The 144,179-nt window shown below is 37.5% G+C and overlaps 12 protein-coding genes across 14 annotated transcripts in view; 10 read left to right on the top strand and 2 right to left on the bottom strand.

The window, feature by feature from the left end:
- Positions 1 to 38,048, top strand: part of prdm16 (PR domain containing 16) — a 177,190-nt gene extending 139,142 nt beyond the window's left edge. The window contains exons 4-17 of the mRNA XM_079239817.1: positions 16,624 to 16,764; positions 23,142 to 23,244; positions 26,809 to 27,010; positions 27,116 to 27,281; positions 27,452 to 27,605; positions 28,054 to 29,704; positions 29,834 to 29,921; positions 31,707 to 31,879; positions 31,992 to 32,069; positions 32,236 to 32,405; positions 33,407 to 33,578; positions 36,268 to 36,525; positions 37,039 to 37,219; positions 37,894 to 38,048. Coding sequence (XP_079095943.1) covers positions 16,624 to 16,764; positions 23,142 to 23,244; positions 26,809 to 27,010; positions 27,116 to 27,281; positions 27,452 to 27,605; positions 28,054 to 29,704; positions 29,834 to 29,921; positions 31,707 to 31,879; positions 31,992 to 32,069; positions 32,236 to 32,405; positions 33,407 to 33,578; positions 36,268 to 36,525; positions 37,039 to 37,219; positions 37,894 to 38,028 — 3,672 coding nt within the window. The 3' untranslated portion in view covers positions 38,029 to 38,048. The remainder of the gene's footprint in view (positions 1 to 16,623; positions 16,765 to 23,141; positions 23,245 to 26,808; positions 27,011 to 27,115; positions 27,282 to 27,451; positions 27,606 to 28,053; positions 29,705 to 29,833; positions 29,922 to 31,706; positions 31,880 to 31,991; positions 32,070 to 32,235; positions 32,406 to 33,406; positions 33,579 to 36,267; positions 36,526 to 37,038; positions 37,220 to 37,893) is intronic.
- A 7,765-nt stretch (positions 38,049 to 45,813) lies between these two features.
- tprg1l (tumor protein p63 regulated 1-like) lies at positions 45,814 to 50,398 on the top strand. Its single transcript, XM_079238751.1, has 6 exons — positions 45,814 to 46,187; positions 46,371 to 46,462; positions 46,579 to 46,629; positions 47,283 to 47,408; positions 47,737 to 47,890; positions 48,478 to 50,398. Exons 1-6 carry the CDS (start codon positions 45,960 to 45,962, stop codon positions 48,670 to 48,672), a joined length of 846 nt encoding a protein of 281 aa, XP_079094877.1. The 5' UTR covers positions 45,814 to 45,959; the 3' UTR covers positions 48,673 to 50,398.
- A 580-nt stretch (positions 50,399 to 50,978) lies between these two features.
- wrap73 (WD repeat containing, antisense to TP73) lies at positions 50,979 to 66,403 on the bottom strand (the record flags this gene model as incomplete). Its single annotated transcript, XM_079239911.1, has 12 exons — positions 50,979 to 51,094; positions 53,143 to 53,334; positions 53,457 to 53,582; positions 53,694 to 53,796; positions 53,874 to 53,951; positions 54,039 to 54,173; positions 55,311 to 55,397; positions 57,011 to 57,114; positions 58,532 to 58,604; positions 65,084 to 65,200; positions 66,063 to 66,215; positions 66,335 to 66,403. The coding sequence occupies 12 exons, from the start codon at positions 66,401 to 66,403 to the stop codon at positions 50,979 to 50,981; spliced, it is 1,353 nt and encodes a 450-aa protein (XP_079096037.1).
- tp73 (tumor protein p73) lies at positions 65,107 to 89,361 on the top strand. Of its 2 annotated transcripts, XM_079239909.1 has the most exons (14): positions 65,107 to 65,369; positions 70,353 to 70,445; positions 70,640 to 70,790; positions 76,405 to 76,653; positions 83,441 to 83,627; positions 83,815 to 83,930; positions 84,348 to 84,457; positions 84,765 to 84,907; positions 85,050 to 85,138; positions 85,298 to 85,425; positions 85,841 to 85,995; positions 86,113 to 86,245; positions 87,402 to 87,495; positions 87,782 to 89,361. In XM_079239909.1, exons 1-14 carry the CDS (start codon positions 65,338 to 65,340, stop codon positions 88,181 to 88,183), a joined length of 2,082 nt encoding a protein of 693 aa, XP_079096035.1. In that variant the 5' UTR covers positions 65,107 to 65,337; the 3' UTR covers positions 88,184 to 89,361. The 2 variants fall into 2 exon arrangements, with proteins under 2 accessions (XP_079096035.1, XP_079096036.1); XM_079239910.1 differs by lacking the exons at positions 87,402 to 87,495; positions 87,782 to 89,361 and having other exon boundaries at positions 86,113 to 86,721.
- A 559-nt stretch (positions 89,362 to 89,920) lies between these two features.
- On the top strand, positions 89,921 to 96,465 carry rer1 (retention in endoplasmic reticulum sorting receptor 1). Of its 2 annotated transcripts, XM_079239214.1 has the most exons (8): positions 89,921 to 89,982; positions 91,318 to 91,399; positions 91,571 to 91,675; positions 92,043 to 92,139; positions 92,394 to 92,472; positions 93,958 to 94,093; positions 94,511 to 94,565; positions 95,956 to 96,465. In XM_079239214.1, the coding sequence occupies exons 2-8, from the start codon at positions 91,319 to 91,321 to the stop codon at positions 95,964 to 95,966; spliced, it is 564 nt and encodes a 187-aa protein (XP_079095340.1). In that variant the 5' UTR covers positions 89,921 to 89,982; position 91,318; the 3' UTR covers positions 95,967 to 96,465. The 2 variants fall into 2 exon arrangements, with proteins under 2 accessions (XP_079095340.1, XP_079095339.1); XM_079239213.1 differs by having other exon boundaries at positions 94,511 to 96,465.
- Positions 96,466 to 99,788: 3,323 nt separating this feature from the next.
- On the top strand, positions 99,789 to 104,774 carry LOC306754455 (taste receptor type 1 member 1-like; the record flags this gene model as incomplete). The annotated part of the gene is made up of 6 exons (XM_079238474.1): positions 99,789 to 99,973; positions 100,203 to 100,500; positions 100,625 to 101,350; positions 102,493 to 102,699; positions 102,966 to 103,086; positions 103,846 to 104,774. 6 exons carry the CDS (start codon positions 99,789 to 99,791, stop codon positions 104,772 to 104,774), a joined length of 2,466 nt encoding a protein of 821 aa, XP_079094600.1.
- A 3,924-nt stretch (positions 104,775 to 108,698) lies between these two features.
- Positions 108,699 to 111,450, top strand: LOC306754454 (taste receptor type 1 member 1-like; the record flags this gene model as incomplete). The annotated part of the gene is made up of 3 exons (XM_079238473.1): positions 108,699 to 108,710; positions 110,369 to 111,094; positions 111,235 to 111,450. 3 exons carry the CDS (start codon positions 108,699 to 108,701, stop codon positions 111,448 to 111,450), a joined length of 954 nt encoding a protein of 317 aa, XP_079094599.1.
- Positions 111,451 to 111,974: 524 nt separating this feature from the next.
- LOC306754453 (taste receptor type 1 member 1-like) lies at positions 111,975 to 113,378 on the top strand (the record flags this gene model as incomplete). The annotated part of the gene is given in 4 exon segments (XM_079238472.1): positions 111,975 to 111,987; positions 112,220 to 112,315; positions 112,450 to 113,030; positions 113,034 to 113,378. Coding segments are annotated over 4 exon segments (1,035 nt in total).
- A 2,954-nt stretch (positions 113,379 to 116,332) lies between these two features.
- LOC306754452 (taste receptor type 1 member 1-like) lies at positions 116,333 to 119,901 on the top strand (the record flags this gene model as incomplete). The annotated part of the gene is made up of 6 exons (XM_079238471.1): positions 116,333 to 116,353; positions 116,874 to 117,596; positions 118,028 to 118,234; positions 118,435 to 118,555; positions 118,976 to 119,195; positions 119,493 to 119,901. The coding sequence occupies 6 exons, from the start codon at positions 116,333 to 116,335 to the stop codon at positions 119,899 to 119,901; spliced, it is 1,701 nt and encodes a 566-aa protein (XP_079094597.1).
- A 3,530-nt stretch (positions 119,902 to 123,431) lies between these two features.
- Positions 123,432 to 128,560, top strand: LOC306754451 (taste receptor type 1 member 1-like; the record flags this gene model as incomplete). Its single annotated transcript, XM_079238470.1, has 7 exons — positions 123,432 to 123,438; positions 124,676 to 124,748; positions 124,953 to 125,250; positions 125,335 to 126,057; positions 126,806 to 127,012; positions 127,212 to 127,332; positions 127,635 to 128,560. The coding sequence occupies 7 exons, from the start codon at positions 123,432 to 123,434 to the stop codon at positions 128,558 to 128,560; spliced, it is 2,355 nt and encodes a 784-aa protein (XP_079094596.1).
- A 5,726-nt stretch (positions 128,561 to 134,286) lies between these two features.
- Positions 134,287 to 135,259, top strand: her3 (hairy-related 3; the record flags this gene model as incomplete). The annotated part of the gene is made up of 4 exons (XM_079238469.1): positions 134,287 to 134,340; positions 134,427 to 134,522; positions 134,634 to 134,715; positions 134,850 to 135,259. The coding sequence occupies 4 exons, from the start codon at positions 134,287 to 134,289 to the stop codon at positions 135,257 to 135,259; spliced, it is 642 nt and encodes a 213-aa protein (XP_079094595.1).
- A 5,376-nt stretch (positions 135,260 to 140,635) lies between these two features.
- gpr153 (G protein-coupled receptor 153) overlaps positions 140,636 to 144,179 on the bottom strand; it is a gene marked incomplete at its 3' end in the record, with an annotated part of 14,654 nt that continues 11,110 nt past the window's right edge. Inside the window, exons 4-5 of the mRNA XM_079239452.1 lie at positions 143,496 to 143,680; positions 140,636 to 141,469 (exon numbers count right to left, since the gene is read on the bottom strand). Of these exons, the coding sequence (XP_079095578.1) occupies positions 140,636 to 141,469; positions 143,496 to 143,680 (1,019 nt within the window). The remainder of the gene's footprint in view (positions 141,470 to 143,495; positions 143,681 to 144,179) is intronic.

The following is a 144,179-nucleotide window of genomic DNA, read 5'->3' as shown; positions in this document are numbered from 1 at the left end:
CATGCTAGCTAGAATTAGCCATCACTGTGTTCATAGAAGCAGATTGCAGCTAATGAGTTACCTCAGTGCTCTCATGGCTATGGCTTTGTAATTACTGTCGAAGTGCTAAGTGTCCTTTATGAACCTTTTCCCAGCCCCCTTTCTTGTCATCCATCACCCAATCCTTTTGTTTGCCTTTCATTTGCATATGCGCATCAACCCCAAATTAGCTTGTGGCCCGTTAATTGCACATGTGGGGAAGTAAATGGCTGGTGGTATAGAGGGGTAGAGGTGCAGTCAACATGTTTACCTCCTAAATACCCCCCAGGACCACTGAGCTCCAACACACAGGGAGGTCATAGTGAATATTTCCTTCAGGCTAAGAAAAAATAAGAATCAAATGCTCTGTTTGGAGTAATTAGTGCAACTAACAAACTCAAGCCCAGATTGTGAGAGACAAACGGATATCCATTTAATTATGGTTACAGGATATGTCCAAAACTATGACTTTATGAAGCCTTTAAGTACCTAAATTAGCACAAATACTTATAGATGTGCAGTTATTGGGACTCAGCCAAATGTGCTTGATGTATTCATGGGTGGAGAGCACCTGGTTTTTGATGTGGTAAAATTGAATTATGTTCTATTGACTTTTCAAACTCTATATCAAATTAAGTTTTTTATGCTTGTATTGAGTTATTTTAGCTGAACTGGTCGATAATAAGTCAATAACAGATGATGATGTCTAAGTGCTGAGAGATGACCTGCTGCACCCAGATTGTCCCTAGTCTTATTGATCATACTCAAGCAGATTAATAGATCACATTCTGTTTACTTGCAGCACTTTTATTAACTTCCCTGTTTTAAAGTAAAAGCCTTGCATGTCTTTGAACTTCAGTATTATTAAAAATCTATTGATAAGAATTATATAGTTACTCACTATTAACTTTTTTTTTTTTTTTTTTTTTATAAAAATGTCATTAGTTGCTTTTGCAGATCACTAAAACCCCATTACAAGGACAAAGATGGATTGAACATTTTCTGAAATTTTCTTAGTGAGGGTATGTAACTGATTTCTTGTGCTCTTTTTGGTACCCTTGGGGTTGTTGTGCCTCAGGTTTGAAACCACTGCTTTAGCTGATGAAACAGCTTTAAGTATATCTGGAACAAAATTTGGGATTATAAGATGTACAAGTGGTTAATAGAGGTTAAACATACTGAAGAACTAATACCAGTTTTTATCATTTTAATTTTCCCACATGAAATATTAGTCATAAATTTTATGTATTTTGCATGAATTTAATTGACAATCATTGCATTTTTAAGTTATCTGCACTTCACTTTGCTTGTGTTGAAATAATACCTCGTGAGGATAATGCATATTGCGTTTAAAACGTAAAAATGTGTATCGAATTAATCAGGCAGCTTTTAAAAAATACATCATATATTCTCATAAGAAAAACACTGACACTGTTGTGTACTTTTTCTCTTTATTTTTGTGTTCGTGGTCTTGTTCTTATGACGCTGTGTGAGGTATATCGTTATGTTTGTTCCCACTGCTGATTGGGCAATTATGCCTGATTGTGTTCCTTTAGGGAAGCATGCTCCAAGAGTTGTTAGTAAATGGCCAAATTATGCCGCAGCTTTTAATGTGACCATGGGGAGCCAATAACCACTCAAAAAAGTTTTTTGGTCTTTGCAAAGCCATGAGTAACTTGTAATGACAGCGTTATTAGTCAAAGGATAGTTTGAAAGTCATTAGGTTTTTTTTCTATTTGTTTTTTTTTTTCTTCGTTTTTTTTTTCTTTTTTGGTATGATTTTTTTAATGGCAACTTGGATGCCGTGGGCTGTTCGAGCTTTAATGAGAAGTTTCCAGGTGGGAGCTGAAGTCAAGTATTCGCCCTTTCTTTGTCCTATGTGACCCCTTTGTACCAAGCTAAACACCTTCTTCTTTAAGGTGACTGTGTTCTGTAATTCAGGCTATTTATTTCTCCAGCACTAAAAGTACTAACATGATGATGAATAATTTATAACTATATTTTATATCAACACACATAAAACCCAAACACAAATGCACTTCAGGAGTTTGTTAATATGTTGCAAAGCATTAAGTCTGTGATACGGTGTGGCTGTGTGCCGTGCTCTGCATGTGTGCGTGCACTGAATGCAGTCAACATGCTTGAAGCAATAATAGAGCTATATGTTGTGTCACCCTCCAGTAATCCTCCATCCCCTCACACTGCGTGTGGATGAATGTGTGTGTGTGATTGATGACACTACTAATGGTGTGTCTAAACACAGGCAGCCCAGTTATCTCTTATCTGACAGAGAAGGGAAGGCTTGTGTCAACAGCTGCTCCTCCTCCTCATTTATCCCTCGCTGTCTCCTCATCTCTCCCTCCACTTTTTATGTCTGCCACAAATCCAACACTTAGTGCTTAATTTGTGTGTGATTAATAATACTTTATATTTTCTAAATGTGTCTGTTGATCAATCTGTTGATGAATTTTTGTTCTTAATTAAGATTATTATTATCCTACAATAGTCAAATTTTACTCTTGTAAAATTTACTGTTACCCAAAGTAACAGAGGGCGTTTTCAAACAGTTTCAATAGAAAAAACAAATTAGATTAGATTCAACTTTATTGTCATTACACATGTATAAGTACAATGCAACAAAACGCACAAATAAGCAAACAAAAAAACTACATAATTATTAAAATCGTACTAACTAAAAATTCATAACTGCCCAGATGTATCTCTGCAGTCTGTAATAGCCTTGAGTTTTAGGAGATAGTAAGGCACAATCTCTGTGCAGCTACGCTCCGGGCCCCCATTTCCTCCACAGGCCTCGATCGTCTCAATGTGCCTGTTTAGCCATTAGTTTCTCTGAGGGGGGCCCATATCCATCCATCCCTCCATATATCCTATCATACATTAAAAGGCAGATTGATGGCCATCAGCCAGGCTTCAGCCACTGACACGCTCTTAATATTATGTCTAACACAAACCAGATGCCTGCAGGCCTCTTCAGAAACACACATGATACGCACAGCTACCCCCAGCCGGTTCTACTGTCTCGCACCCTCTTCGGAGAAGGGATGAGTTTTCTTAATTAAAAGTTAGATATATGGGCCTCCTGGTGAAGGTGGTCAAGCAGGATCCATTACCTGCACATTAGGGCCCTGCAGAAGTGAGTCGGGGTGAAGGTTATGATGGCGAGATGCAGGGTGGAGCATTTTGGTGATTTGTGCTTGTCTGCATTGCACTGTGGATCAAAATAAAAATTAAGACCTGGAAGGACAAGAAAGAAGTGGTTATGGTGCTCTGAGCAAAAAGTGGTAGCTGCGGGCGCACAGGCCAGGAGGTGCGAACCGCCATCTCAATAGCTGTATTGTGTTCACACTTGAACGGGAGCCAAAAACACTGTGAAATATCAGAGCAGAAAGACGGAGCGAAGTGTGGAAATGAAACAATGGTTTACACAACAGTGAAATGGGTCTTTTCCTCTGTGTCTTGCCAGCAGACCTAGTGAGAGAAAAAGTGATATTTATTGGCCCTTCTGTCCTGGCGAGTCGTAGCCCCTGGTTGGGGAAAAGGGAAGTGACTCTAAATGTGTGTAATAAGACTTAAAGGCTAGTTTTAGACAAAGACATACATTCAGGTACTATAGCCATCACAATGAGAGCACAGATGAAAACAGACATTAAATAATGTATGGAAGGGATGAAAATAGCTAGATTTAATCATATAATCCCGTATGAGTCCTATATCATCATTTATACCTCTGAGGTTACAACTAATGATACTAGGCAGGTCCCTCCCCAGCTGCCAGACAGAAAAGTTAAGATCTGGAATATTGTGGGATTTCTTTCTCTCTCTCATCTTTCTCATCTACAGAGGAAGGCCGACTATAGGCTTTCTGTTATAGTAAGATGTTGATGGCAACGATGCGCAAATATTGGTCATCTTTAAGGCTGTTTGTTATCATATTTGTCTTCTGTTTGTTTCTTTTGATGTTTTGAGAAAGAATAATTTATAGTAATTGTCACAAAAATATTTAAATACTTGACATCAATATAAATTACAAATGTTTATTCTGGGTTTTCACTTGTGTCACAACAAACCTTTACAGGTTTATTGTATATTCAAGCACTGAATGTTGAGCAGCAGTTTCCAAATACACCAGATTAGAGGGAATTTCAATAAGACAGAACCTCTAAACCTACACTCTATTACTTGTGAAGAAAGGTTCAGTCTGTTTGACAACTATTTTAACCTGAAAATACTTATCCTTCTTCTCTGCAATATCATGTCATAAAAGTTGGTCGTGAAAAATCATGTACTGAAGATCTTTCCAGATGAAATCATTGTTATGGCAGCAGATTCAGATCTCTCTCTCTCTCTCTCTCTCTCTCTCTCTCTCTCTCTCTCTCTCTCTCTCTCTCTCTCTCTCTCTCTCTCTTTCTCCACTTTTTTTAAGATTATATACATACTATGTAATTGAGTGTCTGTTTAGTAGGTTTAGCTAATTAAAATAGAACAAACATCAAGTAGATTTCCTTACATGTAGCCTGAATGAAATCTTTCTAATGTTTAAGCACTATCTTAAATGCCAAGGAGAAGTTGCATATTTCTGCATGTAGTGATTAGACTTTTGTTTATTTACAGCCTTGGATTCTAAAATGTTTGATTCTGAGGCAAATCTTGTAATCTTAGGTCATCAAACTAAGGAGTAAACCCTGGCTCTATATGAGAGGGGAAATGGTGAGAGAGGGAAACGAAGTCTGGTTGTTATAACAAAACGTTTTGTTCAGATGGTTCCAATAAGTCTCCAGGCCTGCAGCCACACAGGGGTTCTGCCACATGCTGTCCCAGCCAGCTGCTCTGGCATACTTTAGTTGGACACTGAGTTTAAGCACAAGACATTTTTGTTGACTCTGCCCCTCAAATTCAAACCCCCTGCAGAAACCCAGGTAGACAACATGTGATGATGAAGATGTTGATGGTCAGAAAAAATATCAGAAATAAAAAGGCAGAAGAATATGCATGGCATCTACCTCCCAGAAATCCCGTTTCATCTTGTCTCAGCTTTCTGCTCACTGTCCAAGTTGTTGATCTCAGTACAGACAAGGACAATGCAGCTTTATGCACTGTGGAGTGATAATTCACTTTCACCAACACTGAAATCACCAGAGATGGTTGGAGGCTTAGGTGACATCTTCTGTTTTGTCTCATTACCTACTCCAAGGAGGTTATGTTTTTACAGGCATGTATCTGTCTGTTTGTTTGTTTGTTTGTGAGTATCTTTGTGTTCAAGATAACTCAAAAAGTTATTGATGGATTTTTTATTCAATTTTCAGGAGTTGTTGAAAATGTAAAAAAGAAGAACTGATTTAATTTTAGTGGTGATCTAAATTATCATTTGGATCCAGGGATTTTTTAGAACTGTGGTGCTTGGCGGAGGTTTACGTTCTCCGAGTGCTTTTGTAGTTCTTTGATTTTTGAGACTTAAGTTGATCATTTACTCTTTATATTAAGCAGTAGCTGAGATGCAGAGAGGAAAAAATCTTCTTCAGTTAATATGGAAATGATCTGGTTTAGAGCTCGAGAAACATGATAGATAGATGTTTGTTTAGTTTTTTTGTTTTCTGTTTTGTGGTTTTTTTAGCGTGGGTCTGTCATCTCATTGTCATATTTCTTGTTGTTTCATACCAAAAAATGTCTAAGGAAGTACTTGTGCAGCTGCTTATTAAAAAACTTTCACCATACACTCCGCATTGCATCTTTCAGAAGCTTACATCGGAAGTATTCCTTCATTTGGGTGTTAATAAATAATTGATAGTGCTATGTGCGCTACAAATTTGTCCTGCGCAGCACTTCCCTGTTTGTGTTTGCACAGTTCCAGGAATTGTCCCATTTTTTGTTTCACTTCCGATGTCAGTCGATAGATGGGAGGTCAAGTTGTGTCATTGTTGAATGCAGGTTTCCTCGTCTCATTATTATTTGTCATCATGGTTGGCATGGATGCAGAAGATTTGAGTGATTTAGTTTCTTTGCTTCAACTCAGGAAATGGTGTATTGTATCCTCAATAATCCAAATCTTAAAGAAGTGGAGAGAAAGTAGAGTATTGCACGCTTAAATTTGGCCACATGACTTTTAGTCTTTAGTCTGTTTGATGTTTAGTTGCATCAATAAAATATAATGTTTGTTTGATATTTGAAAAAGAAATATATCAACCTATGTTGAAACACACATAGTATGGAAATTTTTTTTATATTGTTAATTTCATCTATACACAAATTATATACACAAATATTCAGGCATTCAACATGCATTTTCTAAAGTAATAATAGAATACATATGAAATTGTGTTTGGATGCATTTATGTCTGTCTTTATTAGACAAACCTAAAATTATTTCAAGTAGCAAATAACCAAAGATTTTGCTCTTAATGTGTGCGATCCAATCAATAGATACAAAATTTCCTAACTCTTTCCCCATCTCATGTCTCATTCATTTATTTTCTACACTGCCGAGGCCAATTTAAGGTTGCAGGGAAGCTGGAGTTTATCCCAGAAATCGTTGGGCGAGAGGGAGGGTACCCCCTCAACAGGTCACCAGTCCGTCACAGGGCGGCCCGTCTCAGTAAATGTTTAACTTGTTTACTCACATCAGGGTCATGTAAATAGCCTGTTAACAGCTGACTTACCTGAGTTTAACATGTGATTCATGGTCATCATTAGGTGTATGATTTTATTTTTAACCAACCAAAAGGTTTCTTTACACCAGTTTTGATTCACCCAGTGTGTGTGTGTGCCCGTTTATCACACTCATAAGTATAGTTGTTCACCTTCAAAAACCACTGACAGAGTGTGTGACCTAAATGTACTGGTCATATATATCCCCATTTCCACTGCACCTGCTTCACTGTAATGAGCCAATATATCTGCTCACTAATTGCCCTGAATACATATCATAAAGACCAGCCTGTAAAAGGTGGTGCAACAGTAAAACAGACATGATGGTAACGTGTGCACACACAACTTAAGCACAAACACACACCTGTACTATGAAATACATCTTCCACAAAAAAGAACCATACACACAGGCAAAAGTCGCATACACTTTAACACATATAGACACTCACATAATCACATATGCACTCATAAGATGTCATGCACGAGCATTTGCATTCAGACAAAGAATCACACACACACACACACTCACACACACATACTGCAAAACACACTCAGCCAGCATTTTAACAAGGGGTTGTAAATAACACAAAGCCATTTCATGAACTGGGTCCAGCCTGAAAACTCTGTGCCTCTCCTATTTTAAAGCTTGCACACTTCCTGTTTTAAGGTACCCTAACCTGGCAACCCCTACACATGGCAACCTGCTCATTCAGATGATGCAGAGTTGGACACAATGGTATACTGCTAAAAAAATAACCAGGAGAGGCTGCAGATCTTTAATCGCTGTGTGCTGCATGAAACGTTCCTCTGTTGTTTCAGTTAGAGAGTTATTAACATACAGTGTTTGAATAATTAGTAACATCATAATGACCACAAGTGACATCGATAAATATTTAAATATTTTTAAGTTGGTCTCTAATATCCTTTGAGCTGAACATGTTTAAAAGCATACGAGAACCGTTTTTTATATTTTAATGTGATAGATTAAGGTAATATTTTTGTTGTAACATTTCTCAATGCAAACAGGAAATTATCATAAGAAAATGGATTCTTTCAACATCTAGCTCAAAATCTCATCATGTTTCTGCCACTTAGGCAACGTTAGATGGGTCAGACTGTGACAAAATAAGATTTGACTCCTCTATGATTTGCTGAATGTTGAGAAAGACATTGGAACTTTTCACATGCATGTTTTCAGAGTGGCACATGCACACTCACCACAAATGATGGCTGTGTGACGGTGACTGCAGAAACGCTGATTTAATAGAAGCAAGTTGGGTCATTAGTGAGCCCGGCCACATTCTGACACTCACAATGCATGTAGACACACACATGCACACACACTCACACTACAACCCAGATGGCTTTTACAAGGCCCCAGGCCCTCCCTGGCCTGCCTGCCTGGTTTTTAATTATGTCGATGGTTGCCCTGGCCAGATAAAATGGGTCACGTTTAACACGCCTTCACTCACCTTCACACACTCAGCACATAACCCACTCTCTCACACACACACACACACATATACAATGAATGTACTCTCCAACACTTTGCATACATACATTTTACTAGTGCAACAGCCGAAGCAGACACACTTTTCAGAGGACTATTCACCTGTGCCATTAAGAGAGACAAACGGTAAACATGTGATATTCAACATTAGAGCTGTTGCCTCGGTAAAATGTGTGTGCGTGCATGTGGATTTACAGCCTGCTTCCTTTTTAGCTGTCATTAGGCTGCCAGACATGGCTATCCAGGTGTACTATTACCAACATCAGTAATAGGCTTTATGCACACAGACACACACACACATGGACACACTCACATCCACTCTATTTTTAAAGGCCCAATCTATACTCACAGTATGACTCCTGATGAAACACTTTGACTACAGTACTAGTTCCCTTTATTTGGACTCAACATATTTTCACTGATTCCAAAGTTTTGATGCAGATTATTAGACAAGTTGTGGTACTTTTCATTGCCTAAATATCTGAATGCCACAGTATAAGAATGGCACAGAAAGATGAAAAACTAACAGAATCTGCTGTTTTGTTCTGTCAGAGCATAAGTTTCGGTTAAATATCTGAACTGACAAGGAAAAATTGGGGAAACCAGACCTGGAAAAAAAAAGGAAAAACAAATAAAATGCTTTTTTTTAAAAAAACAAAAAAACTGTTAGTTTTATTTTGATGTAGAAATGAGAAAATATTCCTCATTGATATATCAGTAAAAGTATTATTTTGATTTGATCATAATTTACTCAGTTAAAACTATCACCTACTCTAGATTGGGTTTTATTTCTGGTGTTTCAACATGTTTGGGCAAATTGAAACAATGTGTGCACTTTGCTCACATGTGACAATTGTAATTATATAATTATATTTCTGTTGGATAGAATGAGGGTGAGTAAGATTTTATATGTCGGAAGACATTAGGTAAATTATTTCAGTGCTACTGACTCAGCTCAGCTGATATAAAGTGTTGGTTGAGCAATGGAACGACTATAGATGAGTCTGTATAAATTAAGCACAAATTAGATCCCCAGAAGTTACAAAAAGACTAAAATAATCATAAAGTACATATTAATTACTAAGCGGTTTTACTAATATTTCATTCATTTATTCATTCATTCATTCATTTATTAATTTTTTCATTTATTCGTTTATTCACTCATACATTCATTCATTTGTAAACTTAATTCTATGATACCATAGAAATAGATTAAACACAATTATATACTTTTTGAAACCTCTAGGCTTTCCCCACTCTTTCATGTATTCACATCCACAAATGTGAATATTCACAGCCCAGTTGTAAAAACATTTGTGAGGAAGTCACATGCTTTCATCAGACTATGTGCACAACTTTGTCTATTCTGTCATTCTTTTCTGTTTCATTGCTCTTGCGCATCATTATGAAACAGGCCACTGAAATAATTTTTTTTTTTTTAAACTATAAATAATTTCTTTTGTTCTAACTTTTTCAATTTTGCTTTAAGAAAAGATTTAATGGCAGGACCTTTGTGATCCTGTCTAAATCTCACCTCCCAACACACACACATTGGAGCAGACATACACTCATTTCGCCTGTTGAGAGGTATGGCATGGTTCAGGTCTTCTCTGCAAGCTCCATCACTCTCACACACACACACACACACACACACACACACACTGACATGAATGAGAACATAGAAACACATCGGAGGCTGTCATGATCTGTACTCTATCAGTTGCTTTATTAGTCTGCCTGGTTTTGTGTGTGTGTGTGTGTACATGTGCATGTGAAGGGGCCTCCCAACTGGAAACAGACCCATTTCCAGAAAGGATACACACTCTAACACACACCTCTTTATTTCCTTTTAGTTGGACTGCTCCTTAATTTGTAACACTTCTAACAACCAGCTCCGCAGCCCACTTCACAGCCACTCAATCTGTCACTGTCACTGCTGTGTTTCCATGACTGTCCCTTTCGTCAGGGCAGAACAGAGGGTGTATGTGTGTGAGTGCATCTAATTCTCTGTCAGCCATTTTTATATTATCTATAGCCATCCCAGCCTTGTGTTTATATATATTTACAGTATATGCCTGCAGCTGCTGAGAGCTACAGAAGTTTAATTTCAACTTCCGCCCATCGACTTAGAGAGGCTTCATGCTAGGCTGCCCCCTGCCTTCTTTACAAGGAAGTGCGTGCCATCCTCTATTGGTTTTTTTTCATATTCTTCCTCTTTCTCTTCTTTTCTAGTACTATACTTCACATATTCTTGAGTGACTGTGGATAGATTAGAAGAAAGATCAATACAGAGAGGCAATCTTTTTAGAGGTCTTTCTTTTCCACCTCTAAACAACCTTTTTTATTTGTCTGCAACTTCCCCAGGAAATGAGTAGGTGAACCAAGGGAGAGATGGCCCTCTCTATATGTATTTACAGTGTTGCTTTCCTGTTTTTCACAGCAGATAACCTTAAGTGTTGAGAACTCTTTGAGCTAATATTTGTAGAAGAGAGCTTTTTTTTTTTTACTGTGGGCTTCTCTCCATGTGACCTGAAGTTGCTCCATTTCCCAGTGACCAAACCTGCTTTGCTATCCACCACACATGTATACAAATGAATGCAAACTAGGCAGTGTTCACACATTGAAAACCAAGGCTGTCCAGCAAAGCACTATGATCACACCTTATAAAAAATATTCCTTCTGAAACACAATAACCCAGCAGTTATTTCTCACATGTGCTAAGTCGGCTTCTATCTCCATCTCATATCAGAATCACAATCACCACCACGCTCTGAGCTGCCATTTCCATTTTCTGCCCGCCGTCAAACAGAAAATAATATGTACCTTGTCACCAGCGTCTCCCCATACAGGCAACTTTCCACCACTAATTCAGAGCACCATACACATCCGTCAGATATAACAGGTGGAGGAGAGGGCATGCCGAGACGGCCATTAAAGGTTCCTAGCTGTCAAAGGTTCCCCTTTGTGTTGTGAGGAGCGATATAAGTGTCGTGCTCTTATCAGGGCTTCCTGTGGAGTTTGCTCTGCATCCTGTCCACTTAGAGCCGCTCCTCTCTCAGTGAAGTCCCATTGTGTCTTTGTGCATGTGTGTGTGTGTGTGTGTATGTGTGTGTATGTGTGTGTTGGTACATGTCTGTGTATGTGCTGCCAAGTGGGTTATTCTTGATACTGTTTAAGAAAATCAAACTACAGGTCAAGTACTGATTTTTTGGGGGGAAATAAGTCCTTTATGTGAAAGTGTATGATAGAATTAATGCATGTTAAGAGAACGACTGTTTTCTCCTCTTGAATGACCTTACAGGGGAATAATCTTAAATATAAGTTTCATATTATCATAAGTTTGACCATCGTTTATATCAACTTCAATACATTTTACCTGCAGAGACTAAAAGCAAGCTCTAAAAGAAGACAATTACAGTATAGCACACTCCTTGGAGCAGTTTAAGTGCGGCTTGAAAGTCCATTACTTCTCCCAGGCATTTAATACTTAGCTAAACAGGATTTCTTGGCTATTTTACTATGTTTTACTAATTGTTTTATAGTATTTTTTTTTTTTTTTTTTTACCAAAGATAGGTTTGTTTTTATTATTATGCATACTTTTAAATTTGATTTTAATTTGATCTTAATTTGATCTAAATTTGATTTAAGTTGTGTGAAGCGCTTAGTTCAATGGTGGTTGTGTTAAATGTACTATACAAAAAAAGACAGAATTGAATTGAATTGAATTGAATTGAGTTGAATTGAATTGAATTGAATTGAATTGAATTGAATTGAATTGAATTGAATTGAATTGAATTGAACTGAATACAACCCAGCTTTATTTATGAGGCACTTTTATAGCAAACGCATTGGAAAATAAATGCAAAATGCAAACTCATAATATTTCCAGACCCACTGAACACAAACCTACAATTATTTTAAAAATCAATAAAAAAAAAAAAATATATATATATATATATATAGAATGTTTGACAGCAGTCACTTATTAGATCTTACGAGCCAAACTAGACCAGTAAATTAATCTTAAAGCTGTGATAAATGATAAATATATTTATCATTGCCTGGGCATGATATTTTCTATATTTTATATAAATATTTTCCATTTGCCTTAATTTCTTTTCCAGGAACGGAATGCATAACTAGATAGAAGCTTGCACCTTGTCACACTTAATACTCCACTGATTATCTTGATCCAGAGAAGCTTTTGATTGGAAGTGTTTTGGAAGTCATAGTGACTTCCAATACACAAGGTTATGCTGTAACCTGCTTTTGATTCACTAAAAGAGCAAAAAGAATGAAGGAGATCAGGAGCCTCATTTCTCTACTATCCTGGTTTGTGTGTGCATCTCTATCCTGGTTTTTAAAACGTACGTACACACACCGGTGTGTAGGCTGGCCTACTGATAAATCCCTCCTGTTCTAAATAACCATGCTGGTCCCCGTTCATGGTGATTTACATTCAGAAACGCTCTTATTTAACCATAGGCGCCATAGGCGGGAATGGCTTGTGCTTCTCCTCCGAGTGATGGAGAGAAAAAAAGATTTTTTTTCCTGAATTTGACACACGTCTTTGTTTAGTTCACTTATTAGTTCCGTTAACATTTATTTAAAAAGAAGAAGAAGAAGAAGAGGAAAACGTTTAGAGCTCACTTGCGAAAGTTCAAGTGCAGGATATAAATCGCGTATAATTTAACAATGATCTGAACAGTAAATAGCCTTCTACTAAAAAGGTTCAAATGAAGAATAAACGCTGCAGAAAGACAGTAAGTGATTAAGGATCAAGGAATGATCTTTGTTTTTTTTTTTTAAAGGGAGAAACTACTAAATCGTTCGATATCAAACAATGAAAACAATTCAAAAACATTGATTTAGAGTTTCACAGCGAACAGATGAGTGATGGCCATCTCCAGCTGGAGGAGGACACAACTTCCACCTTTGGATGCTGTGTTTATCCTGAAGCTCCTTGGTTTACTTCGGGTGGTTTCGTGTGTTTTGTAGAGATGAGTGAGACATGGTATGATGTTACTTATACACACATTTCCAGAATCACGGAATCAGCGTGGCACTCTCCTCGGATCTGCTTTCAGTTGTTCAATAAACATAAATGTGTTTTTGTCCGGGGAAAGACGCGTCCAGCACTGACTGTGTTAAGCGGCTTAAGTAATGTCAAACCATTTGGATTTAACAATGACAGTAGTTGCAACACAGATGCCAAATCAACACAAGAGCTCTTGTGATCTCTTTCGGAAAGCGACGTCTGATCAGAAATGATTCCAGCCATCAGATCAGCTGATTTTTATATGGCTCTCACAACGGAGCACGGAGTTTGATAATCAGTGTTGATCAGTTCTCGCCTGTCTGTCACGTGTTTTTTTATGTTTAGAAACTATGTGAGCTCCATTTCTATATTTATTTTCTAAAAGTTTAATTTTTGAGTGATTATTATTGCACCTTTGTAAAGAATATGGATGTTGCAATCACCTTGACGCCTGCAAATATAATGCAGTGTCTCTGTTCTACCACTAGGTTTGTGCATGTGCATGGAAACAAATGTGCTTAAATTTACATATTTTCTTATGCACGTTTAAGTTGGTAAATGCAATAATTAGAGTCGGAATAATTGTATACACACATTACACGTTTGTGCATAATAGGCCATTCTTGGAGTGTTAAGAGGAGAGTGAACAATTTAAGCTTATTTTTGCACCATTGAGAAGATTTAGAATAAGTAAATAGAAAAGACAAAGCAGTTTTATCTGCTTGGAGTCTGAGGTGGTTTTGGGAATCTAAAAACAGAATCTGTGTCATCACACACATTTAGTTTATTCTTTCCACACTTTAATGGAAAATTCTGAGTAGCTAAGTTTACTTATTTGTTTAAACTTTTTCACTCATGGAGCTGATGCTTTCCAGTCAGGTTCTCCTCCTTGTAGCCTACTCTGTGTGGCATGTGTGGATTGAGGGAGGTGGAGTGGATGAAAAAGAAAAGGTAAATAAACAAACAATCAACCACCAGCTTGTTCTGGCTCCCCTTCTCTGTTACCCCTTATTTGAAGCCTTATAAATCAGGCTCCCATGCTGAGGGAGAGTGATAGCAGGCCTCCTGGTCAACACACACACAGACACACATGTGGATGCAAAAAAAAGAAATGAAAAACAAAAATACAAACAGTGCACAGCCAAGCCAACCCGAGTCTGCTGCTTAAGAAGTTTATGATTGGACCATCAGCTGTGTATGCTTAGTATGAAGGCATGGGGCAATCATAGGTGCATATGTCCGTGTGTGTTGTGTGTGTGTGTGTGTGTGTGTGTGTGTGTGTGTGTGTGTGTGTGTGTGTGTGTGTGTGTGTGTGTGTGCATGAGCTCCTTGTTTCCAGCTGGAGCTCAGATTTTCTACATTTGTTCATAAAACATGTACAATACCTGTTCTAGCTCCCCAGTAACCCCATGACAAGCGCACTCTGACTCTACCAGCTGCAGAGAGGCTATTAGGCTGAGGAGTATGTGTGTGTGTGTGTGTGTGTTTGAGAGGGACAGAGAGAGAGAGAGTGTGTGTATGTATAAGTGTGTGTGTGTTGAGGGTGTCTGCCTGGCTAGTTTTCAGTGACTGTTTTCACACATAAAATAAAGACCTGGACTCTATCAAGCCCTTTTAAGTTGTAAACTGGGAGCAGGGGAGACAGTAGCTTGCCGTGTGAGGACCATAAAGTATGATTACAAGTTTATCCTTTCCAAGTCCTTCCAGTGAAAATTATTACATTAATTGCTTGTATCTGTTTATACATTATAGGAAACACAAAACAAGAACGTATTTGAACCAGGTTTTATTCCCCCCCCTCCCCGTTAAACAATCTGAAAATTCATTTGCATAAACAGAAGCCATGATCTTTTCTTAGGATTTTGAGGGGCATCTTTTTTTTTCTACTACAGAAGGTTTTGATTGATTATTTTTAGAAAAGGTCCAAACAAAATTATTTTTATAATGCAGGCAAAGTGAGGAAGAAGGGTAAACTCACACCTTTACAAGCAGCATAAGACTGCTGTTATCATAACCATGCATGCATATATATTAGCCTTAAACTGTTGCCATGCTCAAACTGCACTTCCACACCTCGATCCACACCTTCTACATATTTACTCACCAAAGTTGTCACCTGCACCCCACCCACAAAAATACACCTTCTGCATGCACTCACTCGGACAACAAGAACACGGCCATTCACACTTTACAAGCTGGGGAGAAAAACATGAGCATATCTTTAGAAAAAGCAGTCAGTTGGAGAAGTTCACGAACTTTGCGCATCTAAAAATGTCAGATGGCTTGTTGGTTCTTCTCTATCGCACCTCAGTTTCCTTCAGCAGACATTTGACTGTGATTAGGAGTGCAGCGAGTCAAGCTGGAGGTCAGCGCTGAACTCGGGCCAGGCTGATTGGTTGTTGTAATTAGAGGAGTTGATCTGTCTCAGGCCATTTCTCCCGGGAGGATTCATGCAGGCTCTTGGTATCACATGCAGCACAGGGATGAAATTGGAGCCTAACTTGTTGAAGAGGGTAAGCATGGGGGGGATTTCTGTTGCCCCCAGATTCCCTACCATCTCCAACCCTGACGCAGTAGCTCAAAAACTTTCTGCATTTCACAACCTTCTGTGTTATAAACACACAGGAAGCAGCCTTGTCTGAATTTTGTCCCTTTGGTACGTCTTCTCCTGTATTTCTCACTCCATCATTCAAAGTGTCTCATATTTACCATTTTTTGTTGAGAACAGAGTCCTATTTATCATTTCAGAAAAACAAGGCATTACAATTCCCTTTGGGCTTCCCCCTCACTTTTCACTTCACAATAAGCCCCTCTTCTATTCTTCTGCTTCTCCTCTTCCTCCTTCACCACTACCTCCATCCTCCTTCAGTCGCTATGAAAGCAAGTAACATGAAACCTGCTCCTGGAGTCTCAGGGGGCTGTAGGGGTTATAAAGGGTGATCAATATGTGCCAGAGAAAGTCTTTAGACAAGTGAAAGAAGCCACAGTTTGTCAAATCCCTCCTCCTTTCCCTCTTTCCTCTTCTTGTCAGGATTGACAAGGTTAGGTGGCCCTAACACCCACTGACATGTTGGCTGCGTGCATCTTAAAGTTAACTAGTAATTTAATAACACATCAAATATGGACAAACTGGAACCTACATGTTTAATAGAAAACTATCTAATTATGGTTGTAGTTATTTTTTTAGTTAATTTATTTTGAAAATATTGAAAATCTTTCATACTCCACCTTTGAAGTCTTGGCTCAGTCTTCTTGTTCAGATTGATGTGGCCCACTACAAAATGATCATTTTCAAATAAACCTTTCCTACAAAATGTAATTTATATTTATAATACATAGATACATTTTCGCTCTTCCTTGTTGTTGTTTAACTTACCTGTTGCTCTCCAACAGGTGGTGGATGACATGGGTAACGTCAAGTTTTCGCTTGACACGGGCCCAGACGGCAACAGCAGCAGCTGGCTCAAATACGTCCGTTCTGCCCCGTCATTTGAGGAGCAGAATCTCGCCGCCTGTCATCTTACAGGAGACCAGGTGAGTGACATGACAGCATTGTCCTGCTTGGATCTGTAACCCACAAAAGGAAAAAAAAAAAAAAAATAGCTCCATGCTGAAATCGGTTAGCACAGCTGTGGTGGACTTGCACTTATTGCTTCTGATCCATTAATAGTGGAAACAGTGTTGATGTGTGTGAATGGGCATGTGCACACATATTTGAGTGCGAGTGTTTGTCATTGTGCTAGAAAATGTCTTCTAGTTTGCTGTAATGAGGTACTGTCTATTGTCTGAATGTGACTGGGCGAGTTGCCAGTGCTATGTGAAGAAGCTAAGGAACAGTGAGACACTGAGCATGGTCTTCTGTCGAGTTTCTCTCTTTTTCTTCTGCTTCTTATTAATTATGTCTTTAAAGAAACCTGACCAAACCTTTAGAAGTTTTTGGAAGAAGTCAGCCTGATCTGACAGAAATACATTAAATAGCCACAAGGTGCCAACACTTATGTCTGTGGGGAGCATGGATATCAGGGCAATGTTAAGTCAGTGGTGTAGCTTAGTCATGGTGTCTGCACAACTTTTTTGGGCCCATGACTACAAAATAAAGGCACAAGTTACGTTTTCTAATTCAGAAAAAAAAAAAATTAATTGCCCTGTTATGGACTGGTGACCTCAGCCCCCATGACGGAATTGGTTTGGGTAAAAATTGATTACATTTTTTATCATAATTTCAGTAAATAAATTTTGTTACACAATGAAAACTTTGCACTAATGATGTTATTTTTTAATCTATGTAGGTGTGTGTGAGTGTGTGTGTCTGATCATTTTAAGAGAAACTTGACCACTGACTCTTGGGTTGTATCATTTATGATACTGAATCAGTCACTGTGCAGAACTTCATAGGCTGTTGGATCCATTTAATGTGAGCCAGGTGTGTTGGAACAGGGATACACTGAAAACCTGCAGGACATCGGCCCTAGAGGACCAAATTTGGATCTATAACTTAATTTTGTGCGTATGTGTGTGTGTGTGTATTCAGTGCTAATATCCAACCACCCTTCCATTTCCTTCCACTTATCTGGGGTCAAGTCACAGGGGTAGCAGCCAAGACAAGGAGGGACAGGCTTTCTTTTCTCCAGTCACTTCTTTCAAGCCAGTTCATCTGGGGTGATCCCTGCATTCCCACAAAATGCAGTCCCTCCAGCATGTCCACGGGATTCCCTGGCCCTCGCCCGAGTGGGATGTGTCTGGAACACCTAATGAGGGAGGTGTCTCGAAGGCAGAGGAAATAAGCATTTGGTTTTACGATACTAATTACAACTGCAAAACCGGAAGAACTACCAGGCTATACCCACTTTATTTGATAAAAGATTATATATGTCTAATAAACCACCATGCATTTTAAGCAATATCAAAATAGAATAGCCACTAGTTTAGCTTATCAAGGTATTGAATTTACCTAACTGATACAGTACAGTAATTATGCACAAACAAGGTTTTGGTAAGGTAGTATCATCATCATCATCATCACAATCATAATAATCATAAACATGATCATAATGATAACAAAACCTTAAATCAAGGTTTTAGCTAAGGTGTTGTTTGTTTGTTTGGTTGTTTTTTGTCGGTCAGATCTAACTATGATTCCATTAGATTTTAGGTGTGATCTTGAAAGAACTGTGGACATAGGGATTTTCAAAAGGATATATGTGCCGCCAACATGTAAATATGTGTTGAGACTTTGTGATTATTCATGTATTTCTGTGAAACCAGGTTAGAAGAAGCACAGCCATCGCTTAGAAAACTCCAACTGTTTAAATAGGCCCACCTCTGAGCTCATGCCATGTGTACATCACAACTTTCTTTGTGGTACAATCCGATGTTTCTCTATTGAAAGCTTGCTGGTGCTGTTCTTCTTTTGCTTGACATATATTTCAGGTTCAGCACAATTCCTAGTAAAGGCCCATTTATGCTCGATGCACAAGATTGATACACAGAGAGTGGGACACTTTTGTCCATCTCCTCCGTGTAATTTGGTCCATTTTGGGTAACTATGTGGATATAATGTCAGGCATGTTGGGAGGTTGCGAAACACTTCACATTAGTGCATCACCGCCATTGACACTGACATGTCTGAGACTGACATGAGAACACAGAAGTGAACTACGAACTCAACACTGCAGTGGTTGCAAATTAACTGACCAATCGTGTCAATGTTAAAGGTGCATTGATTTATGAGGGCAGCATGAATGGGTGTATAACAGAGAAAGGTAAAGACAAATAATGTATCACTACATTGAAAACATGTAATAAAAACAAGGTGAAATCAGACTGGAGTGGAACATAAGTGACAGCAGCGTGACAGCAGCCAAATGCATCTGTCTTACTTGACTGTGTGTTTCCTCATTCTTGTCACTCCACTCTTATTTGTTTCCTAATCCCAGCCTACACAGCTTATTCCCCTTCCTGTCTCAGCCCCTGCTCGCTTGGTCCTTGCTGATTTCTCTGTGTCTTCATGTCTTGATCTGCCACCTGTCACTCTGTCACATTGAGGGGACAGCCTTGTGTGTCCATTAAAGCTTCAGACATCAAGAGCTGGAGCTTGGACCAAGTAAGAGTAGTGGGGACACACAGGGTCCTCCAAGATTGACAAGCACCAATTGGTTGGCAGCACCAACCCGCCTAATCCTTTTAAGATTTTCACATCAGTTCCCCCTGCCACCGCCACACAATGTCAGCAAAAGAATCAGGGCACCAGAGAAAATTGTGGAGAATTATCGAACCAAGAAAAGGCCACATGCACAATTGCTTTTTGATGTGTTTTGCACTTGTTTGTACTTAGCAAAAGCCTTTGATTTTGTTTGCCTGGCCAGTTTCTTGGTATAGTGATTCACAGGTATGACCCTATAACTTATTTACAAACACTGCACACACACGCACACACACACACACACACACACACACACTCACATATGTATACACAACCACTCAGTGCTAAAATGTATAATTTAACAGACCATTCTGTGATTTTTTTTTTTTTCACTTTCCTTTGTATCAGCATTCACACCGCACGACTTTATGAAAATATGTGCATATCAGGCAAATTCAAATGTAGACAGTAGCCTTTTAAAAGGAAGCGGATGATTTTTTTTTTTTTTCCATTAATGGTGTAGGAAGAGCAAATGTGTACACGATTGTAACTAATTCTGAGATATATAAGCATACTGTAATTAAGCGTTTGTATATCTTCACTATCATTTCTGCCAGGTGCAATATTTGCTAGAAGTGCTGTGGATTTTTTTGTTTTTCCTTGCAATTGTAATGTGTATCGCATGCTTCTGTAAAAAGCCATTCACATCTCCATCCAAGCACATATATGTTTCCAGCAGCTTTTCTCAACTAACTTTGCTTCTAATTTTGATCTAACACAATATTAGGTCCCCTTCAATTATGGATTAACAAAGGAAAAAAGACAAATCAACAGTTGCCACTGAATGTGTCTGTGACTGTGTCCATTGTAATCAATGAGTTCGCATTCAGCTAGAATACTGAACTGCCAAAAACCAGCATGTAAGCAAGCCCATTCAGTGGTTTTAAGTCCAAGTTGCTTTTTGTAATTATGCAAGAGAGGGAGGGCAATGTGTGGTGTGTGCATTTGTGTGTGTGTGTGTGTGTGTGTGCTGGGCAGGCAGTTGATGGAGCTTTAAAGAGAAGATGAACCTTGTCCACCTTCTTGTCAACCCTTCATCTTTCCTCTTTTGGAGTGGAGCTTTTTCAAATGCTTTTTGATCTGCCCTTCTACCCCCGAATGGATCCATCAAGTCATACAACTGTTTTGTGTTAGTGTGTGTGTGTCTGGGTGTCTGTGTTCTTGAGTAGGCGGATTATTGCAGGCCCTATGGCTGGCATTGATCGATGAGGCATCTGTCCCCCTAACACTGGACAGAATAGCGAAGAGGTTAGGGATGTTTGAGAGTAATATCTTCACTGTATAATACACACACACACACACACACACACACACACACACACACAACAATTTAAAAATACTCTCAACATACAAATATTAATCAGGAATGTAATTAGGATTTTCTTAATTAGTAAGTGGCTGCCATCATCAAACAAAACAAATGTAGCTTGATATTTGCTGACAGTGCTTTAATTTGACATTTTCAGAAAAATGAAGTGAAAATATCATTAATTTGACAAAATTAAACTATTTCTTCCATTTAGAATGAAAAATATACCGGATACATTATAGAAAAAAAAAGTTCATTTATTTGAATATGAAACTGCTTTTTTCTTTATTTTTTTTTTTTAATGTGCTCATATTTGCATCATATTTGTACAGATTTTGTTTGTTGTAATTTTTCTGATACAATTCAAACAATTTAGGGGAAACTGAGAAATTATATTGATAATTAACAGCATTTTAAAATAATCCTTTGCTCGTGGATGTTTAAGAAAATCAGTTTTGTTTTTTTTACACAATTCTTTCTGCTTTTATTTTACACAAATTTGGGCTGAATATTTATTTTAGTTTATGGCTCCCGATTTAACCAATAAACTAATTCAAGTCTAATTTAATCCAACTTTCGTTTGTTACAGAAATTTTCCTTTTGACGTATAGAGCAAAAATAATACAATTGCTCATTCCGAACAAAACTTAAGTAAAATTTTAGGCCAATATAGGCTGCTTTTTCTGAGTGTGCATGTTACAGACTGCCTGATGGAGTGCAAGTCTGTCAAACTCCTTTATCCATTATTATAATCAATAATAGATTTATCAGGTGGCGGGGATCGGAGATGCGGGGAGGGGTCTGCCTGCAGATCCCTCAATCCTTTTGGCTGGAGATAAGACGAGGAGGAGTGGCCGACGGGTAACTGAGAGAGCACCAAGGGGCAATAGGGAATCACTAATGAGAGAGAGAGAGGGAGTCAGAAAAGAGAGAGAGAGAGAGAAAGACTCATCATCATCAACAAAGACGCGCTCACTGACTAGATTAGAGAGTCGCTCTGCGGAGGAACATCGGGTTCATCCGGCTGAAGGAAAACCATCACCGACTGTCCTCGGCGCTCCTGGCCGCACCGCAACTCTTTCTCCCCAGCCCTGACCACTCCTGCGTCCCGCTCTCTTTCTCCCCTTGCGGTCCACTTACTATGGGTTGTGTGGCCAACTCCTCCGGGACTGAAGTGCTACTGCAGCTGGAAGCTCTCCGCCGCGCCGCGCAACTTTCTCAACTCTTTCGTCTCACGGAGAAAAGAAAGGTCAGGTCGGAAAGTGTCGGGAAGCTGCCGCAAAAAATATGTTTGATGTCTAATTGTTGTAAATAATAATAATAATAATAATAATAATAATAATAATAATAATAATAATAATAATTTTGTTGTCTTAGATTTGCTCCTCTTCTCTCCTCTCATCTTCAGCGCACTAAGTCTTGAGTTAATCTCACCAGCCTCGGTGAAGGCTTCACGTTTGTGTGTAAAAGTGTGTGAATGTTTCTCCGTGCTTGTTGTGGTGGTCGTTTTCAGTTGGTGCAGAGCGCCCCCATGTGTTCAAAGATCATATCTTCGGGCAGCGTGGCTGGGTTGCGATGAGGCTTTTTGAGTGTAACTAAAATGTTTTTGTTCGTTTGTTACTGTTCCTTCTTTATAAGATGTAAAGCATTGAGTGTAAACTTTTTAGTTATTTGCTTTTAGATAATATACATATTTAATAAGTTTGACAGGCAGATTCCAATCAAACTACAAGGCCTCGGCAATAAATGGCCTCGAATTGTACCAAATTTCCTAATTATGTTTTTTTTTTCTCAATAAAAAATTAAAATTATAAGGTAAATAAATAAATAACCTATCTTGCAGCAGAAGTTGAACAGCCTAAATGACCTCAGTGAAAATGAAACGTTGTGTTCAGACTTGCTGCAGGAGAGCAGCTGAGCTGTTTGTTTATTTTGGTTTCACTTTTCTCTCAGACAGTTTTGCACTGTCTGGGTTGCTGCTAGATTTTCCGTTTTTGAATGTCTGTTTTTTCCTTATCATTTCAAGACTAATTCATAGAGGAAAATTAATTTTATTCCGTTTTTTTTCTTTTTTCTTTGAGCTGAAATTACGATTGAGGGTTATTGTTTAATAAAATAGACTGAAATAGCCTACTGGAGTTTTTTTTTGTTTGTTTGTTTGTTTGTTTCTGTTTTGTTTCTGTTTTTTGTTTTTATTATTATTATTATTATTATTATTATTATTATTATTATTATTATTATTATTATTATTTTGTTTTTGTTTGTTTGTTTGTTTGGGTTTTTTTTGGGGGGGGGGATTATTTAGGCATTTATACTTTTTTTTCCCCGTCTTGTTCTTGATCGTGTCTCCATTTCGACTTTGACTTGAAGTTTCCATCTTTCTTTTTTCTCTGTCCTCAGATATATTATAAAGCTGTCCGGGACATCGAAGCAGGGGAGGAGCTTTTAGTGTATATGAAGGACGGTATTTTCCCCGAGGGATCCATGGCACCTAACCTACAAGGTAAGATTAATGCGCGTCATTAGTGCACATTTTAAACAAACTCCAACCTGCATCCTGTGCTGCTTTTTGCGACCAAAGCACAAAAAAAAAAAAAAAAAAAAAAAATCCCGTGTCTACGATTTTTCCCTCCTCAAGAAATGTAAATTATTCGGACCATGTGTTTTCAGGATATTATTTAATTCCGTTTCAATACACATTAAAGCCTGTTTTGGATCAGTCACCAGTCTTGCCAATAAGGAAGCAAATATGACATTTAGGCTATGTGTCTGTAATATATTTGTTGCAATGTCATGGGCCTCGATCGCTGAACACTGGTGCGTCAATTGTCAGTTTATGTGAACAATAAGATTAAGGGGGCGGGGGGGGTTCGTCAGCCATACAATTATGTTTAAAATTACATCACTTTAGCAAAGAAAAACCGCTTGAGCTAATAGAAAAGGTCATTTTTACGTCCGTCATATCTGTTTTTATTTTCTTTTTTTTTTTTTTTTTTTTGTCAGTTTTTTTTAAACAGCGGTCCAGTTTCAGAAACATCGGGGTTTAAGAAGAAACTTTAAACTGGGGGTCTCCAACTCCAACTTGACTGAAACCCCTGGAAATAATATTACCGGCAGTTGAAATAAGAGGCATTAATAAAATATTTTCTCTCTCTCTCTCTGTCTCTCTCAAATATAACACGTAAGCCACACGCACATATATATATATATACACACACACACACACACACACACACACACACACATATACACACATATATACATATATATATATATATATATATATATATACACACACACAGATTTTTTAAATTTTTTTATTTAACCGTCTGGTCTGTCTGCCTGTTTTTCTTGTCTGTGTTTCTTTTTAGTTTGAAATTGCCTTAGAAGTGGCTTAAGTGCTCTGCTACACCTTACTGTGGACGGTTGTCTGCAAAATGTCTTACTTTCAAAGTGCATTTCATTTTTAGCTGCCATCATTCACTTTTCTCTCTGAGTAGGTAACCCAACACACTAGACTTGCTACCTTTTTCTGTATATCAGACTGAATATGTCATTATAACTTCGCTAGAACAGTTTTAAACGTAGATCTAAGCTTGGCTCTCAAACTTCACTTGAGCAGAAACAGGGCTATTAGTTTTTTTTTGTTTGTTTCTGAAAGCAAAGATGGGAAAATATTTAACTTGTCTGTGATCAGTAATGCAGGGAGAACAGGATGTTTTTAAGATGTTCTGCAGGTCACCAGCTCATTCCATAAATTGTACACAGACCCTAATGCAAAGTGAACAGAAGAAAACAGCAGCTCAAAAAAAGTCTAATTATGTTGTAAAAAGCAGATTGGTCTGTTGTCTGTGTGTTACAAAGATGGAACAGGCTTAAATTATATATTTTTTTGTTAATCTCTGAGTGTTCACATAACATACAATAGGAGGGAGACAGACAGACAAAATTCCACCTGCCTAAATGTGCATGTCAGAACCAAGAATGTGGCTTTGCATGGGTTATTGCTTGAAGATGCTTCGCTGTGAATAGAAAAGACTTAGGAACAGCAGATTATAAGCACAAAGACAAAAGTCCATCCAGTGTGGGAATGCTTTGTGTTCTTGCCTCCATGCATTTGTTTGAGTGAGACAGAGGGAGGTAGCAAGGTTGAGTGGGAGCTTGGCAGTGCAGCACTGCTCTCTGTGTCTGGCTTATCTGAGACGGAATTTGAAGTAGAGGACTTGAGGAGTCCCGAGAGACCTCACCCATGCTCCCAGATTAGCTGCTAAACTGCACATAATTGTGCCTCCCTTCGTCTCCCAGAGAGCTATTAGTCTCCACTTTATAACCCCCACCCCACCCACACAGACTGGACTAAGTGAAAAAAAACACTCGCACGCTGATACGCACAAGCAAGCGCCTTTGTTTATGAGCATCCTCACATACTTGCACACTCCAAGGCCTTTCCTTTCATCCCTCAATAAGATGCTCATGATTCTAGAGGAGTTAACAACACGCACTAAATATTTTTTTACAAATTCTGCAATAAATTGCTCTACATTAATAATATTTTTGAATGCATTTTCCACCCTTGGATGGAAAATTACACTTGCAAGCACAATGATGAAATAGCAAAATATTCACTTTCAATTAAATACATGCTCACTGGTGTCAAGGCAAGCTAGTTAGTTTAGTATTCGGGCTCAATGCAATGGTCCATTGACCAGAGGGTCATTTACTCTTCTCCCCAAGGTTAGGCACATTGATGTTGCTACACTAATGCCCTTTTAATGTTTCCAAGAAGTTCCAGCTGGATAAACGGTCACATGCAGTAGAAAACAGGTGAGCCATGCACTGTAAGTCATTTTGGATAAACTCATTTAGTGCAGCTTGAATTGATGGATGGGTGTGTGTGGCATGTTGGGGGACCTCAGGGCCCAACTCAGGCGAGTGCTGCTTGGGTCATGGCAAGGAGGGTATGGCAGGTTGGCGCTGAAATCTCCATGGGGTTGGCGCCGGCGAGCCTTTGCTTACCTCTGTTTCTTGTGATTCAGTTTGGAAAGTGTTCAGAGAAACACAAGTACACACACACACATACACACGTCTATTCATGCACACAAAGACACTCCACTGGGCTTTCCCCCTAATATGTTGAACTTGGCATCTGACTCAGGAACTTACTATTGAAATAGCTGTTCCAAGTTTTATTCATTTGACCTTGCTGGTGAGAAGTATTGTAAAGGTTATCAACATTGAAGGGGAAGACCAGCCCCTATTGTTTCCCTTGTGTGCCATTACACCTCCAGACTCAAGCAAACTTGTGGTTTAACAAGTAATTAGCTCAGTTAATGAAGGCCACATTTCACAGCTAATTGATTTTCTTTTTATGTGGATGTCAATTGCAGGATTATTGCTTTTAACATTTGTAAAACCAGTCTCCTTAAACTGCTACTAAGGCAGAATAGATTTTTTTTTTCAAGTTTCCTGTAAATAGATGCGTCTTTGGGAAAACACAGCATACAAGAGTTAGTAAACATGGTCATGGAAATTAGCGCCTCCACTGCTTGTGTGTAGTCAAGATGGTTTTGTCGTGAGTCTCCTAAAGTGTTTTTTTTTTTTTTAAAGCCAGTATATTAAACGTTCTCCATTAAAAGGTCCCAATTTTTTTATAATAATCTTTAAAATGCTTTACTTGCTAACAATTGTTTTCTCCTGTGTTTGCTACTCTCAAATTATGTGGAGAGGACATTGGATATTTTTATTGCAAAATCTTGTTTTATTTTTGTTATTTATCTGTACATTGTATATGTTGCATTTTATTGGTAAATTTTCCATGTATGAACAATTTGTAACAAACAATGTAACAAATATGAAAAGTATCTAATTAACCATTGCATTCACCATACAGATATACAGCCATCACTAAGGGTCACTGTCGAGCAGGTTTTCGAAGTTTGCCTCCTACAACGCTCCTGATTCAAGCTTGTTATCACGTTTTGCACAAGCCTCCAACATCTAAAACCTGCAGGACACTGGCCCAGGGGGTTTGGAGTTGGTGATGCTCAATCAATCCTTGTGTGTGCAGACGAGCAGATGTACCGCTGTGAAGACTGCGATGAGTTGTTCACCTCAACGCTTGAGCTGCGGAGGCATCAGAAGTATTCGTGCTCCAGTGCTGGTGCCATCTTTGACGCACTGAGGGAGGACTTCAAACAGGAACGCGAGGACAGCGACGAGCCTGTCCACGAGTGCAAAGACTGTGAGAAGATTTTCCCAAATGAATACAGGTACACAAGCTGCCTTTCTGTGTTTTTTAGAAAAATAATTACACTTTTATCACACATGCTCTGTTTCATATTCTATACAACTCTGATTTTGCCTTCTTTATCAAGTCTTGGGCAGCATATGATAGTTCATACAGAGGAGAGGGAGTACAAGTGTGACCAGTGCCCCAAAGCCTTCAACTGGAAGTCCAACCTCATCCGCCACCAGATGTCACATGACAGTGGCAAGCGCTTTGAGTGTGAAAACTGTGATAAGGTACAGCACACCCAGCACGTAAGTTGTGCACAGGACACACAGGCTATATCTGATTTGGTTCTTAGGCCTCTGGTATTTTTTTACAAAAATTTGATCATTCTAAAAGTGTATTATACATTTAAAAGACATATTTTTCAACTTAAATTATGGCATATATTTTATTACGATAATATTATTTTACATTTCAGGTGTTCACGGATCCCAGCAACCTGCAGCGCCACATCCGCTCCCAGCATGTGGGTGCAAGGGCCCACACATGCCCTGAATGTGGCAAGACCTTTGCCACTTCATCAGGCCTCAAGCAACATAAGCACATCCACAGTAGTGTCAAACCCTTTATCTGTAAGTAAGGGCCTTGGAGGTTTATGACCGCAAGATTCGTGAAAATCAATTTAATAGCTTTTTGAACATCTTTATTATTGGGCTTATATCTGAACAAAGCATGCAAGTCCAGGGATCATATATGTATTGCTATTTTCTCATTAATTGCTTTAATTGTGTAGTTAGGAAAAGGATGATAAGCTGGTCATCTGGCAATATTTTTAGTTGCAAAATAATTTAACTAAAGAAATAATTATTTTTCTCATGTATGTTAATTATGCTAACTTTTTAAAGTTGAAAACAGCATTATTTTGTGGTTTTGATTTGCTTGATGAGTGGTTGAAGTTATACAATGAAAGCATTAAAGCAGTCTGCGTTATGTTGCTGCAGATTTGGTATAAAGAGTTAGTGACAGTGTTAAAATGGGTTTAACCAGGCCCTGATGGGCTTTGTGTTTTTGCTCCCCCAGGCGAGGTGTGCCACAAATCCTACACCCAGTTCTCCAATCTCTGCCGCCACAAGCGTATGCATGCTGACTGCCGTACCCAGATCAAGTGTAAGGACTGCGGGCAGTTGTTCAGCACTACCTCTTCCCTTAACAAGCACCGTCGCTTTTGTGAGGGCAAAAACCATTATGGCTCTCCACCAGGGATGTTTAACCCTGGCATCCCAATGAGCTCCAGCCCCATCATGGCTAAAGCAAAGTCCCACCATCCCCACCTTCCAGGTCTGAACCAATCAGGTTTAGGCTTCACTGACTACTTTCCCTCAAGACCTCATCCTCATGCTGGCTTGCCCTTTTCTCCAGGACCCCATGGCTTCCCATCCCTCCCACATGGATTCCCAGGTATATTCCCTCCTTCACTGTATCCCCGACCACCATTATTACCTGCTAGTCCACTGATAAAGAGCCCACTGGGCAACAGCAGTCAGGAAGTGAAACTTCCTCGGAGTCCCTTAGATGTCCCTCCTCTGTCTCTTGTTAGCTCCACAAACAGCAATGGAGTTAACAATTCAAGTCAGCTGGAAGACAAAGAAAAAGAGAACAAACTTGATTTGTCTTCGAGTGGGGAAGCCAAGCCTAAATCTAAGATGGCAGAAATGTCTGACGGTAGCGACCTTGAAGATGTTAATACCACGAGTGGGACAGATTTGGACACTACCACTGGTACCGCTTCAGGTGATGGATCTGACCTCGAGAGTGAAGGAGAGAGTGAACGTGAACGTAGTGGCAAAAAGAGGAAGCCGTCTGGTACTGTATCAAGCCAAGAAGCAAACCAGTTAGAAGATTCAAACAGTGTGTTGATGTCAGCTGTGTCTAGTTCAGGGAACCTCTCAATAGATCGTCCATTTCTTGCTTCTGCATCCTCCCAGCACTCCTTCTTCCCTCCACCGGACGATCAAGCTCTCCCACCCACCACCACAAATGCCAATGCAGCCACAACTGATTCCATCAAAGCCATTGCTTCTATTGCTGAAAAATATTTTGGTCCAGGTTTAATTGGACTTCATCAAGAGAAGAAGATGGGTCCACTGCCCTACCATTCCATGTTTCCTTTTCAATTCCTGCCCAACTTTCACAACTCCCTTTATCCCTTTAGCACTGACCGAGGCACCCTCAATCCAAGTATGTTCTATAAGCCTGAACCTAAGTCCCCTCGAGAGCAGCTGCACAAGATGATTTCAAGTTCCCCTGCAGCTCCTGCTCCCACTGTTGAGTCTCCATTTGATCTCACCACAAAACCCAACGAGGTCAAGTTAACTCCTCCAACCCCAACAATAAACCCATCAAACCCTAACAGCAGTACTGGGAGCAGTAGTGGACCTGTAGCAATTTCTAGCAGTGAAGAACAGCCACTGGACCTCAGCATTGGCAGCAGGAACCGCAGTGGTCATAATGGTGTGCCAGCTGAGACTCAGAATCGAAAGAACCACATCTATGGAGCTTTAAAAGGAGCATCTATTAAAGACGAAGTTCCATCTGGTTTTCCACACCCTCACCCGCAGACATTGCACCAATCCTCCATCAATCAGCACCAGCAGCCACAGGCACAGCCGCACCAACCACCACCCCTGCACTACGCCAAGCCCTCAGCATTCTTCATGGACCCTATCTACAGGTATTTCAGCACCAATTAGTCCAAAAGATCAAAGTTCTGCTATTTTCACATAACCAGCATGAAAAAGATTTGGGGTTTAAAGCAAACTCTGACCTTGGTACGTAACCCTCTGCCTTGTTGTTGGTCCAGCAGGGTGGAGAAGAGGAAGCTCCTTGACCCAGTAGGAGCTCTGAAGGAGAAGTTCCTCAGGCCTTCACCACCACTCTTCCATCCACAGGTAAACTTGTATGTCAAATCACAGAAGGCACTTTGTTTACTCTTGAGTAGAAATAGGGAATTGTTCATTTTGAACAAAAACTACAGCAAGGGAACACCAAGAGGAGTGGACCCTCAGGTATTGCATGCAGATTATTCCCATGTGGTATTTGCTGTTATTTTCAAACTATGTTATGTGAAAATCCCTCATTCCTGCCTCCCACGCTGCTGTGACTTGAATTGATAAGGTCTTCTGTGCAATCATTCCACTGTGTTGTTATTTTCTCAAGGGTTTTGTATGATTTTTTTTTCCTTTGTTTACGAAATGGCGCCTGTGTACCTCTTCAATTCTACCTTTTTTTCCAGAAGACAGTCTATTACTGCAGGCCCTTTGATAATCAGTCACATTGTTTGATGTCCCCAGACTGTCCCCACCTCTGCAAATCTTGATTACAAGGAATGATAGTATTAATAACACACAGAATAATAAGTGTTTGAATTGTAACAAACTGCCTCTCTTGGCCATGCTAATCTTAGTTGTGGCATTGTTTTATGTACTGGGAGCCCACACACTAGCTAATAAGTCAACTGCCTCCAAGTTTTTTTTCTGTTTTTTTTTTTTCTTTTCTTTGTGACTGGCTTGCTAGATAATAGCACCATGTCCATCAAGGACATCCTGTGTTTGTGTCCTGGAGAATGGGGGGCTGTCGTTTGGGAAATGGTTTAATCTGACCTGGAAATCTGTGTGCTCTATCAACCATTTCTTTGCAATACACACAACCGGTGTATATGCAAACATTTAAATTTATAAAGATTTGCATTTGCGTATAAGAAATAACACATATGAGTATTTTATACATCTAATTAGCAGGTCAATAATTGTGCTGTATCGCCTAGTTTCAAGTGCTTAGTTGTGTGCCCACAATTGTAATAGAAATAATAATTGATTAAGCACTGTGTTATTCATCATAGAGTGATTACAATCTAAGCCTCAAACAGGCATTCTCTTGGCTGCCTTGCAAAGGCATCATCTCATAACTAATTGCTACACCCTGGATCAAATGTTTTTGCTGGCTTCCATGTAAAAACATCTCATATCAAAATGTCTCAGTTGTGATCCTCCCAGAAATTCAAACACAATACCACCTCTAATTCAGTCTCATGACGGAATCACGCAAGCTCCCCTGCACCAGTTCTCAGACTGCGAATAAACACATTGCGACAGAGTGTCTGTCCCTGTGTCTCTCCCATCCCGTATTCACTAAAAAAAAAAAAAGGAAGGATGTAAGCTGTTTTTGGCAAATAAACTCCTACATAGCCAGTTCCCTTTTGTTCACAAGCTTCTAGGGGAAGGGAAGCAGCTATCAGTTGGGGGTATCACAAACTATATTGTACTGCTCAAATCATGGCTCTTGAATGTCTCATTTAGCCAGCTGGCCAGCCTGAAACAGCAGTTTTGGCAGAAGAAGGTAAGAGGTTGAGAACAAAGCATTAGTTGGAGCTGAGGTTATATGGAGGGGGGGCACTGGAGGAATTGTGCTCGAGCATTTGTGAATGTGTTAGAGGTCAGGGAGGTGACTGGCTTTTAGTACAAACAATTCCAATCTCTGATATGCTGCTTCCTCAAAGCTTCCGCGCTTGGTCTTATTCCCTCGCTCTGTTTTTTTTTTTTTTAATACTATATCTTTGTTTGCACTTCTTTACTATTTTACACACGCATCCATACATTATGTAATTACTATTCTGATATCTTAAGACAAAATTTCTTGATTCCCACTGACTTTTTTTATCTTTTGCAATTTTCAAGATGTCAGCCATGGAAAATATGACAGAGAAGCTTGAAAGCTTTGGTGCGCTAAAACTGGACACGCCGCCCAATTCACTGCAACACTCGGCTCATCCACTGTTCAACTTTCGCTCACCACCACCTTCCCTATCAGACGCCATCCTTCGGAAAGGCAAGGAACGCTATGCCTGCAGGTTAGTTCCCCATGTTGCCAGTGTTGTGTTAGTCAAATGTTGACAGTAATGATAAAATGTGTTCTGTTTTTCACTCACAATTTTTATTCTTACTGTCTATTCTCCCCTCCAGGTACTGCGGGAAAATCTTTCCCCGTTCAGCAAATCTCACCAGACATTTGCGAACACACACAGGGGAGCAACCCTACAGGTACTGAAAAGGGTTCCAGTTCAGTTTTATTTCAAAATTTCAAAAATCTGTAAACATATATGTTCCTTTTATAAATTGATTTGCTATCCTACTTTTTGAGGAAGAAACAAAGCAAACAAATAATAATAATAAAAGAACTAATCATTACTTTTTATTGCTTTGGCAGGTGTAAATACTGTGACCGCTCATTCAGCATCTCATCCAATCTGCAACGCCACGTCCGCAACATCCATAACAAAGAGAAACCCTTCAAGTGTCACCTGTGCAATCGCTGCTTCGGTCAGCAAACCAATCTCGACCGCCATCTCAAGAAGCATGAGCATGAGAACATTCCTGGTCAGTCTGCAACATCTGTGCCTGTTTTCTCTGACAACACTGCAGCAGAGCAAACTGAATGCAGTACACAGGGACTGTTTAGTTCATGGATGGAATAAGAAATGGCCCACATCATCCAGCTGGAAATTTTTAATCATCACTTAGATAAATGTTTAGCTTAGCACTGTGAATGATTCAAAGTGAAAAAGGAACCTTGTTTTCCCTTGCTACTGTATAAAACAGACTTGTTGTATCAAGCCAGGCTACCAATTATGGCTGGAACACATACTTTTTAAAATGAATAATTACATGTTTGAGTGTAAACATCTTCACAAATGTTTTACAGTTGTAACAACATCTTCAGAAGTGTTTCACAGATAAAATACAAATGACCACAATTGTTTAAAAATCATTTCAATGATAAGCAGCTCATGAATATTGATCCCCAATAAGTCAAATTTGAGTGTGAAGTAGCATACAGTTCAGTCAAACAACTAACAAAAAGACTGAATGTCACATGCTAGCAAAATAGTTTGTTGGACTATGTTAAAACCCCCAAATTGAAACTGTTTATTTGTATTTTGAAAATTTAAATGAGGCTTAATCGTGAACTTTAAAGTTAACTTGAAGTTCAGTCTAGCAATATCTCACTGTGATCCTATCTATGTGAGTTTTTTGTGAGTGTTAACTTGTGTGCTGTCAGTAAACAGCTTTTCTGATCAAATGCATCTGCAGGAAGGATAAGTGTAGTATCTGTTTGTGGTATTCTTTTATATATTAAGATGTGGGGTTTTTTTTAAAAAAAAACAATTTCATCAAGTTTTAGCTTTTAAAAAGAGCAATCATAGTTTCTGAATACATCACAATGTGACTAGACAGCAGAATAGTTCTATTTTCCTTAAACTCCATGGTGTACAACTTACTATTATCAAACTAATTATGCTTGTGTGTTTTGTTAATTGTGTGTATGTATGACTGGTGTGTGTGCATGCATGTGAATGTCTGGGTGCTTTTCCCAACAGTGAGCCAACAGTCTGGGATGCTTTCCACTCTAGGAACTACCATCTCTTCTCCAAACTCCGAGCCAGACAATCATGCACTTTTGGACGAGAAGGAGGACTCGTACTTCTCAGAAATCCGCAACTTCATTTCCAACAGTGAGATGAACCAGGCCTCCAGCTCTACAGATAAGAGGTAAGACAAAAACACACTCAAGAGGATCAAATTCCATTTGTAAGAGGTTTGACAAGACTTAAGGTGATTTGATCTCTGAGGCAGAGTCTAGCTTTATCTGGAATGAATCTTTCCAACAACTGAAGGAGCTGGTTAAATATCCATAAAACATTTTGATATATTTTTCTTTATTCAGGGCATCTTGTTTAAGATATAAAATAGATGAAAGTTAAAACTTAAAAAAGATAAACAATTGGACTTCTAGGTGTCCAGCCACCTCTCCCTTCTCTCTATCTATAATAAATGTAAGCACTTAGCATGCAATGCTCCCCAGTGGCTAAAACATGCCTAACAATTGTTAAACAAATACAAAACTACATTGATTTTTTTTCCAAGGATGTTATAATTGTTTGGATTATGTTTTTGTTTTCCTAGGATTTTATTGTTTTTTTAACCAGCTGTGTCATCTTCCTCCCCAGTTTTCTGCATGTCTCCATCCTCTCTATAATGTCTTTTAGAGAAGGTTTGGTCTGTGGATGGAAAGCTCAGCTTCCCTGCTCATAGTCCGGAAATGCTTTTTGTATTGGTATCTAGCCTATTTAGGGTAATATTCAGACGTTTCAGACAGGAAGAAAAATAAAAAGAAGGATGAAATGTTTTCTCTGTATTTCAGTGGTTTGGCTTCTTTCGATGTATTTACATACTATCTCCTTCTCTTTCATTCTTACTGTGAATTCCTTTCTGGTAGTCTCACTTTCTGTCTGCCTCTTCCCCCTCCACCTTGTCAACACACATTATGGCCAGCAGACCCAGTCGCAATTGGGCCCCTCTGCCATCTGGGATCAATACTAAGTCTCATCCACAACAACCTGGCCTGACATTTTAATATCTGTAATTCAGACTAAGTGTTACGCTTTCTGTCATTCCACCAGAGAGCCTGCTGTTTGTTCTTCCTCTGAGTGACTGAAGTCAAATGCTGAACACAAACAGACATTCATGGATGACAATGTGTAATCACTCTTAACCACCCTCATAATGATAGTTTCCCCTCCTTAAAATTCCTTTTTAAGTAAAATACCCAGTCCAAATTAAAGTTCTTGGTGGCTTTTGTTTTCACATGAAAACTCAAACATATTTCCAGCATATTGCTGATGATGCTGAAGCAACATCGCTGCTCTGAGAAGTTTCAAACGATGATTAGAAGGTACTCGTGTAGTTGTTTTCAGCACTGCCGTGTTAGAAGCCGAGGAAGTATTTGCCGGCTCAACACCATAATCCTCAGACCATAACTTGAGCTTTATAGCTGGATAAAACTTCAACTGGAGTTGGTTCCTTGTCTGGGACTGGGCTACAATATCTGGCAGTTTGGGCCCTGAGGGGAAGTCCGATTGAGGCATTTATCTCAGAGATCCACTGATGATTGAGCTCTTCCCCCAATCCACCCGTTGTGCCCATACCCCCAGCCCACTAACACAAACACCCAACTGACGTGTTTAGACTAAATGACAAAACCCAGGGCCCCCAAGTCAGAGCTACGCTTCCATCCCTGTTCACAGGCATGGACTTTTTCCCCACCAACTGGCTCTGCAATTTGATTATGGTGATATTTAATCTAGATTGAAAGAGAGGAACTTTCTCCCCCTCCAAAAGTCCCTCTGTCTGCATTCACCCACCCACTCTGTGTGACCCAATCCTGTCCCTGTGCACTCTTTCCCAGAGGTAATCCTGTCTGATTTGATAAATGTCCATGGTGTGGCAAAAAAAATGGAAGGGGTAAATTTGCCATCCCAAAGGAAATGATATCATGAGCCATGACATCGTGGTCAGGAGCTGATGGAGTGGGGAGCTGGGTTTGTTGGGGCGTAGACTGGAAAATGTACAGATGGCAGGCCATAATGGTACTGTGCTGATAGCGTGTTTGCAACTGAGCCGACATCTTCCCTCAGTCACACAGACTATGTTCCACCATTACAGAGTGTAGAGGTTTGCAACGGACCCAGTCTGAGGCACACCATCTCCTGCTCTGTTAGTGAGGCGCTGGCCAATTAATCATATGTGGGCCGTTTGAAAAGTGCTCCAGGCAGACTGTCAGCACCCGTGTTGTTTGTGTGGACACTGGAGTTGGACTGTTCTTGCTGTCATCAGATTATTTATGTTTCTCTCTCTGAGGGATGAGTCATGCCTTTAGATGTTTAGAAAATGGTCACAACCATCCAGGGCCAGACTGAGCATAATGCTCAAACTACAAGAAATCCATGTCATGTTTTGATTATTGTTAGTAAATAATTACACAGAGAATGCAGGAATTTAAATGGCCAAATGAGGCCTGTCAAGTGATGATAGACCATATGTATGAAATGAATGAAATGTATAAAGAGATATTTAGCATCCTGTAATTTGTTTATTCCACATGTCTCTTTAAGACCATGGTTCTTATACTGCTCATAAATTAGATTGATTGTCTTATTTCTCCTGCTCTTTCTTATTGGATGAGCAGACGACTCACTCTTATTCTTAATTTCTTCTGGAAACTGAAAGAGAATTTCATACTGCCATTATATTTTTTTTCCTAAAAAGGTCATTTCCCAAAAGAAAGATGCGGTAGCTACCACACAACAGATAGATAAATAAAATGTCATATCTGAAAGCTTACTTCCATCACTGAAAGGTCATTGTAATAAACCTGCCGTCCTTATTGTGACCCCTGCAGGTCAGACCAGCCTGACGAGGAGCACCCACCCAGCCACAGTTTGTCCAACTCCAAGCTAGGACTCCAGGGGCTTGAGGAGGATGAAGAGGAAGTGGAGGGTGACGATGAGGAGGAAGAAGAAGGCAGCTTGACGGAGAAGTCACATGATGATGCGCCGGAGTCTCCATCTCCCGTTACAGCAGGAGTGTATGAGGAAGATGAAGAAGAGGAGGACACGGAAACAGCCCCATTAGCAATGAGCTATGAACACACTCGCAGGTGTGTATTTTGTCAATCGGACTAAGTAAAACATAATACAGCAGTTACATTCTGACCAATTTATCTCTTAAAATAGTGTTTGACACAAACTTCCACTTTTAGCTACTTCATTTATAACATAATGCCAAAGACGGCCTATATACTGCGCAGGTTAGAAAGGAATAACGAACTGAACGTGAAGACTCCCTTCAAGTGCTCCAAAAAACAGATTTTTTTTAAAAAAGGGTTTTACTTTTAGCTTCTGGTAGCTTTGTTTTCTTTTCAATCCCTTTTTCCTCTTTCAATTTATTCCCTCTACCTGTTTAACATTTTATTAATCACACGTACTTTTTCTCTTTACTTCACATTACATTCATCCTTATTTCAACCTTTATTTTTCTGTGCTTCCTAAATGGCACTAACTCTCCATCTGTCCCACCCCTGTCTATTGTTCCATCTGTTTATCCATCCATCCTCAAACCGACACATCTGTACCCCCTTTTTTCTGCCATCCATCCATGCCTTGGTGTCCAGGTGTATAGAGGAGGAGGGCTCTCTCCTGGACCTGGAGGGTCTGCCCAGCTTTCCCAAGAGCCTGGATGGTTTACGTAAAGCAACCAGTGACGAGCAGCCCTTTGATGTTAAAGACATATTTAACACTTCCCTAGAATCTGAGGCACTGAAAGAGACATTATACAGACAGGCTAAAACCCAGGTATGTAACCAGCTTTGGGATTGTCCAATGTGTAGGGGGAAGAAAAACATATTTTTCTGACATCCATCTAAAACAATGCAGAAGAATGTGATGGATCCTCCGTTTTATAGCTTCAACTGCAGGGAAAGAGCACCTTGTTCGACTCAATTAAATGACAAACAAGTTATTACCTGCTGTTTTCTTTTCCATGCCATCCAGTACTACAGTGACCCACTGGTGCAAAACACAAAAACACCTCACAGAACACAACAATATAACAGAAAATATGACATATTTATGGCACAACTATCATTCACAATTCACATAATTTGGCAACACTTGATAAAACACATCAAATTTGCATCAAATTTGTCAAAAACACACTAACAGTTAATTAAACACAACAAACAGAAGATGCAGTTGTCATAAAATATGTTATCGATCACAACATTAGAACCAAGAGCACAGCATTTCAGTTAAAGCTGCAAAACATAAAAACAGACAAAAAATGCACAACAAAAACAAAGCATGGCAATTGCCAAAAAACTGCCATGACTAAATGTTTCAGGACACAAACACACTGTCGAAACAACCAAGTGTTGACTCTGTCAACAAATATTACTAAACAAATGTTTATATATTGAACTCTGCTGTTTCTCTTTTTTAATAAAAGTCCCCTTTTTTTTCTGGTGCAGGCTTATGCAATGATGCTGTCTCTCTCAGAGAACAACCCTTTGCACGCGCCCTCCCAGAACTCTCTGGACGCTTGGCTGAGCTTGGGAGGTGGACCGTCTGAGACGAGCAGCTTTCACCCACTCAACCACATCTAGACAAAGAGAGATGGAGAGAAGGTGGGAGGAAGAGTATGAGGAACATTAGTTTCAGAAATGGATAGAAACTAGAAAAAGGATGGACATGAAATAATGGGAAGATGTGGCGGCCGGAGAGGAATTCATTGTCACATACATTCAAGATAGAGAGAATGAGTTTGAGCGCTTATGTGTGTGTTCACCTGTTTGTATGTTTGTGTGAAAGAGATAAAGGAAGCAAAGATTGTCCCCAAGTGAGGGGTCCTGCAAGACTCTGTCCAAGAGAAAGCACTGCTATGCTCCTGTCGATGTGAAGGACACCATGAATGCTTCTCAATAGCATTGAAACTCTGCATAACTCTGAATTCTCCATAAGTGCACAAGGCTCAATGCATCGTCACAGACACGCTGAATAAGGCTCTCATAAAGACACCTAATGACACGTCTCTAAAGTCTGTGTTCAATGGCTACGACAAACATTGTAGCTATGGCATTGCAAGTCCACAAGGTGGCACTGTTTGAGCAAGACGAGTGGATGTGTGCAAAATTCTATTGAAGTTTTCCTCCACCAATCATGGGCAACTGATTTTGTTGCAGTTTTAATTGCAGAATCAGCAACAGCAGCACACTGAATAGTCAGATCCAGTAGACTATTGATTTTTCAGTGATTACATGAAGAATGATGTCCAATGTTCAAATGTTCTGTTTTTTAATGAGCTATCTGGGCCACTAGTCATTGTAATGGGTAACCAAATTTGATCACACTTAAAAAAGATCTTTAATCATGCATAAAAATATGGGGGGGGGGGGGGGGGGGGGGTTCCTCTATTTATCACATCATCATTTGTTATTTAGTTTCCTTCATGTTAGATACCACAGTATTTCTTTGTAGGCACCACAGTGCTAAATTATTAATATAATTATTTTAGAGAAGGACCAAAATTGTATGATAATGTCATATGATGTAAAAATAATAATAATAATGATAACCTAGATGTGCATAGTAGGAGTGGTATGTGCCAAATAACCCGTAGAAAATGTTTTGTTCTCTGACAATCATTTCATTTCCAAGGGGCTTGCATTTGTTGTAATTTTTTTTCTTTCTTTCCCTATTATGTTCTTATATGTTTGATTTCAGAAATGTGTGTATGTATTTATTTTTGTCATTTTTGTCATGACTGGAGGAGTGAAAATGAAGAAAAAAGTCTTTTTTTTTTTAATCCCTCTTTTCTTGAAGGAATGATCACCATCAAAACCCAGAGGAGATTCTGAATCTCTGGTTTTGACAGGTTAGTGTGCCAAAATGGAAACACCCCATGAAATAAATTGTTGTTATTTATAGTGACAGATGGCTGTAGTTAGTTTTAGAATCCTGTCTGGCATTGAAGTGTCCCAACGTGTTTAGTCATTTATTATTTGTTTCACTTTTAGAATTTTGCCCAGGATGCTGAACACATCTTGTTCTAATTGATCTAACTAAACTATCTGGAGTCAGAATTGGAGGACTTTCACTCTGAATGTCAGTAAAATGGCATTATGTTGTCACTTTTGAATCTGAATTTCTGCTACATTAAGCTCCCTTTTCTTACTGTTTGGCATTCATTACCTGTAGTGTAACCAACAACTTTTATTCATCGCATGATTTGTTTGATTTTACTGTACATGGTCCAAACTTTGAAAGCACACAATCACAAATGACATACATGATAGACTCACCACTTACACAAAGAGAAAGGCAAGCGCTCATGACACCAAAACCTTGGATAACATTAAAATGGACATCATAGTTCTGCTGGTCGGTCTATCTAAACGTGTAAAATAAAAATGTCTAGTTGATTCTAGATGGAGACAATTAAAACACTTGACAATATTTCAACTAACTTCCCTGTTCATCTTCTGAGATCATACTGAAAGTCCATTCCATGTGATCCAAAAACGTAGCTCTGTCATGGATGGCATGTGTAATTTACTGTAGATAGTTGTGGGAGGTGGAGGTTAGCATTGTTGATCACTGTTCCTCCACGCAAACTTTCAAAACCAGGCCTGATGCTGTATTTTCAAACTAGCACTTAAACCACGTGGGTCCAGGCCAAAAACTGATCAGGCTTCGGTCTCTTGGTAGAATAAGAACACAGATACATTTTTCAGTTGTTCTAACTTTTCAATGGGTGGCCGAGTGGGCTTAACATGGAGAGATTAGAAAGACAGAAGCACTGTAATTTTTCCTCCCGACAGCAAGTGGTAGGGATGCTGGGACTGCTGCATCATCTCATTTTTTTATCTAAAGACAGGAGTCTTTTTACAATTCTACTGAATGAGATTCCATTCATGGTAAACACATTGTTTTCCAGCTTGTGGTTACAAAATGTAAAGACTTGGGTCACTATGTAGTAATTCATGTCACGGACTACTGTAATAAGTGTGCGCTGTGTAACGCAAATGAGTTGAAGGCATTGAAGTATTCCATTTTGCCAACTTCAGACAGTATTCTGGCAGATGGTCACTGAAATATATTTCAGCATAATAGAACATGGTTGCTGTTTCCCCCCCACTGTTACAGGAAAAAGTAAAAATATACATTGTTTCTTTTTAACTGTATAGTATTTTAAAAGAATGAAAAACAATGGTGCATTTGTCTGAAGAAAAAAAAATCAATGAAAACTATGGGTTTAAATGGATGGTGCTTGTTTTGTTTAAATCTGAGTTGTATATCGCCTCTGTTATGTTTATTGAAAACAAACAAAAAAAAGTTGTTGTGCATGATGTGTTTAGCAGTCATAATGATGTCCATTTGTGAAATGTGTATCAAATCAAAAAAAAAAAATTAAAGAAAAAAAAAAGAAATCCGTAGATGCACTTATTGTACATGTGGTTAGGTTAGTAGGTTTGACTTCAAGTTCTGACTGCCTTACAGATGTTTGGGCAGATTCTTAAAGACATAGAAAAGACGTGTGAAAAGACATAATGAAAAACAATAAAGGATTGTAGAATAATATTGAACAATTCTGAAATTGCAGTTCTTTTGATGCTTGTGATTATTGCAGATGTACTTTAGAGAAATTTCATTGAAAAGATATGACTCTGATGTTAATTCTGTAGAATAGCAATGTATACCAAATGTAATCTTTCCAATGCTATGAAGAATTTATACATGAAATTGATATGCAATAAAACCTGTGTGCTTTTTACAGCAGCTGTCCTCTGTGTATTTATCAACTAGGAGAACATGATTTTTTTTTCCACACAGAAACTCCTTTTTCCTAGATCTATTCATGGACCACATCATTTTCTCCTCTTTAAAGAGAACATTATGAGCATTAAAGGGTTCCAACTTCTCAATTGTGCAAATCGGCTGCTTTTTCTTGCACCGTGTCATATGGCACTGAATAAATGTGGGTTTTGAATGTCTGATAATGTTGATGTTTTAATCAAGCTCATAAAAGTAGTGTAATGTAGCAGGGATTTTTTAGAAGTTATAAAAAAAAGAACTAATCCCAAATCCTAAATGTGTGGTTTGAGACCTCCAATTTAATCACTATTTTAAGCTATATTGTTTTTTTAATTTTATTCTTTCCTTTTGCTTTATTTTCACAAATATAGAAAAAAAAAGCAACAACACTGCATGATCATATTCGAAACATTCGAAAGCTTAACTTTCTGCACAAAACATTGAAACAATTCTTTTGGGCTATTTACACTAGAAGAAAAGGTAATTCAGTTTAAAATTTTACAATGATGATTGTTATGATTTTTACTTTATTCATCCTGGAGAACTGCCGAGGGTTGCGTCAGGAAAGAAGAGCAATGTAAATGGATACAACTGTGCACATGGGGCTTCTGTACTGACTGTAGATGGAAACTGATGATTTGCTCTGGCGACACCTTCAGGGGGAAAGCCAAAAGGGGAACAAAATCAAATAGACACAATGTTGGTTTAAATAGCTTGTCTGGGTTAAGGTGCAAATGTTTTTAAATAGGTAATGTCAAGCATTATAGAATTTTGAGTTGGGTTTCTGCATTTTAAAGATTTTTTTTTCAAAGAATTTTTTCATTACTTGTCCTTTTTGAGCCCTCTTGATGCAAATATACAAAGACTGTAAATAAAAATTAATTAAACCTCTCATTTTGATGCATTACTGAGTATAATATGCTGCTCCATTTTGTGCACCACACTGCATCCTGTTTGTTGTTCACAAAGTGAAAAACAAATGATTACTAAGGGTTGTATAGTGATCATTGCTGTCATAAATCGATAAGTTAACCCAAAGATGCAAAAGACAACATCATCAACTTCTAATAACTATGTAACACAATTAGCAGTAAATCCACAGTGGGAAGACTGACTTTTATATGCAGTGAAAACGTGCTCTTCATTTCTTAACAAAGCAGCACTTGAAGCATGAAACATCTCCAGGTTACCAAGATGTAGAACTTAAAGCTCCTCTTACTGGGGCAGTGAAAAACGCTGTGGTACATATTTTTTCTTTTTTTTAATGGTTTTTGCTTTTTCTCAATTACTGCAATCAGTCCATCCAGTCATGTAACTAATGTCTATCAGACTTCTCAATTGAAAAAAAATTTAATTAATAATTAAAATATCTGAATCTAAGTACCTGTATTAAGGTTAGAAGCATTGTGAGTGTTTGTGGGAATGCATGTGAACAGTGGTGTAGTGGTCAGCACTGTAGCCTCACAGCAAGAAGGTTGCTGGTTTGAGCCTTTTGAATAGTGGCCTTATTGTGTGAAGCATGTGCATGTGGTGGTTCTCTCTGGGTACTCCAGCATACACCCACCGTCCAAAGACATGCATGTTAGGTTAGTTGGTTACTCTGAGTGTGAGTGTTAGCCCTTTAATAGACTGATGACTTGTCCTGTGTGTAAATGTAATTATTATGTCTCTTTGTAAAGAATCACACTTTCATTTTCTCTTTGTCAAGTACTTTGACAGCCAATGTGCAGCCAATGAGGTACTCATTCCCCTCAACACAGCATGGGAGACATATTTGCAGGTATGTAGATATTTCCTGGTTCCCTTCCCTCTAACACAGTTTGTTTTAAATGTCCAGTAATTTCACTGTCAGACTGTATGAAGTTCAGCAGTGGAAAAAGAGCAGACCACAAACAGCAATGGAAAAAAAATCTCTGTTCTAAGTGTCAACTTAGAGTTCAACTTTGCAATTTCCATTCATTTCAGCCTAAAATGCATTTTTTATTATTTGTGTTAGCAAAATTATTGAGAGAATTATATTAAATCCACAAAGGTGCAGACGACAAGATGCATTTTTTTGGACTTGTCCTAAAAAAAAAAGAAGTCACATAAAGATAAATATCATAATGGACTTACGTGTAGGTTGTTGAATGTAGCTGTTGCAGTGGTCATTTGAACATGAGAATATGAACAGAAGAAGTGTTTTTCTCTATCTTTTTAAGTATATCTAAATAATTTTACATCAGCTGCACATCCATTCAATAACTACTGTGCAAAGAATGACAAATCAAGCATATTATAGTTCCTTCACTGTCCTCTTATTTGAAAACACATATTTTAGAATCTGATAGGATAGGACAAAGTATTCCATGTCTCTGCTTCCTCAAAAATGGTCTTTTCCTTTGTACTTCATCACTTAAAGACAGATGTGAGATAACAAGCTCCACCAACCAGTTTAGTACTTTCAGAATATTTCCACACTGGAAAGCTTTTTGGTCTTTTGCTTATGTTTTTGCCTCATACAATGTATATCTTTCCAAACACAAGAACCTTCAAGGTGTGTTTGTCTCCGATGCCCTCAGAGTGTAAAATGGTGATCTGTATTAGTCATTGTCCATTGGATGAAACAGGTCAAATACCAGTTTTGTTTTTTAACAAAAAAGCTTCTTCAAAATTTTTGCAAACTGAAGCAAAGATATATAGACCTGTAATTCGGTAGACCATGACTGTCAGATTTAAAATGTGGAATAGTCTCAGCCACCTTAATTTTTTTTCTGGTAAGATACCAGTGTTAAAAGATGTAAATGGCCCACTAATGCAATTGTATACTCTCTTTAACAATAAACATATCTAAGCCATCGTTTAGATAACTTTAATACAATAGAAATCATTTTAATCTCACTGACTATGCAATAAAAGATATGATTGTATGACTTTGCTTTTGCTACCCAAACTTTCTTGTTCATTATGTGATTAGATCAATTTGGCAAGATTTTGGCTGATATTGACAAAACTTTCATGAAATTCACCTACTATTTGTGCACCACTTATCTAAAGAATTCTCTTCAATAATCATTGTATTCTGTTTATATTTACATTTTATACAACATCCTGATTTTATTGGAATTGGCATTGTATTTGACTTACCTAGTCATATTGCAAATAATAATGCAATAAATCAAACAAATAATACAGTGAATGAACTCAATAAGTCATAAAAAAAAAACTCATGCTGATTTTGTTTGGTGATTACTAGTTGCAAAACACTATCTTCTGACACCTATAATTGTCTTTTAGTCTTTATGTACACGTATATTCAACTTACTACTGAAGTATTTTATAACTATCTGCAATGAAGTTACTGAGTATTACCACTAGAGGGGGTGTTGTGCACTTCGTCAGTCCAACTTTGCTGCAATGCCGCAATTATTGCTATATAAACACTTCATGTCAGCATATAGTTTTATTTGTTTCCTTTTGGGATTATGTTTAATGATGTCAAACATTAAGTTAACACAATAGTTGACTATTGGCGTTCTAATATTATTAATCTATTGTCCATTACTGGTGGTCTCTGACACAAACCAATAGATCAAAATTGTCATCAGTAGCAATCTAAAACAAGAGCATGCATTTTAAATTATTTCTCAATGTCTTTTTGCTCGTGAAAATTAGCTTTTCTTTATATTTGACTTGATGTATGCCTCTCCCTCTCTATCACTTATAAAAAAGAACATTTAATGTCATTCCGTTTTTACAAAAATGTCTGATAAATTAGGTTTATGAGAAACTACTGACAAACTAATGTGTAACCACAAACTAGAGAATGATGTGTTATGTACAAAAATAGTTCAACACGTGATATTCTGGCGACACAGTATAATCAGTCTGAACAAGAAAGGACAAGGCAAGTTTATTTGTACAGCATAATTCAACAACTGGGTGATTCAAAGTGCTTCACAAAAAAATATTAAAACATAACAATAAGAAGCATGATTTAAAATTAAAACAGGAAACAAAAATTATGGTAGCTAGGCTACTTTTCAAACCTCGCTGAGAATAAATGAATAAAAGTCTGTGTAGTAGTCGGTTTTAGCTCCAAATCTGTTAGAAATCCTTCCCTTAATTGCATATTAGTTGGGTAAAAAGACAAATCGGCTACCAGGTGAACACAAGTTTATAAACCAACCATTGTTATGGTGGCCAAATGGTCCTTTGAAATCAGTTTGTTTGTTTTTTAAGCTGGTTTAAAATTATGTTTTGTCATAAAATACGTTTAGGTTTATTAATTAAGAACTTCTTGTCAGTTCACCCCAGTCATTTTTTTTCAATGCCGTAATAATAAAGTTATACAGAAGCAGATTTCTTCTGCCTCGGTAACCTTGGAGACTGTTCGTGAGAAAGGAGTTCAAGTGTCAGCTGACAACTGAAAACAAAAAAAGATATATAACCGTATATTTAACCACAACATCATTACGAGTTGAAGTATTTTAACCAATCTAAAAAAAAAAACCCATCGTCCCCTCCAAACACCTGTTTCTACAATTAGCTGGATGAATGTCGCTTTAAGAGGAAGGGAATCAGAAGGGGGAAGTGAAGCAAGGAGGAACTGCTTCCTCCTTACCCCCACTACCAAAATATTATTTCTGCGCAATGGGAGAGTCTGCGTCTTTAGAAAGGAGTTTTCTCATCTAAAAGCGGGCGAAAATAGTCGAGAGGCTTCTCGAATATCGTATGCTCCGCCATGCTTCAGCTGAACGACACGATGGAGCCGGAGAGTCCGGGTGTTGCGGTTCTCCACCCTGCAGAAACCGAAGAGGGGGTTGAGGTCGCCTTCACGCCGCCGGAGGCCGGCCGAAGCCTCGGACACGCAGCTTCAGTGGCCTGCTGCCCCCCGCTGCAAACGCTCACACCTTTCCATGTGCACAACCCCACGATGCAAGCCAAAGTGAAGGACTACTTCGTTTTCAGGGTGAGTTGTTCGTGTTCATGTCCCTAATTCTACAAGAAAACAACCCTTTGCCAATACTCCCATCATGCCACCACGTTTAAAAGAATCCGTGCAGTGGACTGAAAACGACAGTAATACATCAAAGTGACGCTGGCGTCTGTGAGATGATGCTGATGCTTGGCGGTGATGTGATGCTGATCTCAGCCAGGTACCATTGAGCAGGCAGTGAGCGACATCCGGACTGTGGCGCTCCCATCTGAGGACGGGGAGGTGCTCAGCGTCTGGCTGCTGGCAGAGTGAGTATGTCATCAGCCTGAAATAAGATGCAATAAAGGATACAAGCACATCTGATTTCATCTGAGCTTTTATTAAGGTTGTTAAAAAGGATAAACTTGTCATGTGACTTCCACAGAATTGACCACTGGAACAATGAGAAGGAGAGACTGGTGCTTATAACAGACAGGTGAGTGGGCATTAAAGATAACACTGTGTAGCAAAGACACAAATCTGATTATCCTCGATTTCTATATTGCTTATAACGATTTAAATTGAATTAATTGAGGATATATTTCCCATTTGTAGCCATTAACTAACAATCAAGTCATAATTACGTCACACTGAGTAAATCACCTAATGACAGATTATTGACTACCTGTCATCCCAAGTTTGAGATTATCTATGAAAAGAACTTCACCTAATGTTTTACCTTCTAAATATGTAAAAACACTCTTCACTAAGTGAATACTGATCAGAAGAAGCACCACACCTCAGAATAAACTGAAGTGTGTGGATGAGGTTAATATTTGTGGAAATCAGCTCATTTGAGAGCATATGAATTAATGTATGAAATTACAGTGAATAAATATTCATTCTCAAGTGATTTATTCAGGATAAATGTTAACACATAAATCTACAGTTGATATTAAGTTAATGGTAAGAATCAGTCATTTGTGACATTTATTTCGCGTTAAGTTGTGTATTAAATAACGTGTCTTAGTTAACAAAAGATTAGTTATGTATATGACCCCCCCCCCCCCCCCCCTTTTTTTTAATTTTTTTATTTCTGTTTTGTTTAACTAAGGTGATTGAGAACATACAGACTGTTTTTGTGTGCAGGTCTCTGCTGGTCTGCAAATATGATTTCATTAATTTGATGTGTCAGCAAGTTGTAAGGATCTCTCTCAACGCTGTGGACACCATCTCTGTGGGCGAGTTTGAATTCCCACCCAAATCCCTGAACAAGTAGGTCAACACATTTAGCCCACCAATAGCAAAGTGTTATTAACCCCAAGTTTACTAGTATGCAGTAGCAAAGTACTTGCCAAAAGACTGCAGCTCTGGTTTTGTTACTAAGTGGTAAATTGTTAGTAATGCATTGTTTTTGATATGATAGTTAAGTCATGTTACAAAATGTTTGCAAAATGATCAGAGGAAAGAAACCATGAGAAAACACAAAGATTATAAACAAGTATTTGAAGAAACATGAAGCATTGCTTTGTTGTGGTGCTTTGGTGAGCTTGTACTCACCAGCAGAAATGGTTCTGCTTCTTGACTTTGCGTTGTCTTGCAGAAGAGACGGCTATGGGATTCGTGTGCAGTGGGACAAACGTCCCCGAGCTTCATTCCTTAATCGCTGGAACCCCTGGTCCACAGACATGCCCTATGCCACCTTTACAGAGCACACTATGGCCCGTGCTGATGAGAAGGTGGCCTCTCTCTGCCAGGTACGATCCCTTCTGCTTAGTAAAACTGCAAATATTAGTGATTCATATTGTAATGAGGAAATTGTCAAGATTATTTAACTGTGGAAAACATGTTAACATTTAAAACCTGATGTGTAAGTTAAAAGGCAACAAATGGCAACAATGGTAGAGCAGCGCTTTCATGCATTTAAAAGCTACAAAAACAGCTCCAGCAGTCACAGGCCAACATCAGACAAGAGTGATTGCTGCTTTAATGGCATCATTCATTCTCCTAAACAAGGATGGTTTTTCAGAGAACTTATAAATGTGAAGCAGAGCTTTTGTGCATAAACAGCCTCGTTTTTTGTTTACTTATTGACAAGGCAACGGCAGCACTTGGGGAGGTTTTCTCGGGTTGTTTTGTGCATTCAGATTGCTTACTTATGTACAGGATAGTATCGGTTGAGTTCATTATTCTACTTGGAGGAGCCGTTTTACACAATTTCACTTTAAGAATTTAGTCCTAATTTAAAAAAAGAAATAAGCTGTATATTAAAAATGAGTAAAAAATAAATAAATGCATGAAGGACTGCCTGTATTTAATGTTTATTTTTCTCCACCCTCCCAAGTTGGATAACTTCAGAACCCAGCTAGTGCAGGCGGTGAAGAAAGCCCATAAGGAGAACCCCATTCCTGGCAGGGCTAACGGCGTCCTGATCCTTGAAAGACCCCTCCTCATTGAGACCTATCTGGGCATTATGTCCTTCATCAACAACGAAGCCAAGCTAGGCTACTCCATGACCCGTGGCAAGATTGGCTTCTAAATTGAAAGTTTCTGAGTAGTCCGGCCCATATGTCTGTTTCACTGCACTGTCTGACAGGAGCTGCAGTGTAATGTGTAACTTGTCTATTTGTGTAAGTTGAACCCATGACATGTCCACACCTCCTTCAGTCGGTGTAAGACAAGCATTAAGCCCGCTGTAGGTAAATGGTGAACAGCGCTGTACAGACTGTCGACTCATTTGATTTTTGTTCTTTTTGCTTGTGCTCTGAGATCCCTTCAAGAGCTAAAACACAGATCTACCCCAGCCTTACGTAATATGTTTATGGAGATAAATGCTACAGCAGTTTGGATTTAAACTAATGTGACATTTAGATTTTAACTGAGGAGTGAGAATTTCAGGGTTAAATAAAGAATACGCCGTGCACATTTTTCAACAAGAAAAGACAAGTCGGAAAAGAGTAGTGAGCCAATAAGATCAGATCAGAAAAATGGTGCCCTGCTTGTTACATGTTATTGTTTTGAAGCGAAAGGTTGCATTATTTACATTAGATATTTTTGGTAGCCTCGCAAAATGGAACCGCAGCAGATAAACAGAGTGATATTGATTGTTGTTTATTATTTAGCATCCACATTAGCTACAGCATGGCTGCAGCATCATATGATGATTGTAATAAACAGCCAATAGAGGACAATAGAGAAGCTAACAAATAGAATGCACTTTTCATTTATTAATGAAACTTGTTTAGTGGAAATGGAAAAAAATCAGATGTTCATATTTACTTTTCTTGGCTCGATGTAGGGAGCTGCGGTGCCAACTGTAAAACTGCACTAGATAGTATGACAGTTTTGTTTTTGTATGTCAGATATTTTATGCAGTGTGACTGTAGACTGTCAGTTTGGTTTGCAAGTTGCCTTAATGGTCCTGCAACTTTGTTTATTGTTAGTTACACATTTGAAATCAGCTGCAGTAAGGATGGAGAAGGGGAGGATACTAGGTGGGTCTTCAGTACAAAAAACGTGCAGATAAAGCTATACATTAGGTCATGCAAGGTGTGTTTGTTATGAGTAGGATTTAGGTAATTTCTTTCCTAAATCAACACATTATTGTCCAGCCAAAGGTTCCAAACCTTATTGTCATGTTGAACCATGGCAACAAATTCTGTCCCACAACAACTCTGTCTGGTCGTCTGCATGTTTCTTGCACGTTGAGTTTGCATGACAGTTGTTTTTTGTTTTTTTAAAGAGTATCCTGAGTAAAAGTGGTTGTTTTATTTATCAGCACATTTTCTGATGAAATTAACTCATAAATGATAATAGAAAAGCATTTAATTGCCAGTTTTGTAATATTTTTTGAGGAAGATAAAGACCCTGTTAAAAATCACAAACGAATTGTTTTATCCTCTTCATACTGGTAGCACAACATGCACAATGGAACATAATAAATGTGATGAAAACAGCAAATCTGTGTGTTAAAGATGCAGTGCTGTGCTTGCATAGAACACAGGCATGACGGCACACAGCTCTGCATAACTCTAAGTAGGTAAAACGGTGTGGAAGGGTTTTTATGTATGGACATGCCTAAAGCTTCCAAACAAAGAGATTGCTTTGGGCCGATAATGTGGTTTACTACCTATTAATTTCATTTTTTAAATTCTTACATAGTTTATTACGCGTACCAGCTGTTTTGTTCTGCAAGAAGGTAAAAAATGATGCAATTTGTGCTATGGAAATTGCTTTAAAATGACCAATTAAAAACAGAAAACACGTCTCATGGTTGTTTTTATAACAATTTCAAACTGATTAAAGTTGAGGGTTTGTTTTATGCAATTATTTAATTTAGCAATAACAGAATGGACAGTTTTTTATATATATATATATATATATATATATATATATATATATATATATATATATATATATATCGTATATACAGTCAACTCTGTGGAACATTATTCATGAAAAACTTTATTCCAAATATTTAGACAATTCAGTAGAAAGAAACAAAATGCTACACAAATAATATTCTGACATCTAAAAAATTTGAATTCCACTTGAGTGCTTTGTATCTATAAATACTAAAAAAGAAAAAAAAGAAAGATATTTATTGCAATGACTTTCGTAGTGGGAAGGTCATCTGATTTTAACTTTCACATCTTGACAAGAAAAAAAAAATCCCAGTAATCCGCACTGGGACCTCAAAAGCTTTGTCAGCACCTACAATTCAGCATAAGGGATTTTCTGGAGTGTTCCTTTGGTCTTCATTTCAGCATAAATGTGAGCAGTTTTAATGCACCTGGAAAATGACCTGGTCATTCTGGAGATAAGTGCGTCTTTTTAAATTTTTTTTTACTTCTTTTCTTCTTGGTCAGTGTCCATGTAGCACAAACAAAGCTGCTCCTTTCCAAGCAGGATCAGAGAGTCTCCACTGCAGTGCCAGGTTAAGGAGATGACTTGAAAACCACCTGACAGGAAAGAAAAGGAGTAACTGTGATGACAATCATGTTAGAGGGACAACAGTCAAGGTGCATCCTAAGAAACAACTTATACTAGTGTGGGTAGCTGTGTGGAATGTGAACTCAGTCTTTTTATTAGTATCGGCTCTACATGCATATAAAACAACCAGATTCTGTCCATGCATGACAGAATGGCATCTAAATAAGGTGGTATTTCACATATGCACACTGCAAATACAACCAGTGGACTTCGACCATTTGGATTCTTGCATGCTTAGGAGCACTTAAGATACAACATGCAAAGTAAAAGCAGAGTACAGGCACATTTCAGAAAATTAGAATATTATGAACAAGTTCAATATTTTTCATCACTCATTTCAGAATGTGAAACCCATATATTATATAGATTCATTACACACAGAGTGAAACATTTCAAACATTTTTTTCTTAAAATGTTGATGATTGTGGCATATAGATAGTGAAAACCCAAAATGCATTGTCTCAGAAAATTAGAATATTACATAAGATTAATGGAAAAAAGGAAATTTTAAACAGAAATGTCAGGTTTCTAAAAAGTATGTTCATTTCCATGAACTCAACACTCGGTTGGGTCTCTTTTTGTATGAAATACAGTATCAATGCAGCGTTGTATGAAAGTGATCAGCGTGTGGCACTGCTCAGATGTAATGGAAGTCCAGTTTGATTTGATAGCAGCCTTCAGGTCATCTAGATAGTCGTGTCTGGTGTCTCACATCTTCCCCTTGACAATATCCCACAGATTCTCTATGGGGTTCAGATCAGGTGAGTTTGCTGACCAATCAAGCACAGTAACACCATGGTCCTTACAGCAGCTTTTGGTACCTTTGGCAGTGTAGGCAGGCGCCACGTCCTACTGGGGGGAAGAAAATTTTTTTTTTTAAAATAAAAAAAAATCGGCATCTCCATAAAGCTTGTCAGCAGAAGGAAGCATGAAGTGCTCTAAGATGTCCTGGTTGATGGCTGTGTTGACTGTGCACTTCAGAAAACACAGTGGACCAACGCTAGCAGATGACATGGCTCCCCAAATCATCACTGACTGGAAACTTCACACTGGACTTCAAGCAACATGGATTCCGTGCCTCTCCACTCTTCCTCCAGACTCTGGGACTGTGATTTCCAAATGAAATGCAGAACTGGCTTTCATCTGAGAAACAGTCCAGTCCTTTTTCTCCTTAGCCCAGATGAGATACTTCTGTTGTTGTCTCTGCTTCAGAGGTGGCTTGACATGAGGAATACAACATTTGTAGCCCATGTCTAGGATTCGTCTGTGCGTAGCGGCTCTTGATGCTACACTCCACTCCTTGTGAAGCTTCTCAAATTCTTGAATGGATGTTGCGAAACAACCTCTTGTCAAGCAACCTCTCAAAGTTGCAGTTATGCGTTTTGCTGGTGCATCTTTTCTTTCCAATGAATATGCTTGGATACAGCTCTTGTGAACAACCAGCTTTGCATGACTCTAATTTACCAATGACCTTATATGGCTTTGCCTCCTTGTAGCGGGTGCTAATGATCGTCTTCTGGCCATCTGTCAAGTCAGCAGACCCAGACTGAGAGACCATTTAAAGGCTCAGGATACCTTTGTATGTGTTTTGTGTTAATTAGTTGATTAGGGTGTGACACCATGACTTTCTAAGATTTAAGTTTTTCACAATATTCTAATTTTCAGACACTGGATTTTGGGTTTTCATCATCTATAAGCCACAATTATCAAAATTTCAAAGAATGAATGTTTGTAATTTTTCACTATGTGTAATGAATCTATGAAATATATAGGTTTTACATTCTGAAATGAGTGACAAAAATATTAAACTTTTTCATAATATTGTCATTTTTTTTAGATGTACCTGTATAAACTACTGGTTCGTGACACCACATATGTTAAGACTAGTATCTATCATGCACAAAAAACTGGAAGGCGTTTGATCTGTTGACAACTCAGTATGAAATTACAAAAACAATTTACTGGACCTGCATAGTCTACTCTGAAATTTCAAATCCTCAGTCTTCAGACAAGGTACCTTCAGCGGGGACTTGAACAGAAACACAGCCGCCTGGGGACCAGAGATAAAGTTTGCTGTTGCCAGTGCATAGAGCTAGTCGGGGGCGCCAGGGGTCCCACTGGAAGCAACGTACAGCTGATGTCTGCTCCAGCACAGCCTCCAAACTCATTTTCTGTAGCTCCCACACCCAGACAGCAGTGGCCATGTTGTCTGTGTTAATGAACATTCACAACCACTTTTAGCCAACAGAGCTGTTGAATATTTCACAAAATTCATACAAGCTCCCTGGAATCAGGTTAAAGGCGAACAAAAAAAGCCACAAGGAGTCTTACCATTCTTGGTAGCGAGAAAGCGACTGTCTGAGCTGAATGCCAGGACAGAAACACCAATCTTGGGGTTGGCTCGGTCAGGATCTGGTTTGACCACAGGAATTTGAAAGGGCAGTGGACAGATCTCATCTGGATAAGGAATTAATGATTCGGTGTTTGTGGGGGGGGGTAGAAAAAAGGTTACTTGATCTTAGAGACTTAAATTAAAAACTGCTTTCAAAATGCATATGGCTGACATACATTTGCTCTGAACGTTGAAGAGGCTTGTGCCCAGCGTGATGTTGTGTACAGACATCTCCTCACTTGTTACAGTTGGTCTTCTCTCAACTTCTTTATAAATAGTCTAGAAAAACCAGTAGCAATCAAACTTGTAATAGTCTCATCACAATGCAAGATTCATAAAGTCTGAGCAATACGCACAGCTTTTGTGTTGTCAATGGTTGCAGGGTGCTCCAACTGTGTTATTTTCTTCCATGTGATGTGGTTGAGGATGCGTACCTAACAGGAAGGTGTGAGATTACCTGATTCTTTTTGTATGACATTTCATAGATATATTGCATGAATGTTTTAAGAAACTGCGCATACTTTTTCGTCATAGCTGCCGATGGCCAGGAACTGGCTGCTGGGGCTCCAGGACACAGACTTGACCCCCAGTGCCCACTCATAGGCACTGTAGGTTGACAACAAGCGGCCATCCAAAGAGTATAGCAACACCTTGTACTGAAGAGAGAATATATACATGTAAATATATATGTATACATCCAACTACGGTACCATCTACTTATTTATAATAACTGCTACTCAAGCAATATTAACTCTCAACTGGTCTATTTAGTTTATTTAGGAGGTCTCCAATCTATCCAGCATTCCAAATGTATAAATGAAGCAATATAATGTATGTCATCCTGTCAAAAATGTTGCAAATGCCAAACAGGATTCTCAAGTTTACTCACAATGTGGTTATCTAAATGTGCGAGTCTTAGACTGTGTATCAATTTAAGGTCAGTTTCTCACTTGTACAGCCACAGACCAAGCAGCACAGTCATTTTCCTGACCTATTGCAGAAAGCTGTTGTCATGGATCCAAATGTTGGTTTAGGACTTCTTGTAGAAATCTAGACAATCAGCAAGCAAAGCCCTGTCTTATCTTTCTGAGTATGTACACTGCATAACCCCTAACTAAAGCAATTGGGACTGAACAGCTGTTCAGCCATAAGAAAACCACTAATCAGTGAAGCTAATTGGGGAAAAAAAGGCTTAAATTTGCTAGGCTAGAAAGATTGAACTCTGGAGCAATGTGAGAAGGTCATGTGGTCTGATAGAGGCATCATGGTTAGAAGAGAGGCAGATGAAATAATAAACCCATCACAACTCATGTCTAACAGGGGTGGGCATCTCTAGTCCTTGAGGGTCACAGTCCTCTAAGGTTTAATTAGCAGACTTGTGCAAACCTTGACAACAAACTCTGCACAAGTCTGCTAATTACACATTAATCTAAGTCCACAATATTAGCACAAAACTTCATGAGTCATTCAATATTATTAAAATAAAAAAAATTTAAAAATCCACCACAAACCTTTACATCTTGCCGTCTACATCTACCTTTGCCAACTTTCCGTATGTCCAGTACACGATCTGCTGCTTTGACATGCTACTCTGAACAGTAACTGCAGAGAAAAATCCTGGCCTAGTCTTCTGCACATTTCCTAAGCATTTTATGACTTTGTGTTAAAAGCAGCTTAAGTCCACAATTTACATGATGATCCAAGAAGCAGTGTCCTAATTCATCTTAAGTTGCAATACAGTTATTCTGTCCTCCATTGTTAAAACTATTAAGTGTGCAAAGGAACCAGCCAACCTCTAGACAGCTATCCCACACTGCCAGCACGCAGCCGTTGGGAGACCACTCCAATCCTGCAACGTCTTGTGTCTCAGTCTCAAAATGCTGTGAATGACAAAAATAACAAATGCAATTAAATAATACATATTTACTGAAAGAAAAAAACACATAAAAACTAGGACAATCAGAAAGCAGAAATGTAACAAATATATAAATCGCTAACGATACTATCATAGTTTTTTTTTTTTTTTTAAATCAAAAGAATTGTATCAGTCTCAACATGCTTATGAATGCCTTAGTATTAAATCTAGATTAACAGGTAGACAGTTTCAAATTATTAATGTCAGGAATCTGACAGCCTGGTTGTTATACTATGCGGTCAATATCAATAATGGTAAATATCCTTCTACAAAGTTATATTTCTTTTGACTATCACTGTGCAAACAAGGCTGAAATGTTCAAAGGAGGCACAGGTTTTCCCATCTGGTTCTAACTGATACATAAAAGAATTCATAGTGACAAAAATCCTCATGCTCACTGACAGGAGTGTTGTCTCTTTCCAGAGTAATCACAGACCTTGTCAAAACTGTCCCAGTGAATTGCACATTTAATCAGTTTGCGTTGAAACAAGAATAAGTATTTACAGTCTTAATATAGGGTTATGCACAAAATATGCAATTTCTCTTTGGGCTGAACATTGAGACACAAATAGAGTAAATAAAAACAGCAATCTGTCCTCCTCTTGTGGTTGGAGTGTTTAATGAAAAGTACAAAATACAAAAAAATACTTTGTCTACAGCTGCATCTGGATACTTATGTACTGTAAATGACGATACTTGACATCGACATTTTGTAGTAAAACAGTTTGATTAAAATGAAAAAGTTAAATTTTCAGCTACCTCTGCCAAAAAATTAACAATGTCCCAAATACCAGATATCCTATGAGTTCATAATTTTAAAGGGTATTTGTCACACACTTCCTGAGTTGGCCTGGAACCATTAAATCCCTCCTCACACATCAACTGACAAAGATTTAAGATCTCTCGCTCTGATCATACAAATGTCAGTGTCAGTTTTCTCCGACACGATGGCTCTCTGGGAAAGTGAACACTGTTCACCTGTGTTAGTGATTGCTGAGAAGTTGTGCTGATACTCACTGGATCTAGGCATTTTTGTGCTACATGTCACATAGTAAATGTTGCAAAAAATAAGCAGTGAGATCATCTCTCTCTACTGCAATTAACTGCCTGCTGGCGGCAATCTAGCTTGGCAAAAAAAAAAAGACATCTTTCTTAATTTTTTATCTTTTTTTATTTGTAGGGAAAAGTCAAAAGAACATGGCACAAGGTTTAAAGTTAAGGCCTCAGCTCCATGTTCCTGAGACGAAAAAAACAAACAAACTGATCTGATCTGTAGCGCAAAACATGGGAACCTTTTAGACCACAGGTTGACATCTTCCTGTCAAGAGGGCATTATTCTACCAGACTCCATATTCATAGGGAAGAGGAGCCATTTTTATAAATTAAACTGCATTAAACTCCATAGTAATAAGGTAGTCAAAATGATCGTTGTGTGTGTTTTTGTTAATATGAATCAAATTTCAATTCAATGTAATTTTTCTATCATTTTTAAATGTTGAGAAATTTGTAGAAAAGCAAACTTAATATAAAAAGACAAGATTTTTTTTTTTTTTTTTTAAAAATCAATCACCTACTTACCCTTAATAAATGCCAGTCATCACACACAAAAATGCTAACATAGTCTTTGCAGTCACGACGTTCTGCCAAGGCCATATAACATCCATCTCTGCTGAAATCAATACCTGTGTGTGACAGTGAGAGTCAGAGTCGCCAATCTTATATTTCAAAACTGTCTTTATGCAAAGACAGATGTGAGCTGCACAGTAACGTGGTCAGCCTTGCAGCCACACAGCAAGAAGGGGATTGGTTTTGAGCTTTGGCTGAGGAAAGGCTTAAACCGTGGAGTTTGCATGTTCTCCCTGTCTATGTGTGGCTTTGCACTGTGTCCTCAGGCTTCCTGTCTGAGTCTAAAGACATGGTTAAGTGTTCACTATACATTCTCCCTGGAAGTGAGTGTGAGTGCCTTTTTGTCTCTGTGTTGACGCTGCAATGGACTGACAACCTGTCCAGGGTGTTACTAGGTAATAAGTAGTCATGCAACGTTCAGAACTGTGCAGGGATCTTAATTTTGAAAATAGCCACACTGCCTACCCTGCTCCCATGTCTGACGTCCTGCCAGTCCCATTTGCTCTGTACATGATGTTTGTTTTAGTGGAATCGAGAGTCATCATTTACAGACATCTATTGAGCGTTTTATTTTGTTTTTTTTATTGTTGTTTTTTTTTCTCCAAAATAGTATGCATTATCTTTTGTAACAACAACCAGTAACAGCAGTCACAAGCGTAATAAGACACATTTACCCTCGGTGGAATCCATGGAATACAGCAAGGTGAAAACAATACAGGGTGGCTGTCACAGCTGGTCATAAAATTATTATGGCTCTTTCTTATGGTTCAAAATGTGCCGGAAGGCAAAGCCAACGCGAATGTCAATAAAACAGCCACACTGAAGTGAAAAGTTAATTATGTTAAGTGGTTGTTACTGATGCAACAGTTTATAGTCATAGTAAAGATCTTAAATGATTTGGTAAGTAATGCAGGAACTTATTGTGTTCTTTTTGCTAGTGTCCCATTGAATACATTTTCAAAAGTACATTTTAAACTGAGGAAAGATAAACTGAAAAAAGAAAAAAAGGCTATGCATCTTTCATCAATACATTTTTGTATAGATGATTCTGTACTGAGGAGTAAGTGCATAGTCTCATTGTGTTTTGTGCGTTCAATCCAATGTAATTATTTTATTTTTTGGCACAATAAAGTCTGTGGCATGTAACTATCATGGTTGTATTATTTATATGACAGCTCTGAAGAAACATGGGTCACAGAGGAGCATAGTATTGCATGTGGAAAATGGGGAGAGTCAGTGACAATCATATTTCCACTAGTTGCTGACAGGCCTGTTATGAAGAGCATGCCCCATTTACTGAAGAGGGGCACAGCTGTCAGCAGACGACCATAGTTTGGCCATGTATCCTGGGTTATGCCACAAGGTAAAGAACAGCGTGTGATTAATGGCACATGCCAAGGCACTCAGATGGCCATGTCCTCAGGTACTCTGATAGCTCTTTCTGTGTACACGCAATATTATTCTCATACTCACCCTTCTGACATGCTTTAGGATGCTTGATGTAAGACACAGCTTTGGTGCACAGAGACCATACAGTAACTCTCAGCTGTACCAGCGACAGAGGAAAGAAAGAGGACAAAATAGGCAATTATTCAGTTATTTAATAAAAGAATTTTCGACAATAGAAACTATATAAATACACTCACCCCCTTGCAGTCACGAGAGACCTTATTCTTCATAAAAACTAACTTAGCATTGATGTTTAAAACCAAGTTATAAGCAGTGCCGTTAATTGACTGCCTGGGATAGGATAGATGTTGTTAACAGAAAGCGCTTAAGAAGAGCAGAAACAAACAAACAAAAAACATCTAAAGTGTTCATCAACATTTCAAGGTGTTTCCATCTAATACTGAAATCCAGAGCAAAGTCCAAGTTAGTTTGGTCTTCCTTTTAAAAGGCTGCAGACAGAATGCTTTATATGTTTAAAGAGGGTAATACCCAAGAGGGAATATGAGACTCCCACATCTTCCATCTGATGACTTACAAGAAGTCTGATGAGGACTTTTGAAGCTGATCCCTGATCAAAGACACAATCAGCTATAACAAGGTGTATTAGAAGTCTCTAAATTATTATTTTAAAGTTCTTGTTTTTTTTTGTTCATCAACTTATTAATGAGGTCATGTTTTGTCAGGTGCTGAATTCTTAGTTATTAGGAATCATTTAAAAGAATAAAGTTAGATTTGTTATAAACAAGTGTTACAGGTTAAAACAAAACAAAAAAAAAGTTAAATTAGTGTGTGTGTGCGTGTGTATAAAGCCTCAAAAGCTCAGAACAAACAAAAGCCACATGGTATAACTCCTGAGGGCTATGCTATACAATGAAGCAAGATCAGCCAGTTGTTGAGTTCACTTCAGGTTCAGCTCTGAATTTCCACAGTATGAAGCAAGTTGCTTCTTATGGGGTATGTTGTCCTGGCAACTTCACTCCAAAACAGGCTAGGTTCAGAGATAGAGATCAACACATGGTGAAGCAATTCTATCAGAAAATGAAAAGTTAAAAAAAAAAAAACCAACCTACCTACCTACATATATATATATATATATATATATATATATATATATATATATATATATATATATATACTAAACTGCATTTAATGATGTCCTTTTATTTATTTTTTTGAATATGCAGGGCTATAACTTCTTCAGTGAGTAAGCTTTCATCAAAGTATGCAGACAGACATTTGAACTGGAACAAGTCTGTCACCTAACTGGGCCAAAGCGTTGACCCTTCTGTTGGGTCAGGACACCCAGCTGCGTAAGCTCTGTAATAACACCTCACTGCACACTTTCTGGACTTCCCCTCCGGCAAGGTGCCATGACAACCAGTGACAACATGACTAAAACACAAATACACTTATGCTTCCTAGATACTTTGAACCCACCACACAGGGGATGCAGAGGCTTCAAGACTCTTAAGAACTGTAACTCTAAACTAGCTGAAGGGAAAGCAGCATGAGGAAAATAGGTGGGACATATGGATTGGTATGTGATAAGATCCAGAGTTGGTAAAGTTACAGTTAGGACTAAGTAACCTCACTAAAGAGTGGCAGTTCAGGAATGCAGACTTGAGTGGTATGCCCTAAAATATGCACGTCATATCTACCTACCTACCTTTATAAAACAGATGGTTATGTTTTTTGTCCTTGGATTACTTTTTAAATAAAGACTATTGCAAAATGACACGTTTCCAAAGATTACCCAAAAGTTTTATTAATCAGTGTAAGGTTTTTTTTAGGTTAGGTTTTTAAGTTTATGTAAATAGGCTCAAGGGTTTTCTAATTAGACAGTGAAGGCATGCACAAGACGATTATAACACTGTGCCTAACAGAACAATCAGTAGCAATTTGGATCCACTACTTCATATTGATTAGCACATATTCATAGCCAGAACACAAATAGGTAACATTCCTGACCGGGCAACTTGTAAGCAATATGATACACTATAATAAGTTGTAGACTGAAGTTACTGACAGAAACTTGGACTAAAACCTATCCATCATCCATTTTTATTACACACCTATCCAAACGCAAGAGAATGGGCAAGTGCACTTGATGCCATATAGGCCTATCTGTCAGCAGAGGATTAGACCGCTGGCATGTCACATAGGGAGCTATCTCAAACCAATATAGCCCATTTCTCCTGTTACAGTCTCATGATTCTACCAAGGAACTGGAGCCGCTCACAGCTCACAGAGGGTGTGGGTGAGCTATTGTCCCATGTCACAGTGCATCAGCTGCCCACGTTTACAGCTTACAGTAGCACTACTGCCAACAATGCACCACGTTAGCAAATCTTCAGCTGCACCAGCCAAGAATGCAACTGCTAATCTGATCCCCACAATGTAAAAACCATTAAAGAAGTCAACAACAGCAATGTCCTTGGCTGAAGTTTTTCCACCCTCGGTTTGTCACCCCTCAGTTGGTAAAGAAGGATTAACGTGGATGTGCCAGTGGCATTTTGCAAGGTCCTCGGATAAATGATTGGAATTCAAATAAGAGATGACTTGTATAAAGTCTCACTATACATAGGCTCAGTTAGAGCAATGTGACTTTCTATTAAATCTGTGATATGGCGCCTTCCTGTCATTTACAGCTACTTTTATGTAGCTTCTGCAAAAATACAGTCGCTGAAAAAAAACATATTCTGATAAGGCCTTTCAGGAACGTTGCTTCAGAACATTTCCAGCAGGCTGGACTACCAGCGCTAACTTGTAGTCTTCTGTTAACACTGCAGGCCAATATACAATTCTCCCGCTGCCACAATCATAGTTGCCAAGTGATAAATTATTGTGTACCAACCAACCATAGTAGTTCTGAGTTTAAAAACTAAAAAAACAAGGGCAACCAGACACACAGAGCCAGCAATACAGATTTACTGGCACATAGACAGACAAACACTTACACAGAGGCATGATCCACATCTCAGGCAGCTGTCCCTAAACAAGTTAATATAGCAGGCTGTTTATGAGTGAGGCTGAAATTTAAACCCGAAATAAACACCCAACTGGCAATTCCTTAAGGAAATCTTGGGTAAGTTCAGTGGGCTCCTTGGTAATGTCCCAACAAATGCCTGTTTCGTTTCTTTTTTCCCCCTTTTCCTGTTACATCTGTTTTGCACACTTTGTCACAAAGAATAGGAAGCAATGGATAAACAAGCTATGTTTACTCAGTGATGACAACTTGCTATTCAAAGCTAAATACCAAAGCTGAAGACAATTGTGTTCCAAGTTACTAATCCTATGAAGCTAAACTATATAAAATGCATGTCAGTGACTTAAAGGGGTGCTATTATGGTATTTCGAGTTTTCTTAGCTTTCTACAGTGTTACAGTGTTGAATCCTCATCAGACATGTGAACGGCACTGTTTTTTATCACCTAAACACGTTTGAGTTTGAGTTCCAGCACTCTCTCCGTTCGGTTTCCATGGCAACGAAAAACGCGTCGTTTTAGAGAGTTTTTTCTACTTCGAAATCCTTGTGACATCCCGGAGGATAAGGTTCGGTGATTGGTTACCTTCTACTGGTTAACAAGGGCATGTACAAATACATCAGGCGGGTGGAAAACGTGGGATAAAGTTATTTCCAACGATGGCTGGTGAGTTTACCAAAGAGAGACATCCTGCTGCATTCGTTGCTGTGGGTTGCTGTTTTCCACTTTGTTTTCAGGGTCTGATTCAGGTTCCAACATGTAGGGCTGTATGCTATGTGTTGACATTGTATTTTGTTTTTTTTTATTGAGTTCATATCAGCCTAATCCTTCTGTTTATGAGATGTTACAATGACGGCGAAAGCAGGTGCGGTGCGCACTCCCGATGTAGTGCAGTGGCGGGAGGCGGGACTTAATGCGGAAGAGTCTCAATCCACTCGTTTTGCCCACAGGCTGATCTGACAGCCTACGGAGAGGGTCGGTCTGAAGTAAATAAAGCGATTTGTGACAATAACTCGATCAATCCCAGCCCTTCTGGTCTCAGACATAAAAATAAATTGGCCTGAAATGCACATAATAGTTCCACTTTAAAGAAAAGTTTATGCCATAATTAGATATTACTGAGCCTCAAAAACTCACAATGGGATTATTTTTTTCTCAACAACCGTTGCCTTCTTTAAAAATGTCTGGGTATTGTATGTGCACATTTGCATTTCCTCTGACCCAAAAAGGCTGGGCAAGTTTATTCTATAACTGAATTCATACACAATGGCTATTCAGGAGGATCCTCATCAACTTCACCATAAAATTAAATGAGAAAAGGGGGAAATATTTATTAAAAGCACTTTCAACATAAAAGCTAAAAGCATTGTGACTAAATGCCATTTAAAGTACAAATATGTTTGATAAGTCTTTGTCAGCCCAGAAAATCACTCATATTGAAAATTGATTGCAATGATGAGCAAAAAAAAATGCAGGAGCAAGTTGGATTATTTTAAAACTTTTCTGCCAGTTGGAAAAATACAATAATCTGAAGCCTCAAACTTTATACAAATGAGCTTCCTAGAAAACACAACAAATTTCAAGATCAGTTCACCTCTTTCAAGTATGCATTCATCAGACTGCATTTTTTTCCTTTAATAAAAAAAAAAAAAAAGAGGAAAATCTTTCTGTGAAGCATTTGAGAAACTGAAGGAGAAATATTCTCGTTAAAAAAAAGATAATCATCTATGAACCAATATATCTCACCAAGCATTAATCACAGTAATACGTTTATAAGTCATGCAGTGAAGAGATAGTTAAATTTGCACATCTTAACTGTACCATCTCTCTTAAAAGAGGAATATTTGTCAATCCTTTTTTAGTCTTTCTTAGAAGATGTAAACAGACAAAAAGCAGTCAGGTCACAGACTTTTGCACTCTGTGCACTCTTCTCCAGACCAGACAGTTAGCTGCTGAACCACAGCATCTGTCAAATGAGTCCTGGAGTCAGATTCTGCTTAACAGACGTGGCCTATCGGGGTGCCTCTGCCATTTTCCACACGGCCGGAGGGAAGCTGCTACGCATTCTCACAACTTTCAACACACAAATCCACAATGGCGCGAATATAAAAATTAAGAATCAGGAGGCACAGAAAACAACTAAACATGTCTTTATTAGTCATGTTTAGTGCAGTCTAGTAGACTTCCATAAACTACATTTCAACTCTGCTGAGTTATTTTTAAACAGCTGCACAAACCACAAATATTGGCAGCCCCAGGCTATAAAAATGTTTTTTAAGAAGATCCTATAGAACATATAAGCTGTGCTACCTTTTGAGAGATTTTCTTGCAAATCTGTATTTTTTACATAATTCTGAATACATATTATTTACTGTCCTGGAATAAATCTGCCCAGTTGCAGTTATGCAATTTCATTTTACAAAAAATAACTACAGAAAAAAAGTTTATAACAAAGATCATCAGGGATGGGCTTGATCTTTGTTTGAATCTATTGTGCCCAAAGTCTGATTCAGGATTCTTCACAGTATTGTTTTATGTAAATAATTCTAATTACCGTAATCCAAATAAAAAAAAGTTTTAATATGTACAAACACTAGTATATGCAGATATTAGTTTATGTCCAGATATGTAATGAATAATTTAAATAGTTTCCATCAAAAAATATTACCTTCTAACTTTTCCATCTTTTTCCAATGTAAGTAGCGGCACAATGAAATGTAATTTAAAAACACATATTAAAAAATACAATCATTTCTCAAGCGGAAATTCTAGCAAGATCACATTAAATGAGATTGTCCAAAGTCATATTATGTGAAATATTATATATATATATATATATATATATATATATATATATATATATATATATACACACACACACACACACATATACATATATATATATATATATATGCACCCTGGTCACATCGTGGTATTTCCTACTTCAGAAACATTTAAAGGAAACTGTCCTTCAGCCTTTGCATGATTGTAAAGAGCCACTTAGAATTAACATCATTGCACAAAACACTCAGTGATTCATAAAATAAAAGCGACATGTTTAGATTAGATCATTTTACTAATGACAGAGCACAGTGGGGCTCTTCTAAGGCAGTTTAGTCTGGCTAATGAAATCACACCAAACCGGTAATTACTCCTTTTCCTTTTCCAAATCTTTATCTTAAGGTTTTGAAAATGCTATGCTTAACTGATTGTTTCAATCGTTTTGTTTTTTTTTAACTTAACAAGTTCAGTATTGTTCTATTTTTTTTTATTGGCAAGATAACATCATTAAAAGGACTTGCAGCCCAGTAAAATAACAACCCAACATCAGTAGGTCACATACACATTGCAACCATGCCTAAGAGGTACTTGAGACCCATGTATGACAGGACGCTAACAGGAGGGGTGGAATGAAATCAGGCTGAATACATGCAACAGGTGGGGTCTGTAGAGGCAGTCAAGAAAGGCTCTGGTGTCTGGCTATTTTCAGGTTCCCCTTCCTTACGGGCCAGCAACAGTTGAAACCAGACAAGCATATGTATAAAAACACTTCCATGTGCATGAACGCATGCACAAACGAACTTCGCACTTACATGGAACTCAGTGGTATTAAGAATGTGACGTCCGTCTGGACTCCAGCGTGAGGAGACTAGTCCTATTGAGCCCTCATCAATCTTGCAGTGCCAGTCTGGCTGTTCGAGAGACCACACCTGGAGAATAAGCCAAGGAAAGGCCAGAAAGTGACAGAAGGATTGTGATCAGGCATTATTGATGACATCAGTCACACTCATCCCATGATCTCACTTACTTGATTTTCAACCATTAGGAGACACAAAAATCTGGAACCATGAAAGACTGGCACTGGATACCAATTGATAGGTAAGGTATTTGCACTACAAAAAGCATGACTAAAATAACAATTAATATTCCAAGTTATTCAACTTAACATGTTCTTTTTGAAAAAAGTTTTTTTTTCTTTTTTCTAATAAATTCAATGCTTTAAATTTTCTTTATTTTCAAACCATTTAAAATAACATAAATGGAACCCAGTTTGGAAAAACAAACTCAAAGACCAGAGCTCCTAAATGAAATGTGATACATATCCAGGTGATAATTTGTTGTAAATCAATTGTAGTTAATAAATCTTTAATGTGCCGCTCTCAGTGTGTGAGATGATTAATTCAACACAATGACAAATAAGTTCAATGTAGCACATATGTAACAATCTAAAATACACAGTCACTGAAACTACTTATCAGTAATATCGAAAGTGAATTATCTAGAAAACCGGTCTGAGTCAAATTCTGTAATTGCATTTATTTGCAATAATAATAAAAGTTTCATTTCTTTAGATTCTGTTATCTTAGTCCACGCATGTTTTCTACTGTAAACATAATGTCCATGTGTTTTTTTTTTTACTTGAAAAGCATAGATTGTTCGATCTGAGCGGTTAAATAAGCATACAAAATCTATGTTAACACTTAATCATCAGTCAGTCATACCAATACTTTATGAAGAAAGCATTAAAAAACTTCAGCACATACTATGTCACATAACCATGCACTCCTTTACCTGTACCAGTCCTCTCTTATACATTGCACAAAGAATAAAGAGAGAGTCCGAGGACCAATCCATGTGTGATATTTGATCCAGACATGTGTAAAGCTGCAGGATTTGCAAGGTGCTCACATCCCGTACCACCAGTCGGTACTGCACGCAGGTAGCCTAATGAACACAGATCAAAAGAAAGAACAATAATTCCAGCTACATGTAGCTGCAAACCTGTGAACTGGTGAAAGGGGATTTCATTCAAAGAAAAATACCTAAAAGCCTCAAAAACTTACCAAATATTTTCCATCTGGAGAAACTTTGCAAAGCTGGTTGGATTGCTTGAAAACTTCAGAGAAATTCATCTTCCAACATGAGCTGTTCTTATATGGAAAAACGTTGTCTCATTGTATCTTAAAACATACAGAAGGTTTTTCGTTATTTACCTACTTTTTTGTTTCTTTGTTTACATCTTCAACATCATTTTCTGAAGTGTAGTTTCGAAGTACCAACGCAAGATGGGGTCACAAGTCTTATAAATAATTACGCTTCACTTAAAGCGTTTTAAGTCCATAAATAAAAACAGTTTTCTTCTCAAACTAACTGGAAAAATTATACAAGGAAACTGTGTAACGATACAAACCTGATTAAATCAGGGTATAGCGTGGGCAACAGTAAATATCTAAATGTAGCAAACATAACTTAGCTTGGCTAGCTGCCTTATAACAACATAAAACATATTACCGCGTTTAAAAACATTTTAACCTGTTTTGGATGCTTTATTTTCTTATTACCCAAAATATTTAACCTGTTTCCAAGCAGAGAGGACCACCGCACATTAATCGTAGTAATTTGTTATTTGAGGCTCGGCTATGCGACGCTAGCATTTAGCCCTGCACTCGGTAATGCTAGCTAAGCGTCAAAGTATCTACTTACTTCTAACATAAGTTGCCTTTCTGGTGTTGATTGATCAAGAGATGCATCAAGTTCCACAGGTCATTCAGATTGTTTTTCCATGGGATTGTCTTGAAGTAACACACTTTATTTCCAACTGTTGCTCGTTTGTTTGTATGGATAAAAACGACATACCGGTCCTGTCCAATTAACGTCGACCTGTAGCGTGATGCCTTCTGGGAAACGTAGTTCACGAAGAAATTTCCCCTTGTTTTGTGTGTCAGCGTCAAAACGTATGTATGCGCGTGCTTGCATACATCAGATAGATTAAATAGATCAAATCATAGATCAAATCATATTGATTTTCATTGCAGTCTATTTATTTTCGAATTTTGAAGTTTGTAGAGTTGATTTTTATTTATTAATTATTAAGTTTTGCCATAACCTCACACTCCCACAGTTTATTTTAATTGACCGTTTCATGACCAAACTCATTTGCTTTTGCGAGAAAACAGAAAGAAAATCTTACTGTCTTGAGTGTTAAATAACATTTTATAAATGTTGTAACTGTAAGCTGAAAAGATTTCCCGCCTGTGTGAAGACAAACCGCGCTACCGCCTCTCTGCTCCCAGTGCAAAAAAAAAAAAAAAAAGAAAAAAAAAAACTTCTCCTCCTCCTCTGTCTGGCTCAGCAAGGATCACACTTCTCTGAAGAGCATGCAAATCAGTTTTGTTCCTCTTTCCGGTTAATATTGCTTCTCAGAAAAATCAATCACCTCCAGTCACTGTTATCAAAGTAAAATTCGGTCGATTTTTTTCTTCTTTTTCTTTTTATTTATTTATTTATCTTTTTTCATGTGGCTATTTTTTATGGAGGGTCACTTTCTTGGTATGTTCATTAAACAGACAGGTGCTCGGTGCAACGTTATTCCTGGATGTTTGGATTGGAATAGGAATAACTTTCAGGTAGGCCTATTTATATAAAATGATATAAATGATCTTTTATTTAAAGTATAACATTTAAAAATGACAAAGATGCTTCTCTGCTTATTTGTTTTGGGATTTTTCTTTTCACTTTTCTATAAAGACCGAAAACATCCAACTTACCTTACGGTGGTTGTGCTAAGCAACGTTTTTTATTTAAATGTTTTATATTGAAGATCTTTTTGTCCAGGCTGCACGGTGGCGCAGTGGTTAGCACTGTGGCCTCACAGCAAGAAGGTCGCTGGTTCGATCAGTGGCCTTTCTGTGTGGAGTTTGCATGTTCTCCCCGTGTATGCATGGGTTCTCTCCGGGTACTCCGGCTTCCTCCCACCATCCAAAGACATGCATGATAGGTTAATTGGTCACTCTAAATTGCCCCTAGGAGTGAGTGTGAGCGTGAGGGTGGTTGTTCGTCTCTCTGTGTGGCCCTATATGTATGTATATTTGTATGTATGTATATTTAATGTGTTCTTATGTTTCTTGTCAGTTTTTGTTGTTTTTTCTTTTATGTTTTTTGTTTTTTGAAGGAACGAATTGTAAAAAAAAAAAGAGCTGGTGATCATTTAAAAATAGGCTATAAATTTATACTTATTGGAGTAACAACGATGTTTCTATTTTGCCTCTGCTATTATAAATATCATCATGCAACTATTTCATAAACTATGTATATATTTTATTATGATGATACTACGTAACCAATATCAATTTCAATTTTTATAAGAGATATTTCACTTGGGCATAATGAGAATGGGATCTACAGAACTTTTCAAATTAATTTCTTCTCAGATGGGACTGTATTTCTTGCATGAAATGACCCGTGGGAAGGTAGTGCGCGTGTAGGTTGGGTTGTCATGGGTGCTGTATCCCGGGAGTGGAGACGCAAAATAGAGACAGGTTAATATCTCGGAAGCAAAGTCAAATTTAAAAGCATGATATGACCTCTGACAAAGGACCCGCAGGACATGTTTTATAATAAAAAAAATAATAATAATAATAACAACAGACGTTTCCTCATAGAATTCAGTGAAGAAAGGTGAATTGATTTTAATATTCCTATAGAAGCAAATGGGCCTATTTCAGGGGGGGTGGTGGGGTGGCGTAAAATGTCTCAGGTCAGTGTCTGCTAATAAATGCCAATGAGCTTTGAAGCAATATGCTTTCTTTTCTGCTGTTGTTTCTGTTGTGATGGTTTGCTCTGAACTACACAAGCTCAGCTTTGGGACCTGCTTCTGCCTCTACGGCGGCAGATTTGTGGATAACAGCGGGAACCTGCAGCCAACAGCTTCTGAAGAAAATCTAGAATAGCAGGATGCAAACGTGCGCTACGGGCCCTTTAGGTGTGTTTTTAGCTTGATTTATGTCATGTATTGGATCCTGAATGAAATATTTCTTTGACAAACTGAATGGCCACAAAAACATTTTAAAGGACACAAAAAAGTAGTCCTTGTTCAGTTGCCATGACGTGATTTTAGATGTTTACTGGAGGTCATATCTCCAATCGATTCAGTACAGACCAAAGTGAAAAGACCACTGTCGTTTAGAGATAGGCTACGCTTAAAGAAGCCTCAGGAAGTACAGTAGAAACTCAACATTTTCTTTTCGTACATTCGTAGAATTTGTATGATCATTAAAGGTCTGCACTTCGCCTATTTATTTTGTCGTAGTATGCGTCTTCCATGCCGCGCACCTTTGGTACAGTTTTGCTTACGCAGTCCAGCAAAGGGGGTTACTAAGGAGATGTGACGCTTCGCTGTGAACGGCGCACAGCTATGAATATAGGACAAACTTTGGTGCGATAAATTATGCTAGGATTTTGTGTTGGACGTGATCATCAGCATGTCAAACTGGAAACTAAATGGAATCCTCAGCACATCATTTTATCAACCTCCGCGGTAGGCCTGCTGTCTGTTTTATTACATCAATTTGTCTGCGTGAAATATTTTACAACTCATCTTTCTCTAAAGGCTGTTAAATTTGCGAGCTAATTTATATCACACATGGAGTAGCTTAATAGTTCTGCTTTGTGAAGACACGCGCTAAGTAGTCCCCTTACTAGAGGCCCTCTGCTCAGCACGGATCTGTTATTTTTGGTTAATCCGCCATTGCTGCAGTGAGCTCATTTTAGATCAGTCGAGGCGTTATTCTGAAAGAGGGCAGAAAGATGTGATGTTCAGACTTTGAGGATGAGAACCTTCCCCTCGGAATGAGTTGGCGATGAGTGAGGCAGGTCTGGGCACGCTCGGGCCCCCCGGGTACCTTTTGCCGCCTGCTGGGACGACATGAGTGCGATCACACCTGGATGAGTGCCTGTATTTCGAACTTCTTTCTCTTATCTAAAGTGACCACGAACCAGTTACTTGTTTGAACAATTTGTCTGATTCTTTAAACTTATGTAAAAAGTACATTTTGCACATTAAGATCTTTGTGTCCCCTGCAGAGTGATCTGCCCCTCGCCAGGCTACACATCTAAGATGTCCCACTCCACTGTTGCTGAAGAAGGAGGCACCTTTGAGCATCTGTGGAGCTCCCTGTGAGTGTCAACACCTGCTGATGGATGCAGTATTAGATTTGATCAATTGTGCAGCTGAGAATGTTAGAAATTGACACAGTCGTCAGCCAAATTGCTCTCAGTTCCGTGACACAAAGGTACACTGAAGCTGCTATTAGTCTAGAAGATTCACCCCTCTTTGATCAGATTGCATTGTTGGTATTGTGTTGTCACAGGGAGCCAGACAGCACCTATTTCGAGCTCCCCCCAAACAGCCAGCCAGGTGAACACCCACTGCCCTCTACCAGCACACCTGGGAATCACCACAATTCTGCAGAGGTCTCAATGGATGTCTACCACATGAGAGACATGAATGACAATGTCATGGTAGGTGCATGATCTGGCATTGCATGCTTTTCTCATTTTCTCAATCTTCTCTTGAGAACCTGCAACTTTTTTTTACATTACCTGAAGACTTTTTCTTCTCTAGATAAGATCTTCTTGTTACTTTAGAACACACACATACACATATGACTTAGACTTTATTTGATCTCACAGAGGAGAAATTCACTTGTTGCAGCAGGTTTAGTGTGGAATAAAGTGTAGGAAGCAACAGAAAAAAAGAACATGGATCACAACAAATATAAACATAAAATATAACATATAAATATACACACATGTATAAATAAAATTATAAATAAAATAGGAAGGAATACATACATACACCCCCCACTTTCCCCATTTTCTGTTGTTTCTTTAAGGTTTTCCCTCCAGTGCTGAGGAGATTCCCTCCTATATAGTTTCCCTCTGCTCTGCAGCTTTTTCCCTCTCTGTGTCTCTCCTGAATGGTCTGTTGGGATTGTGGAGTGGATTGTGTGCAAGAGTGTGTGTGTTGGGTGAGGGCTCATTAAATCCTAAACCCAGATCCCCTGCTGCTCCTCTTTAGAGACATCTGCAGGTTAGGGTGTGTGTGTGTGTGTGCATTAACAAACATGCATATATGTTTGCAGATGAATGCACAGGTTGCACAGCATCTCTACATTCTCAGAGACAAAGAGCTTTTTAATAATAGGTAAGGTGCACCAATATTCAGTGGCTCATATGTTAAACTAATCCATATTTGTCTAACAAATATAATACAGGAAGGTTCTAGCAACCAAACTACTCTTTTATTCCCCGACCAATATAATGGGAAAGGAATAGTGGAACATTACCTCAAGTAATACCCAGAATATTGGTCAAATTTAATCTGTAATGAGCAAGGTGTGGTCTGCTCAGTGGGCTAATGAATAGTTATGATAGAAAAACAAGGAGGAGGCGCCAGCATTTGTTGTTAGATTAAAGGCAACCAAATGTGGAGGACAACAGGAGCAGGCCATCTTCCGTCCACCATCATGTTCTGCTCTGCAGAAAGGTCACCTGCACATACAGAGCTTTACTATTTCAGTCGCTTAACCTGCAAAACCTTTAGAGAGCCGAGGTACAGAAGCATCACAGAAAGCTTTGCAAGGCTATGTGATGTGATAAGTGGACATGAGTGCTTCATAATTTGGCAAAGTCATGAATTATTTGTTAGAAAATTCTGTTATACTGGTGTAGTAGTGCAAAAGTTTGTGTGTCATTTGATTGCAAGGTGGTCAAAGAGTTGTGGGTATGGTTTTTGTTTAAACCCCTGAAACCCTGCATAGGGGTAAGTGGGTATAGCCACTAGGTGGATAAATCAAAAATGAAATGTTTGGAAGAATTAATCTTGAAAACTATGCTCATGACTCAAGGTGCTGTTTAAAGTTCACACATCAACAACCATGTTCCTTGTAGGTCTTAGTCTTGTTCAGTTACTCAAGTGTTTTCCTCATGGGGATCCACCTCGCTGGGGGCCTTGCCTATTCAATTTTCCTGGTCGTTGCCATGGTGATGGCCTCTGACAGGTTAGCCCCTGTATTACAGCCATTTGGCTGTAGTACGGATCAGGGCCAACCCTGAGGTGTGGCCGTTCCAGTGGTGACGCACCCTATGGTTATGGGTAGGCTGGCCCCTGGTGTGAGGGGATCCCCAGGATATCATTTTCTCACATTCTGCCAAGCCAGATGTTATCTCTTTTATGTTTATTCTTTTACTATTATTATTATTGTCGGTTAAAGAGACAGACGACTATTTTAGAAGCTTTATCACACAACATGAGTGGGGGGTGTGTCAGTATGTGTGTGTGAATGATGATGTGTCTATATGTTTTATTTGTTGTTTTAATATATGAAAAGCACCTTAAGCTGCTTCTTGTATGAAAAGTGCTTTACAAATAAACTTTGATTTGATTTGATTTGAAAATGAAATTCAACTGACATAGTTGTACTTTTTCTAAAGACTTTTTTGTTCATTTGTTTTTGTTATCACAATTTCATTGATAATTTGATTTTTTTAATTTGATGGTGAAACAGAAGCCGTAAGACTGAACATTTTAAAGATCAAGTTTCTAAAACAAAGACAGATTCTACAGTAGAACCTTAAAATAAATGGTATATTTTTTCCTGTACTTAACTAAATATTCCCAATAGGGGGCAATCTTCCTGCACACAACTCTACCTTTACCTCACCTTGTCTTTACCTCTGTTTACCAGAGCTGACATCCTTTTGAGATGGCTTGCTCATAATATATTGTCATGCCATTCATTTAGGTCGACAAGTTTCTTTATCTCAATTGAGCCACATGACTAAATAGGATTTCATGTTTTTAACTGTATTAAAAGATGCTGCTCTTTGACATGGAATTTGATATAACAAGTGGCCGTATAACAGGCCATTAGAAGGGGGATCTTCCCTTTTTTGTCAGTCTATTATGTTTCACTCATTTTGACAGGTGAAGGTAGCTGCAAAAGGCTTCTCTACTTTTGTTAATGTCTTGATCCTTTAAGCTTGTATTTGAGTGGCAGCTACCAGGATGACAGCCCATAGGGGACATCCCATGTTCATGGAAAACACACACACATAAATACAAACACACACACATTTTCTCGCACAGTGGCAGGGAAGGTTTTAGCTCTGTTTCAACTTGTTGTGGATTGAATTCAGGTATTAACATTGAGCACACCTGTAAGTGCATGTGTGTATGACAATGTGTGAGTGTCTGTGAGAAGGTTTTTTTTTTTACACATACACCTGGGTTTCTTTTGTGCATATAAAGCCCCTTTCATAATACCCACTACTAGAAGACTTCAAAGTGAGAAAACAGTGCGATATTAGAGGGATGCCAGAATGACGAACATCAGCACATATTTGCCAACATACTGACCAGTACAAGCTAAATTTTGTCTAAACTTTTTGCTTCTGTCATGCATGAGGTTTGCTCAGTAGACACACTTTTGGGAAAATGTCCCCTGCATGTCTCCAAAGTAAACAGATTGTTCTAAACCCAGCTCTGATATGTCAAGAAGTACTATAACATATGGATCAAAAAATACCAATTCCATGATCCATTTCGCATTTAATCTGCAAAATTATTTTAAAAATGCTTTCAAAAGAATAATAACTATATAGATGCTTGTATTAAAAAAAATATAAAAACATTTTTTAATGATAAAATAATTCAATTAAAGATTAATATTAGATTATTCACATTTTTTTAAATTGAAAATAAAAATGTAGTCGATTAATAATATGCTAAATATAATTAAATATAATGAATAATAACCTGCCTTAAACCAGTAAAATATCAAAACAAAACTGGATCATCACTAACTGTAGAAGCATACTGATGACATCATGACAGCTGACAGGCTACCATATAGTGTGTTTTCTCAATATTCAAAAAAGTATCTAATATAATATTTTGACTATCTAATATAAAAGTATCGACTCCACAGTATCAACCCACCCATACCTACCTAACTGTTTTATGGACAAGGAATACAAAAATAAATCTGAGGTCAATGAAACATTAAAAAATCTCTTCTATAGATATTTTTTCCTTTTGTTATTTTTATTTTTTTACTTTTGTTTTTTTTATTTGTTACATCGCTGGACATTAAAGCAAGAACTTGGTAAGGGCAAGAAAAATTGTTGCGAAAATTGTTGATCATTTACATGTTCACAAGCCACAAATATGTCATGTTAGCATTAGTCAAACTCTAGTGCTTCTTGTTTTATCTAAATGTTTTGTAGTTTTAAAAGCCAAAAAATTCCAGAATGTCTCAAACTTCATCACATATGTAAATGTTCAAAGTTTATAATTCACACCAAACCATAGGAAGCCTTGTGACAGGATGCAGGTACTTCATAGTGTAGCTATGTAAGTGTAGGATTTGAGTAAGTCCACATAGTTAGTTTCCATAACAAGGTTAATGTAAAATTGAATTTTCAAAAACTTTTTATAGGTTTTTGACAAAGTGTGAGCAAATAGAAATTTTGGAAAACCATGCAGCCAAGTAAAAATCAATAGCTTCCATCTCTCAAAATGACATACTTTATTAACCAATTAAAATGTTGCATGTTCAAGAAAACAAACCAGCCTAAGAGATGCATGTCCCCAGTTTAATAAAACATATTTAGATATCAATGATACTGATTTCTATCCTGAGAATTTCACAGTTTTCAAGTGTCTCTGTGCATAAAACTGTTGAGACCTCATCGCTTATTTAATGTATTGATTTACAATACAGCATGGTGGGTGATTTGACCTTTGAATTCTTATTCTTTCATGCATTTCCCTCTTACACTTTCTCTCTCTTTTTCTATTTTATGCTCTCTGTCAGACCAGACAGTGTTTACTTAGTGTAGGCCTTCACAAGGTGTTTTGGAGCGTGTGTGTACATGCATCCCAGCATTGCCGTCTATGTCCGGGCATGTCATAATTAGAATGTCGTACCATTTTTTGGGTTCCCATCCCTTTTTTCTTCTCTGCTTCTCTCCCCTCATGTCAGTCTATCGTTTCTCTCTCTCCACACCAGTTCTCACCTTTTTCCCTGTCCTGGCAGCACATGTGTCTGTATCTGGTAGGCTACTGTGTGTCCACTGATGCACACCTTGCTAGAACTCTGTAGTTTGGCTAGGCTGCATCCTCTTTACTTTGTTGTGTTTGGACTTTTGACTCACCTGAAGATTTGACAAATGAGGCTGATGCACTAGAGGATGTACTACGTGAAAAAGAAGGTAAAGGCTTTGCTTTTTGTTTACTTGCTGGGAACTGTATCTGCTTGTAATGCAGTGGCTTGTGCTTGAAATTGACAGCGGCTGCAGTGTCTTGACTTGTGCACAAAAGAGACAGCAGAGATTAATTCTTAAGTTTATGATTCTCAAAATCACAATCTGTTAAAGTGTTTTCTCTTTTTTAACTCAATTTAGAATAGAATTTTTTTAAATATTGGGACACTGGAATATCTTCTTTTTCCAAGTAAAGTGACCACTTGATGTTCATAGCAAAACATTCATGTACTGTTGTGTTTTCTAGAATTTTTCCTGTTTTGTTCAAATAGTGCAACATAAAATCCCAAATTAAGTTTTTCTTAAACAGCTGAATGTGTGTTAAACTTTCTTTGGTCCTCAAAGAAAGCATTAACTTTGAGAGGAGTATCAGTCTTCACTTCATAAAGGCTTCACTCCTTACAAACATACCAGAAAGGAAAACTGAGGAATGGCAGGCAATTAGACAGAAAGCATATTATGTCCATGTTTTACAACTTGCCTCATATAGCCTCAAGGAAGCTATAGGGACCCCGCCAAAGCTGCCATTTGTTTACACTCATTCATTTACACATCAGCACACACATTTGAGTGTCCTGAATAATGCCTTTCTTCATTCATAAGTGATAAGAAAATGCCAAGCACTGGTCCTGAACACCTACCTAGAAAATTACATGCACTGCACTCAAGACTCCATTCATTGTAATCTGACCTTCCTTAAGTCTCCAAGCCCCCTGTCTCTTTCACACCTCCACCTGCGTCCTCCCTCTGTCTTTCTGCTCCCTCCCTCTTCGATGCTTCATACTGTCCCTTCTTCATTTCTCCACAGTCCCAGTACAACTTGCTGAGCAGCAGCATGGAGAGCCTGGGGAGTCGTGCAACATCCGCCAGCCCCTACAGCTCCGAAAACGCCTCTTCGTCAGCCGTGCCCACCCCCTCACCTTACTCCCAGCCCAACTCCACCTTTGAGGGCCTTTCTCCTGCCCCGGCAATCCCCTCCAATACTGACTACCCGGGGCCGCACACCTTCCAGGTGTCCTTCCAGCAGTCCAGCACTGCCAAGTCTGCCACATGGACCGTGAGTACTCACTTTTTTTGGCCTTGATGAGCAGCGACTGTGTCTGTACATACAAGTGGCTTCTCTCTTTCTGTCTCTCCGTCTACCTCACATGCACATCAATATTCACACAAAGACGCTCATTCTCACACACTCTTTCAAGCCTGCACATGTGCAGGCGTGCTGTGTTCAAGCAAAAGTAGAGTATGATTCAGTGATTGATCTTATCCTCCCATCACCTCATCAAGCCTGTGTGATGCATGTAACAGAGAAAGTTTTTGGAAAGTTTATCTTGTGTGTCTTCGTATTTCTGGCAGTTCTATTCAGCAGTCCATAAATGAATAAAAATAAATAAATAAAGATTGCTGTAGGCTGTATTGTCTTCTGGGGATATACATTTTTAGAACTTAGTTTATAACAATTTGTGAAAAGTAAGACAATTTTAATATCATATCTTACTTTTATTAAAATCAATTCATGAATATATTTTATCACATTGTGATATAAAGATGTTAACAGTGGCATTGAGAAAAGACTGATTATATATAACCTGCTGTGTGTAATTTTATAGCAGAAATGACTTTGAAGGATTTGTTGAAACTTGGGGGGGGGGACACATGTTGATCAGAGAGAATATCCTGCATATCTGCATACAATAGAAATATTATAAACAGAATGAACTCAAGTTATATCAGCACTGGAAGCTGCATAAATCAGAAGAACCGGAACACAAATGTTTACATAAGAAGCATAAGCAACTATTGTATAATGTGATGGTGGCGAGAGAAAGGTGAAATGGGAGCTGTGCAGTTTGTCTTGACCTGATGAGAAGTTTCATGCAAGAAAGGTGTCAACTCCGACTGTCACACAGTTGACCTCCCTGAAACATGAGGAATGAGAGGCAAACTGCCCTTCCTTCACTTTATTTACGTGGGTATATGTGTGTGTGTGTGTGTGTGTTGAGTTGTCTGTGTGAGTTCAAATCTATCTTTGAGTTAGACTTAAATCCTTCAAAGCTGTGTTTGCTTGAAGTAACCATGCGTGGTGGGCTCATTTACTCAGCCCTCAGTGATGTAACAGGATCCCCCTCTGGACATTAGAGTGGTGGTCTTTGACCTGCTGCTTTTCTTTTTCTGTCTCTTTCTTCCTCCTGGTCTTAGCACACACTCATGGCTGTCTCCTCTGGCGCCTAAAGTTTTTCTAAGTCCTGTCCTGAAATATGTCCATCATCTCCATTGTCTCCCTCACATCTTTTGACTTAGATCTTTCACACAACCATTCTGGGTACAGAGAATTTGTGTTGTAAAGGTTTGTGTTAGTGAGGAATCACTGCAATGAGCCAATGAGTTTATAGTTAAATTAAAAAAAGAAAGGAAAAAGGTGAATTTAAATCTAAAAGAAATGGTTGAAAAATAAACGTTTGTTTTTTTTTTTTCTCAAAAGAATTTTTAAAAAAAAACAAACCATAGGAACATTTGACCAATAACTTGCTGAGATTTGTGGTAAATGAATATGTACAATCCTAAGCTAAACTTTCTTCTCCATCATGGGTAAAACAAAAAAAAAAAAAAAAGTTAATTAGGATAGGATAGAGCTTTGTTGCCCACCAAGATGGAAAACTGCCCTCAGCTCACCAACACAGAACACACACACACACACACACACACACACACACACACACACACACACACACACACACACACACACACAATACAGTATCGCATAGCAGTAATAAAATGTTCTAGTACAAATGAGCTATAAAAAAGCACTTAAATAACAAATTAAAACACTTGAAATTTTCAAAATAAAAAGTTGAAATATTAATAAGTTTTGACTGAAATTAAAAGGAAGCTGCCAAAGATTAATCTGTACAAAAAAAAAAAAAAAAAAAAAGAAAAAAAATCAACTCCTCTGAATGGCTTTGGCTTGAACAGATGACATAAAAATGACAATCTTTTTGTTAGCAGAGAGAAAAGCTTTGGTTTCCCTTGTTGTCTCAGTCACAACAGCTTTTAATGTTTAATGACTAGATAGAAAGAAATGAGGACTTGACTTGCACACAATGTAAGAAATGGAGGACGAAGCAGCAATAAAAGGATTGTGAGGAAACCTGTGATTATTTGGATGCTTCATCTGCCATTAAGTAGAAACAATTAAAAAGAAGGGGAGATGACATGAGAAATTACAAGTTTTATGGAGTTTACTGTAATTTATCCAGTATACCTGATTATATGATTTGTTAAGAAAATAATTGTTATTGTGTTCTGGAAATCACTGAACACTTTAGAGGAAGTCAGAGTACAGCAAAAATATGTGTTTAACCAACAGAATAAGCTATTGTTTCTATAAAGCATTTGATTAAAATGTATTTTACAGTGAAACAGTGCAATAAATGCTTGCTCAGATCAATTTTTATAAAATATTCTGAAAATGCAGTCTGTTGAGAGAATTTAAAGGTTTGCAAAGTAAAGAGATTATGGTCAAGAATGAAAGGGGATTGTGTAGAAAGGGTATGTTTGCATGAAAACTTGTGTTTGTCTGAAATGTCTATGCAGATTTAGGTGTGTGTTTGTGCCAGATTCAGTAAAAGGTTCAGGTTTAAACTTTCTTGGGAAAAGGGGGGAAAAGGGGGCTGCCATAAAGGGATGAGATTGAGTCACCTAGTCTGAATGTAGTTAACAGTCTGTGAGTTTCATCCTCATTCCTTGTTGCCTTAGGCAGTGGGGAATGCCAAATGCCATAGGGGCATTTTCACTGTTAGCTGCCCCCCTTCCCACCCTGCTACCTCCCACCACGGGTGGCGTCTATTGCTTTGAAAGATTATGGGAACCTTAACTACCAATTGAATTAAACATTTCTCATCAAATTATTTCTTCTGAAGTTTTCGTCTTTAGGGTTGATCAAAGTTTCACTGCACACATGATTCACCATTCAAAAGAAAAAAGAAGATACAATCCTTTTTTCTCATTCATCATAATGTTTCCACATACAGTAAGTCCATCCAAGCCCACGTTAAGGTAGTTTGGTAATCCCACCTTGTCTAGTCAAGACACCACGCATTAGTGATAATAGCTCTGAAACTCTGACGATCTCCTGCCCCTTAGAAATAATGCCTCAGCTTGGATGCAGACAAACGTCACTTGGGTTGGAAATGAGATTTACAGTAACACCTCAGCATTGCCAAATTATAAGACCTCTATCCGACTCTCAGACTCAGTGCCTGTGCATGTGTTTGCACATGTGTTAGGAGTGGGGGGAACTGGGATGTGCTGGAGCTGCAGGCTTGAGCATGTACTGCGCAGTGGCTTGTGAGAAGCTGCTTTTCCCAGCTATTAGCGTCTCTCCGTTAGAACGCAGGTCCCAACATGTCCTGTACAATTCATCCTTCCTTTGCTTTCCCACTGCATCCAGCCACATCACCACTGCTCTTCCTGCCAAACATGGAATCTAGGAAAAAAATCACAAGATGAGACAGTTTTCACACATATTTGGTTTCTCTGAAGTGTGTTGCATGTGGCAACACACATAAGAAAAATGTATTAATTTGTTCCTGATTGTATAACTGTGTGACTGAACTAATTTTTATAAGGGTCGCTACCTGAGACTTACAGCTATAAACAATCAGCTGTTACTTATTTCCTCTCTCTTTAAAAGTGTTCAGTTTAAACATGGGTTTGGAAATATTACAGACTGGATTGTTATCAGTCCAGAATAAATAATAAGTTAGTGCTATGGTCAAGACTTTTTCACAGTTTCACAGACTGTGATTATCAGTACAATTCAATCAGTAAAGTTGGTAAAATTAATGGATTTATCATTTTCATATCTTAATTTGGTCATATAACTCCTTTAACATCAACCCATGATTTTAATGCAATATAACTGGAGAGTGTGAAAAAGAGTACATCTGTGGGTTGCATTTACACTCAGTCAGTTCTTTGTGTACATGCATGTGCATTAATGTATTTGATATTCGTGAACCAAATTTGCAGCAGGCAAGTTGCCGCTTGTGTTTATGGGTGGTGGTCTGACAATTATCACCTTGTCTGCAGGAGCCTGTCCCAACTTGTTTCTACTGGTCCACCATCAAGAAGAAGGGTTTGATGCATCAACCAGTGGCACAGATGCAAAAAGGGACCATATCTAGTTAGAACATTAAACAGTGTTTCTGTGAAGCTAATCGCAAATACACATTAACATCTGGACATTTTTTATTTCAATAAAAGTATTGATTTAATGTAACCATGGGCCACCAATACTGCCACGTATAAGTTAATATGAAGTGTATTTTCTGTGGTAAAACAGACTATGATCATGATGCAAAAGGAAGAAAAATGTCCACCCGGTATACTGACTTGTTTCAGAAATACATCATCATAGTTAGTTTGACTTCACAAAACTGTCAACAGATTTTACTGAATTACATCCATTAAACATCAGATATTACAGATGTTTTACAAGCGCTTACCCTCTGACCATATCTTTTCAAACAGTTGTTGCTTTAAATAGCTGCTCAATAGGTTCTAGGGCAGAAAAGGAAGCATGGTTATGTACCTTTACTACAGGAAAATATTTAATCTTGGCCTGCAGAAAAAGCATGTTTATACATTCATCAAAGTTTCATAATGAATGAACTCTTGTTCCCATTGCAGGGTTTTACTTCCTATTCAAGTTATTTATGCCATTATGTTGAAACACAAAGCCAGTGAACTTCATTTTTTTTCTATGCAGTGCAAAAATCAGTCAGCATGACTATACATTCCTGACTCCAGTAATGCTTCTCATGACAGCATCAAACCAGACTTTCTATACTTTTCTGGGAATGAACAGTAAAAGGTAATGGTGAAGAGTAAAGGAGATAATGTTATGTTGGGGTTCTTTTGGAAAGTAAACCAGTGGATTAATTCCCATGATGTTATTGCTGCAACTTAAAGAGTCCCCAAGTCCCCAAGTGTCTGTAAATAAGACACCTGGCACGCTGCTGCCAGAAAATGATTTATTCATGGTATAGACAGGCTGTTGAGACTTGTAACGGACAGGTAAATGGGAGCAGGCAAAGCTGTGCACAGTTATTTCCATTACCCTAAAGGCGGCACTCATGACTAAGGGTATGTGTGAACCGTATGAGTCTGCTCCAAGTGAGTGTGTGCGTGGTTGTGAAGGGTTTAAGAACATTTCACAATAATTAATGCTTGATGTACTTATAGGACTAACTCATCCCAGTTGCGTCGGGTCAGAAGCAAACATGTGTCTGGACTTTAAGTAAAATATTTTTTAAAAACAAACCAGAAAGATAGAGTACTCTGAACCTAATATTATAACTTCAGTTGCAATTTTTAAGTTCCAAGTCATAAAAAAATTAAACCTATTATCTGGTTTAAGTCTGAGGTAATGTGACCTACTGGTGAGACTGTAACTTAAAGTAGTTAGTCCTTTTAACTCATGTGCCTCGTGTAAAGTAAGCCATAAGAGAGATTGCACTTTCACAAAAGAAAGACTTTAAAACAATGATTTGAAACAAGCCTTTCCTTCTTGAGTCCTTAATATAAGTCAAGATCAAGCAAACACTTCAAATAATCTGTCAGACCCTCGTTATCTCTCAGAATTTCATTTTCTTTCTAATCCAATCAAATCTTTCTTTTGAAAAATTTGCAAAAAAGGATGTTTGCAAAGCATTTTTGGTTAATGAATATCGCTGAGACCAGGCTTCTCTTTAACTCCTCGTTATTCTTCAAATAAATGCTGATTATGTTTAGCACATAAACCACTCTAAGTTGCTTAATTTCCCTCTTTTTCTCAAAGTTTACAATCTCTCCTGATTATGAAATTTGAGAATAGCCTCTATTCTCCACTTTATAAAACTATTTTACATGCTGCATTGCAGCTGCATATACAATTATTATGCCACAGGGAGTGCTGTTGCATTTTTGTTCAGGCCCATCAGAGCAAGTCTACACAGGACAGAACAGACTTCTTGGTTTTTCCTGGAAGGATTTTGTTGGGGCATGTTATGACTATTCCATTCCTCGTGATTTCTTTTGAATCATCTGTTTCTGGCCTTTACACACATGCACACACATATGCATGCATGTGCATGTTTAAATGCTCGTAAACTGGGGAATTAGTGAAGATTTGGCTTTTACACAGATCAGCATATTTTCAGTTTAACCCGTTAGTGACGGGCCAACCTAGAGTATTCCTGCTCAGCATCTGAGCTCTTTGTTTTTTGTTTTTTTTAACTTACACGCTACCATTTACATTATTTGGCATCTATATCCACAAATTCCTTCTGTTAGGTAATTATAGTTCATTGTTTTTATGACATTAAAATCACTTTTACAATTTTTAAAATTTGTGGTTAACCACACAGCAAAAAGTTTCCTGATTAAAGGAGTTTGTATGTTCTCCAAGGTATTCTCCAGATACTGCGGCTTCTTCCCAAAGTCCAGAAATATGCATGATGGATTAATTGATGATATATGTCTTCAATGTTTTGAATATCATTTGCAGCTGTTATTAGAAAAATACTATACTTCGTATTAGTGATGCAGATCTCATTCTGCTGTTATTACTGTCATGCATTTTATGTTTTATCTGAATAGGAGCCATGCAAACTGCATAACATATAAATTGGAAGGTAGCATTCACAGAAAAAAACTGCAACAGACCAGTTTTTATGTTTTAAAAGTTTCGGGGCAATCTAGTTTTTAGCCCTTCGGTTTTTCTTTTACTCACAAACTTGAAGTGATTATTAACAGTATGAGGTCAAATACGTTATTCGACAGGTATGTTCTCCTTTTCTTTCCAGTACTCTCCCTTGCTGAAGAAGCTTTACTGTCAGATTGCCAAAACGTGCCCAATCCAGATTAAGCTGTCCTCAACTCCTCCACATGGCAGCATCATCAGAGCCATGCCAGTCTACAAAAAGGCTGAGCACGTCACTGAGGTGGTCAAACGATGCCCCAATCATGAACTAGGACGAGACTTTAATGATGGTATGATCACCAAAACCTGTTGTTTGACAAGAACACATACTGTAGCCTGACATTACACCTTACACAAGATTAAAATATAAAGAGTACACTTGAGTTGTCTTGTCCTAATCCATTTTTTGTATTTAAATTGAATTGTGATTTGCCTTGGATCAACCACCTCACCTATTTTTCTTCATTTTCCCCTCAGGTCAAACAGCCCCAGCAAGTCACCTGATCAGAGTGGAGGGGAACAATCTCTGTCAGTATGTGGATGATCCTGTGACGGGCAGGCAGAGTGTTTTTGTACCCTATGAAGCTCCCCAGGTTGGCAGTTCAATATAGTTAACTACTCTTTTGTACATCAGAGACACACTGGAATACATTGAGGACTTTAACGCATGATTGGAAATTATGTGGGACATTAATTATTGTACTTAAGAGCTGGATCCTTGTTGAAATATGTTATTAAACACTTGGGTAGAGAGCCTTTGACTAAAATGTGAGGTGTGGATCACCCCCCCCCCCCCAAGCAAGCACAATGATAAGCAAGTATGTGATTGCACCTAAGGAGGGTAATGAAAGGAACAACTGTCTCTTCTCACATCCAAGTGAACTGCAACACTTCCCTCTGGTGGTGAATTGGTGTTTGAAAAGAATAGAACAATAAAAACGCTGTAATTCGTTCATGTTTCAGGTCGGCTAAGATATTGTCCTGAGATATTGTCCTGCTTTGTGTTTCAGGTGGGGACCGAGTTTACCACTATCCTCTACAATTTTATGTGTAACAGTAGCTGCGTTGGTGGCATGAACAGGAGACCCATCCTCATCATCATCACTTTGGAAACCAGAGAGTAAGCCAAGAAATTACACACTTCTATCCAGATACATCTTAAACAATACGTTTTCAGCTTTTTGACACTTTGTTCTTTCTCAAACTTGTTTCTTCAAAATCTCAAACCCATTAAAGTAAGCATGTGAACATAATACAAGAGAAAGTGAAAGTTAACCACGTACGAATGGAAATATATGCTTGAATGACAAATGCAGTTGTTCTTTCTGTCTCACCCTCCTTTAATGGTCACATCATTCACCAGAACACAGAAGACATTACGGCTGAGTTTTAAATAAAAATATTTCTGTCTCAACTCATCTCTTCAGTGGCCAAGTGTTAGGCAGAAGATCATTTGAGGGTAGGATATGTGCATGTCCTGGCCGAGATCGCAAAGCTGATGAGGACCACTTCAGAGAACAACAGGCTCTCAATGAGAGTGTGGCCAAAAATGGCAGTGGCAGCAAACGCAGTGAGTTTAAAGAAACTAGTGGATGCATACAAATTGCTGACAAATGTTATCATTTAGAAATCCAGTGGCCTTTTAGCAGGTGAATTTTATGGATGAATGAAAGTCTATGAAACCTCCTTTTTTCTGTTTCTATTTTCTACAGACTTTAAACAAAGTCCACCAAATATTTCCAACCCAAATATTAACATTAGGAAACGGCGGCATGGAGAAGAAGAGATTTACTACATCCCTGTAAGAATTTGTTTTATTACTGCATGATTTTCAATAAACTACTAAGCATAAGGATCAGGTAACAAAAACAAATGTTTTCACAGCTTTGGAAACAAAGATTCAGTAAATATGTCTCCCGACCTTGCTTATAATACTGCATGTTCCTGTGTTTGTGAGCAGGTTCGTGGTCGGGAGAACTTTGAGTTGTTGATGAAAATTAAAGACAGTCTGGAGTTGGTGGAGCTGGTGCCTCAGCCACTGGTGGACTCCTACAGACAACAGACACAACAGCAGCTGCTGCAGAGACCGTGAGTCATTTTAACTCAGATACACCAAAATATAGTTAATTGGTTCTTGACAATCTGTATTGAGGTTTGGACTGAAAAGATGAGTGTATGCATGGTTGTCTCTATGTGTTAACTTATTGAAGGACTGGTGATCACTGACCAAGCAGTAGTAAAAAGCAGGTGGAAGGAACGCGTCAAGCGTTGCCTTTGCCATTTTCTGTTAAACCGATCAATTGCGACATTATCCTTTTTACGTTCCATTCTATTTCAGCTTTTCGGTGGTTTATGCACATAAAATGTTTATTTTCTTTAAAGAGTACAGAGCAGCTCTCTCAATAAACCTTAATTATTGATGCAGTCAAATTGGAGTCTTATGAACTCAGTACTATTTATGCTCCTTCCTATAACTTCTGCAACATCCTTCTCTTTCCAATAGGAGCCATATAGCATCCCCCTCCTGTTATTCTCCCTTGTCCAGCATGACCAAGATGCATTCGCACGGAGGCCTTAGCAAGCCACCCTCAATCCATCAGATGGTGGGACAACAGCCTCAGCAACACCCAAATACCAACCACTCCATGGCTCATATGGGTGAGTGTTTAATGTACAGTATGTGTGTGGTGTGTGATTTAATTAAAATTTGATTCACAAACAAAGGCATTGTTTTAAAATCATCTGTTAATAAGCACGCTCCTTTTTTCCCCACAGGTCCAAACATGCTCAATAGCAACCACTTGCAGGCCAATGGTGAGATGAACGATGGCCACAGCAGTCAGAATATAGTGTCTGCTTCCCACTGCAGCCCACCCCCTCCGTATAACCCTGACCCCAGCCTTGTCAGGTACCTCACCCTGCAGTGACATTCCTTCCTTTATCCTGTAAAAGGCGAGCAGAAAATAAGATGCACTTGTTGGGTTAAATACTAATTCGTGGTGTTGATACCAAAACAGCTTCTTTGTTTGGCCATGTTAAAGTCCTCTTGTTTTAGACTGAGCTGTTTTAAAGTGATAATTTGATGTAATTGTGGCTGCTTTGTAAAGGCTTGCAGTTACATTCCTTTTTACATCCTTAGCTGTTGCTATGATGCAGGTCTGCTGGTGAAATGGCAGCATGATTATATTGTATATACATTTCAAATAAACTGGAAAAAAAAAAGCAGTAAATGAAAGACTGTTATGGGGGTAAGTCTAGTCAATAATGTGTTAAGTGCATTTTGGTTCTCATGTGGCCATAATTTAGCAACCATGCTACAGGGATTATCATGTCATGCATCTGAAATCCTTCACACTGTCACTGTATAAATGGCCATCATTTGCAATGCACTACAACATTTTTCTTTTAAAGAGATGTTTAAATCCTATTTAAGTTAAAGTTGTTTTATTTTCTTCATATATATATATATATATATATATATATATATATATATATATATATATATATATATATTAAGATAATGTATCAATTCAGTCACTGGACTTGCTGACATAAAGTTGACATTTTTTATACAATGGACCTTGTCCTTTTTTTGTTTTCTAGATTTTTATGTTAAGTGAGCAGTTATATTGTACAGTCAGACTTTTTTTGTTCTATTTCCTTTGTATGTTACCGAAACTTTAACATTTCATGTATTTATAATAAAGGTTTTTCACCAAAGCACGAATGGCCCATGAATCGTTCATATAAATGCTTGTTTATGATTTTGATTCAACTGCATCCATCAAAATGAATGTCTGAAAACTTGATGCTAGAGCTATGCACTAAATCTGTCACTTCGTCTTAAAATACACTTTAATATTTTGAGTATATTATAAAATTTGACATAAGAGAGTGTGTGTCCTGCTTTTCTCCAAAACCAAAACTGACTCTCAAGTCTGGATTTTATTTATTCTGCTCAAAAACATTCTGTTCATTAGTGTTCATGATTTGATTTTCATGTTTTAATCCAACTTGCACCTTTTTGCTTTGCTCTAAGCAGCCCTGCTTTTCTCCCCATACAGTTTTCTCACCAGTCTGGGCTGTCAGAACTTCATTGAGTACTTCATCTCACAAGGCCTCCAGTCTATCTACCATCTCCAAACTCTCTCTATGGAGGTAAACACTGCTGAACTTAGCATCTCACACCACATGAACAATGATTGTTCTTTAATTATTTTGTGTATTACGCTTCATAAAGAAAGATTAAAAATTTGTGGAAAAGTGAAAGAATAGAATTAGAAATTATTTTTCAAGCCTTATTCCAAACTTGTTTTGTTTAATGGAAAGAGTTTGTAATTACTAGTTATAGAGCCGTAATTCAAGATGAAGACCAAATATCTGTTGTACCTAAACACAAAACGATGCTCTTTCACCCTTATTTTCATGGCTGTGCTCTTATCAGGACTTAGGAGCACTGAAGATACCTGAACAGTCCCGTATTGCCATCTGGAGAGGCCTACAGGACATGAAACAAGGTGCTTCCCTCCAGCTTCCCAGCTCTACTCATCACCATGACTATCACGGCCAGCAGCTGCTTCGCTCCAGCAGCAACATGGCTGCCTCTGCAATGGCAGCCATTGGTGCCACGGGTGGGGAACTCCAACGTCAACGTGTCATGGAGGCTGTGCACTTTCGAGTCCGCCACACCATTACTATCCCTAACAGGTCTGGTGTTGTTGGGCCGTCAGGAATGGCAGCAGCTGCTGATGAATGGACTGACTTTGGTTTCGACATGCCTGACTGCAAAGTCTCACGTAGCAAGCACTCCATCAAGGAGGAATTCATGGAAAGCGACGTTCACTGACAGCAAAAGATACTCTGACTGCTTTACTTATGTCAACATCATCCAATTACCAATAAGTAGTCTTCAGTGCTTACGTGTCACTCTCATGGCTAAGAGCAGTGATTTTTTTTTCAGAGATTCAACTTCCATTTTTCATGTCTGATACTTTTAGAATGAAAACGCCTTGAGTTTTACTAGTTGTTTCACTTGCAGCCAGGAGCAGCAGATTTGACTAGAAAAATGATTTCTCTCCCATCTGTAATAGCATTCTCAATGCAATCCCATCATACACTTTTTGGAACACTGATTAGTGTGAAGAAATTTTGTCTGGGTGCATTGTGCAATAATATGTGACACTTTGTTAGTTTTTAACGGTGATGTCAGAATAGGTAGGCCTCCACAATCAGGTTTATGTTTAAAAAAAAAAAAGAAGCTATCATTACACTTATTTATTTTTCCTTTCAGTTTTCTTTCACCTGTACAGATGTATACTAACTCTATAATATAAATGGTTTGGATTAGATGTGGTTGAAATGAGTATTTAGATCGTAATATCCTGTTTGAACTAAATGTATAGAACCAAATAGTAAATCAAACCCATAGCTACAAAATCAAAGTCACATGTATTTGTAATAGCAAAGTGAGAACCTCTGGTTCTGTATGTTTTCATTTCTATGAAGATTTGTTCGATCACCTTGGCATTGATAGTGAGTACATTGATACATTAAAATTGAGTATTGCTTCCAGTTTTTTTTTTTTTGTTTGTTTTGTTTTGTTTGGTTTTGTTTATTTTGCTTTAATAAATTACAGAGATTAGTTTGTTCAATTGTGTGTACTATCACACTTGCAAACTGTTAAAACTCAAGACATCATAGACAGTATTATATTGTAATAGCAGGGTATTAACTAGATTTGTGAAAAATACATCCTTAGTTTATCAAGACATTTCACTGTATTTGAAAACACTTGCAGGGCAAGGTCCACTTGTATTGATTATGGCAAATTGTGTACCAAATCAAATTGTGTACAAATTGTGTATGTTTAATGACACTTATTTGTAAATATTTAATGACAACATTCCATTTTTTTTCTTGATTACCAATAATCTAGGTTAAACATTTACCAGTGTCAAACTTTGTTTGTAGTACTTTCTGCCATCTTCAATTTTCTAAGGTCCCTTCTTCCAAAGAAAATATATACTGTCGTCCATTAACCACAAACTGGTAAGACAAGAAGCACTTTAATGCTTAAAGGGTGAACTAAAATAGGATTGTCAGTATTATCAATTTCGAATGTGTAAATAGAAACTAATAATGTTCCTGTTTTTTTTTTTTTTTTTAATATTATTATTATGTTTTGTAAGGAGATGCATGATGTGTACCTATGTATAGTTGTTCGTACATGTTTTTGTTGTTGTTGTTGTTTCTGTGGGTTAGCATATTATTTGTTTTAAATATTGCCTTTCTTCCTTCTCTTTCTGAAAAACAATAAAATGAGTTTCAACTTATGGTCTTTGTTTTGAAAGGTCAAAAGTGAATGTAAACGTTTAAGAAATTGTGAACGGAACATTGCATTTTAGTCTTTACAGCTGTTAATTTTAAGTCTAAAGGCGTGGATATGCAACTGCAGTTTTTCATGGTGCGTTCGCTCACGGTCCGTGAGGATGTCGTCGCGTTTCAGGACGGCATAGTTTTCGAGGCTCTACTAGCCTTCCTGATCTGATCCTCGCGGAAGTACTGACGTGTTCACAGCGATCCGCGCAGAGGTGGCTAGTGTAGCTAGCTAGATAGAGCCGGGTAGTGACACAGCGGCCGCATCAGGTAAGAAAGGACCGTCATTGTTGATTTTTGCTGTGATTGCTGACACAACCAAGATGCACTGATAGGTACTGACTTGGCTAAACAAATTCTAAATGTTTTTGTATTGCGGTCATTACAGACACGCTACAAGAGAGTTATTTTATTTCAACTGTGCTAAATTGCTAGCTGTTGGCAACGTAGCACTGCCTCACCGGAAGTGAGTTGTCAGTCCTCCAAACGCAATGGCGGTATATGTAGTTTAAAGATCTCATGATGACTTGAGCTTGCAAAGGAACGAGACACTGACGAACTACAACTTCTTCTACTATCTTCTGTTAAACGTTACGCAGGATTTTGGGAAGTGTAGTTACTTTTTATTCTATTTCTGGCTGATTGTCTTCTACGAAGACCTGACAAGAACTACACAACCCATATAAGCTGTAATTTGGGCCAAAGGGTAACGCACATTTACATGGCTAGTTAGCCATTTCTGTTGCTAATTTGTAAGCTAATGCAAATTTTCAAAATGATATAACTGTCAAAATGTTAGCATCTCTAATTTATTTTGTTTTTGACATTAAGTTTAGGTCTACCAGCGAGCGAATTTCATAATTACTAGTGGTAGATAACCTTACAAGCTAAGCTTGTTAGCTAGTAACACTGGCAATGTTAGCTAGCTACAACCAGACATAGTCCTGCATGATTAATGTTTCACAGATTAGTTACATTGTTGAAATTAAACATGGTAACAAACACGGTAACATGGCAACACGATTGTTAAATAATCGAAAACATGACCCCAGATTGCGATGTGCATTGTACATTTGGTGGCTGACGATACCTAAAGATTAATGATTTAATCTTTAAAACAGAAACAAACCGAGAATTACAGTCTCCAGATTAAGTTGTCAAACATGGATCTTTTGTTTAGATTATAAGGTATGTCTTTTATACATAGAGTTTGGAGTAATAAAGGCATCCCCCTCCCCCCGTGCGGTTTTTACCAGGCTAAATGAATATCACCATGATTTTTAGGTACTGATTAAATGTACTTTTATAATGCAGTTTATCTCCGTTGACTGACTATCTTCATTCACGTCATCATAACACAGAGAGTACAAGAGACAAGCAATGGGCTCAGTTTATATAGATAAATTGTGTATTACTGCCTAAGTCTTAGTGGACAAGTTAGTTCCTTGTTTCCTCAAATCCCTTTAGGTAAGTTGATAAAATACACCTGTTTTAAAATTATGTCAAAATGAACACTAGACTTGTGCTTTATAGATGATGACACACTATGTCTTAGTTTACTATTGTACAGCTCTTTACAAAACTTTTTTTTATTTTCGCTGGCAGAATGTCAGAAGGGGACAGTGTTGGAGAGTCAATCCATGGCAAACCATCTGTAGTCGCTGCCTTTTTCACAGGGATTGGACAGGTAATATGCCTATGACTTAGATCTTAAATACTTCATAATAAGATCTGAAGTGTAATTCATGTACAACAGGAATGTTTCCATGGTCATTTTATATAACTTGTGTTTTATATATGATTTAACTTTGGTGGTATTCTCTGTAGCATGGTTTCTTTCTCTTTATTACTGTAATAGGTCTATCAGTCATGGCTTGACAAGTCAACACCATTCTATGCGGTGCGATGGGCAGTCACTCTACTACTTACTCTTGTCTACATGATCAGAGTGTACATACTACAGGTAATATTTTTGTCTTGGTTTATGATAAAATTTGTTCTGCTGTGTCTTTTGTTTTGTTTTGTTTTTTTTACTCATCCAAGGTGAAAAGTTGGTTTGAATGTAAAACTTGAAGTCCCTTTTGTATTTTATTCATATTTTTTTTATACAAATGGTAGGATGTTGGTAGATTTTGCTTAATGTTCATTGATAACAAGCAAAACACTTTTTTTTTTTTTTTTTTTCCCCCCAAAATTTATTTACCTACTCTACTGCTACAGTCTATGAAAAATACCATACTCGCGTATGCAGTTCTTTGGTAACACTGTCTGTGTTTATTCCATGTTCAGAAATACTTTTAATCTAGTATTTTTCATTTGCTGCTTTTCAGGGGTGGTATATTGTAACATACGCTTTGGGAATCTACCATCTCAACCTGTTCATTGCATTTCTATCGCCAAAAGTGGACCCCTCACTGCTTGATGAAGGTAAGCTGACAGAATTACATCTAGCAGTTTTCTGTTTTCATTTTATGTTCTTGTTATAAAGGCTCCTTGAGATCAGGCTTGCGACCATGATTTTTATTTATTTAGGCTTTTGATTGATTTCAGATATGCTTAATTTTAATTCCAATAGAGGCCTGAGTAAAAATGGATGCCATCAAGTCTTTTTCTTTCATACAGGAATAGTTGCTATTGGATATGAAACCACTCTGTCATATTGTAACCTCTTTCTCCTGCAGATGATGGCCCATCCCTTCCTACCAAGCAGAACGAGGAGTTCCGCCCTTTCATCAGGAGGTTGCCTGAATTTAAATTCTGGTAAGAGTCTAGTTCAGGGTCTGGCCATTTGTTACCCTCACTCACAGAGTGATTGCAAATAATTTCTTTTAGAATGACCTATGTGGTGAAAAATAAGTCATGCAGAGCTCATTTGGAAGAGGATGTAGCTTTTTAACATAAACCAGAGATAGTAGGTTAAGATCTCCTTTGCATTTGACACAATGAGATGGTGCATCCTTGTAATCCACAGAATATGTACATAACACAAGTTTTTAAAAATGCTTTAAATATATAACCTCCTGATATTTCTAAGTGTGACTTGAAGAAGTTTCATAACTGCTGCTAAATTCTTTGGTTATGTGATGATTTTATAAAAGTCTACTTACAGGAACTTGTTTATTTTGCATTAAGGCCACAGTTCAGCGTTGAAGCATTTTTGATAGTCTGTACTGGTTATGCAAATTCTGAACTCTCTTTTTTTTGCACTAAAACAGGAAGGAAAAAGGGCTTCTGTCACTTATATCGTTGGCAGTTTGATGCAACAGATGAACACTTTTGCTGTCTTCGTGTTTCAGAATAATTTAGAATAAAGGTTTTAGTGCACTGTAACAATTCTGCCAAGATTTTAAGGGCAAAGAAGATTATCTTTGAAGAGATTTTAGTTTTTTTTTCTCTTTTTTTTTTTTTTTAAGCTATTACCTCCGCAATGTCATTTAAAATAAGTTGCTGATAAATCCAGACCTTTAGAGTTGTAATTTCAGCTTCGGCTTCTAGCCAAAGTCAAATCCTACCTAAGAACAAATCTAGAAAAAGTTATCCATGCTTTTATTACATAGTGCTTAGATTATTGTTACTCACCCAGAGTCAGAATTGATCAGTTAGAGCTCAATCGTCTGCAGCTTGTTCAGAATGCAGCAGCTTGTCTCCTAACCAGGACTCAAAACACCAGAGCTTTTCTCATTTCACTGGCATCCAGTTAGGTACAGAAAGTTTAAATTATTATCTACAAATACATCGTTATATGTAAGACTTCCCTTTTGAATTCCTAAAATAACCTCAGATGACACTTCTTGTTTCATTTAGTAGATTGCTATTACACTTTGACTTATTATGAATTAATATAATTATATCTTTACTTAAATAAGACGTGTATATGACATTTCTTAAGAAGCATTTTGGATCTTATCAGTTGAAATGCAGCTGCTGCCATGTGAATTAAGAATTTTCATTTGTCAACAATATGGTGGAGATGTCCTCCTGCTTAGATTTGAGTTGTCACCATTTTACCATTTTACCATGGAATCACTTTTATAAGCAACTTTCCTTTAAGTAGTTAGTAGTTCTTTGTGACTACCTGAATGTGTTGTTGTTTTTACGAATGAATTTTTAAATTAGATTTCATATTGCTGAATATGGCACATTAAGTGGATAACCAAGTTCAGGATTCTTTACAAAGTATGCTCCTTCGATTGCACAAATGTGGTCCCATTGATTTAACTGAAAACATGTTTCTTTTCTCACCAGGCACTCAGCGACAAAAGGCATCGTCATCGCCATGATTTGCACATTTTTTGATGCCTTCAATGTGCCAGTGTTCTGGCCTATACTTGTAATGTACTTCATCATGCTCTTTTGCATCACCATGAAGAGGCAGATTAAGGTAAGACACTGAAATACCTATAGTGCATGTATTGTATATAATAACTGTGCTTGCATTAGGCAAACAATGAAAGTGTAATGACAACCCTGCAGTCCATCAGGTTAGAAAATTCGTAGCTAATACAGGAAGCGTATCTATGCTGTATGCACGTGAACGACATCCTCGGTGTCAAACTATATTTAGTAATTTTATCAAAAAAGATTATTTAATCCTTAATACAACTAAATGTTTTAATATCCATAAAGCTCCCTCTTTTTAAATTATATTTTATTAAATCTGTTATTATACTAGATGTTTTTTGTGCCACCCCCCCCCCCACACACACACACACACAAGTCCAACACATAGGTGCAGTTGCTGATAATGTTTTGTTTTATCCTGCCTGTTACTAATATTGTTGTTTTTAACCTTTTCTAGCATATGATCAAGTACAGATACCTACCCTTCACACACGGGAAGAGGACATATAAAGGCAAGGAAGACACAGGGAAAACTTTTGCTAGCTAAGAACTCCCACTTACCCTTTGTCTCTTTCTCATTTGAAATTTATTGGTCACAGCTAGTGGGAAGTGACAAGGATTAGTTTTTTTTGTTTGTTTTGTAAACTGGACAGTAACATGAAAATATAACATAAAAAACCTGAGTATTGATCCATGTTTTGTGGTGTTGGATGAGGGTGTGAGCAGCATGGATCAAAATAGTCTTGGAATATTGCCTTGCCGATTTTTTTTTTTTTTTTTTTTTTTTAAATTTTTTTTTTTTTTTAAGATTGGTTTTTCATTTATTAAGTAGCAGGTGAAACTCAGTGCTGCCTTTTGCCTTTTTAACCCCTTTAGCAAAGTGAATAGTCATCAAGAAAGAACCAGACTGAAAAAAACTTGCAGTAAAATTGATAATTTTCTGTTCTTTCATTGATGAGGATTCTGGTGCATCATCCTCTTCCAATCTGCCAACTTGGATTAACATGTTGCTCCTACCTATTTGTACCAACTTGAACTCTATTGAAAGTCAGTGAAGTTTAGTTGCAGAGCGTGTGATAAGATGTAAGGTGAAATTTAATTTAAAATGAGTCTTCACATGAAACAAATTAATATTTTGTCATTAAACATGCTGCTCTAACTAACATGTGTCTGAGGCAGTTGCTCTCCATGATACATCAAACAGTTTGGAGTAGTTAGTGACATTTCATCTGAATATGCATTCATGATGGGCACAAAACATCAGAACTAGTGGCACTTGACACTAATCATATTTGCATAATTTGATTCACAAGTGTCAAGATGGATTATTTTAATAGGATATTTAAATCTTCAGTCCTCTTCAAAATGACTGAATGCCTAAGTCCATGAGGGTGTTACTAATCTAAAGTCTCCTGTAGTCTGTGATCTACCTTAAATCAGTCTTTTTCTACATTTGCGCCATTAAGAGTTGAAGGATGGGACACGGTTTCACGGAGCACCTCTGTAAACTAAAATAAAAAAATATTTTTGAGTTTGTAAATGATTTGATGGGATGGGGGGAGGGGGTAACAACTTGAAATGTCAACTCAGTAAACTTACTTTACCTCACACTTTTACACCATGTGAAGAATCTTTCCAGAAAATTTTTGTCTTCAAAGTTTAGTAACCAGTATTCAAGTGTGATTCAAGACATGGTCATCCTGGGGTTACAGTCTAGAAAAGAACTTTATCCCAAAGACCTTTTCTCTTTGGAGCATTTGCCCATCTGTGCTCCAAAGACTGAGGTCTATTTGGTTGGTGTAGACTAGGTCTTGTTGTCCTGTATAATCTGTGTTTACTTTGAAGAAGAAAAGTGGTAAATATAGTCATTCCAAACAAACTGTTGTTCTCTTTCTTTTGCAGAGGAAACATAGGAAAACAAAGATTGAGAGCTTTTATTATAACAAATGGATGACGTGGGTGGCGATCACATTCTTTTCTATGAACCTTTTGAGTTTCTTTTCTTATCACAATGCTGGGAATCTGTCATCACAAAATTTTGATTAACACTGTTGTAAGGGATCAGAACATATTCATGTAAAAAGTTGGTGTTTCAAAAGGGTTGTCTGGACTTCTGTATATACAGTATATATATTTTAAGATATAATTTTTGAGATAATTTTTATTTAGTTTCTTTTTTTTTTTCATCAAGCCACCAAACTGTTTGCAAGTGTTAAAATCCATTTTAAGTTGAAACTGATGAGAGCTAAACTGGTAAATTGGGTTCTAGAGATGGTTAATGTTTTTCATGAATTGCATGACATTTACTTGTGCTACAGTTGAAAACAAAAAGTTGTTTTTAATAACTTAAGTGTAATCATTTTTTTTTTCTTTTTTTTTCCACTCCAAAGCTATTAAAGAGGCTGTGTCCCTTCTAACAGTACCAAAGTGTCTTTATTTTACATTTGGGAAGGTTGTGGAAGGTTTCTGTTTATGTAGAAATGACAAAAAATATATAGTTTCAATTCAATTAAACTTTATTTATATAGCATCAAATCACTGCAATGCCATCTCAAGACGCTTTACAGACAGGAAAAAAAAAAAAAGACATATTGAAGACAATTCATAATAGGCTGTATACAGATTGAGTTGGAGCTCCAACTTAATCTCCGAGTTTAATTCTTGGCTCGCTTTAATTCTCTTTTTTTATATACACTTTTTTTTTCACCTTTGTGTTAATATTTGTGTGGACTATTAATGGGCTATTTGCGGTTTTAATTATTAGTGCTAATCTAAATCTTGTATGCTTCACATAAACTTGAGCAGCATGATATTAGGTGAATTCCTTTTTATTTGAATTAATCAGATATTACAGTGATGTATTCATAACAGTTAGTCTATTCCAAGTCCATGACAATAATCAGAAGTCAACCATCCACCAGTTGAGCTACTGTGAAGATATGAGACAAGTTAAGTTGGGTTTATATAAAGTGTGGAATACCATGACAGTAAAACATCAAGTGGGTTATCTTCAGGATATGAATGAATTTGCTGTAAAGCCATCAGTTTTAGCTGGAAGGGGATTTTGTGATTGCAGGGATGTTTTGATAAAACTTCCCCTAAGACACCAGCAACTGTCTCCTGTTCCAGGTAAGTGAAAGATACTTTAATATCTTTCTGAAGCAGCTATAATTTTTTTTTAGAAGATCTTTATTTAACCATTCAAGTGAAAAAGCTTCTCAGATTTGTGACACATTTTCATTATCTACGTCTGTCATTGCAAGAAACCCTTCATGTGATTAACTTCAGAGTTCGTGCATTAGTTGCATGCTAAAATATTGGTGCCATTAAAAGCAGTTTGCATGGGGGGGGGGGGGGGGGGGGTGTGCTCACTTGGTCATATTTGCACAATCACACTCGTCTTTGAAACATTCCTCATGTTGCTGACAGTCACTGTTTTCACATGTGAGTTTAAGCAAGCTATGTTTGTTTAGTTTTGTGTTCCTGATGCTTTGGTTGTTTACATAATTTAACATTTCTCTAAAACAAAATGTTAAAAACATGTTAAAAGTTTAAAGAAAATGGCAGAAAGCCCGGGCTGGGGAAGATGGAGGACTGGGCTTGGTGGGGGACCTGGTGGCACTAGGGTGTATGAGATGTGGTCTCTGTGTTTAGAGGAGGCGCTTGTGTGTGGTGTCATCATGACTTAGCTCAAAATTCATGAAAAAAAAAATAGAGCAAGGCAGTTTTTCAGGCAAAAATAAGAGAATTTAATAATAAGCTAAAAGTAAAGTGCCCAACAACAGCTGAAAAAGAAGAGAGGGCCCTCAGCTGTATGAGCTGGGATAGAAGGAGGACTGGCCAGGCTCCACCTACCGATACCTGCAAAGAAACATGACACAAAATGAGGCTTTTCAAACATCTTGCTAAGAAGTTCAAGCAGAAACTCGCACAAGTTCAACGGATGCAACAACAGTGAAGCTGCGGTCAAATTAAGGGTCCTATGTTAAAATGTAGCATGACCTGGTAGTTGTTTTTGACTGGAATAAATTTTTGTTTCAATAAATTTTACAGCCTATAAAATATCCTGAAGCTCTGCATAATAATTTGGAACACTTTAAAATTTTTATTTTTGAAAAAAACTGTTATATAATTATATATTATATTATTATAATTGGGAGTTTTGTTCAATAACATTTGATTTATACTCTGATGATGGCTGATTATTTTAACCGCCAGAATTGTTCTGTCATCTGCATTAACTATTAAGGGAAATCAGACAAAGATATTATTTGCATAATAATATGGAACATGGTGTATATGATTATTTTCAGATGCGGTTTATTTAAATTCAAGACTTAAAGAAATTCATTCACTCCTATTCATTCTTTTTCGATACTGAAATATCCCAGTGCTGGGTCACGGGGAAGCTGGAGACTGCTCAAACAATTAGCAGGCGAGAGGCATGGTATAACCTGGACAGGTTGCCAGTCCAACAACCCTTCATGTTCACACGCCCACTCACAGGAAGAAATTTAGAGACCAATTAACTTCACATGCATGTCTTTGAGCTGTGTTTGGTTGTTCCTTTTAAATCTTGATCCCTATTATCTTTGCCCATTAAGAGGTTGGAAATTGGAATATTTAAGAAAGCATGAGTAAAGTATGGCTACAGACAAGAAAATACAGTATTGTATGAAGATTTTGCTTTGTCTTATTCATTTATTTTCCAAACTGCTTAATCCAATTCAGGGTTGCAGAGATGCTGGAGCCTAGCACAGCTGGCTTTGGGCAACAGGCAAGGGTATACCTTGGACAGCTCACCAGTCCATACAGAAACAAACAACCATTCACGCTCACTCCTAGGGGCAATTTAGAGTAACCAATTAACCAAACATGCATGTCTTTGGACGGTGGGACAAAGCCAGAGAACATGCAAACTCCACACTGAAAGGTTACTGACCAAACCTTGCCCCAGCCAAGGATTGAACCAGCAACCTTCTTGCTGTAAGGCTATAGTGCTAACCACTATGTCACCGTGCAGCCCATTCATTTATTTATTCATTAATTTTCCAAGCTGCTTAGTCCAATTAAGGGTCGGGAAGCTGTAGCTTATCCCACCAATCATTGAGCGAGAGGCAGGGTACACCCTGGACAGGTCGCCAGTCCATCACAGGGCCAACACAGAGAAACAAACAACCATTCACACTAAAACTCACTCATAGGGACAATTAAATTAACCAATTAATTGCTTTTTTTTTTTTTTTATTTAATTCTGAGACCAAAACCATTATTTACTAAACAAGCATCAGTTTCACACAAAATATTTTGAATATTACATTGATCATAAATATTTTATTCTCTCATCTCCCTCCTGTCGAAATAGCATTGTAAACATTTTGATATAAGATCCTCAAAACACACAATATTGTACCATTACAGTGAAAATTGTCCCTATAATTTTACATTTGTAGTCTCACTCTTGATTATAGATTTAAACCTGCTATACATCTTTTCAGTACAATGATTCATGATGGAGGCTTTTAACTTGCATCAGAGGCACTTGGAAGCAGCACATTAGATGATTTTTGCATACTGATTTGTAAGTTTTCTTCCAACCATTACTTGTGCATTTAGGGCACCTGGTTCATTTGCAGAACATGAAAATGATCACAGAAGCTCAACCATCCACCTATTTGAGCGATGCCCTGAGAGAGCAAGGTCTATAATAGTTAATGTATTAGTGACATACCATGATGCCAAGGTGGATTCTTGCTCATCTGTGCCTGCTGGGATATCTTCAGCATGTCCAAACTGAATGCACCGTCACACCCTCAGAGTTTGAGGTGCAGGGTGATTATTTGTTAGGTGGACTTTTTGATGTCCATCATGTTAGTGAAACCGCTTACCACAACAGACCAGAAACCATCAGCTGTTCCAGGTGAGTTTTCTCATCTTGGTTGATGCTTTTGTTTCTTTAAGAGGCAACAGTTCGCCAAAACCGTGAATGGTGTGGGAAATTCTACTTACCGGTAATCAAATCAAGTCAATTGTTTTATTATGAAATGACTAGTGCTCAAATCTGCCTTGTGACCCAAAATATACAAAGTGACTACAAATAGTATTGAAAGTCATTTTTAACTCTGTCACTCCCTTAACTCTGTCCACAGGGAACGTTTAATTCTGTCAAGTTATCGGAGGTTTCAGTTGATGAGATTCTCCATTGAGGAGATCAATAACTCTACCAGCCTACTGCCTAATGTATCTCTTGGCTATGAAATATTTGACCATTGCTCAGACACAAAGAGTTTTCCAGGAGTTTTCAACCTCATGTCTGTAAATGGTTTTATTAATCCCTGGGATGAATCGCACAAGAACTTGTCTAAAGTGATAGCAGTGGTTGGCACTTACACCAGCACAGAGACACGGACTGTTGCACCACTCTTCATGGTGGATCTAATTCCCATGGTAAATCTGCATACTGCTTTAAATATGTTTTTGTACTAAAGGAGTTCATAAACCTGTTTGACAATATACACATATAGGAGTGTCAGTTGCTTTACATTTGCTGTCTCTCTGTTTTCCATTACAGATCAGTTATGGAGCAGCTAGTTCTGTCTTCTCAGGAAAACAGAACTTCCCATCTTTCCTACGCACAGTGCATCCCAATAAGGATGTCATAGAAGTGGTTTTACACATTTTGCTTAACTTTAATTGGCGCTGGGTTTCTTTCCTTTACAGTGATGGTGATTATGGAAAAGATGGCCAGGACTTGTTTATAAACAAGATAAAAGACACTGAGATCTGTCTGGCATACACTAAAGGCCTTAATCTTAACACTGACTATCCTCAAATGTTCAGACAGATGGAGACACTTAATGTAAACATTATTATTGTGTTTGCTCCTGAATGGACCGCAGAGGCTCTCATTAAGTCTGCTATACAACAAAATTTCACCAATAAAGTGTGGATAGCAGGGGATGCCTGGTCCTTACATAAAGAACTCCCCAAGGAAAAAGGAATCCGAAATATTGGAACCGTACTTGGGGTTGCTGAGTCAAAAATGACAATACCTGGTTTCACTGATTTCATCTATTCTGCTAAAGCCCAGCATCAGTGTGAAAATGCAGAGCAAGAGAAATTTTGCAATCAGATTTGCAACTGCAGCACCGTAAGTGCTGAAAATCTCATTACAGCTGACCCATCTTTTAATTTCCCTGTCTACTCTGCTGTGTATGCCATCGCTCACGCCTTACACACCATCTTAAAATGTGGAAATGGAAGGTGTGACAAAAATGTTCCAGTGTACCCACACATGGTAAGCATACAAATAATTAGTTTATCTAATTCATGTTCACTAATTAATTCTTTTTTTCAGGTTTGGTTTATGATGCATTTACTCTTCAGTTTTGTAATTATTGGAAAGGGATTGTTCCTTGTTCGATTAGTTCAGTAATAAATGCATGATTCAAATATTAAAGAGTGTATTGGCAAGTATGTGAGACACAGAGATGATGACATCAAGAACAGCAAATTGGTAAAATAGTAGTTGTAGTAAAATATTGCAAAGTTCTGCTTTTTACACTTTTTTTTTTTTTAAATTTAACCTGCACATTACTAAAATTGTTTCTGTGGTCAAGCCCCTTCTAGAAAATTTGTCTAGTTAATAAAATCTGAGGATATATTTACAGGATGATTCGAAAGGCAGAATAAACCTTTATTCATCCATTGTGTGAAATATTGTTTAGAGATATTTATTTTGTTCTTTGCACACTAGACTCAAGAGCTAAATTCACAAGGATCATCTGGGTGATGACTATCAGAAGGTAGCCTCACCTAAAATTAAACCATTTTATTTTTAAAAAAGACCAACAGCTGCCAATAAGCATCTTTGTTTATTTGAGGAAGTTTTAAAACATTTTAAACATTAAATTCATTACAAAGAAATTTTTCTTTGATTTCTGCATGGTGTTCCCTGCAGGCTGTTAGAAAGAATGGCATTATAAAGTATGTCTGAGTAGGTTCAGATTTTCTGTCCCATACATCCATTGTCCATTTAAACCAGGGGTGGGTAACTCCGGTCCTCGAGGACCACAGTCCTAAAAGTTTTAGGAGTTTTTCCCGCTGCGACACACCAAACTCAAATCAATGGATATATAGCAGACTAGTGCAGAGTATGATGTTGATCAGATCAAAACATGATAGGTGTTTATGCTGGTAAAACATGCATCCTGACATTTACACTGAATCTTCCACTTTTAACAGGAGAGTGGGAGCATAAAAACGGTTTAAGAAGGCCTTTTGACACACAGCAAAAATATTGAGGTGTTTGCCTGGTGTCTAAACCTAAACTCACTAATCTGTTGAGATCTGATGACACTTGTGAAAAGTATGCCCAGCTCACAAAAGCTGCTGGGTGTAGAATGTACAAGTAATCTGAACTTTGTGTGTCAACAACAGGTTCTAACAGCACTGAAGAAGTCCAACTTCACACTGTTAAACCAGAGCATTCAGTTTGATGAGAATGGGGACCCCAAGTTTGGACTCTATTCAATAGTTTTCTGGAACCACAACGGTGAAGCAGAAGAAGTTGGCCTTTATAACTTTCATTCATCATTCCAGTTCTTGCTCAACAGCACCAAAATTCGATGGCATGCAAATGGAAAGGTAAATAGCCCGCCTCATTTCTCCCCAATGAAATGCTTATACAGAACATTAATTGAGCTTTTTTCGTCTGCATTGACTAAAAGGATGATCCACTTTTGCAACTCACAAGCATCTCTTTATGTAATGTCTAAACTTATATTTTGTAAACTCATTTAGAATTTAAAATGGGATGCCTGTAATTACTTTAATCTCATTTAACTAACTGTCCTTAACAGTGTAAATAATGATTTGCCTTTTCTTGTGTACTTAATGCATTGCTTTTGTAGGTGCCGACTTCATTTTGTTCTAGAGAATGTTCTGCAGGATATTCAAAAACGCAAGAAGGCATCCACAAATGTTGCTTTAAATGCACAATCTGTCCAAATGGAACTTTTATCAACAGTTCAGGTAAATGATTTCATATTGAAGACAAAGAAAAGGTGAGATGATACGCCACTTTTTGTTTAACCTATTCATTACCACCTGATGGTAATAAAGTGGAAAAACGTTATTTGAGACTAAGGTTTTTTCATCCATTCCACTATAACTGTGGCAAGCGCAGATGCATTGTTTTTTTTTTGTTTTTTTTTTAATCAAGTCACTTCCATGCAGTAGTTTCTTTCTTGGAAATCTCTCCACAGTAGCAATAATATTTATTTGAATTCAAAGGACGAACATTACAGCGACCAAACAAAACTCCTGCTTAACTTAAAACTACTTGTTAATTACAGTCAAATGCTCAAAAGTCACCTTTGCTATGGCAGCATAATGTTTTCTGTTTTTTATTAAATACCCAGATAGAGGAAGAGATTGAAAAAATTTCACAAGTGGTCAAAACAAATTTGGAAAAGCTGTGTTTGGCTGCCATTTATTTTTGTTTTTTTTTTGTTTTTGTTTTTAATTCAAAATCATTCCAACATTAATTTGGCCGAATGTGGAACATTGCTTTGAAGGTGGAGACTTTCATTTGAGCTCAAGTTTAAGGTGATTTCACATTCATTCACTACTGAAAGGATGACCTTTTTTATTCTGATCACAACGTACACTAGATTAGTACCTGTCTTGTCAAAATAACTCTTAAAAGTAAGTTGTAATTCTAACAGAAGCCAATTCTGCAACTTGATTTCTTTTTTTAAAGTTTTCTGTGTGTCTGTATGTTGAAAACAGTAGATCCCTACAACTGTATCAGCTGTCAGGACATGGAGTGGTCAACAGCAGGAAGCACATCATGCAGTCTACGGCTGGTGGAGTACGTACCATTCACAGACCCTGGTGCTGTCGTGCTTATGGTCGGGGCCTGGGTCTTGGTGGGCCTCACTGTGGCTGTGTCTGCTCTCTTCACCATCAACTACAACACGCCTGTTGTCAGATCTGCTGGAGGACCGATGTGTTTCCTAATTTTAGGATGCCTCTGTTTGTGTAGTCTTAGTGTGTTTTTTTACTTTGATGAACCTACAGTTTATAATTGTGTCTTAAGGTTTGTGCCATTTCTTTTGTTCTACACTGTATGTCTGGCATGTTTTGTTGTTCGCTCTTTTCAAATTGTTTGCATTTTCAAAATTGCTGCCAAGTTTCCGAAGCTCCAGAGTTGGTGGATGAAATATCACGGCCAATGGCTGCTCATTAGTGTGGCCTTCATCATTCAGGCAATCATACTTGTCATAGGCTATTCCATAGCCACCCCAAAACCTTATAGAGATACATTTTGGTACAAAGACAAAACTATACTTGGTTGTGATCAAAATCTTCAAGCAGCATTGGGTTCATTCCTTTTCTTGTCATCATTGTGCTGTCTTTGTTTTATCTTCTCCTACATGGGAAAAAACCTTCCAAAAAATTACAATGAGGCCAAAGCGATAACTTTCTGCCTCCTCCTGCTGATTCTCACATGGATCATCTTTGCCACTGCAAGCATACTTTACCAGGGGAAGCACATCCATACTTTTAATGCTCTGGCTGTACTGTCCAGTCTCTACTCCTTTCTGTTGTGGTATTTCCTGCCAAAATGCTACATCATCATTTGCCAACCTGAAAAAAACACACAGCAGTACTTCCAAGGTCTCATTCAGAGTTACACTAAAACAGTTAGCCAGTAGCTTCTTTAAGAAATGGGTTTCAGACTTTGTTCATATTTTTAATGATAAGTAGTATTTTGACTTTAGAAACGTAGAAGCGTAAAAGAAATCAAGTGTGTATCTGCATTTAAAATGACACCTGTGTACCTTTTAAGTCTGCTCTTGTTTTAGAAGCAAAGTCCCTCAGATAATTAATATTACATGTGCGTCCAACCACGATAATGGAAACAAACTTTTGCAGATTTTTATTTTACAAAATTTTTTAAAAGCACAAGCACAGATGAGGTTTATTTTAGGATAACTGTTATGGCACTATAAAACCTAAACTTCTAAATTGATGTACTCTCTAAGGTAATGACAGTATGACTCACCCAGACATGTGAAGTAACATTTGTTTAGCATTTTTGGTCGTTTCAATAAGTGCATCAGATTTACAGAACCTATCTCATTCAATAAAATATATTGGATTTGTGTGGGTTTTTTTGTTTATATATATATATATATATATATATATATATATATATATATATATATATATATATATATATATATATATATATATATATATATGTATGTACACATAGTGCCATACATGACCATGGGTCTTAATGGGTGGAAGATTTTTTTGAGTTGCTAGAATATTATGGTGATGGTCACATCAAGACAACACTTATTTTCATTTCTAACATTTAGCATTGGAATTAAATGCAGAATCGAGTGTATATGGATTTTTGTGCATTTTTGACTGAGTAGTTGTAGTTTAGTTTTGATTTGTTCAACTTTGTTTGATCAGTTATTATTTTATTAATTACTTTTAAGTATGCATATCACTGGCAAACAGCAGCATAAAAGTTTCATTGTCAAATTTAGCTTCACTTTCCCTGAGGATTCAGAAAGAGTTACTAATCCTGGAATAATCCGTAGTTATGGTTAGGAATGACTTTGAAGAAAATTAGGTTTATTATTTAAACTTCATAGATGTGGTATACATATTGCTATAGAGGTAGTCCCACTAAGACGTACAGTCTCTTTTACAAGAGAGACCTGTTACTCTAGCACACATGTTTTTGGATGGTTTAACAATTTTGATGATGACAATGACAATAAATACAATTCTTTTGACATTTTTATTTGGCTCCAAAATAAATGATTGTCTACAGCCTGATCCCTGAATTTAAAATAATGAAAAATTCTATACATAGAGCCTCCCTTATCAGTTTTTGTCGCTGGAGCAGTAGAACCAGTCTGGAACAAGACACTATCTTTTAATTAATCATAATTGTTTTGTTTTTTTCTTAAATCAAAGCATTGCAATTTCCTTTTGAGATTAATGGAGGTTTTTTTTTTGTTTGTTTTTTTAAATTTGATTGAACACATTTTAAATCCTATTTGACTTTGGAACACTCTTTCTCTCCTTTATCCTGTAGTTGCATAATTAGTGGAGGTGGGTGAAGGAACCTGCCCAGTGGACTTGGTGATTCACATTCATAGCCATTCTGGAGACTTGAGTCCTCTTCTCTTACTACTCTCTTAATTTATGTGTCTTTTGAAAACCAGTTCAAGTAACACGACACAGATGTATTCCTCAGGGGGGACATCCCAAGTCTTGTTTTAGACATCCAGCTCATAGTTTTTTTTCATAAAAGTCTCAAAGATTTTCATGCCAGATCTGTTACAGATTGTGAATTTGTCTTTAATTTTGGATGATTTCCCTGAGTTGCTGAAAACATGTCTTTGAAAAAGGACTGTCTCAATGAGAAAGTAAATAACAACTGCAGATGTCAAGACTTCCATTTTTAAGTAAAATTAAAGCAAACATACCATGCTGTTTTCCATCAGATGATAAATTACTTTTTAACACAAAGCAACTGCTACGATGTCTCCCAGTCAGGTTTTAGACAACATCACAGCACTGAAACTGCTCTGAACAAAGTGATTAATGACATATGTTCGAAAACAGACAATTGAAAAATGTCAATCTTAGCTTACTGGACTTCAGTGCTGCATTTTATACAGTTGACCTCTACAGATTCACACAGACATGGGTAACAAAGAACAACAATATTAGTTACCATAGATATGCAGAACGCGTGCAGATTTATATTACAATATCACTAGGAGACGAGGCCCTGTATAGGATCTTGGTAAATGCATTAAGGAGATCGTGGAGTGGATGTGTCTCAACTTTCTTCAGTTAAACAAAAAATAAATAAAACAAACTGAGGTGAATTTTTTTGAACCAAAGAAATATGATTACAGGTCACCACAAAGCTTCAATCTGTACTCCTAAAAACCACCAACCAGGCCAGAAATCTGGGTCTCATTGTAAATTCAGACCGAAATTTGGAAAAAAAAAAAAAAAAGACATTTAGGGAATCTCAGGGTCTGCCTATTTTTAGAATCTGGAAAAGGTGTTTCATGCTTTTTAGTGAACTTGATTATTGTAGCAGAGTCTTTACAAGTCTTCCGAAACATCCATTAGAAAACTACAATTTATTCGCAACTCTGCTGCTCGAGTCCTCATTAAGACCATGAAAGTGGACCACATCAGTCCAGCTGGGAGGTCTGCACACTGGCTGCCTGTCCAACACATCAGTGCAGTCTTGACCCAGTATGAACGTACAATACCCCTCAGGTCATCTGGATCTGGTCTTTTTTCAGTTCCCATAATCAGAACCAGGCATGGAGAAACTGAATTCAGCTTCTATAAATGAGGTATTAGATTTCAAAGTCCAAATTTTAGTTGTTTCTTTTCAGCATGAATTTTCAGATCATGTTTTTATCACTGTTAGGCATAAAACAGATTAGCAAAAAATGACTTCAAGATTCAAACATCCCTCTTTGTTAATAAACAAAATGGCACCAAACCAACATCACTTCTTTGCACCAAAACACGCATTATTCTTTGTACATATTGATGACTACTGTGTCACCCTGTAAACCAATCCGTATTACTCTATAAACAGATGAGTTATAGACTGACTCTGATGAGATACCAGTTCATGCTCTGTACATCTACCACTGTCAACCACACTATGATTGCAAATGAATTCCTCTGAAACAACCTGTGTGGCCAAAGATTAAGTCATGCAGAGCTTATTTGTGAACGGATGTAGCATTTTAGCATAAACCAAAATTACCTGGTTGAATGAATGAGTTCATTTGTGTTTATTTGCTTGCAGTCTGGTGCACACTTGGGACAACATCTTTAAGTCATTGCTGTCATTTACAGCTCATCCAACAAAACCTTGTCATTATTAAAACTTTCAACTTAGTAAAAACAAGATTTTTAATGGTTTCTCAGTAATTTTTTGAAAAAAAAAAAGCATAATATAGGAAATTTTTACAGAATCCATTTTAGATTTACACAATTCAAAGTGCTTTACATAAAACATTAAAAGGATTACAGATGATGCGAAGAATAACTAATAGCAAAAATCACAATAAAATCCTAAATTAAATTCAAATAATCCAAAGCCAGATCAGTTTTAAGTTGCCGTACTGATTTCATGCACAGAGGAAAAGAAAGGTTTTTATAATTGATTTAAAAGTGTTTCTATTTGGTGAGAGTTTAATCTCCACTGGCAGTTTGTTCTACTTGCTTGCAGCATAACAGCTAAATGCTGCTTCTCCATGTTTAGTCTGGACGAGTTGAAATGGTTTTTTAGATCTAAGAGTCTGCTTGGTTTATATTCTTTAAACATATCATCAATGTATTCTGGACCTAAACTGTGCTGAGATTTGTAAACTATCACTGCGGTTTTAAAATCTATCATATGACTGACTGGAAACCAGTATAAAGATATTGAAACTAGTATGATATGTTCAGATCTTTTAATCCTAGTTAAAGCTCTAGCAGCAGCATTTTGGATGAGTTGCAGATGTTTAATGCTCCTTTTAGGAAGTCCTGTTAAATGGCCATGACAATGATCCAGTCTACTGGAGATGAATGCATGGGTGAGTTTTTCCTGGTGTCTCTGTGACATTAAACTTTGAGTTCTATTGATGTTTCTGAGTTGGTAAACCGTTGAGTTGGCTACTGAACGTCAGAACTAAGTCTATCAAAACTCCAAGGTTACAAACTTGGTTTGATACTTTAAGAGCCCGAGTCACCAGATGTTAACCAAAGCTGAGCCTTTTCTCTTTGCTAGTAAACAGAATAATCTCAGAATGTAGCTAACTTTAACTTCAATAATGGGTTCTTGCCAGGATGCCAGATGTTATTAAAGCCAGATGTTACATTACAAATGCTTAGCTGGATGAGCCTTACTTCTGGACACTTTATTCTGTTGTAAACATTCAACATTTAAAAAGAAAAGGAGAGAGCATTTCTCAAGTGCATCTTTAAAGATGCACTTTAGAAACACTTGCCCAAGAGAAATCTTCATCATACACTTAAATGACCTCAACTAACTCCTGTTGATCAGAAAGAGTAGCTGAAACCTTTTCTGTTAGAATCCTCTGTGTCAGAGCTTCTTTGTTTCTTGTAAAGGCTGATCCCAAGTCAGCATGACAGAAATTTATTTGAGCCATTTGTATCTGCAAATTTATTCTTTTTGTTACAAAAGGTTAGGAATTTGCCTACACAAGCAATGATTAAATTTCTTTTCACAACATACAATAAATGCCACAACATTTGTCTTTTTTGTCTTTTAACCCTCTTGGAGGTAATGTAGCAGAATAATGCGGGAAACGAGTGTTCTCACTAATGGTGTTGCTGACAGGTTCTAGAGTAAGTTTATCATCCATTATACATGATAAACATTCCTTTTGCTAGAAGTTCAAGAAAACACACCCAGTTATACTAGATATAATTATGTCTCTGCCCATGTTGAGGAAATAAAAATGAATTTAATGTTTCAAAACGTAAGTCAATAGATCATAATTTACCATAAACTACCATGGCATTGGTTCCTTTGTCTTATAATGTTCCTGGGAAAATATAGATTTTGTGTTTTTTGAAGTGTTTTATATAGATAAAATATTATCTGAGTTTTACCTTCAAGTGGTTGCCATGGACTAATTATTTTTGTTTTATCTGACCGAGATTCACTTTTGAATAAGAAATAAAAATATGAATAAATAAATCGAAAATAAATAAATTAAAGCAACCAGTATCACAGCTGATACAACACTGTTTAACTGAGGTTTTCCATGTGCATGTGCGGAAAACGTGTGCAGACAGTTTGGATGCTCTTTGCATACTCATTTGTGAATTACCCTCTGACCATTTAAAGGTATGTCTACCACTACAAGAAATACTTAGCGTGATAAAAGCAGAGGCCAATCTTGGAGTTCATTTTACGCTGATAAATAATTACTCATGGCAATGAGGCTTTTACATTTTTCTGTTGGGCTTCTGGGCTTTTTCGTGCATGCTTTGCATAAATGCAGTGTGACAGCCTCAGAATTTCATCTAGATGGTGATTATTTAATGGGAGGGATATTTAATATTCACTACATGACTGAAGCTACTTATGTCAGGAGAGCTTTTTTTGTTTTTGTTTTCATTCAGATATTCTAATAACTGTATAGTCCTGTAAATGATCATATTTCATTTTAACTTTAAGTCATATGACTTTGCTAGAAACTGAATGATTTGTTTTTTTCTACAGGTTAGCTATGGAGCTGCTAGCTCTGAGTTTTCAGTGAAAAGGAAGTTTCCATCATTTCTACGATCAGTGCATTCCAACAAAAACATCATAGATGTAATTGTTAATATTGTGCAACACTTCAACTGGCAATGGGTTGCTTTCCTTAACAGTGACAATGACTTTGGAATTGATGGACTGGAACTGTTCAGAAAGAGGATTAAAAACACCAACATCTGCCTGGCCTACACCAAAGGACTTAATGAAAAGGCAAATTACTCTCAAATGTTCAAGCAGATGGAGGCACTGAAAATAAATGTCATTGTTGTTTTTTCTACAAATATGGATGGTGAAGCTCTCGTCAAGTCAGCAATTCAACTAAACATCAGAAACAAGGTGTGGCTAACAGGGGACACCTGGTCCTTAAATATAAAGCTCCTAAAGATGAAAGGAATCAAGAATATTGGAACTGTACTTGGGGTGTCTCAACCAGTGGTGTCAATTCCTGGTTTAGATTATTTTATATATACGGCAAAAAGCCAGGCGCCTTTTGAAAATGCAGAGCAAAATTTATTTTGCAATCAGGATTGCAACTGCAGCAGTCTGATTCCAGAAGATTTAATTAATATGGACCCGTCATTTTCATTTCCCATTTATTCTGCTGTGTATGCCATTGCTCATGCCTTGCACAAAGTCTTGCAATGTGGACCTATGAAATGCAGTGGTGATATTAAAGTGTACCCTTACATGGTATGTATCCTGATCAATAATTCATCCATCATATATGTATATATATATATATACATATCATCACAAAACTTCACACCCTAAAATACAAAAGCTTGTAAGCCTGTAAAGATGACAGCATCATATTTGTGTTTTCATTTTAGGTGCTAAAAGAGCTGAAGAAGTCAAATTTTGCACTTTTAAATATCAGTGTTCAGTTTAATGAGAATGGGGACCCCAAATTTGGATACTTTTCTATAATTTACTGGAACAAAAGTGACAATGCACAGGAGATTGGCTTTTATAAATTTTATCCATCAGTGAGTTTTTTCATCAACAGCTCTGAGATTCAGTGGTACACAAATGAAGAAGTAAGTTGATTTTGTTATTTATTATAGAGTAATTATATTAAAAAGACTAATGTAATCATAAAACAAAACAATATTGTATTTTGTTCAGTTGTCATCCCACTTTTTGTGCAATAAGACACACCTGAGTGTTTTTAAAGTCTGTTTTTTTATGGCTATATGAGAGGGAGTTTCTTCTAGTGTGTTTTTTATTTTACTTTATTGCTAAATAAATGGAGCTGTCTCCAATAACAGCAGGTTCATATTAATAGCCAACCTTTTTAAGGGACAATACACACAAGTTAATGAATTTGTTATTAACATAAACACCACTTAGAGAAATTGCTTAATACAATCTTTATGATTGTATTACAGTCTATTTATATTACAGTCTATTTACATATTGTTTTTGAGTGAAGATGAGTTATAACAATACTAAGTTATTTATTATTGTCCCTTACCATTGTTGGAAATAGTGAACTTAACATTGTTGGTATTAAGTCTTCTTAACTAATGTTGGTATTAAGTCATGTCGTTACTATTGTTTGGTATTAGTCATGACCATTGTTGGTATTGTGTCGTGCATCCTTTGTATTGTAAGGTTTTGATTTGTGTTATCTAGGGGTGGGATTTAATAAGTTTTTCTTCTTCCCACTCCTTTTCGAGCTTATATATATATATTTTTTTTGGTTATGTATATGTACATCTTGGTATTGGTTTTGTTCATCTGCTCGAAATAAAGTTACTACTACTACTACTACTACATATTTTGTGCAAGTACCGTCTGCACTGTGTTCCTCAGAGTGTTCTGCAGGATTTGCAAAAGCGGCAACTGGAATCCACAAATGCTGCTTTAATTGTGAGCTCTGTCCAAATGGAACATATATCAACAGTACAGGTAAATCGTGGCAAATGAGAGGTATAATAAATAAAAACTAGCAAAATTAGAGCTAGCATGCATAAAAAACGGTATTTCCATGAACAGAAGTGAATTTGTTTCAGAGCAGATTTTCCCTCCATCTTGTTAAACAGTGGATCCCTACAACTGTATCAGCTGTCAGGACATGGAGTGGTCAACAGCAGGAAGCACATCATGCAGTCTACGGCTGGTGGAGTACGTACCATTTACAGACCCTGGTGCTGTCGTGCTTATGGTCGGGGCCTGGGTCTTGGTGGGCCTCACTGTGGCTGTGTCTGCTCTCTTCACCATCAACTACAACACGCCTGTGGTCAGATCTGCTGGAGGACCGATGTGTTTCCTAATTTTAGGATGCCTCTGTTTGTGTAGTCTTAGTGTGTTTTTTTACTTTGATAAACCTACAGTTTATAATTGTGTCTTAAGGTTTGTGCCATTTCTTTTGTTCTACACTGTATGTCTGGCATGTTTTGTTGTTCGTTCCTTTCAGATTGTTTGCATTTTCAAAATGGCTGCAAAGATCCCGAAGTTCCAGAGTTGGTGGATGAAATATCACGGCCAATGGCTGCTCATTGCTGCGGCATTCGTCATTCAGGCTATCCTGTTGATCATTAGCTATTGTCGCTCACCTCCCAGTCCCCATCGTTACACATCAATCTATCAAGATAGAATTGTTCTTGGTTGTAACATTAATTTTTGAGCAATATCAAGTTCTGCAATTATGCCTTTATTATTGTGCTCCCTTTCTTTTATCTTCTCCTATATGGGAAAAGACCTTCAAAAAAAAAACAATGAAGCCAAAGCAATAACTTTTTGCCTCCTCCTCCTGATCTTCACCTGGATTATTTTTGCTACTGCATACATGCTTTACCAAGGAAAGCATATTCAGACTCTTAATGCTCTGGCTGTACTCTCCAGTCTCTACTCGTTTCTCTTGTGGTATTTCCTACCTAAATGTTACATCATAATTTGCCAGCCTCAAAAAAACACACAGCAGTACTTCCAAGGTCTCATTCAAAACTATACAAAAACAATTAGTCAGTAACTACCTCTCAGTGTGTATAGCTGTCAAGAGAGATGGATGTATTTCAAGCTATGTAATGAAATTGTAGACAGAATTCAGCATTTTTGAAATGTGTCGATACATCGTTTGTTTTTGAAGAGTTATAAGATAAACCTCTGGGAGCTATGTTAAAATGCTGTTCTTTTAAAATGCGTGTTATAAAATAAATGACATATATAACATGAGCACCATGTCATTTGTACCATCTGAAAGACTTGCTTGCTGTTTCTCCTCCTGTTTCCACTTGTAATGCTGTTTTAATACTTAAGTTCACAACCAGCTATAAACATAGTGACTAATACATTAACTTGGATGAATAACATCTGAGTAGCTACATACATTTTTCAAAACTATGTCAATAAAATAATCAGAGCCTGAAACAGATTCCTTTTAATGTTGTAGCCATATCATTTAATCCCTAATCCCACCAAAGCAAAATTATGTGTTTTTTTTATCATTTGCACATTTAATATCTTAAAACACTTTTCAAGATGAATGAGGCAAATAAAAAACTTTTTTTTTGTTTTTCACTTTTGTGGTAAATTTACATTTAGGCTATTGTGAGCAACATGTTTTTATTTACTTCTTATTTTTACCCTGAGCACAATAATGTGCACACTTTCATTTAAACTATTTATTTTTAGAATTATTTAAAGTTATGTAAAAGCATGTACACACATATTATCATGTGATCAATGCAGGTAGCGTTCTCCACTGTTCGTGTTCTTTGTTTCATATGTAATTTTTATTTAAAATTCAAAGCACCACCACATTTTTGATCAGTAAATACTTATTGACATATCTACATGTGGTTTTAGGATTAGGAATGATTCTGTTATGAAGAATAAAATAGTGAGAAACAAAGGAAAAATAACATTTTTAACATGATTTTTTAATATATTTGCTTTATATGAAAGGGTCCTAAAAAAAAAAGTATTTAACACTGGGCAAAAAGAATAGAAGCATATGGACTAATGATGCTGTTGTTTTCTAATATATGTCATTCTACAAAAGTCAAACCATAAAGTATACAGTTTGCATGAAGTATATCAAAAATAAAATATTTTTTGTGTGCTTAGTATTGTGAACTGAAGTTGTATCCTAACTAAAAAATCTTTATTAATATTTATCTCTAGGGCTGATACTGGTTTGACAAATAAAAATTATTTTTATTTTTTTAGATTGTGTGCAAAGTGCCCAGTATTTGAAACTCAGCAAAATACAGTTTTCATAAATGAATGTCACTGTTAACTTTGAATAATTACCAGGTTGCTTTTACTATGAATAATTAATTTTCCATAAAGTGAGTTGATAAATAACTCAATAATTCATGCACCATGACAAAATCTTGGCACGCTAAGGGTTAGAAAGGTTCCAAATTTTATTTGATATATATTGTTGGGGGTAATGCTGGTGTAAAGAGCTGATTTTAAAAAAGAACTATAGATTTCTTAAGGTTTGAATTTTTATGTGTACATTTTTTGTACCCCGCGACCCTGAATTGGAATAAGCGGTTCAGAAAATGAAATGAATGAACATTTTTTGGTGTTGGGTACAAAAGGTACTTTGTTTTAAAGGGGTGAGTCAAGGTTAAAACATCTCAGTGCTATTGTAAAACACTTTTGGCCTTCAGGTTATTGTTTAGGGTGTCGTAAAATAAAATTGTAAAGAGAAATTGGTTTAAAAAATTATAAACCATTAAAGCACTCCAAGTAGTTATTTCACATAGAGTAAGTTCTGTCACATTGTATGACATTCACTCATTTTTTCCTGTAAAAGTTTTCCAGATCCATGAAGCGCATTTAGTTATTCTTAGTCTAGCAACATAATTTTTATGATGTCAATAAAAAATTTAAGTGAAAATGTATCAATAAATGCGAAGCCATTACAAGCTCTATGAGGGAACTTTTCTAACACATTTTAGTGTGCCTCAGTCCTTGATCTAATCTTTAAAGTGTTAAACATCTTTAACCTTTAGGACTGTTAAACCCTGTCGATATCAACCTGTCAGTACAAGTTTCAATGCTTTTGCATACTAATTTGTTTATTATGCACCAACTGTCTATTTGAATTTTCTATGAATTCTATTATATGGATTTTCTTCCCACAAGCATGGAAATGATGAGGCAAACTGTCACTAGAGTCTCTTACTAAAAGCAGAGTCAAAGTCCTTTAGAAGTAACGTCAGGCTAGTAAACACTGATTTTAAAAAATGAAACAGTTTCTTGTTCATCTGTGTCTTGTGGGACTTTTCCTGATTGCCATGACTCAATGCACTGTCCATGCCTCCGAGTTTCATCAAGATGGAGATTATTTGATAGGTGGACTTTTTGATATTCACCATGTTAGCAGACCTTCCTATCATAACAGACCAGAAACCTTAAGCTGCTCCAGGTGAGTTTGAAATATATATGAATATATTTTAGTGCATGGAAATTGACAAAAACAGAGTAACTTGATTTAAAAGTTATTTTGCAGAGACAAGCTGTTTGCTCCAAACATATGAGCAATAAAGAAGACAATTTCCCCATAACCTCGCCTACTTATAGATGTTGCAAGTTCTGAATAGTCTTCTGTTATATAAATGTTCAAAACTAAAAGTGCACTTGTTCTGTCAGAGACAAGCTACTGCTTATATCATGTCCCTTCTCTTTTTTAGTGAACTTTTCCTGCTTCCAAACTATCAGAGGTTTCAATTGATGAGATTCTCTGTAGAGGAAATAAATAACTCTACCAGCCTGCTGCCAAATGTGTCACTTGGTTATGAGATGTTTGACTACTGCTCACATACACAAAATTTTCCCAGTATTTTCAAACTTATCTCTGTCAATCAACTGATCCAACCTTGGGGTCAACAACACAAAAATCTGTCTAAAGTCATTGGAGTTGTTGGCCCTTTCACTAGCACTCAGACCCTGACTGTAGCCCCACCTTTCATGGCGGATCTCCTTCCACTGGTAAGTCGATGAAGATTCATTTATCCACGTAAAATTTTCCTCTAAAAATGTTTTATTTTAAAAACAGTGGACTTAAAAATACTTTTAAAAAACACAAAATTTTTCATTGTTCATCCTTTATCAGCATTTTGATTGCACAGAAGGTAGCACTGCTAATTGTATGTACATGACAGGTGTTACACTTGTCTACAATTGTCAGTGCTACTTCTTGTGCACCAAACAACTGATGAAGGTGTTTGGATGAACACTGATGCACTTATGTTTTTAAGTATGTTTTGAGTACAGTGTTTTTTAAATAAAAACCTATTAAGAAAAGTTCCTAAGGCTAATTTGTCAATATCGTGTTTCGCAAGTATTTTAGTGATTGGATCAGCTTATATTAGCTATATTATATATCTTATATATCTATTATATACCTATCTTATATTATCTTATTGATATTGTTATTTTTTGTTTGTTTGTTTTTATATAAGAAGGTGTTGTCATTCAAAATAATCAATCTCTTCATTGTACCTAACAGGTCAGTTACGGAGCTACTGCCACTGTCTTTTCCAAAAAAAAAGACTATCCCTCTTTCCTAAGAACAGTGCATCCAAACAAAAACACCATAGAAGTGATTGTCAATATCATACTGCACTTCAACTGGCGCTGGGTTGCTTTCCTTAATGGTGATGATGATTTTGGAATTGATGGACTTGAATTGTTCATTGAAAGGATTAAAGACACTGACATCTGCCTGGCTTACAGCAAGGGTCTGAACAGCAACACAAATCACTCACAAATTTTCCAACAAATTGATATGCAGCAAGTTAAAATCATAATTGTTTTTGCTAAAAAAACATATGCTGAAGCTGTCCTTGAATCAGCTATTAAACTGAGTGTCAACAATAAAGTGTGGATAGCAGATGACGGATGGTCCTTGAACAAAAAACTTCGCAAGATGGAAGGAATCAAAACGATTGGAACTGTTCTTGGGATCTCTCAGCCAGTAATAACAATCCATGGTTTTTATGAATATATACATTTCATTAAAAGCCAGGAACCTTGTGAAAATGCAGAACAACAGAAGTTTTGTAATCAGGTTTGCAATTGCAATCATCTGAGTGCTGATGATATTACTGCTGCAGATCCATCCTTCTCGTTTCCTGTTTACGCTGCTGTGTATGCCATCGCTCATGCCTTACACAACACCTTAAAGTGTGGAGATGGCGAATGTGATGATATTACAGTGCACTCACATATGGTGAGTTTATATTTACAGTTTGCTCACTTGTCATTTTGTGTTATTTGATTAGGTCTCCCAGACACAACTACAATGATGACCTCAAAAAATACAAAACACAAAAGCAGAGATAAACTTCTCAGAAATTAGGTAAATTTGAAACCATGTAGGCACATAATACTTTCTGTAATTAAGTTGATATTGGCATTTTTAAAAAAAAATTATTTTTTTTTTGTAATTAAGGTATCACTGTTCAACTTAAGTTATGTATAATGTTTTTTGTGTGATTTAAACCTCCATTTCAGTTGCTACTTTGCTTACCTTTAACACTGCATTGGTAAATGTGAATAGTAAAATAATGTTATTCTATTCTATTCTATTCTATTCTATTCTATTCTATTCTATTCTATTCTATTCTAAAAGCCCTTTGTATTTTTTTGTATCAAAACCAGGTTTTAGAAGAACTCAAGAAGTCCAGTTTCACACTGTTAAACCAGACAGTTCATTTTGATGAGAATGGAGACCCAAACTTTGGATCATATTCTATTGTTTTCTGGAACAACAGAGGAGATGCAGAGGAAATTGGCTTTCATCATTTGTACCCATCAGTCAAGTTCTACATCAACAGCACCAAAGTTCAGTGGTACACTTATGGAGAAGTAAGGACTTCTTTTGTCATATATGTGTGGAGATATTATACAATTTAGAATAAAGTTTTTCATTTGTATGTGGCCATTGCTCCATTGTTTTCTTGCCTCCCATCTGAACTCATCTTCAACACTCTTCAGCCTCTGATCCTATTTTGACATTCTTATTGCTTCACTGAGACCATTTGTGGCTGATTGGATGTGTCATACAGGTGCCAACTGCAATATGTTCCCCCGAATGTCCAGGAGGATATGCAAAAAAGCAAACCGGAGTCTACAAATGCTGCTTCAATTGTGAAATGTGTCCAAGGGACACTTATGTCAACAGCACAGGTAAATGATAACGCTTGTGAGGATGAACATAAGAAAAGCTGGGCTTCCATAATTAACATGACGGCATGTTACTTATACCAAGCAAAGGTTGGGAGGGCAGAACAATCAAACATGCTCTCTATATCCACTTTGACCTTTTATATAAAGTGCACAGCTTGATCTTTAAACAACAACAATCACACCCCACCCCTCCCAAAAAAAATGACAATTTTTTAATTGCACATCAAGCAACTTTTTAATTAGGCTAAGTTGCATTTTTCTTGTTTAAATGTTCTTTACTGCTGTTGAAATACAACAAAAAGATGTTTCAAATAGATACAGAGTCTTGGGGATTTAATAAAGATGTCTTATTCTGATTCTTCTTGTAAAAATGTATTTAACTTTAAAAGTGATTGCCTGTATGTCTTTTTGTGAAAACAGAAGATCCCTTCAAATGCAAGAAGTGCATGGACACAGAGTGGTCTACAGCAGGAAGTACATCATGCAAGCTGCGCCTGGTGGAGTACGTACCATTCTCAGACCCTGCTGCTATAGTCGTCATGCTCGGGACTTGTGTCTTAGTGGGCCTCAGTGTGGCCGTGTCTGTTCTCTTTGCCATCAACTACAACACGCCTGTTGTCAGATCTGCTGGAGGACCAGTGTGTTTCCTGATTTTAATCTGCCTCTGTTTGTGTAGTATTAGTTTGTTTTTTTACTTTGGCAAGCCAACACCTGTATCTTGTATCTTGAGGTATTTCCCTTTTATTCTGTTCTACACTGTTTGTCTGGCATGTTTTGTTGTGCGTTCCTTTCAAATTGTTTGCATTTTTAAAATGGCTGCAAAGATCCCAAAGCTCCACAGCTTGTGGATGAAATATCACGGACAATGGCTACTTATCACTGGAGCATTTATGACTCAGGCTGTATTGCTGATGAGCATTTTTTATGATCCCCCCAGACCCTACAATGAAACTTCATGGTACCCAGAGCAAATTGTACTTTTCTGTTCCTGGAATCTCGAAGTAGGTAGCTGTGCTCTGGTTTTTTCTTTCTTCCTGTGCTGTCTTTGCTTTATTTTCTCTTACATGGGAAAAGATCTCCCAAAAAATTACAACGAGGCCAAAGCGATAACTTTCTGCCTCCTCCTGCTGATCTTCACCTGGATCATCTTTGTCACCGTGTTAATGCTTTACCGTGGAAAGTACATCCAAACTCTAAATGCTTTGGCTGTACTCTCCAGTCTCTGCTCCTTTCTGTTGTGGTATTTCCTGCCAAAATGTTGCATCATTATTTTTCAGCCTCACAAAAACACACAACAATACTTCCAAGGTCTCATTCAGAATTACACCAAAACAATCAGCCAGTAGCTTTTCACAATGAAGGTGACATGCCTCACGTACTATTTCTTTTTCAGCGTAAATGCTTTTTTGGGGGGTTGCTTTTGATTGTTTTGTTATTGTTTTTTTCTTTTGTTTGTTTTCTTAAGATAACTTCAGATGTAAATTATGAAATTCCCAAAATCCTCATCAATAGCTTCTTTGTTATATGGTGCCATTTAGTCAGTAATTGAAATTGTGTTTAACTGCAACAATATTTTTTTTATTTATTTATTTTTTTATCTTTGCTTAAATGTACAGTTCTCCTTAAACAGTGAGTTAATACTTCTTGTAATTATTTTGAATCAATGTTTTTGCCAAATTGAAATATAAATATAACCATGGTTTAGTGGTTGAGCAAGTTAAACTAGAACATTTTCTACAGCCCAAGTCAATAAAGACTAACACAATAAAAATATGAAATAACACATGCTTTTAAATGTTTTTATTGTTTGTAAAGCTGATTAAATCACATGATATATTTGCATAATTCATCTATATTTGAATGCCAGAATTTAAATCTAAATGCCAACGGAAAGATACATGTGAATCTGAAATGCCAGTGGGAAAGCACATATCTTAGCACATGAATATGTGTTTTTGTTTAAATATAAACATTTCAGTCACAATAAAGTCCTCTTGTTTTACAATTTAAAAAAGGACACTGACACAATAGCCGGTTTGTGTAGTATATGTACATAGCGCATCTACAACTGTGCCTGTGCCTTTCTCAAGTTTCCTGTTTTAAAATAGAAAAGGTTTTTAAATATTTAGGGCTGAATTAATAAAGTTTCCTTGGTGTGTAACTGAGGCTTGATATTGAGCATCACATCTCCAGATGTATAGTTCAACTGCAGGATGCTTCAAAGTTACTAAACCTGTAAGGACTTTGGAAATATCCGTATACATTGTCTAAATCATCATACAGCTGAAAAAGCCAACACTATTACAGAGGTGACTCACAATTAATATAAAATTATTTCATAAAAGAAAAATGACACAATGTTACACTTATTGTAAGCAGCAGAAGTAAATGTTATCCTCATAAGACAGAGGTGGGCAACTCCGGTCCTCAAGGTCTGTGGACAAGTCCTGCAAGTTTTAGGAGTTTCCCTTCTGCAACACACCTGAATCAAGTCATGGATTAGTGAAGAGTTTCATGTCAAGCTCTGCACTAGTCTGCTAATTAAGTCTGATGTGTGTCAGATGTGGTGAAGCACTGAAATTTGGAACACTTGCAGGACAGGACCCTCAAGGTTAATTGCCCACCCCGTCATAACATGCAGCAACACCGCACAGGAAGTCTCAGTTTGGTCTTTATATCACCGGTATGTTGCTTTACTCAGTTTGCTTTACTTAATAAGAACATCTTTATTATTTTTTATTGTTTTCACACAAATGCCATTCAATGATAATTTGTTTTCAATAATCATTCAGTTTGTATAAGTCTCAAAACACTTCTGTGTGTTTTATTGTCAACGTTCATATGAGAGTAACTTTTTTCAGTGACTCCAGTGTCTCACATAACAGGGCAGATCCCCTCCGGCCATGCAGAACAAGCAGTTCCGCCCTTTCAGCAGGTGGCTACCTGAATTCAAATTCAGGTGACAACCCAGATCATTCATCACTTCTCTGCTGTTTGACAGCAAGATTTATTTGAACAAATTACTTGTGTGGCTCGGCATTTAGTTATTCAGGGATCATTTGTAAAAAGAGTTTGTCTTTTAATCACCAGGGATGTTGGATTAAATTACTTGTATGTGTGCTTGTGTCTAGATTAAGTTTGATGCTACAAAAATGCAAATATGCTTAAAGGAACACTGTATTACTTTTGTACAGGGGCGCTAAATTCAACTTCCCACAGACCACTGGCCTGGCACGCTAGACTGGAGTGCTCTTCAATACAAAGCAACTCAGTCTGGAGTTCCTCCACTTCATGGAGATTCGCATCGACCTTAAACAAACTGTCCACTCTGATTGGTTGATCTGAGAAGAGTCTTGCCTTTTGCCTTGTGTCACCACATGTTCTTCAAAACATTCAAGATGGTGCACGGACATAGCGGAAGTTCATTTCTTTTTGCCGTAAATGCTGTTTTAAATTAGCCTGGCAGGCTAACAGGCCACATAACTCAGTTGCTAAATTAAACTGTCTCCATCTGACACTTAAACAACAAAAAATAAAGAAAAAAAGAAACATTCACAAAAGGCAAAAACTGCCAGAAAAAAAACATTTAATTTTGTTTTTAGTATTAAGATGTAACTTTGACATAAGTCACATCAATAACTTATATTTATGACAATGTATTTAGGGAAACTGCACCCACTCCAGAGCCCCCTTGAAAGAATTAATCTAAAGACATTGAGCTTTCTTCTAAAATAGTTCTCATAAAGCCCTCACATGTAAGGTCTGATGCTGTCATGTAGGACTTGTTAAAATCTTTGTTTGTTTATAATTTTAAGAAAATCAACTGTCTGAATAAGGAGTTCAGGATTGTTTTTGTTTTGTGTGATGAGGTTTGAACGTTAAGAGTTATTGCTTCTTTTACTGTGTTGAATGTTTTTTTGCTCCTGAAAAATCTCTCAGTAAATGGTTCCTTTCTTTATCTTTCTATCCTCCTGCGGTTCCTTTCCATTTCTTGGATTCTTTAATTTCTCCATGAAGGCAAATTTTTAACTTTACTGATTTAGGCCTGATCTACTAAAAAGTTTATACTAAAAATGTGCAAACTTATTGCACATGCATAAAAAAAGTGTACAAACTGATTTAGTAACATCAAGCACTGAGGTGCTGTGCCTTTCAAAGGTGCAAAATAGTGTGTCTGCATCCAGTTAGTACACTTGTTCTAATGAATGGCATATGGGCGTTCACATGCTATTTTGCATGTGTTGGGGGAGAAAAATGTAAATTTATTAAGTACCCCCAATTTAACCATCAAAACTTGGAAGCTATTTTGCTCATAGAAACTATTCCTGAATTTATGACATTTTAAAAGGAGGTGCAAACAGTCTGTGAGTGTATCTGGTTATTGTCACCAGAAGGAGACATCGAAAAAAAGAGAGAAGATGCAGAGACAGCATTTTCACCCTTGTGAATTGACATGAATGAGTAAACAATCATCAAAATGTATTGCTTATCCAGCATTGCCATTTTGGAGCTGTTGGAGGAACTTTAGATAAATTAAAAGAGAAGTCAGACAATACTTGCAAATGACAGATATTGCACGTCACAGCTGGGATCCCCAAATCCATTTTTTTAGATGTGGTCTCCAGGTCGTACATGCCATGTGTTACCAGATGGTCATGGTTATTAGGTTTCCGTGCACCCTGCAGTCATTTACTGAGACCGAACAAGGCTTTTTTTTGCCGGATTTCCAAGAGTAATAGGAGCAAATGATTGCACCCATGTGCAGCTTGTACTCCCATAGACCATGAACGTGTGTACAGAAATTGCAAGCACACTCATTTGCTTATTGTACAATGCTTCTGTGATGCCAAAAGCATAATCAACGTTGTGGTAAAACATGTCGGGTCAGTGCATGGCTATTTTATTTTTAAACACAGTTTTCTGTTCTCTAAGTTCCAAGCTGGTGTGTTTTCTATAGCTGGCTTGTAGGTGGGTCATTTCATGAATTCTTTGTAAAGAAAAAAAAAAAAAAAAGTTCTGCCTACATTAGAAACAAGAGACTGTGTCCAATTCATTCATGTTTTATCTCTTTTCTTTTCTTCTTTTTTACTGTTATAAAGTGCATACTCTCCACATCATACTCCCCCCACCTGTTTATTTGTAGAATAAAACTGTAGAATAATCCTGAATATGCTGATATTGTTATGGAAAAATGTCATTTTTGTAAGAAAATAGTATTAACTCCATAAAGAATACCTTACAAGAAATATCAATTTTGTAAGAATGGCAAAAATCTGAAATATTACTAGTGCACTATCTCCATTATTTTATTTCTGACTAAAGACTGCATCTTTTCTCACTTCCTCTAAAAGCATTCACACACTACTTTGCTGTGGAACACAAAGTTGCTCAGTCTTTTATGTCTCTTACTTTCAAAGTACAGCTATCATTTGCTTTTCTTCTTACTCCAAAACATTTCAACGCCCCCCCCCCCCCCCCCCCCCCCCCACCCCCCCCACCCCCCCGCTGCATGGAGCATAAATGGGTCTTTGGTCTACCCTTCCGCTTTTTTTTTTTTTTTTTTAGCATTTGCACAGTCACTATAATCTTCTTATATGTTTTATATTTCACTAGAAGCCTAAATTTCCCATCTAACTTTTTTTTTAAACTTTATTCAGTTTTTTATTTTTTTTTATTTTAAATTTCAATTCTTGTCAAAGCCACAATTTGTTAAAACCAGTATAACCACCTCAAGCCAGTACTTTAGAGTTGTGTTGGATATGATAACATCATGTAACATTAATGTAGCTTGTTTGTGGCAATTGTTGATCTTTGTGGAGCACTTAAAATGCCTTTGCATACTGATTTGTGAAAACTCTTCCAACCGTTTATAGGTAGTATTTGTCAGGTGTCAAGAATTCCCTCATGCATGGAAGCGCCTGAGGCTTATTCAACATTAGTGTACCACAACAAACAACAGAGGTATTTCCTTTTTGAGTACACATCACACTAGTACATGGGGAGCCACAACAATGAAACACTTTTGTGCTTCTTTTTGTCTTTTGGGAGCTTTACTTCACGCTTTGAGTCAATGGACGGTTACAGCCTCTGAGTTTTATCTGCATGGGGATTATTTGATAGGTGGACTTTTTGACATTCACTACACTGAAGACCCCACTTATCATGATAGACCAGAGACCATTGACTGCCTCAGGTGAGTTCTTTCTATATATATACTGTATATAACATTCAGTGTGACTTCTTTTACACTTTAAAAACAGTCATGCTTAAAGCATTACAGTCAAACTAATGCAACAAAAGAAAAAATGTTGTCGTTTGCTTTTTGGTTTGTTTGCTTTGTTTTGTTTTTCTTCTGAGACTTCATCCTGCTCTTATTCCTGTATCTTCCTGTTTTTAGTCAAAGATTCAGTCTCTCAAACTACCGGAAATTTCAGTTGATGAGATTCACTATAGAGGAAATCAATAACTCAACCAGCCTGCTGCCAAATGTTTCGCTTGGCTATGACATATTTGACTACTGTTCGGATACACTCAGCTTCCCAGGAATTTTCAAACTCATCTCAGTCAACTGTTTAATTCACCCTTGGACTGAACCACACAAGAAGCTGTCTAAAGTGATAGCAGTGGTTGGTCCTTTCACAAGCACTCAGGCCCTGACTGTAGCCCCACTTTTAATGGTAGATCTCATTCCCATGGTAAGTCTTTAACAGCCTATAACAAAAACTCTTTTTATGAACAATATATTTTATAATGATAATCACAAATTTTTCTGTTAACAGGTCAGCTATGGATCTTCAAGTTCTGTGTTTTCAGATAAAATTAGATTCCCTTCTTTTTTTAAAACAGTGCATTCCAATAGAGATGTGATAGAAGTGATTGTTGCTATTGTGCAACACTTCAATTGGAACTGGGTTGCATTTATTAACAGTGACAATGATTATGGCAATGATGGCCTAGATTTGTTTGTGCAGAGGATTAAGGACACTAAGATTTGCCTGGCACACACAACACAGCTTAATGCCAAAACCAATTACTCACAGGTGTTCAGAAATATAGAGAGAGATAAAATAGGTGTTATTATTGTTTTTGCTCCTGAACTGGCTGCTGAAACTCTCATTGAGTCAGCAATTCAACTGAATATCTCCAAAAAGGTGTGGATCGCAGGTGAATCATGGTCCTTAAGCAAAAGACTCCAAAAGATTAAAAGAATAAAAAACATTGGAACTGTACTCGGGGTGTCTCAGCCAGCAGAGTCAGTACCTGGTTTCAGTGATTTTGTACATTCTTCTAAAAGCCACATTCAGAGTGACAATGATGGGAAGGTCAAATTTTGTGGTCAGGTTTGCAACTGCAGTCTCTGGAGTGCCGAGGAAATCCTTGATGCCAACCCATCTTACTCTTTTCCTGTTTATTCTGCTGTGTACGCCATTGCTCACGCCTTACACAAGACCATGCAATGCGGAGCAGGTGGATGTAAAAATATTACAGTGTACAGAAACAAGGTAAATATACAATTAATAAAGACTGTTTTAATTACCCATAGAAATTTTAAATTAGTCTGAAATGTAAGCTTGTTGGTAGCAGGAAGATTTTAATTTTATCTTGGTTTTTTTTTGGTTTTTTTTTTTACTTCTATAGAAATGAATGTTTTTAGGGGGTTACTTGTTATTAAATAGACTAATGGGCAGAGAATCTAGTCATTTTATTGCTATAAGTTAAACATTATCTCTGCATAATTGTCAGTGTTTGTTAACTTAAACAAAATGTGTTACCTTTTTTCTTTTCTTCTGCTTCTAATTATTTTTAAATTGTTCAGTTTTTCCTTTAGAAAGTTTAATAATGTCAAAAAGCTTTAACAGCAGAGCCATAAAATAATGATTTATGAAGCAAGAAGACAAGGTAAAAAAAAATATGAAAAATACACCACCAAATATTTGGTGTTTTCCTCTATGACAAACTTCTTTTGGTACTAAAAAGTTTCAAGCCGTTAAGTGTTTCAGTGTTAAGAATTAAGCAGAAGGAAAAAAATTAGATTTTTTTTGGAGGAGCAAAATTGGAAATGTAGTTTTTATAAGTCTAAAACATGCTTTCAAGTATGTGAGATCTAGAGACAGAAAAACATGCATAAATGTATTTATCTTTTAAATAGTTACTTATTCTGTGCTGTCAAAATTACGTTAAACTGTTTACATCAACTTTCTCCAAGACAACTGAGGTGGTTGGTAAAGTGAAGTTTTTCATCCACATCAGGTCCTGGAAAAGCTGCAGAAATCCAATTTCACACTGTTGAACCAGACCATTCAGTTTAATGAGAGTGGTAACATAAAGTTCGGGCTCTATAAGGTGGTCTTCTGGGACCATAGCAGTGACCCGCAGAGTGTTGGATTTTATAACTTTCACCCAACAGCCAATTTCTTCATCAACAACACCAAAATTCTTTGGTATACAGATGGAAAAGTAAGTAGGTCAATGAGTGTATGAGTATGATAAACTACTTTGTTCAGATGTTTATGTCACAAGAAAGCATGTCTGTCTTTCATCTATATTTAAACGTGCATCTAGTTTAGTAGTCTGAGTTTAAAATGACAGAATCAGGATGTTAACCAACCCGCTAAACATGATGCTCAAAATCCTTTTGTTGCTGCCATTTGCACAGGTGCCTACTTCACAATGTTCCCCAGAGTGCCCTGAAGGGTATGCAAAAAGCCAAAAGTCCCTCCACGTGTGCTGCTTTACTTGTGAAATTTGTCCAAGTGGAACTTATGTCAATGTTACTGGTAAGTGATTGCAAAGTGCGGCCATTCAGGCTCAGATGAGTTACAGAACCTAAATCTGGGACAATTCACTGGTAAAAGGTTTGTGGCTTTGTTATAAGCTGTGTTGCTGTCCTGACACACTGTTGTGTTTACCAGCAGAATAAACTGGTGACTTGTCAACCACCGTTACACACACCATTCTTGTTATTTTGCATCACAGAAAAAGCATATTAAACTATATCACATGGAACTTGTAGATTTGCTTCTGTGTCTCTTTTAGACAGAGAGGATCTTAACTTTACTGATGTGTCTGTTTCTAACAGAAGATCCCTTCAAATGCAAGAAGTGCATGGACACAGAGTGGTCTACAGCAGGAAGTACATCATGCAAGCTGCGCCTGGTGGAGTACGTACCATTCTCAGACCCTGCTGCTATAGTCGTCATGCTCGGGACTTGTGTCTTAGTGGGCCTCAGTGTGGCCGTGTCTGTTCTCTTTGCCATCAACTACAACACGCCTGTTGTCAGATCTGCTGGAGGACCAGTGTGTTTCCTGATTTTAATCTGCCTCTGTTTGTGTAGTATTAGTTTGTTTTTTTACTTTGGCAAGCCAACACCTGTATCTTGTATCTTGAGGTATTTCCCTTTTATTCTGTTCTACACTGTTTGTCTGGCATGTTTTGTTGTGCGTTCCTTTCAAATTGTTTGCATTTTTAAAATGGCTGCAAAGATCCCAAAGCTCCACAGCTTGTGGATGAAATATCACGGACAATGGCTACTTATCACTGGAGCATTTATGACTCAGGCTGTATTGCTGATGAGCATTTTTTATGATCCCCCCAGACCCTACAATGAAACTTCATGGTACCCAGAGCAAATTGTACTTTTCTGTTCCTGGAATCTTGAAGTAGGTAGCTGTGCTCTGGTTTTTCTTTTCTTCCTGTGCTGTCTTTGCTTTATTTTCTCTTACATGGGAAAAGATCTCCCAAAAAATTACAACGAGGCCAAAGCGATAACTTTCTGCCTCCTCCTGCTGATCTTCACCTGGATCATCTTTGTCACCGTGTTCATGCTTTACCGTGGAAAGTACATCCAAACTCTAAATGCTTTGGCTGTACTCTCCAGTCTCTGCTCCTTTCTGTTGTGGTATTTCCTGCCAAAATGTTGCATCATTATTTTTCAGCCTCACAAAAACACACAACAATACTTCCAAGGTCTCATTCAGAATTACACCAAAACAATCAGCCAGTAGCTTTTCACACAAAATATATATAATACTTTATTTATCCCAAATAATTTAATATTTTAGTCGATCAGTAATCTTTTATTCCCAAATTCTAGCTAATCTTTTCATATGGGTCAATAATGATCAGACTTTCCTTATATGGTCAGAAAAGACTGGGAAGAAAGAACATAGAAGTGGCTGCATTTTCGTTAAGGTTGTTTAATTTCACCAAATGATGAGCTCAACAGCCTGATGAGAAACCACAGCATTCACATCAATTTCAGAACACTGCTATATAATGCCTTGCTATCTAAATATAATTAGATTTAACTCGCATTAGTTTCAAATAAATCTAATTAGGTTTCAAATAAATCTAATCATAGTTCTCAAGTCAAATAATATGTATGTAGTAAAAGTAAAATGTGAATAGTATGATACACTATTTGTCTTTTTTTATTGTATTATAATTATATTTGGTTGTCTTCAACATATTCTATTCAAGTTGTCTGAATTTCAAAAGCTTTGAAATGTTGAATGTATTTCCACATAGTTAATTCTGAACTAATTTCAATATGTTATTGCTTATGTAAATGTATGTAACACAAAAGTGATTCAACAATAATAATAAAAAAAAGGATCTTCAATCTTTGCTCTATTAATTTAAAAATGCTGTAAAGACCAATCCCACCACATGATGGCACCAATTCACCTATTACGCCTGACTCCATCTCCATCATTAGGTTTTGTTTACTTACCAGTATACGAAATGCACAAAAGGAAAGCCTCATCACATGTATCTCCTTTAACATGATTTTGATGTTAAATATTAAAGTTATGACACTGGATTATATTAGAATAGCCCAGACAGTGGTCTACAGCGTTAATAATGTGTAGAGTGTTTGGTAAATTGCACTTAAAGAAGAATTGAGGAGGGGGATAGAATAGATGTCCAGGTCACTTTAATCGAAATCTTATGATTAGTTTTTCATCATCATATATTGAGAGATTGAAACCCAAAAAATTACGTATTTTGTCCACTGGAATGCAGCCCTAAGATGACCTTGTGCTTACTTATGCAGTCACCAAATCAGTTTTGGATTAATATGGTTTTTTACTCTATTCAAATTATTGCATATTAAATTAATCTCGCGTGCTTCAGGTGCAAGTTGATTTTAGTTTTACTTTTTTAAGTTAAGTTTTTTTTTTGTTTGTTTGTTTGGTTTTTTTTTAAAACTTTTAAAAAGTTTTTTTAAGTAAAATAAAATCAACTTGCAAGAACTTTAAAGTCTTTTTTTTACTTAAAAAAGACCGAGGGAGAGATGGCCTGGCAACAACAGACCATTTCTTTTTCCCATTTGAAAGTCAAACTTTCACGCAGTGACGCTCAGCAGGACTCTGTGCTCCAAGAAATGAAACGGAAAGGGCCTGGCAGTGGGGGTTTTTGGTAATTCTAGAGGATAAATTGCCATTTTGTTAAAGTCTTTCAGTTTCCAAGCAAGAAAAAGGGGAGGATGGACCGTGAAACTAGGAACGAATTGGCGAAAAGTACCACTTAGCATGGCATATGGCACCTTTGGAGAGCGAAACGCTGACACCAACAAACTGACAATTTCATACCAATTTCAACGTTAGATTTGCCACACACGATGTCATACAACTCTAGCTTCTCTATCTGAGGGATCTGAGTAGTCTGACCGTGTTTAATTAAAAAAAAAAAAAATTAAAAAAAAAAATTAAATAAAGGCTACACTATAAATCATAAAGCTTTTAGCCTTGAAAATCCTGGAAATGCTTAAAATGACGCCATAAGACTTAAATCCCTGTGAGAGCTTTAGATAGTTATACGATTTGCCCTTCTAACTTGCATTTAAAGCATTTGTCCGATATTTAAGTCAGTTTTTCTACATATATCTGTCATTAAAAATATGGAGCGAGGAAAATCAGAGGAACGCCCCGCGGCTTTTCACTTGCAGCCTTCAATTTTCCACTTTGGTCAGATAATGCGAAAAGCCTGGGAAAACTTGGTCAGCAATTGGTCCATCCTTTTTAATCCAATGCAAAAACAAAACTTGCTTTAAATGGAGGGCATTGTGTCTGATGACCATATGGGATTTGACTTAGTCTCTTTTACGCAGAGCCCGTCGCAGTGCTCAAGATGAGAAGTCTGACATTCTTTCACCAAGGTTGTTGAGCATATTTCAGTTTTAACACTTCATGACTATTTTTTATTGTACAAATTTAACCAGCAACAGGCATTTAATCTATAACCTGGTGAGATCCCTTTCACCATTTCTAAAGCACAATCTTTTCAAATGTGAAAACACAAGGTGTTATTTGTTGTTATGAGAGAGCACATCTACAAATAATAGCTTAAAACATACAACCTTCAGATTAAACAACTTTTGCAGACTTGAATGAAACTATAGTCTTGCTTAAAAAAAAGAATAAAATAAGTAATGCAGTTGGCCAAATGTTGCCATAAAATAATGATAAAAAAAAACTGTTTAGTCTTTGCTTTATAATGTGTTTTTGATCTCACACAAGCATCCAATACCCAACATTTCACGTCATATGACTTGTTTTACGCACGACTAGTGACATTACGATAAATGCTTCTTGCTTTTCTCATTCAAATCTCCCTCTAGTCGTTCAGAATAAATGGCAGATGTTTTGCAATTCAAGGCGCATCAGTACCCAAGCCCTTTCGTCTTTTAACAAAGGCGCACTCCTTTTGTTAGGCCCTCGTGTCTTTCAGTACGCTTCCCAACAAAGGCTTCATCCTCCAGCGAGTTATAAAGTTACTTTCCAGTCAGTTCATTTCGGCCCTTGAGAAAACCTTAAGCAATGTTAATGTGCGCCTCTGGTCTTTTCATGCGCTAACCCCGGCACACACAGGCAAACAGCAGCCATTGTGCTGCCAAACCAAAGTAAGCAGTCTTTAAATAACCCGAGGACTAGTCTATAGAAATTCATGACACTATTTCTATTTGATGTTTGATCAGAGCATCGCCAACACGTCCGTCGCGTGGCTTTTTTTTTTTTTTTTTTTTTTACCAAACCCTGTCAATATTTCTGATTTTTTTTTTTTTTTCAAGTGCACCTGTCCACTTACCTGTTTCTTTTTTACTGTGGCTTTGTTACCCACAGGGCACGTTTTGGTCACATCAACCCTGCCTCGGATCCAGCTGAATAGAAGGCGGTACATCGATTTGCTTCGCTCACGCTGAGCCAAATTACGACCCAGTGTTTGCATATTTTAACACTGGTCTAATCCTTCTGCAACATTTAGAGGCAGAAATTAATAACGAATCTATTTATTAGGCACATCAAACATCTGAATGACATTCATATAAACCTGCATGCTGTTAAAAATATCTAGCCACCATTACTTATTGTTGTTAGAAGGTATCGAAGTGTTTTTCTCTGTAAGTCAGCTGAATAGGGGGCACCCGCTGTATTCCTGGCTTTATTATTTTATTTATGTTAGGTGTTCGCCGAACCATTGGCTTGGAAATGAGCCACTTTTATTTCAGAAGGAAAAGAGTTTATTGCAGTAATTGCATAATTGCTTCACTAATTGTTGTTAACAAGTTCCCCAATAGTCCAATTATTACAGCAACATTGTTGGGACCCTCCGGTGGGAATCCATGACAAAGATCTGCAGGGTTAATGAATGACCTGGGGGTTGAAAAGTGAAAGTTGGGAAAAAGGCTCACACCCTTTTTTGAAGCATACAGTTAACTTGTTGTTTAATGGCACTTGTATTATAATGTCCATTTGAGACTAGTTCCGTGCTGCGCTATTCTTATGGATAGATGACATAAAGTTGTATGACAGAAGCCATGTTGCGTGGCTGATGCATTCATTACTCCATAGCACATGCTGGCAACGCGCGCATTTATTGTGCAAATCTCAGCCCCTGGTTCCTTTGATTCCAAAGAGGAGAGCCAACACTAATTGAAATTATGGCGCGTAATCAGCGGTGAAATTTCTCCTCTGTGACTCGGAATAGCAGGACAGGCAACTGTTGTGATACGAAGACTCCACGCTGAAATCAACCCTCCACGGTCCTGTGATAAAAAAACCAAGCGTGAAAACGCAGATAATGTGGTGGACAGACAGGACAAAGGACACCAGAAAGACCACTTACACCAGAGCATCCCGGTCTGATTTCATACCAATTAAATTCTCCTGGTTGTGGCATCATAAACATGGCAGGCAATTTTTCGGTATTTACGCAAATTGTTTCCTGACAAAACTCTGACAATACTGTCAAGCAAGGTCTACTGAATTTATTATTTTAGAATTGGCTCTAGAATCCCCATCCATTTAGTCCCAACTACTATGCCACTTATATAACTTAATTACTTTGCTGCTATTTCAAGCCTTTTGCTTCTAAATAAAATGCACTATAATAGATTTCTGTTATTTAGTCAATGGAAGAGAACGGTTTAATTAAATTGCCATAAAATGGGAGTTTTATGAGCCTCCTAACTGGCTGAAGACAAAATAACACATAATTCTCATGGATCTTATTGGATGATCAGGCCAATAAATAAATAAATAAATAAATAAACACAGGATACTTAGGGAAAAGTTTAACATCAATCTTTGACTTAAAAGATGCATGATTTAAACCTTGAAATGCTGCAAACTTTGCACAGTTTATAATTACATCACATAACTTGTGTTTCAGTGGGCAAATATATTTTTGAATTTCCTCCTGTTTGGCATTATCAGATAGCTATACGGTGAGCAGTGGGGTGCATTGAGCCTAAAGTCAATGTATTGTTTCATCTGCTCTAACTTTCCCAAGCTTAAACCCTTTTCAAGGAGCAGTGTGGAAAATCGGGAGGCGAGAAACCAAGGACAAGGGGCGGCCCACGATTCTCCTCGGTGCCTCAGTGAGCTTGGTATGAAGACAAAAACTGGTCAGGCACAATAGCTACAGAATTCCAGAGAAAAAAAATGTGTCTTTAAAAGGTGTTAGCATATTCGTGTGTTTAACAATGGGTAAATATTTAAGTTTTGGTGTATGATTTAAAACAAACAAACAAAAAAAGTGCTGCTGCACATTTTGCTACGAACCCTTATTGGGCTGGTTTTGCTGGTGCAAAAAGTTTTACTGCCACTGACCACCAGAAAATCGAGATGTTGTGGAGACATGAGGGGAATTACCACGGTGCTGCCTTCAACCTGGTGGCGTGAAACTCGCATATAAAAGACTGAATACAGGAGTCAATGGTGTCCATGCTGCACACCAAGCAGAACCGATTAAATGTTTATCATTTTTACGCCTCTGCTTCATATTGTGCATTTTGTTAATGTGGTCTTTCCACAGCTGACTAGGCTACACTGTGCCTGAGATATTTGTAATCCACTTGTGTTCAAAGTCAGTCATGGGATAAACATAGTTTCGTGCAGTCTGTAGACTACTCCTCCTTGTCATTCACACACGGATTTCCACAAGTTAGTTAAATTCCTCCTACTAAACTGGAGAAGTTGTTTGCAGAAAATAACAAATCAAAATATGATATTTTCTTTGGTGGATCTGTGCGTGTTTAGCTTTGCGTGTTAAACTGTGCCAGTGCTGCTCATTTGAGCGTAAGAGACAGGCGGTACTGTTTGCATTGAGATGTTAAGTGAATGTGCCTATATAAATCCACTCGGGATCTCCTCCTTCACTGGCGTGTGTAGTAGTGAGAGAGAAAGAGATTGACCTTAAAGAACCCCCCAAAGAAAGGACTAAGAGAATGGTGGCAACGACAAACTGCGTGGAAAAATCCAAACAAACTTCTGGCAACAAGGTATGTTGAAATTAGAAAAAGATGGCTTTGAAATAGAAAGACATATGTAGTACAGAATACTAACTTGACAAAAACGAACTTTTCAGGTATCCAAACCACTTATGGAAAAGAAGAGAAGAGCTCGCATAAACCAGTGTCTGGACGAGTTGAAAACACTTCTGGAGAGTCACTACAGCAGCAGTGTGAGTTTATACGCAGGCTAAAACCATCATCTCTTAACTTTTTTTTCAGTTTGTGTTAATTGTTACAACTTTGGGGAGAAAAAAAATCTCAATGTCAAACGTGCTCTGCAGATTCAGAAGCGCAAACTGGAAAAGGCCGACATCTTGGAACTCACTGTGAAACATCTGAGGAACCTTCAAAAGACCCAAAGCTGTAAGCGTCTGTTGAATTTTATCAGCCACGTGTAACCTTTTAATACCAAACTTATTCATTTAATGGCTGCTTCAAGTGTATTTTTAAGCTCAGATTCTGCTTCATGTCTTGTTCTGTGTTTCTTTTGCTTTCAGGTACTGCAGCAGCTTCTGAGTTCCCTGATTACCAAGTTGGTTTCCGCAACTGTCTGACAAACTTTAACCAGTATTTGCTGATGGCAGATCACTTGAAGGGCAGTGACCGCTGGATGTTAATGCAGCTTTCCAACAAACTGAGCCGCTCTCGGAGGAGAGGGGAAGCCTCCAGCACCATGGACAGCGGTCTGGACCAACCAGAGACGCAGAATGAAGCGCGGGAACTTCTGCTGTCCACAGCTAGACCAAAGGAGGAAAACACGACCAAATATAAAACATTGAAACCTCGCAGTCCGTGGCATTTTGCGACGCCCACGCAAAATACAAACGGAGAAAACTCCAGTCACAAAAGCTTGGACTGTGTCAGTCGCGTAGTTGCAAACACACAGCACATGTGGCGACCTTGGTAGAGCTGATGAGAACTTGTACATATCCTAAGTCATAGTCTGAATGTTTACTATTGCACTATAGATTGATGGTTTTATATGTTATACTGTATATGTATTATTTTATTAATAAAAATATTAAGACTGATTGTGCGTTTCCTCCAATAGATTTTAACCCTTCACTTCGGTGGAAAGGATAAATTAAATAGAAAGTGAGACATAGGTTCACTAGTTGTGTGGGAGAGAAGAGGAAAAGGAGATTAACAGGGAAAATACATAGACGAGTCACATAAGAGAGTTTTGATTAAAAATCTATGTGAGCCTAAAATAACAAATTAAGGGAGGTATAAAGTTCACTACAGCCTCAACAACGTTTTCCTTTATCTCTGTTCTTTGTTATATTTAAACATGTTTAATTTTCACTCTATATTTTTCAAATGAGTTAGCCTTCAGGTAAAAAAAAAAGAATAAATAAATAAATGAATAAAATATTAGCCCAAAGCAATCTTGTAAAGACGTGTGGATAATATTACTAAATGCAGCTATTAACCACAGGACCAAGAAATCACGAGGCCTCTCGTTTTTAGAACTACATAATGATTCACAAAGTGGTAATCCAACCAAAAAGTCAATGAACCATACATGGGCAGAATACAATGATGCGAAATAATAACTATAAATAAAAAAATATCAAGAAGCTAAATTAGGCACAAAATGAACATGGAAACTACAAAATGTGACACAGGGCACGTAGAAACACAAATTAGAGGCATTGTGTTAGAAAATGGGCAGAATAACTTTCCAGAATATTTTGGGTTTTTCGAGCACTCCATCTTCCCCATTTTTATTTGTAATTTCTGTACACACAACCACACAGGATGTGCATGGTTTGTTATACTGTATACTTTTCACATATATACACACACACACACACACACACACACACACACACACACACATATATATATATATATATATATATATATATATATATATATATATATATATATATATATATATATATATATATATATATATATATATGCGCGTTAATTAGGTTATGTTTGCCTTGGCTACATAAGATTTACGGTTCAGTTAGACGTTTCTTTGTTCGTTTGTCTTAACACTGAAAACGACAAAAACAAAATGGTTCTGAATGAGCAAAATGGGGTTTAAAAAGTTCCAATAAGTGCTAAGGTAGTTATCCCATGTATGAGTTTTAGTCAAATGAACATATAATTTATTGAAGCCTAGGACGCCTTGACTTTAGAGTTGGCCAGTTTAGTTTTATTTCCCTGCTACTTCGGCAGAGATGTCATAAAGTGTTTCTTTTCTTGTGCCGCAGCGCTGGGAAGGATGGCACCTTGCAGCGAGGAGAATTGCTGAAACGCCCATAACTCTTTCACGTGGCACATACTGAAAAGACTCTGCTGGATCACAGAATGCTGTTCTTGCGCACGATGGACAAAAACGTTTTCACGGTTCAAGATTTTTCCAAGTCAGAGAAGACATCAACTCACAGACAAACGCATCCTCGCGAGCATTTCTTACTCCAATTTTTCTTTGGGGTTCAGATCGGGTTAGCTCTTAAACCACGCCTGTAAATCTCCCTAATGCCCATTCCACACAAAGTCAAAGCCACTCTTTTACTGACACCCACTGAGGCCCAAGCAACAACAGGAGTTTGTTTAATGCAAGAAAGGAAACGTCACGTGACCACCATACTGAACGGTATTACGCTTTTTTTAAAAAAATCGTCTATGAACTCTTCACTACATTGTTTCAGTGACTAAGTTTGGTCTGCTATAATAGCGAGGTATAGAATAGTTAAGAACAGAAGAGAGGGCCAGAATCCCTTATTTGCATGAAACTGAGTCCAGTCAAGCGCACTTAACAGAGCAGAAGTGTGAAGTACGCTGCAGAGGCCCTCCCTTCCCTGTTCTGTGCCAACTTCGGTGATAAATGTGCTCTTTCTTGCATAGCACATTCAACTCTGACTTGATGATTTGTGGAATTAAAACATACAGTATGCAACTTACCCTTACACGCACAAGTAAGCGTGAACATACTGATGGACATACACAATACAAATCTTTCATAGTTCCAAGCTGTCTTCAAGTAGACCACCAGTGCACCGTGGAATCAGCTTTTAACTCAGAGAAACAGCCGTGTCCATGCTCACTGTTGTGGACAAGTCTGTCATTAGGCAGCGTCGACTTCTCCTCAAAGCGTGTGCGCGCGCACATTATGCGCAGTACGCAATCGTTTGGTGGGACGCACCTGAATGAAAACTTCCGTGACCTAAAAATCATATGGACTACTTATTAGTCAAAAGTTGAGAAAGTTTTGCCTCAGAAAATAACTGATCTGTATAAAAGGGCTGTGCGGTTCAAATAACCTGAGACATTTTAGGTGGATGAAAAGCCAGATTCCAAAGTAAATATAGCTTAAATGTGGAAGGTTTTTAATGTTTTCATCCGCCAAACTTTATATTAACCTCTGCCACATCATTAGTCTGTTTTAAAGGCACATAGGCTTACATAACAGGCAATAGTAAATTCCTTTGTCAAAAGAAAAATAGATAAAATCACAGGGAATGATGCAGAAGCTAAAGCAATCATATTGTGCAAAATATGAACCTGGGGCTTCATCTGGGGACCCTGCTGGGCTTCACTCTTTCAGCCTCTTTGACACATAATTTCACAACTTGCGTTTGCATAGAAAGAATTTTGATTACTCACATTCATATATAGGCAGTCAATTTATATATGTTCATTAAAATGTTCAGGTTTTTAATTGTGTGTTGATCTATTTACAACAATTTCCAAAATTTTGAGTAGTAGTAGTATATCCATGTTTAAAAAAAATAACCCTAAACTGTGGAGTTATCAATACTTGTTTTATTCTGCTCAGGGATCTTGGTAACCTGGGCATTATCCCAGCTGTCATCAAGTAACAGTGAAAAGACAAAGTGATGCTGGAGCTGTTATGTACAGCGCTTTGGCCAACAGCAGCAGTTATTAACTCACATTCTGCTGAAACTTCTGCAATAACAATGTCTGGCAGCCAGTGAGTTAAATGTGCTCTATAAATAAATTTTATTTTATTTTATTTGAAGATCCCCACTCCATCACAGGTTTGACACAAAGACAGACAGCCTTGCATGCTCACATTCACAGTCAATTTAAAACCAAAAGATTCACTCAAGTTTTGGACTGGAGGATGAGGCTGGAACCCCCAGTGAAAATCCACACAAGGACTTTGAAAGCCTGCATAGTTGACTCCAAAACACATCAGCTGAGATTTGAACCAGAAACCATCTTGCTTTGAGATGGCATGTGCTATCTACCACTGCCAGCACCTCCAAGTCTCATCCAGGTCTGTGAAAGCAGAATAAGGTCTCTATGCATTTACATAAAACAGGGAACTACAGCGATCAACATGTGCCACTCTGTATAAAAATCTGCTCAGCAGTAACAACACGCTTCTACAGTAAAAATTCTAAACACACATTTTTTTTTAGGATTTTTTCGGTGAATTTAATCAGTCATCTTTTAAACAAAGTCATCATCTTAACAAGGAAATCATAACATTTAACATCATTCATATTTGAGTCATAAACCTTTGAATATGTTACAAAATTGTATTTAAATATTGTAAACACAACCAAATGGAAAAGTTTTATGACATAGCAAAATTTAATTTTAATTTGGGGATATAACGTTGTTTCCAAAGAAACAAAACACTTCAGCTAACATGTCCTGTGATTAGCTTAAAATAAGGAACACAAGCACATGAGAATTTAAGCAAACATTTAAATGATGGCAAGTATCTGAAAGCATTAAAGCCCAACATGTGCAACTTTATTAGATGGTGATATCAAAAATGTTTTATGGGCTTTCAAAGGGGATAATTCTACTTCATATCATCTTCATACTTAAGTTTCTTTGAAAACTTGCACTTCACTGGTGCAAATACATTCACATTGGCAGTAAGTGTCCACAAGAGGTCCAAGCTCAAAGGTGCTTCAGCAGTAGTTTTCACTTACTTATTCATAGATGAGATCTTTTTTCTTTTTTTAATTAATCTTACCATTTTCTTTATGTTATCAGCTGCACACAAAGAGTTTGTTTTGGAATAAGTGTGCTAAGTTATGGTATTTTTACTATAATATTCTGTAATAATATTAATCAATCTCATCCTCTTCCCATATGGACATAAAGTTTAATACATCAACTTTCTTTGAGCATTGTATTAAATGATAATAAATGCTTCTGTTTTTGCGCAACATGACTTACTATATAATTTTCTTTTCTTTGCAGCCAAACTTATGTTATATTTGTAAAGTTTGAATTACAACAACAAAATACAAAACTTTAAAGCATAGCCTGAAGGCTGTGATTATTAACCTCTTGGACAATTTTGGACATTGTTAAACAAATTTCTGAAAGAAATAGTGATGTCAGCTAATGAGGATAAAGCACCATTTGCATATTAGTCTCATGATCTGATCTGTGATCTGCAAAGTCCAAAAAGTAACAAGATTTTGGAAGAAACGTAAGAAAACAGAAAACACCTCAACATAAGTCCAATTTCCTTCATATATACATCTCAAATATCTTTTAAAAAATAACCTCACATTGCCATTAAGGATTAAGGGGTCTTCACGGTGTATCTCAATATCTCACACAGACACTTACTGGGCTCATTGTAGTTTAGGATTACCACTCATTTCACTTCAAAATATGGTGCTCAAAGAAAGCTTTTCATGTGTTGTGAACAGTAATGTAGATAGAAAAGTTGTATGATATGATCATAATTAAACAAATATGTAAAATGCATCACGTCCTGAAGTCAAGCTCAAGAGAAATGCGCAGTATTCATGAAAGCTTGTGTCCATATTACAAAACACACACTAGATACAGGCCAATTAAAACAAATTGAGTTTAAGTTTTTAAGCAAAAAAAAAAAAAAATAAAAATAAAAAGAAAAGAGAGAGAAAACATCCTGACCAATACCTCTGAAAAGGCTTTCATTAGAAACAATGTCAAACAGCAAAAACAAGGTTGAGGAATGTTCACACTGTTTAAAAAGAGTTTCTTTGATCAGTGCTGGGAGAAAAGTGTTCATCAGTGGATATTTTGTGATGTGAAAGTTGAACAGCTGGTCCTGCTAATACACAGTCACCAGCCTACGCACTAAATAAAGGCCCATTCAGAAAATATGTCCAAAGCTCCTAAGGCCATTTAGCGTAAGAGATGTATGTTTGTTATGCAATAAAAATGAACAGTGGCATGATTAAAAAGGCTGCTGGATTTCTGAATGTGTCTTTCCTTTACACACTGATATCCCAGAGGTTTTCTTTAAAATAATGATGATATTAACAAAGAAACTTTGCTTTCAGGTGGTGGAGCCTACAGAATCAGAGTGAAAGGTGATGTATCCCGAGGAAGATGCTGAGGGTGTGCTTACAAAACTGTTTGTGCTACCTTTACTCTCAGCCTTGTTTAGGATCTTCTGCTGTCTCAAGTCAGCCCCAGCCCCAGCCCCAGCACCCCCACCTGTCCTCTGCCTACTGGAAGAGTGTCCAGGAGTCTGCTGGCGGCGCCCAGGTGAGCCCCCTTCATCCTGCTGTTTCCCATCTCGTGTACGATCTCTGCAGCCTTTCCCTGAACCACAAGCCCCATGGCTTTTCTTTCCAGAAGGTTTGGGGGAACCGTCAGGTGAGTTGCCTCGACTGCTCCTTTTGTATTCTGTAGGTCGCCTGAGTGCCTGAGGTTCATGCTCAAAGTCTGTGAGGGGGAAGTGAGGCAGGAGAACTGTGTGCTGTTCATACACGTTGGGGATTAGGGAGACGGTGGATGAGCGCCGCGGGCTCTTCCTAGGGCTCGGCAACGGCGTCTCATCTATGAAGTTGATCACCTCATCACGGCTGAAACAACGCAGTTCGTCTTCGTAGCGCTCCCCACCACATACCACGCGGGGCAGGTGCTTGAGGGAGTGCATGCTATCCTCAGAGCGTCGCCGCTTTCGGTGAGGGTGATGGTGGGGGTGGCTCTCCTCGTGGTAGGAGACCAGACTGCTCCTGCGCCTCTCGCGGCGCGGCAAGGTGGAGCTGTAGTGGGCAGTCACTATCATGTCCTCGGTGGAGCCCCAACGGTGCAGGTATGAGGGGATCCGGTCGCTGGTCCACATGTCGGTTTCGTCGTGGGAGTATCTTCTTGTAGGGGGCACCTGGACAAAAGACACAGATCAAAGACTCCAGTGTATAAGAAACTCTAACCTTTATTTCAATATTAAAATAATTTAAATAAAAGCTCCTCACATTAGATACGACACATGCTGAGGAACATCACTAATTTTAATTTGTTGCCATTATCACTTACAAAGCATAATACATGTAGGATTCATCACAGTAATATAAAGTACATTGCAGTTTTAACCCAGATTTATCATAGTGATTCTTCACTTGCACTGTGCAAATTTGTGGATTGATCACTAAAATATCTCATAAAATCCCACATGTAGTACATGTTCAAGATTTTGAGTATTTAACTTTAAATGCATAATTAATCCCTCAGGACACATCTGAGCTTCAACACAGATAAAAAAAAAATACAGTTAAATTAATCAAATTTATCTATATGTAGAGATGAATTATATAAAGATCTTTAGTTGCCTATATGTTATACTCACATTCTGCTCTGACAACTATGCAAGAGACAGAGGGTTTGTCAAGGTGACGTCAAGAGCTTCAAGATTGATTTCAGCCTGCCCCCCTGTGGTGGCTTTCAGTAAATGCAGAGAAATTAAACAGCAGATGATACAGTAGCATTGAATGGTTTAAGTGAGAGAGCTGAACAGCAGAGGGCAGCACAAGCTTTAGAATGACTAGAGATGCAGGACAGATTTGGATGGATGGATTTAAGGGAGCCAATAAAGCTAAAGCTTTATTCTGCAATCAGACCATGAGGCACATAGCAGTTCAGTGATGGAAGAACTACTTGATGAAGATCTGAAAAGTTTGATGACAGATTCATGCTTTACTTAAATAACTCTTTTAGGTGCAACAGAAATATGGTGACTGAATCAAAGTTCAGTCAGTCATCCCGTGACAAACTAAAATGTAATTGTATTTCACAATCACACACTTACAAAGGGTGAGACATCTGGATATTAATCTGTTTTATTGTAAATATGGCACAGAGACAATGGATGGAGGAATGATTTATTTAAATGGAGTGATGGCTACTGTACACATCTCTGTTTCAAGACTTTAAAAAAAAGTCAAATTGAATTGATAGATCTCCATAGGAGTATTTGTGTTTGAAATGTCCAATATAATGCTGGACATCTGGGGTGCTGGACCAATTTAAATAGTTTTGTTTTGTGTTTTTTTTTTTTTCTAATGAATTTACATATAAAGATTTGGGCCTCAGGATGCCCTTGTCAAATTGTTTACTACAAAGATGACACAGTATTACTGCATGATGCTATATAAAAGTTAATATTGTGCGGGTTGCATTGACTGGTTCTGAAGTTAGATATCCTCACCACAGTCTTCCAGGCCAAGTCAAATAATTTACATTTTCACATTTTTCTTTTCTTAGATGAATTATAATGGGCCAGAATTTTAACAGTAATTTAGAGAGTTGGGTCAGTATTAGAATAAAACAGAAATTAAGTTGGTTTTTCAGAATTGTCCTAGAAGGCTGCATGTCAGTTCAAGCTTTGTTGTTAATGCAGGCTGAAAATGAATATTTTGCAACACTGCATCTGACTGGGATGGATGCTGGATCTAATGGACACAATGCTTTTTGGGCACAACATAAGCAGATGTTTTTATTGCTTTCCAAAAGCCTTGAGGGATTCCTGAAATGTAGAAGGTAAGTCAGTTACTACACTCTTACCCTCTTACACAATAACAATGTTTTGAACTGTTGCTAGCAGGTCCATGACTAAGACACACTATTTGATAAATGGAGCACATCTAATGTCTGGATGGAACTGCTGATGGTCATATTTACCAAACATTAGTCAGCCTTAGTGTATTTTGGATTCATGTTTAATAAAAGAAAGTCCCCAAAAAAATCTGTGGCAAATAAAAAAAATAGCATCATAATATGTCTAATGATTCCAGAAAATTAAATCAAGATGCTGTTACAGGCACAAAAGGCCCTTTCATGCACATTAGCATTAAAGTAAAATGAAATCAAATGATCAAATAAAAGAAATGAAGAAAATCAATAAAAAAATATACCTGCAAATACTGCATTTTATCTTCCTGTTGTTCCCTCAATGGATACCCTTGCAGAACCCCCCTTTCTAAGGTTGAGAACTCATACTTGGCATTACGGTCTATCGTCACGATTTCAGGTGCCGAGCTATAGTCATATGGTCTGTCATATATTAAGTCGGCATGAATTCCTCCATCTTGGCTGTTTTCTGCAAAGTGCAGAAAAGCACGAGCGTCAGGATTAGAGAGCCACGGATTCCATACACAAGACATACAGACAAACAGACGAAAAGATAAGAGAGACAAGTTCAATCGTTCTCTGACTTGTGTTTTTTCCTATGTGTCTGCTCAGGAATGCAAACTTTATATAAAAAATAAAAGATCATTTTGCCACAAAAGTTGCCAAGAATTCATTTTAAATGTTTTAAACAGGTAAAAACAAAACAAAAAACCGTCAACTGGCTTTGAGAATTTAGGAACCCTGTTAAATCAAGTATCAAGAATCTCGGTGGCTACATTTTTTTAACAAAAGAAAGATTGTTGCTTATAATGACCCATCTACTGAAATATTTTCCCAATTTCTGCATTTAATGTTCATTACAGATCAGTTGGAGATGGGTGTAAAATGCTGATCTTGAGGAAAATGCTGATCAAAAGGATGAACGATGAGAGCAGCTATTTGTACAGGCGGCTTTGCATGCAAGTCGG

The sequence above is a fragment of the Telmatherina bonti genome, assembly GCF_933228915.1.
Source record: "Telmatherina bonti genome assembly, chromosome: 4".
Classification (NCBI taxonomy): Eukaryota; Metazoa; Chordata; class Actinopteri; order Atheriniformes; family Telmatherinidae; genus Telmatherina; species Telmatherina bonti.
This window is presented reverse-complemented; position numbering and strand designations above follow the sequence as displayed.

Bases quoted from the DNA above. Each gene is read 5' to 3' on its own strand.
- tprg1l (XM_079238751.1), top strand. From the start codon at position 45,960: ATGCTTCAGCTGAACGACACGATGGAGCCGGAGAGTCCGGGTGTTGCG. The intron at 46,188-46,370 runs GTGAGTTGTTCG...TGCTGATCTCAG, and splicing joins AGGACTACTTCGTTTTCAGG to CCAGGTACCATTGAGCAGGC. The intron at 46,630-47,282 runs GTGAGTGGGCAT...TTTTGTGTGCAG, and splicing joins CTGGTGCTTATAACAGACAG to GTCTCTGCTGGTCTGCAAAT.
- tp73 (XM_079239909.1), top strand. From the start codon at position 65,338: ATGAAAGACTGGCACTGGATACCAATTGATAG. The intron at 83,628-83,814 runs GTATGATCACCA...TTTTCCCCTCAG, and splicing joins AGGACGAGACTTTAATGATG to GTCAAACAGCCCCAGCAAGT. The intron at 87,496-87,781 runs GTAAACACTGCT...TGCTCTTATCAG, and splicing joins TCCAAACTCTCTCTATGGAG to GACTTAGGAGCACTGAAGAT.
- rer1 (XM_079239213.1), top strand. From the start codon at position 91,319: ATGTCAGAAGGGGACAGTGTTGGAGAGTCAATCCATGGCAAACCATCT. The intron at 91,400-91,570 runs GTAATATGCCTA...TTACTGTAATAG, and splicing joins TTTTCACAGGGATTGGACAG to GTCTATCAGTCATGGCTTGA. The intron at 92,473-93,957 runs GTAAGAGTCTAG...TTTTCTCACCAG, and splicing joins TTGCCTGAATTTAAATTCTG to GCACTCAGCGACAAAAGGCA.